The 131189-nt window shown below is 37.9% G+C and overlaps 14 protein-coding genes, 2 long non-coding RNA genes, 1 other non-coding gene and 2 pseudogenes across 27 annotated transcripts; 7 read left to right on the top strand and 12 right to left on the bottom strand.

Annotated features, from left to right (window-relative positions):
* Positions 1-4932: 4932 nt before the first annotated feature.
* On the bottom strand, positions 4933-5004 carry TRNAD-GUC (transfer RNA aspartic acid (anticodon GUC)). The gene has a single exon. It is a non-coding gene; the product is annotated as a tRNA-Asp (tRNA).
* A 5727-nt stretch (positions 5005-10731) lies between these two features.
* Positions 10732-11555, bottom strand: LOC126797076 (GPN-loop GTPase QQT1-like). The gene is made up of 5 exons (XM_050523759.1): positions 11523-11555; positions 11273-11429; positions 11072-11159; positions 10908-10980; positions 10732-10824 (listed from the first exon to the last, which is right to left on the bottom strand). Exons 1-5 carry the CDS (start codon positions 11553-11555, stop codon positions 10732-10734), a joined length of 444 nt encoding a protein of 147 aa, XP_050379716.1.
* An 8376-nt stretch (positions 11556-19931) lies between these two features.
* Positions 19932-23861, top strand: LOC126797078 (B3 domain-containing transcription factor VRN1-like; annotated as a pseudogene).
* Positions 23862-24879: 1018 nt separating this feature from the next.
* LOC126797130 (formamidopyrimidine-DNA glycosylase) lies at positions 24880-28860 on the top strand. 3 transcript variants are annotated; one of them, XM_050523806.1, is made up of 10 exons: positions 24880-25145; positions 25225-25276; positions 25375-25432; positions 25777-25845; positions 25949-26074; positions 26254-26304; positions 27115-27192; positions 27742-27841; positions 28082-28116; positions 28203-28860. In XM_050523806.1, the coding sequence occupies exons 1-10, from the start codon at positions 24917-24919 to the stop codon at positions 28593-28595; spliced, it is 1191 nt and encodes a 396-aa protein (XP_050379763.1). In that variant the 5' UTR covers positions 24880-24916; the 3' UTR covers positions 28596-28860. The 3 variants fall into 3 exon arrangements, with proteins under 3 accessions (XP_050379763.1, XP_050379762.1, XP_050379764.1); XM_050523805.1 differs by lacking the exon at positions 27742-27841 and adding an exon at positions 27882-27984 and having other exon boundaries at positions 28203-28856; XM_050523807.1 differs by having other exon boundaries at positions 27742-27984; positions 28203-28370.
* A 556-nt stretch (positions 28861-29416) lies between these two features.
* LOC126797132 (uncharacterized) lies at positions 29417-33615 on the bottom strand. 2 transcript variants are annotated; one of them, XR_007672433.1, is made up of 12 exons: positions 33325-33615; positions 32854-32929; positions 32689-32774; positions 32386-32479; positions 32233-32309; positions 31976-32103; positions 31721-31792; positions 31176-31246; positions 30549-30624; positions 29873-30016; positions 29681-29777; positions 29417-29583 (listed from the first exon to the last, which is right to left on the bottom strand). XR_007672433.1 is itself a non-coding variant. In XM_050523809.1 (11 exons), the coding sequence occupies exons 1-11, from the start codon at positions 33613-33615 to the stop codon at positions 29738-29740; spliced, it is 1155 nt and encodes a 384-aa protein (XP_050379766.1). In that variant the 3' UTR covers positions 29657-29737. The 2 variants fall into 2 exon arrangements, 1 of the variants encoding a protein (XP_050379766.1); XM_050523809.1 differs by lacking the exon at positions 29417-29583 and having other exon boundaries at positions 29657-29777.
* Positions 33616-35850: 2235 nt separating this feature from the next.
* LOC126799433 (uncharacterized) lies at positions 35851-38216 on the bottom strand. Of its 2 annotated transcripts, none has more exons than XR_007672621.1 (2): positions 37523-38216; positions 35851-36100 (listed from the first exon to the last, which is right to left on the bottom strand). It is a non-coding gene; the product is annotated as an uncharacterized LOC126799433 (long non-coding RNA). The 2 variants fall into 2 exon arrangements; XR_007672622.1 differs by lacking the exon at positions 37523-38216 and adding an exon at positions 37144-37515.
* A 1323-nt stretch (positions 38217-39539) lies between these two features.
* Positions 39540-44585, top strand: LOC126798146 (protein FAR1-RELATED SEQUENCE 8-like). Of its 2 annotated transcripts, none has more exons than XM_050524997.1 (4): positions 39540-39657; positions 40241-42650; positions 43720-43837; positions 44204-44585. In XM_050524997.1, the coding sequence occupies exons 1-2, from the start codon at positions 39586-39588 to the stop codon at positions 42401-42403; spliced, it is 2235 nt and encodes a 744-aa protein (XP_050380954.1). In that variant the 5' UTR covers positions 39540-39585; the 3' UTR covers positions 42404-42650; positions 43720-43837; positions 44204-44585. The 2 variants fall into 2 exon arrangements, with proteins under 2 accessions (XP_050380954.1, XP_050380955.1); XM_050524998.1 differs by having other exon boundaries at positions 44242-44585.
* Positions 44586-45092: 507 nt separating this feature from the next.
* On the top strand, positions 45093-51747 carry LOC126797079 (uncharacterized). Its single transcript, XM_050523762.1, is given in 5 exon segments — positions 45093-45308; positions 45864-46301; positions 46304-47929; positions 47986-48026; positions 49629-51747. Coding segments are annotated over 4 exon segments (4041 nt in total). The 5' UTR covers positions 45093-45308; positions 45864-45934; the 3' UTR covers positions 51636-51747.
* A 476-nt stretch (positions 51748-52223) lies between these two features.
* On the bottom strand, positions 52224-52839 carry LOC126797081 (uncharacterized). Its single transcript, XM_050523763.1, is given in 2 exon segments — positions 52224-52545; positions 52548-52839. Coding segments are annotated over 2 exon segments (531 nt in total). The 3' UTR covers positions 52224-52306.
* Positions 52840-54567: 1728 nt separating this feature from the next.
* On the bottom strand, positions 54568-56729 carry LOC126798243 (putative pentatricopeptide repeat-containing protein At3g15930). The gene is given in 5 exon segments (XM_050525150.1): positions 54568-55102; positions 55104-55541; positions 55543-55772; positions 55775-56456; positions 56459-56729. Coding segments are annotated over 5 exon segments (2064 nt in total). The 5' UTR covers positions 56672-56729; the 3' UTR covers positions 54568-54601.
* Positions 56730-56840: 111 nt separating this feature from the next.
* On the bottom strand, positions 56841-60405 carry LOC126798244 (zinc finger BED domain-containing protein DAYSLEEPER-like). Its single transcript, XM_050525151.1, has 2 exons — positions 60228-60405; positions 56841-59043 (listed from the first exon to the last, which is right to left on the bottom strand). Exon 2 carries the CDS (start codon positions 59019-59021, stop codon positions 57015-57017), a length of 2007 nt encoding a protein of 668 aa, XP_050381108.1. The 5' UTR covers positions 59022-59043; positions 60228-60405; the 3' UTR covers positions 56841-57014.
* A 3367-nt stretch (positions 60406-63772) lies between these two features.
* On the top strand, positions 63773-66256 carry LOC126799106 (meiosis-specific protein ASY1-like). 6 transcript variants are annotated; one of them, XM_050526227.1, is made up of 6 exons: positions 63773-63816; positions 64122-64191; positions 64495-64623; positions 64718-64830; positions 65335-65376; positions 66241-66256. In XM_050526227.1, the coding sequence occupies exons 1-5, from the start codon at positions 63806-63808 to the stop codon at positions 65342-65344; spliced, it is 333 nt and encodes a 110-aa protein (XP_050382184.1). In that variant the 5' UTR covers positions 63773-63805; the 3' UTR covers positions 65345-65376; positions 66241-66256. The 6 variants fall into 6 exon arrangements, 1 of the variants encoding a protein (XP_050382184.1); XR_007672590.1 differs by lacking the exons at positions 63773-63816; positions 66241-66256 and adding exons at positions 64310-64339; positions 64939-65129 and having other exon boundaries at positions 64120-64191; positions 65335-65378; XR_007672591.1 differs by lacking the exons at positions 63773-63816; positions 66241-66256 and adding exons at positions 64310-64339; positions 64939-65129 and having other exon boundaries at positions 64120-64191; positions 64776-64830; positions 65335-65378.
* LOC126797082 (uncharacterized) lies at positions 65389-66240 on the top strand. Its single transcript, XM_050523764.1, has 3 exons — positions 65389-65400; positions 65462-65674; positions 65769-66240. Exons 1-3 carry the CDS (start codon positions 65389-65391, stop codon positions 66153-66155), a joined length of 612 nt encoding a protein of 203 aa, XP_050379721.1. The 3' UTR covers positions 66156-66240.
* Positions 66257-71338: 5082 nt separating the features above from the next.
* Positions 71339-72711, top strand: LOC126799107 (uncharacterized). Its single transcript, XR_007672594.1, has 6 exons — positions 71339-71392; positions 71608-71684; positions 71779-72282; positions 72381-72453; positions 72531-72581; positions 72689-72711. It is a non-coding gene; the product is annotated as an uncharacterized LOC126799107 (long non-coding RNA).
* A 2329-nt stretch (positions 72712-75040) lies between these two features.
* On the bottom strand, positions 75041-78569 carry LOC126797083 (putative disease resistance protein RGA4). The gene is made up of 2 exons (XM_050523766.1): positions 75341-78569; positions 75041-75243 (listed from the first exon to the last, which is right to left on the bottom strand). Exon 1 carries the CDS (start codon positions 78391-78393, stop codon positions 75412-75414), a length of 2982 nt encoding a protein of 993 aa, XP_050379723.1. The 5' UTR covers positions 78394-78569; the 3' UTR covers positions 75041-75243; positions 75341-75411.
* Positions 78570-79510: 941 nt separating this feature from the next.
* On the bottom strand, positions 79511-89053 carry LOC126798715 (uncharacterized). Its single transcript, XM_050525756.1, is given in 13 exon segments — positions 79511-79605; positions 79798-79889; positions 80546-80614; positions 81141-81221; positions 81551-81691; positions 82169-82344; positions 85335-85517; positions 85519-85531; positions 86161-86234; positions 86236-86277; positions 87392-87484; positions 88237-88305; positions 88581-89053. Coding segments are annotated over 13 exon segments (1380 nt in total). The 5' UTR covers positions 88833-89053.
* Positions 89054-92157: 3104 nt separating this feature from the next.
* On the bottom strand, positions 92158-94297 carry LOC126799175 (uncharacterized). Its single transcript, XM_050526309.1, has 5 exons — positions 94022-94297; positions 93702-93834; positions 93200-93420; positions 92896-93069; positions 92158-92506 (listed from the first exon to the last, which is right to left on the bottom strand). Exons 1-5 carry the CDS (start codon positions 94187-94189, stop codon positions 92420-92422), a joined length of 783 nt encoding a protein of 260 aa, XP_050382266.1. The 5' UTR covers positions 94190-94297; the 3' UTR covers positions 92158-92419.
* A 5528-nt stretch (positions 94298-99825) lies between these two features.
* Positions 99826-101793, bottom strand: LOC126797084 (uncharacterized). Its single transcript, XM_050523767.1, has 4 exons — positions 100674-101793; positions 100380-100613; positions 100273-100304; positions 99826-100227 (listed from the first exon to the last, which is right to left on the bottom strand). Exons 1-4 carry the CDS (start codon positions 101791-101793, stop codon positions 99826-99828), a joined length of 1788 nt encoding a protein of 595 aa, XP_050379724.1.
* A 15332-nt stretch (positions 101794-117125) lies between these two features.
* On the bottom strand, positions 117126-120541 carry LOC126798651 (E3 ubiquitin-protein ligase KEG-like; annotated as a pseudogene).
* Between the last annotated feature and the right edge of the window lie 10648 nt (positions 120542-131189).

Raw genomic sequence — 131189 nt, forward strand, 5'->3', positions numbered from 1 at the left:
GGTGCACTGTTTCGATCTTCCTCTGCATTTTCTGGCCATTTCCCAGCCGATTTAGGATTTGACTCACACGTGAAAAATGTTTGTTTTCTAATTATCTACAACTTTCATGTTGGGGTCGAGTTTATTTGGAGAGGTTGTAGAGTGGATTTGATGTCTTAACTCTTATATTTGATTATCGTATGAGGTTGTGGATTTAGATTATCGTTATAAGGAATAATGTGTTATTACTGTAGGCTTTGAGTTCATTTAATGTTGGTTGTGATGTGTTTGTATCGATTGATAGGTATGTGTTAAAAAAGTGATTGTTATGATTAATAATGGATGTTGTGTTGTGTGTTTGATGAGTGATGTTTATGATATTAATTATTTGTGTCGGTTGTAATGTTGTGTTTGTGATATACGAATCAGAATGGTTATGAGGTTTGCGTTGTTATGGTGAGTGTGGTAGGTTTGTGGTAAATGTGAGGGTTTGTGATATCGGCATTTATCCTTGATAGTTGGCGGTTGTGGGTTATGTGGTTATAGCTGGTTGTAGTGTTTGGCTTGGTGAATTATTGAATTACGAATGGCTTGATCTATTTTCAAAAGGGTACGTATGCAGCCCGACTAAGGTTTCGTTGCAGCCACCTTTATTTTAGATTAGATATCAGTTAGCTTATCTGTGTTGATGAATGAGATTTTGTGGGTTATTGTATCGGTTCTGGCATTATGGTTGTATATTTGTTTACGAGTGAGACTCGGGGTATGTTATGGGGCTTACGGCGGATCCTTTGAGGTTAGTGGATAGAATTAAGAAGAGAGTGGATGAGCCAGTAAAATCGTGGAGAGAGTGGATGAACCGATACACCCGAGAGAGAGAGTGTGTGGATGAACCGGTAGAACTGAGAATAGAGGATGAACCGGAAACGGTGTTGATATTACCGAGTCACTAGAAGAGAGGAGATGTATTAGCAGACTCCCGATAGAGATTTAGAAATGAGAGAACTGGTGACTCGTCAAATGTCGTGTGTTCTCGTAATTATTTCCCGAGTGGACGTTGGTTTAGATATAATTTACACGGTTCCTTGTTTATATAATGTGGTTTGATTATCATTGGCCATGTCGTCTTAGTGGGTTGGGCGGTTGCAGTATAAGACAAGCTACGAGCTCTAGAGGTCCAATGTGATTAGGTAACGAAAATTGCATACTCTGTCATACTTTTTGAATTATATTTATAAATTGTGATTGTGGAGTTGGAAATTTGGGGAGCATGGTGGCTCCAGGTGTCAAGGTTGGATTTAAGATATTTGGAGTGTCTTTTGTGAAGATATGGTTGGCTACTTTCAGGGGAGACTGCCGAAATTTTTGACATATCTCCTTTGACAGTGGTATCCACACTATTTACCTCGATATTAGGGTATATTATGTGGCCGGTCTTGTCAGTTGGTATCAGAGCATTAGGTCCTTGATTACTGTCAAGATTGTTAGCTATTCGACTATGCCTTCAGTACTTTGACCTCACCTCCTGCTTCTCGGATAGTGAAGGTATGTTATTGCAAACACTTTTTCTATACGTATCGATGTGATACCATCGATTATTTAGAGTTGGATTTGAGTTGGGAACTCTTACGAGAAAATGTTTTCGCATTGACTCGAGAAGTGTTCTGAGTTTTAGCTGGTTTATTGTGTGGAGTAATAAGAGCTGTACATATTTCCATATGTCTTACAATTCCTGTATTTTGTGACACTTTTTATTGGATCGTAGTATGGTGGGACCACTTGCTCATTTAATTGTGACCTAGGAGGTCATGATCTTTATGGACAGGTGACATTTTCGATCGAGGCTAAATGATCTTGAGAATTAGACTATTGGGTAATATATATTTTTGCTGATTCTTCGTGGGACGAGGTGTTGAGGGTAACTTCCCTGCTATTTTGTCACTTCGGAAAAGGTAATGGTTGAGTGTGGTATTTCCGACGAGTCCTTATTTGAATTAATTTCTTAGCGCTTACAATGTGAGCTTTCACGATTATTCGACAAGTCATCAGGATTTTCGTTATCGGTTGGGTTTAGAAGATCTAATCCCTAAACATCGACCAACATATAATTCTATTTAATTTACCATCGTGTATGTGATGTTAGTGAGCCACAAGGGAAGAGAGGCTACTAGGGAGATGTAGGGTTAGATGAGACAATATTATCCTACTCTCTTTTGTCATGTAGGTAAATTTCGAGGGCGAAATTTTTATAAGGAGAGGAGAATGTTACGACCCGAATTTTTTTGCCTTTTCCCCATGTTGAGAGGCACTCTCGAAGTTGACTTTTCAATGCGTATGTTTTTCGAGAAAACTTTCTTCATGAAGGTTGTAGAGCTCGTCGATACGAATTCGTGGACATGTGACAAGCCTAAATTGGAGTTTGCATGTAAAAGTTATGAATCAAAAAATGTATTTGGGCTTTTTTACAATTTAGTATAAATTGGGGGTTTTATAGAGAGAAAATGAGAATTTCGGAAATTTGAATTTATTCCCGCCACTGTTCACCCCGACCCCAAAACCTTCTCCAGCGTCGATCTCCACCATCCGACCACCAATCGGGATTCCACCGGTCTCATTCACTCGACCTTGCCAGTTACCGTCGATTGGTATTGGTCTCACACTGCGCCGACTTCCGTGCGAGATGCAGCAACGACCGCAAGATCTGGCAGAAGTCAACGTCGTCGTGCAACCTCTTTCCGGCGACTCCAGAGCTCGAGATTGCTACTAATCGACGTGATCCTTCATTGTGGGCCTGATTCGATCTGAGTTGGGCGACGAATCGAGCTAGATAACGATCTTGAATTTGGTGCACTGTTCTGATCTTCCTTTGCATTTTCTAGCCACTTCCCGACCGATCTGGGCTTTGACGCCGTCATGAAAAAGGTTTGTTTTATGATGATTTATAACTTTCATGTTGGGGTCAAGTTGGTTTGGAGAGGTTGTAGAGTGGAAGCGCGTGCGGCGCCGCGTGCTGCCATTTTTGGAGTAGTGAGTCACTCCATCGAGTAATATACGTCAATACGAACTTATCGATGTCTTAACCGTTGAATTTTGTTATTGTATGAGGTTGTAGATTTAGATTATCGTTATAAGGAATAATGTGTTATTGTTGTAGGCTTTGAGTTCATTTAATGTTTTATGTGATGTGTTTGTAACGATTGATAGGTATGTGTTAAGAATGTGATTGTCGTGATTAATAATGGATATGGTGTTGTGTTTGATGGGTGATGGTTATGATATTAATTATTTGTGTCGGTTGTGATGTTGTGTTTGTGATATATGAATCAGAATGGTTATGAAGTTTGCGTTGTTATGGTGAGTCTAGTAGGTTTGTGGTAAATGTGAGGGTTTGTGATACCGGCATTTATCCTTGATAGTCGATGATTGTTGATTATGTGGTTACAGTTGGTTGGAGTGTTTGGCTTGGTGAATTGTTGAACTACGAATGACTTAATCCATTTTCAAAAGGGTACATAGGCAGCCTGACTAAAGTTTGGGTGCAACCACCTTTATTTTAAATTAGATATAAAACTCAAGCGCTGCATGGGAGGCAACTCATTTCAACCGTATCTGTGGAGGAGTCGTCTACGGGAGTTTGAATTTTCTAATCCCTTCACTCTTATGGTTGACTTGTATATCTGTTGATATGTGATCTTATTCTATGCTTGTGAATTACATTCTTACTATTGAGCTAACATTGAGGACAACGTAATTTTCTAAGTGTGGGGTAGTGTTGCAAGTTCATTGATTGTTTTTGTCAAGATAAAAAAAATCCAAAAATAAAAAATAAAAAATAAAAAATAAAAAACAATTATTGCTTTATTGAGTCTTAGGATGCCCGTAAAGTCTAGGATGATTATGTCTCTAAAATACATAGATGATGGTTTTGCATTTCATACGAATTGAATTGTAAGTTTCATTGATGATGTGGATTTGGTATAAACATGTGAGATTTAGATTGATTGGTTATGACATACATGTTTTGGTCAGTTTAAAGTCTATAACAACCTGTGAGTTTTTTTAGCCTATATGTATTTTTTTTTCATAAGATGTAATTTGAAATTTCGTGATTATTCATGAACCTCACTATTCTTTGCATATTCAATAACTATGTGTCATAGCTTTTAATGGACTCTAGAATTTACTAGAACTCACTTTTGTGATTGTTGAAACATTTAAGTCATAAAATGCTCTGATTTTGAAAATAATTTATGGATCATTTCTAGGAATACCACCACTTTAGCCAAACAACCATGTATCCCTATATGTGCCCTGTTTGGGACCCCTTAGTTGAACCACATTTGAGCCTACATTGAGCATTTTATTCATCACTTGTGTTATCTCCATGCTTAGTATAGTTACATCTACCTTGCCCTATAGATTTGGCAGAATTCTTATTGAGATGATGTTGTGATGATACATTAAATAAGTGTGGAGTGGAAGACATTTGAAAAAAAAAATCAATAAGATTTTAAGTAAGCATTGCCGAAAAAAAAAGAAAAAAAAAAGAGAGAATTTGATTGCATGCAAATTTATATTAGGCCATAAGTCAATCTAAATGTTAATTGAAATCTTGCACGATTAGATGATCCCCTAAGACTCTAATTGTATTGGTGTCTAAAAAGTATGTAATTGGTCGAATTAGAATGCATGATAGGTTCAGATTTGTAATTATGTGGTGTAATGGTAAATTTGGTTTAAGTTTGTTAAACAGAAGTCGATCATGTAAATAATAATTTAGGTTTTATTTTAGTAGTTATTAATCAATCTCAAACCCCCAATTATTTGTTAACACTAAAAGTTTAGAGTTCCCTTCAATTCCCCGGACTGAACGATCCATGGTTATTCTATACTAACAATGATGTTTTACAAGGTTTATTATAGACGTTTTAACAAAACGCTCTATCATTTTGGCGTCGTTGCCGGGGATCGAACCCGGGTCACCCGCGTGACAGGCGGGAATACTTACCACTATACTACAACAACTATAATTGTTTTTACTGAATGTTACTGTTCACCGTACTATTCACAGGAATTTATTTTTACAAATATACAATATAGTACAAAATTAACACTTCAAAGAATTGAGATTTTCTCAATTCTTCGGCAACGGCGCTAAAATGATATAGCGTTTTGTTAAAACGTCTATAATAAACCCTGTAAAACATCATTGTTAGTATAGAATAAGCATGGATCGTTCAGTCCGGGGAATTGAAGGGAACTCTAAACTTTTAGTGTTAACAAATAATGGGGGGTTTGAGATAGATTATTAACTACTAAAATAAAACATAAATTATTATTTACATGATCGACTTCTGTTTAACAAACTTAAACCAAATTTACCATTACACCACATAATTACAAGTTTGAACCTATCATGCATTCTAATTCGACTAATTACATACTTTTTAGACACCAATACAATTAGAGCCTTAGGGGATCATCTAATCGTGCAAGATTTCAATTAACATTTAGATTGACTTATGGCCTAATCTAAATTTGCATGCAATCGAATTCAATAACACTTAGAGTAGAAATCAAACAAGATTACATTTAAGCACCTAATCTTTGTTGGAGACATGTTTCATGTATGGCGTCACCCACCATGGTTTCACATGCAAATTTCCAGAATTTTTACCACTTTTAATCAACACAAATCGAACCTACTTAGGGCATGATTTGATTTGTGTCAATATGGTTGATGAATATAGCACTCAAACACAATCTTAGGGAATGCATCCAAGTACTAAATTCATATGCATATATCTGAAAATTATCTAAAAGTATGAGAAAAATGATTAGAACACAACAATAGAAATACAAACTCATTAATTATAGAAAACCATCAATTCGGCAAAGATCCAAAAATCTAACAAAACAATCTGAAAATTTCGATTCTTAATACAAAACAATAATCCCACACAAACATCATACTACAATCTTTATAGACAAAGTATTGTAAAAAAAAATCAAAAACGAACAAACCCGTGGAGATGAGTTGCGAGAATCACATGTTGTAGGAACCTTGGAGGTGTGTATTCAATGGTGATTTCGGTGGAGATGAAATTTGTATATGGGGGAGAATGACTTATTGTTTTGGTGAAGGATGTTTGAGGTAGTATTTTGGTAGAGTTTTGGCTCTTGAATGCAAATGAGAAGTGATGATATTTGAGAGGTGAAACCATGTATATATAGAGGAAAGATGGAGGGTTTGAAATTGCTTCTTTCTTCCTATAATGATGTCATGCTTTATTCCCTTAAATCATAGAAAGTTTTATTCCCTAAAACATGCTATGCTTTAATTCCTAAAACATACCATGTTTTATTCCCTAAAACATGCCATGTTTTATGCCTTTAATGATCATATGCTATTTAATGGTTGCATGACTTGGCTCTATATTTTTTTCTTTAATTATCTCTTCAATCCAATCTGAAAATAAGAAAAAAAAATAATAAGTAAGAAATAATTAATTTCAAAACCTAACAAGGATTCCTAGTCAAACTAGGATTCTAAACCAATTATGTGTTTTAACTCATGCAAGCACAAAAATGCATCCAATACCTCCCAAGACTCTTACTACGACTCAATGACTCAATAATACAATAATAAGGGCTAAGCAAAGTACAAATTGAGGTAAAAACATGTTAATAACGTCGCACAAAATGCTCATATCAAACCGAGAAGAGAGGAGATGAACCGGTAGAACCGAGAAGAGAGGGGATGAACCGGTAGAATTGGAAGAGAAGGGATGAACCGGAAGTGGTGTTGATATTAACGAGTCACTAGAATAGAGGGGATGTACTAGCAAACTCCCGATAATGTCTTATGTGTAGGTAGTGTGGGTAGTGTTGGCTACTTTCAGTGGAGACTATGACAAAATTTTTGGTATATCTAATTTAACAGTGGTCCCCACATGATCTGTCTCGATATTAAGATATATTATGGGGCAGGTCATGTCAAGTTTTCAGCGGGATTAGTTCATTGGGTAATCTGAGTGGGTGGATTAGTTCCTTGTTCTATTTTGATCCTTCCGTTTGCGCAACATGTTTTTGTTAGTTAATTGAATGAGCAGAGTGGTATATTAGTAGAAGATTAAAATTGAATTTAGGGGTGTTAATTGAAAACCGAAAACCGAAAAAAAAAAACTGAACCATAACCGAAGAAAAAAAAACGCACCAAACCGAAAAATTTGGTGTGGTTTTGGTTTGGGATGTTTGAAAACCGAAACCGAACCGAAAAACCGAATATATATATATATATATATATATATATATTATAAAGAAATTATATTATTTATAGATATATTTAATATACATAATTAAATATGTTATCGATCGAGACCCAAACTTTATCAAAATTCGGTGAATTTTTTACCATATTTGTATTTATATATGCTGATCACATCCGACGGTCGAAATTTAATAATTTGAATTTTAGATATTGGAACCACAACATGTCTACTAATGTGGTATAACTTGTTTAGTGGTCTTTTTGCAAATGTATGCAGTTGTGAAGCAACTATATCTTATAAATAGAATTTTGCAAATGTGTCCGCATGATGCGTTACACATAGTGAAATATGGTTATGGTAAAAAAATCACATATTTTCGATAATGTTTGTGTCCCGATCGAGGCGGTCAACCCCTTTTACGCTTATTATCACCTATGGGTAGCCTTATCCCTGGAACGTAAAAATTTTGAAAATTTTACACTAGCTGCTACATCACATATATGTGAGAGTGTGTGCATGAAAAAATCCACCAAAACTAGTCAAGAAGGAGGGGGTAAGAACAAATTCACTTAATTAGAAGAAATTAAGTTAATGTTGACCACATCGATCGAGACCCAAATATTATCAACATTAGATGAATTTTTTACCATATCCTTATTTAAATATGCTGATCACATCTGACGGTCAAAATTTAATATTTTGAATTTTAGACATTGGAACCACAACATGTCTACTAATGTGGTATAACTTGTTTAGTGGTCTTTTTGCAAATGTATGCATTTGTGAAGCAACTATATATTATAAATAGAATTTTGCAAATATGTCCGCATGATGCGTTACGTATTGTGAAATATGGTTATGGTAAAAAAATCACATCTTTTCGATAACGTTTGTGTCCCGATCGAGGCGGTCAACCTTTTTTACACTTATTATCCCCTATGGGTAGCCTTATCCCTGGAATGTAAAATTTTTGAAAATTTTACACGAGCTGCTACATCACATATATGTGAGAGTGTGTGCATGAAAAAATCCACCAAAACTAGTCAAGAAGGAGGGGGTAAGAACAAATTCACTTAATTAGATGAAATTAAGTTAATGTTGACCACATCGATCGAGACCCAAATATTATCAACATTAGATGAATTTTTCACCATATCTTTATTTAAATATGCTGATCAAATCTGACGGTCAAAATTTAATATTTTGAATGTTAGACATTGGAACCACAACATGCATACTAATGTGGTATAACTTGTTTAGTGGCTTTTTGCAAATGTATGCATTTGTGAAGTAACTATATATTATAAATATAATTTTGCAAATATGTCCGCATGATGCGTTACGTATTGTGAAATATGGTTATGGTAAAAAAATCACATATTTTCGATAACATTTGTGTCCCGATCGAGGCGGTCAACCCTTTTTACGCTTATTATCCCCTATGGGCCTATGGGTAGCCCTATCCCTGGAAGGTAAAAATTTTGAAAATTTTACACGAGCTGCTACATCACATATATATGAGAGTGTGTGCGTGAAAGAATCCACCAAAACTAGTCAAGAAGGATGAGGTAAGAACGAATTCACACTTAATTAGATGAAATTAAGTTAATGTTGACCACATCGATCGAGACCCATATTTTATCAAAATTAGATGAATTTTTTACCATATCCGTATTTAAATATGTTGATCACATATGACGGTCAAAATTTAATATTTTGAATTTTAGACATTGGAATCATAACATGCCTACTAATGTGGTATAAGTTGGTTAGTGGCTTTTTGCAATTGTATGCATTTGTGAAGCAACTATATCTTGTAAATAGAATTTTGCAAATCTGTCTCTATGTTCTTTTTATTTCGTTAAGAATCAAGTAGATAGACAAGGAAAGAAACTCCGATTTTCTTTACAAAATAACCAAAAGAAAAACCGATATAAACCAGAAAAAAACCAAACCGAACCAAACCGAATAAATAGAACGGTTTGGTGTTCGGTATCACCTATAAACCGAACCATTCACACCGATTAACACCCCTAATTGAATTGCTTGAATTGAACTCTAGAAGGAATTCTGATTTTGTTCCATGTAGTTAGTTGAATTTTCTTAGTGAGTATGGAATTAAAAAGTAGTATTCTTTTTCTTCTCTCGTGGTTGATTCATTGTGGTTTTGTAATCATTGACTGCAATAATTGTATATAACAATAAGATTACGTTCATCATATATACTCTTGGCCACTCTTTAAAACTGATCTGAAAAATGCTATATATATGATACATGGTTATCAGGCTTTACCTTATTGTTTGCTATATACTCATTTTGTGTATGGTGTATGCTAATGTGGCTGAAGTGGTTGTGAGTTGATAGGAGCTAAGAGGGGGAATCGTTTTGATCTATGAGGATGTACCCAATGGTTTATGGTTCTTTGATTGACTAAAGGTCTTAAAAATTGATATTTCTTAATTAGGTCTGTGTTTACTGAATCATGTTTAATAACCATGTAGGAAGGAAATTGATGAAGAGCAATTAGAGCAGCAAAAGGTTTGTTCCCATTAGACTCATTACTTTGTTGGCCGGTTTAGCATTTTTCAATTTTGGTTCTTGTTGCACTTTTGTCGTAGCTGACTAATTTTCAATTTACCACATCTACTGTTAAGAATGTTGTCTATTCCGTAGAAAAAGGCAAAGGGAGCCTAAGAAATTATCTGACATGGCTGTGTTTGGCGCAGTTGTGACTTATAAGATAAGTTGACTTATACTTATTTCTGAGAATAAGTTAATAATAAGTTAAGTAGCTGACTGTTTGGTAAACTGATTTATTATAAGTGACTTTTGATGACATAAGTTGTGTAGAGTGTTTGGTAAACTTAAACTAACTTATTTTTTAAACATCACAATGACAATTTTGGACATCAAATGATTTCAGTCGTTTTTCACTTTTCCAAGAATATATTTCTATTTTCTCTATAAATTTTTTATTTCCTATTTTTTCTATCACTTCCCTTTTTTATTAGTATTTTAACTTTTACTTTCTGATTGACAACTTGCTTAATACTTTTAATAAAGCGAGAAATTCAGAGTTCTTGAATTACAGAACTTAACACAAGTGAATCATAGAGTAGAAAATACACACATGATAACAAAAGTTCAACTAGAATGAAGTGAAGTAATGAAGAATACAAAGCATGATATTTTAAATGCAAACAATTCAGAACTCATTGGTCTAACCCTAATGGAACTCTGGAAGTAATAGAAAGCAAACATATCATAACTAAGTCTTATAAGAACAAGCAGTCTTAATTGAACAAGCTAGTACTTTACTGGATACGATTCAAATTCTATATATATTTAAGCCAACGGATAGCCTATTACACAATCCACATCATGTGTCTTGTAAAACCCTTGTTATGCCTTTGCCAAATCCTCTTTCGCTTTCTCAAGGTCTAACTCTGCATTCTCTGCAGCTGCAACGCCTCCGCTTCTCTATTTCATTCTCCAAAATATTGACACTCTTCCTGCCAAGTTGAAGCTCCCCCATAAAAGTTGAAGCCTCTCATAGCCATCTTGGTTCAAGTCCTGAAAAGTTATCTGACTGAGAATACATAGTATAAACAATGCATGACATCAGTCAGGAGTAAATTGAAGAGGGAGTGGCATGCCTTATTATCTAAGGTTGTAAAGCTGACAAGACTGTAGTCTTCTATGACTCCACAGAGCTCCTTGGTAAGCTTTCTGCAGTATGAACCACCAAAAGATTACTAATAAAATACACAGCTTCTCATAATTTTGCTCTATGACCCTGAATTCCTAATATTAATCAGACCTGAATTTAGCTGAGCGAGGATCCTGATCAAGACTGTTTTGAAGATAAGATAAATCCTCAACATCAGTATAGAAATCAAGATTGAAAGCTGCACAAATTAAGAAAATGCTAACTGTTAGAAAGGATGAGTCTCAGATAATTAACATCAATGCAAGTCATGTGTAAGAGAAGTAGATAAAGGAAAGGACGTGCAACCATTACCTAGCTCTCCATAGTTCTGTATCAAATCAATCTTAGACAGGACATTTATGTGTGGGAGTTCCATATGTATCATGGTTGATAAAGAGAGAAGCAATGCACTGACATACTTTGCAGGGTCACTGCAAAGATGGGAGTCAACTAAATGCACTGCAACCAACTGCAGAAATCAAGAGAAGGCAAATCTATTATTTGTCATCATGTGGTCAACACAACAAGAAGAAAAAAACAATACCAAAAGAAGAAGACGAACATGATCTGCAGTAACATTGATAGAGAGTATCATTTAATCGCTACAGTAACCGTTTTTTCCTGACTTATGCTTATAAGTCAAATGAGGGTCTCAGTAACTTATCATTTTCCTTTATAAACCACCTTGACTTTTAAGAAAAGTTACATGTTTTTCTCTTTACCAAACGGAAAAACTTTATCAACTTATAAGCTAAGGAGCTTATAAGCCCCGCCAAACGCAATCATAGACGTCACTGATAAAAGTGGAGGTAAACTTATATTTATGAGTTTAAATAATTATCTACATATTTACTCATCAAAAATTCAAAACTGCCCGAAGTGATGTTTCTGGTCTGGCTTTCATTCTTGTACTTCATTGATTCCATGTTTTAACCTGCTAATGGATTAGTAGTAATAAAATGCATGTCCATTAGATTGACCAATTAACATACTAATTAAATATGTGATTTGGGATTCAGTACATATGTAGGAAAATAATAATCGCATGCTGGACTTTAATCTATAACTTGGTGTAAATGATTATATATAGGTACTAGATCCATCGATCATAAGGGTTTCTAGAGCTTCTTAAGATGTTGGAGATGTTGTTGCTAAGCTGGAGATGTTGGAGGCTTGCTCCAGCACAAGGATAGTTACAAACAAATTCTGTACATTTCCGAATATCTATTAGCTTTGTACTACTTTGGAGCTGTTTCATTGTTATCTATTTTCATTAAGACGTGTTTTCTTTTTAGTAAGTTCTGAAGGTGATCTTTTCCAGTATAAGTTTTGATCAATTCCATGTCTCCAAGACTTTAAGTGAATTGTTATGTTCTAGGCCTATGAAGTTGAGTGAAAGCCTATTGGTCAGTACTTTCATTATTGATAATCACATGGGACTTTGTCTATTGTAGGATTGGGTATAGTATGATCACATATGCTGAGGGAGAATTGTCTTAGTGAGGCTAGTGAAGGATTGACATCTTCCTATGCGTTGTTAATGGACAAGTGTTTGATGTCCCTATATATGTTTGAAAACGAGATAGTTGTCTTTTACTAGGTATTTGAATTCATATTGTATGACATATATATATATATATATATTTGATTTCTCATGAGGATTAATCTAAGACACCCTAAGCTATAATCTGTTTCTTTTACATTAGTCTGAGACACCCTCCGTGAATAGATTAATGGACAAATATATCTTGTCTTATTAGGTTCATCATGAAACAATCTTTGTTCGTTGTTAGCTATTTATGAAAACTGTGTTTTAGTATAACTAGCATTTTTTTGGTGTTTTCCTTTGTTTATTGTTATTATATTATATATATATATATATATATATATTTTGGAGTAGTTTGCAATTACTTCTCATTATAGGGACTATGAGCAAAAAGTAAAGTTATGTTAATAGACACATATAAGTGTCTCTAATTGGTGTAGTGTATCTATACACATATATGATATTTGTTCTCTAGTTTGTATTTGAGATACTATGAGACCCACTCTTATATTTGGGGACATATAAATTATATGTCTAAATTAGCAATAGGAACACTAGTAAAAGGCACATATGTGCTAAATGTCTCTATAGCTCAATACATACATTTATATGTCCCCATAAGTATCTAAGCGGACATTTGTTAGGCCATATTTCTAGTAGTGGTGCAATCCTCATTCGTCATTGTTGGCGTGGAGGGCACTGGTTTTGTAATGCTCCCAACATGAGTCATGGACAGGGGCGGATCTAGGGCATTTGGGGGGGGGGGGGGGGGGGGGAGACTCAAGCCCTTCTAAGAATTTGGAAAATACTTACCTAAGTACATGCCTTATATTCATATGGTGTAGTTTTGCATGCTTGGTTTTAAAGTTTTGTTAATATCAAACCCACCCGAGATCAAATCCCAACAAATGCATATTTGTGTGTCTATTTTTCCATTTACTTCTAATTCGGACATCGTTAAGGTACTGAAATTGGATTAAATCAATGAATGAATTAAAACTATTCAACGTGAACCGTTCGTGTAAATCTCAATTTTGAAAGCTCAAACCATTGTCAAATTGGATGAAATTCTGTAGAAATAATCTTGAATAGCATACCTAAATATTGAATTTCTTATGGTGAAAAAATTTGACCGAAAAGTGTGCCAAAATTGGAACTTCACTCTGTAATTTCAGAATGAAGCTTCACTCTGAATAGAGACCGTATATATATATATATATATATATATATATATATATATATATCCAACCCAAAAGTAATGCGTGGAGTCACGAACCGAGCAGTTATGCAAAAGGAACATTGCATACTGTAGATGTTTTCAATGTATACGTACTAGCTAGGGGTTGTTAAGGCTAATTTGATGCCTTGAGGGTTATGCAAGTACGTAACACTGCGGCCTAGCTTAATTACCGTGTGTAATATATAAACCATATTTCTGTACTCCCAAACCGTACTATATATATATATATATATATATAAGGGTTTTCAGGTAAGGGATCTGTTTTTTAGCTAAGATAGGGATGTTGCATGCTGATCTTTGGATTTTATTAAATGATATTTAACATATCAAAATGAATCCTTAATAGATTATACGGGTGAGTTTTTAATTGGGTTCGATCCGGGTTGAAAATAAAACCTTTTACACTCCTGCTTTTTACTGTATCCCGCTCTTATTTTCCCGCACCTTCACTCCCTGGAGGCCTAGACTCTTTTACTTTTTTCTCTATCTTCTTCCATATTCTAAAGCTGCAACATTGCGCCCCAAACCAAAGGTGATCATCTAAATTTGTATTGGTTAAAGTTTAAATTTCTATTGGGGATTTCTTTTTCTTGGGTGATATGGGTTTGTATTGTATAAGTGATTTAAAGTCAAAAATCAATTGATGAAGTCTTGGAATACCAGACCATTTGTTTCAATTATATATGGGTCTTTGTGCTTGAAAGTTTTTGTTAAATTGATATTTGCTTCTCTATCTAAAACTAAATTGATAAGCTTCCATGTCTTTGTGTTTGAGAACATTGCATGACCTGCAATTTATGAGTCCACTGCAATGTTATATTCATCTTTCTCATTTATGAGTATGTAACATTTTTTATTTGAGATCAACTAGATCTCTTCTTTTGATATTATTTCCCCATTCATTCATTCATTCAATTTTTTTCTATATGTATATAATGACTATTGAATTCCATTGATTTCTTCTTGGTAGATTGTTTTATACAATATAATTATCAAATTTAGTTCCAGCACATACCTTATGTAGTTTAACTCATTATGGTTTATTGTTTTATAATGAAAAATTATAAGTTGGAGGCTATGTTTCAAGGGGTAAGATTAGAGACAATGTATTTAGAATCAAATTCATGCTCTATGACATACTCATATGTGGCAAACTCAAAAGTATACACTCCTCAAGTAGAAGCTGTGTTGAAGCCTGCAAAAAACAGTGAATTTAGAACACTAGAGGAACTTTTTAAGTTTTTATAATAGGTATGCCTTTGAAGCTGGGTTTAGTGTCCGGAAAAGTTCTACCGGCTTAAGTAAGATATTTATGAAATCATGTTGTCAGAAAGAAGGGCATCCAAAGAAGAGAGTAACTCAACCAAAAAGACAGAGAGGGATTATAAGAACCGGATGCCAAGCAAAGACTGCAGCTGTGAAGAAATCAGATAAATATGTAGTCACTCAATTTATTGAGGCTCATAACCATCAGTTGATAAGTCCATAGAGTGTTCATTTGTTAAACCATAATGAGTTAAACTTCAATCGTCGGTCTACGATGGTCGGAATATGTAAATTTCCCATGAACTTGAGTTTTCTGAAAATTTGCAGATTTCAGTTGCTGTGGTCTGCAATGGAGCTCCGGCCGGCACATACATGAGCGCCGGGAGGGAGGAGCACAGCCGACACCTTCCGTACCATCATTGCGCATCACCGGTCGCCGAAACGGGTAAATCTGTCCGTATGTACGGTCCGCTCCTAATCAGGCATATATATATATAATTGTAGGTGGTGTTCAGGTTGAAATGTATCACCATCATGTAGTTCATGTTAAATATGTTATCGTACATATGCATATGCGTTGTTTTCTCCTTTTAGAATGAACCACTATACATATATATCACAAATTTGTTATTAGGAAACTAATCCTAATTCTCCATATATATATACACACACGTACATATATATATTGTGTGTACGTGGTTCTTTGTTCAATTCATATCCACGGCATAAAATAATCATGCATATTGATATTTGATATATATTCCAAATACTCATGATGGTCGTATCAGTTACCTTGCGTAGAAAGTTACCAGCTAGCTAGCATTCTGCCAATACAATAAATCAGTGGCAAATGGTAATACGTTGAAACGAAACATCTTTTGCAGTGGTAATTCAATTCAATCAATTGATCCATTTTGAGCTTCGCAATTGCCATTATTAATTTAGCTTTTAGCTGATAAAGTTATCTGGGATACAGAAAGATGCGAATTACTTAATTAATAAAACCGGCCAAACCTAAAAAAACACAACCATATACAGATTTCTATTCTATCTTGTCTGTATTCTGTTCCAACCATTTCTGGAACTTCCATCAGAAGCCGATGGGTTCTCTTCCCCAGCATCAAACATGTTCTTCTAAAACTCCCCATTTTTTCAAGATAATTCTGGAGGACAGTTCCAGAACTATCAAACTTGTAAGTTCCTCATGGCATTTTTTAACTAAAAGAAAATCATGCTATTGTATTGCATCATTCATTACTTTCTGCCCAAAGTACGTAAAACATCTTAGGTCCGAATGTGCATTTTCTTTTATATATCTTGACGTTATTTATGTTATGTAGGGAATTCTGAAGAAATTTTTCATGAAATATGGAGAAGATGTATCAAACACAGCTCGTCTTAGGCTTCCAAGCGGTGCGGAAGTGAAACTGACAAGGTGTGTTAGAATGAGTTGGAACAGCTAGATAAAACATAACCATGTTACTCACGGTGTGTCAACAACTAGGATTAATCATTAGGATTAGTGCTAATATTCTCCAACTCTCCTATAAATAGATAGCAAAGATTTGTAACAATTCATCAAATAATCAATACAAATCCTCATATTCAAGTTGGTATCAGAGCAACTTACGTGGTTGGTTGCAAATTTGCTCCACTTATTTTCTCCCGTCTGGCGTAGGTGTTTTTTGCCAGACATCTAGATAAGCAGTAACACTGCCTCTGCTCTCCGCCGTTGCCTCCTCCGGTGCCACTGCCTCTTTCGGAAGCCAGCCTCGACGCCGCTTCAAATCATCCGGATCGGCGTGCACGTGCCTCCCCTCGGTCCGACCTCAGCTCCGTCGTCCCCCCATCGCCGACGCAGCAGCAGGACGACCTGAGACCGGGTGATCCACCTCAGCAGCAGCGTCGACCCCGTCGTCGCTTCCTTGCCAACGCAGCAGCAGCGCCGACCCGAGCCCCGCCTCCGCACCGTTGTCTCCCCCAATCGCCGACGCAGCAGCAGGACGACCCGAGACCGGGTGATCCACAGGTGATCCAGCGCCGACCCGAGCCCCGCCTCCGCACCGTCGTCGCCTCCTCGACGGCAGCAGCAGCAGCACTACCCGGAAGTCCTCCTCGACAGGTTCTGATTGTGTTGATTTCGGAAGCAAAGAGGGGTTTTTTTTATTAACCCCGAGACCCGACCCAAGATCCGACCCGTGATCCGACCCGTAATTCGACCCGAGATCCGACCCGCAATTCGACACGAGATCTGACCGAGATCCGACCCGAGATCCGACCTGAGATCCGACCCGAGCTCCGACCCGCGATCCAACCCGCGATCCGACCCGAGAACCGGCCCGCCCTTTTTTTCTGCTACCTTTTTTCAGTGTTTTTTTTTCACCGACAGTGCTTGTTCACCGAGGCAGGTTCCTATCAGTTTTTTGTTTCCGCTGCATTATTACTGATTTGTGATTCGATTTGATTTACAATGGGTTATGGAGACGAAGACGAGAGTTCTCACGTCAATGATATTCAGAAATTTGAAGTCTCTGTCAAGAATTCTGACAGTGATTCTTTTGGAGGAGCCAAACTCAATGGGGCCAATTTCCGTAAATGGAAGAAAATTATGACATCCCATCTCCGAGGAATGCACAAGATAGGACATGTAACCGGCGTCACTAAGGCTCCCAATGCAGATGCGGTTGTTGCCTACACTAAATGAGACGATGATGATGGCCTTGTAATGTCTGTCTTGTTCAAAGCCATGAATGAAGAGATACTTTACTTGGTAGCAGAATGTGATACCGCGCATGCAATATGGACGACATTAGAAGTCCTATTTACTAATGACTCTGATTTTATACAAGTTCATGAGTTAATGTGCACAGCCTTTGCAATGCACCAGGATGGGCAACTGGTGGCGCAATATTTCACCAAACTGAAGAATATTTGGGGTGAGATTGATGTGAAACGTCCTTGCATGATCAAGAATCAGGAGGATATTGTTTGGTACCAAAAAGAGAAGGAGCTTGAGCGAGTTCACCATTTCTTGAAAGGTCTTGATGCAAAGCATAACAGTGCGAAATGCGAGCTACTCAGAAAGACCGAACCTCCTAGTTTAATCACAGCTTTCACATTTATCCGTAAAGATGAGTCTCAGCAGGAAAGTCTTCATAAGACACAAGTTGAAGTTTCTAGCCTCACTGTTCAGGCTACATCTCCAGCACCATCCCTTCAGCCAGCCACTTCAGCTCCACTCCATAAGCGCGGACCACCACCAGGCTTCGGGAATCAACCCCGCCCTCCTTGCTCTTATTGCCATGATACAAACCATGCTCGTGCAACCTGTTGGAAGTTGTATCCACACCTTAGACCTCAGAGGCCTAATTATCGTCCTAAGGCGAAAGCAGCTATTCAATTAGTCCCGGAACCAGATATATATGGTGTGGTTGGACATGATCATCATACAGCAGGAGGAGCAACACCCACAACATCAATAGCTGGTCGTGGTAAGATTGGTATGGCTTTACATATTTCTCACTTTGTTGGTTTTGATACATGGATTATTGATTCTGGTGCGTCCGATCATATGACTTATGACAAATCTTATTTTACTATCTTATCTCCTCCACCGGTACCATATTTTACTAATGCTAATGGTGATGCATTCCCCGTATTGGGGAAATGGTCAGTTCGTATTACTCCCACAATAGAACTTCACAATGTGCTATATGTACCTGCTTTATCTCATCATTTGATATCTGTCCCACAATTAAATACTGAAGCTAAGTGCTCTGTGACATTTTTTCCCATGTATGTGATATTTCAGGATCTTCTCACCAGGGAGTTAATTGGTCGGGGGTATCTAAGGGGCAGGTTGTTTCATCTGGATCAGACGTATGCGGGGAAGAAACCAGGGGCACCGTCCCAGATCGCTTTGCTCTCCACTTCTGATAAGCTCAGTAAAGTTTGGTTATGGCATCGTCGCTTGGGGCATCCGTCTTTTAGTGTTATGAAAACATCCATGCCTACTTTGTTTCTTGGTGTGGATGAGTCAGTTTTTCGTTGTGAAACATGTGTTTTGGGCAAGAGTCATCGTTCTACTTATTCCCCTAGTACTTCTCATAAACCTACTCTTCCTTTTGAATTAATTCATTCTGGTGTTTGGGGGCCCTCCAAAGAGTCTACTGTGTCAGGAATGCGGTATTATGTGTCATTTATTGATAATTGCACACGTCTTTCGTGGATTATTCTTCTGAAAACCAAAAATGAGGTTTTTTCGGCTTTTCAAGCCTTATATACCACTGTCCAAACACAATATAATGCCACAATTAAAATTCTTCGTTCTGATAATGGGGGGGGGGGAATATGTGAATCGTGTCTTTCAGGAATTCTTTAACGCACATAGAATTGTTCATCAAACAACGTGTCCTTACACACCTGAGCAGAATGGCGTTTCCGAAAGAAAAAATCGTCATTTACTTGATATGGCCCGGTGTATTCTCTTTAGTGCCTATATGCCTAAATACCTTTGGGGTGATGATGTCCTAACTTCTACTCACCTCATTAATCGTCTTCCATCCCGTGTCCTTGGAGGCAAAGTTCCATATGAGGTGCTTGCTTCCCATGTTTCCTTACCCTCTTTTTCTAATCTTCCCGCCCGTGTTTTCGGTTGTGTTATTTTTTTCCATCTTCCAAAACATCAGAGGTCTAAGTTGGATGCCCGAGCAGTTAAATGTGTGTTTGTTGGATACAGTGGACATCAGAAAGGGTATAGGTGCTATCATCCACCTACCAGACAGTATTATGTCACTATGGATGTTACTTTCTTTGAGGACATGAGCTATTTCACGTCTTCTGATACTGCTCTTCAGGGGGAGAATTCATATTTTGAAGAGTTATATCATGAAGAGGGAGAGACAAGTCAGTCAGGAGATATGGTGCCAGGTTCGATTGAGATTAATGATATATCAGCTACACATGCACCACAAGATGATTCTGGTATAGTCACTCCAGAGATTCAGGTACCAGAAGCTGACAGCACAACTGCCCCTCCGACCTCGCCTACTGTTGTTTATACCCATGACCAACGTTTCCCTGGTACAGAAGATCACTCATTTGAGGTTAGTCATTCTATTGGGGCAAATAGTAGTGAAGCTAATAGTAGACAATATGTCTTACCACATAGGTCTACTCGGGGTCAGCCAACAAAAAAATATGAACCTACCTTCCAGGCTAAAGCTAAGTATTCTGTGGCAAACTTTATGTCTACCAAAAGATTGTCTAAGTCATATGAATCATTTGTGAATCAAATTTCTGCTGTATCAATACCTAACAAAGTGCAGGATGCATTGGGAGATCCAAAATGGAGGAAAGCGATGGAAGAAGAGATGGAAGCATTACAGAAGAACAATACTTGGGAGCTTGTATCTTCACCATATGGCAAGAAGGCAGTGGGATGTCGCTGGGTGTTTACAGTGAAGCATAATCCAGATGGGTCGGTGAGCTGGTATAAAGCACGCCTAGTAGCAAAAGGGTTCACCCAGACATATGGCATAGACTATGATGAGACATTTGCACATGTTGCAAAGATGAACACTATTCGGGTATTGCTCTCTTTTACTGCTACCTTAAACTGGCCACTTAGACAGTTTGATGTTAAAAATGCATTCCTTCATGAAGAACTTACAGAGGAAGTGTATATGGATATTCCTCTTGGATATGTGGTAGCTTCTCTAGATAACTTTGTATGCAGATTGAGAAAGTCTTTGTATGGTCTTAAACAGTCTCCTCGTGCTTAGTTTGGAAGATTTTCACAATTCATGAGGAAAATTGGCTACAGACAGAGTAATTCAGACCATACATTATTTCTCAAACACCAATAAGGGAAGGTAACAGCCTTAATTATATATGTTGACGATATGGTAGTTACTGGTAATGATACTATTGAGATGGATAGATTACAGAAACAGCTAGCCACAAAGTTTGAGATGAAGGACCTAGGTACACTCAAGTACTTCTTGGGTATTGAGGTATCCCGGGGAAGTGATGGAATCTATCTGTGTCAGAGGAAGTACATTCTTGATTTGCTAATAGAGACATGTATGTTAGATTGCACTCCAATTAATACTGCTATTGACAGGAACCATCGGTTGGCAGAGTACCCAGATCAAGTGCCCACTGACAAAACTCGTTATCAGAGGCTAGTTGGACGCCTGATTTATTTGTCACATACTAGGCCAGATGTCGCATATGCAGTAAGTGTAGTGAGTCAGTTCATGCATAATCTGAGCGTGGATCACATGGATGCTGTTGTGAGGATTTTGAGGTACTTAAAGTCAGCTCCAGGGAGAGGAGTAATGTTTTCTAATCACAACAATATCCTTGAGATTTGTGGCTTCACAGATGCAGACTGGGCTGGAAATATTACGGATCGAAGGTCGACATCAGGGTACTTTACATTTGTTGGAGGTAATCTTGTTACGTGGAGGAGTAAGAAACAAAATGTGGTAGCTCGATCTAGTGCTGAAGCAGAATACAGAGGAATGGCTCAAGGAGTGTGCGAGTTATTGTGGCTTAGGAATTTGCTACAAGATTTGGGTGTTAAGCCTAAGTGTGCTATACAGTTGTACTGTGACAACAAGGTAGCTATTGATATTTCACAGAATCCTGTGCAGCATGATCGTACAAAACATGTAGAAGTCGATCGTCACTTTATAAAGGAGAAGCTAGACGCCAAGATCATTTGTTTTCCGTTTGTTCCTACAGAAGAGCAACTTGCGGATATACTCACAAAAGAAGTGTCTAAAAAGGTCTTTTATGACTCACTTAGCAAGTTGGGCATGGTTGATATGTATGCGCCAACTTGAGGGGGAGTGTTAGAATGAGTTGGAACAGCTAGATAAAGCATAACCATGTTACTCATGGTGTGTCAACAACTAGGATTAATCATTAGGATTAGGGCTAATATTCTCCAACTCTCCTATAAATAGATAGCAAAGATTTGTAACAATTCATCAAATAATCAATACAAATCCTCATATTCAAGTAGGTGCAATGGAAAGGTTTGGCTTGAATGGGGTTGGCCAGAGTTCCTAAGTTCTGCTCTTTAGACTATGGTGACTTCCTAGTTTTTCGATATGAAGAGAATTCTAATTTCCAAGTTTGCATATTTGATAGATCTGCCACAGAAATTGATTATCCCATAAAAATGCCGGAGATTGAAGAGACAGATCATGGAGATGAAGAAGAGGATGACGATATATAAATTGAAATCTTGGAGGATTCTCTACCTCGCCAAAAAGCGAGGGAGAAATCTCCATTACCATGTACTCCATCATACAAAAAAATGAGAACAAGTTGGAGTAGTAAAGCAGCTGAGTATATGTTCGAAAATGATGACGGGGGCTCATCTACACGAAAATGCTCGGAGGGAGCACTTACGGATCTTGGAGTGATGCAATCAGTGAATGAAAGTGAAATTGCTCGAGCTCTTTTGAGAGCTGATGCTTTCATATCTGAGAAGCCTCACTTCAAGGTTGTCATGCAGCCTTCATATGTTCGACAAAGTTATTTGGTAAGAAAGCTTCATATAGAATTGTAAATTGATGTACACACCACACACGCATATATGGTTACATTCTCCGAAATGTTTATTGCCGATTTCCATGATTTCATCATATTATTTCAGTCTTTTCCGTTGGAGTTTTTGAAGAAGAAACTAATTAATAAGGGCGCTGCTAATGTCATCCTTCGGGTTTCAAATGGAAAGACATTGTCTGTGAAGTTCAAATATGAAAAATCAAAAGCCATACTCCAGCGTGGTAGGCTTGCATTCGTCAAGGACAATTGTTTAAAAGTTGTTGATGTGTGTATCTTTGTCTTAATAGAAGAACTGAGCTTCTATTTCATGTTGAAGTTTTCAGAGCTGCAAATTTCCCCGTGATGCCAGGTAATTGGAGAACACGTACAATAATTCCTCATCTGCATAACGTACGTGCACTTGTATATGGTTTTGGCGAAAGCAATTGAGCTCGATGTACATCGATCTGCAAAAATGGCTTCGTTTTTGGTGGTGTGGACAGCTATATGTACAATTGAGATAGGTATATATCTGCAAAACTTGCACTTATATATGTTTTGTTTTTATCGAGTGCAGCTGTACAAGTTGATAGAAGCTCAACAATCAAAGTGGAACCGAAATGCAGCATGAATTGTGGTATGGCATTAAGTTGTTAATCCTTCATTCCTTCTCTTGATATGCCTTGTATGAACTAGCACATTTATTAAAATCAGAATTTAAAGATTGGATTGACATTCGATCGTTGGCTTTAACTTTTACTGTAGGCAAGAATCAAAGATCAGAAACTAGTGTGCAGGCTGCTGAGAGGAGTTGCTCATTTTCGAGGCCGAGGGTTAAACTTGAAGCTTACAACAAGTTCATTCCAAACAATCCCTTCTTCAAAGTCTCACTTCGGACTTATAATATACTGGTACGTACAGTCATCAGCAACGAAGATATTCATCTACTCTTTAGTTACTGGACTTGATACTACTCAATTACCAAGTCACTGTATATACATACATTTAGACATCTCTGTTTTATGTAGCATATACCAGCTCGTTTTATCAAGAGTTGCATAAGGGGACGACTGGAGCAACAAACAGTGATGCTTCAGGGTGCTGAAAATAGATTGTGGCCTGTGAATTTGATGCCTCATACTAAACTATCAGGCAGACTTTATGGTGGTTGGGTTGCATTTGCCAGGGAACATGATCTGAAAGATGGTAATGCTTGTGTATTCGAGCTCATGGAGAAGAAATCCGATAAAATTGTACTCAAAGTTCACATTTTTAAATGTGATTAGGACTAGTGTCCTTCTCAATGAGTTCCTTCAATAAACACCTTTTGGCATCTTGTAGTTCTTCTTTTGTGGAAATTAATCTCTCCGTTTGTTCAACGTGTATGAATCAACATTAGATACCCTGTTATATATGTTGGAAATTAAATAATTGTTGTCCTCACCGAGGCTTAGTTTTTATTTTTTTTATTTTTTTATATAAAACAAATTATTTTTTCCAAATGTAATGCGCTAATTTCATATTTCCTTATCGACGTAAGATTATCAAATTGGCTCTCAGTACCAGCTCGAATTTGACATCCGCCACAATTCGAAATTTGATAGCGGTCAGAATTCAAAGAGTTTTCAGTTTTACTTGAATTAGTCATAATTTTTGGCTCTTATGACAACTCAAGTGACTATGGATCGATCAGTCAAAAGATCAAGCTTACACATACTAGTGATGAGTACAAACCAAAGTCAAGAGTTTGACTTAGATTGAACTTGATACTGTAATTGTTTCCAAACCAAACTCAAATGTGACAATGTTCAGTGATACTCCTCACCTGTTATATTTTGACATGTGGATTTATTACACAAAAATTATAATTTTACATATTTTTATTATTTGTGAAATGACTTTCATGGGTATTGATGATTTTGAACTAAAATTTCGGGTTTAGAGTTTAGGGTTTTAGAGCATATGGTTTAGGGTATTAGAGTGTATGATGTAGGGTTTTAGAAAGAAACCAAAAATAGTATTTGATAAAATAATTTAAATATAATTTTTTAAATTAAATCTTAAGTGTCAAATGATGATTGAAATTGAATCACACTAGACATTTCCACGTAGTTCTCCGTGAGAACTGAAAAATTCCTCCTCAAATTCTCCTCCCAAATATCTACAACCAAACTCATCCTACGGCTTCTATTCCACACCCTCCCCTGCACCCACACACATCAGATCCCAGGCACTCACTTGGCCTCTGTATAAATCCTCCCCCACAAAACCCCAAAAAACCCAGAACACAGAGAAACCCACTGTAACACTGAACCCTCTGACCCCAAAAAAAGCGCGCGAAATGCCAGAGCTACCGGAGGTGGAGGCGGCCCGGCGGGCCATACACGACAACTGCGTGGGGAAGAAGATCACCAAAGCAATCGTCGCCGAGGACTCGAAAGTCATCGACGGAGTGTCGCACGCGGATTTCGAGGCCTCGCTGTTGGGGAAGACCATCGTCTCCGCCAACCGCAAGGGCAAGAACATGTGGCTAGAACTCGACTCTCCTCCTTTCCCTTCCTTCCAATTCGGTACCGTTTTCCACTCTCCACCATAATGCAAAATCGATAGAGCTTCGAATTTTGACATTTGTTTGATTTTGTGGGGCAGGAATGGCGGGTGCTGTGTATATCAAAGGAGTTGCAGTTACCAAATACAAGAGGTATATTCCGTTTGCCGAAATAGAAACTAATATGCTAATAATTGATTTTTGTTTTTGTTGATTGTGATAATGCTGAGTGATGTAACTGATGTTTGTAGGTCTGCTGTGAAGGACACTGATGAGTGGCCTTCCAAATATTCTAAGGTCTTTGTCCAAGTAAGTAATAGCAGTTCGCACCATGTGGGTGTTATATAGCAAAATGTGTATTTAGAATGATTGAAGATGAAATGGGAACGATAGACATCTAATTATCTGACATTTGAATCTGGAATATTTGGTCATGGCAAAAAGTTTTTGGTTTATGAATTCAACTTTCAAGGGTATCTTTTGAGACTTACCAGTTACCAGTGCTCAGATATGCTTTTTTTCTTCAAGTATTCTAATTCAGGGTCATTGGTCAAATAACCTTTGAATGGTAGAATAATTATGAATGATTTCCAGCTAAAAATGTTTTTGCTTTGTAACTTGTATGTAATAAGTATTGATTACTCCTTGGGCAGCTGGATGATGGTCTGGAGTTCTCATTCACTGACAAGAGGCGATTTGCAAAAGTCCGCCTGCTCAAAGATGCAAGTGACATTTATCTATAAACTGTCAGATTTTCATGTTTCTCTTTTTGTGGTGGAAAGTAATGAACTTTCGAATCTTAATGTGTTGATACTTGATACCCAGCCAACTTCTGTGCCCCCCATCTCTGAGCTCGGGCCTGATGCTCTCTTGGAGCCAATGACTGAAGATGTACTCTTTGCATCATTAAGCAAGAAGAAAATATCAATTAAGGCTCTATTGCTTGATCAGGTTAGTATATCATAGCTCTATCTCTTGAGCAAGAAGCAAATTGATGTGTTGCATGAATGATCGCATTGCACTTAAAAGCAACTCATGAGTTCATTAGATCTATAATTGATCATGTTTAGTGTAGACTATCGTTCCTTTACAGCATAGAGATAAACTCCTCTTGTTTTATCTGCTTGTAGAGCTTTATATCAGGAATTGGCAATTGGGTTGCTGATGAAGTACTATACCAAGTGAGTCTGGTTTTCATCCTTAATCATCATTTTTTTTTTCTATTTAAATTACATGTATGGTTGAAATGAGGTTGAACTATTGTATGGACGCAAAAAGGATTAATATTGAGATAGTGGATGGAGTTATGACCCAAAAGAAGGGATGAGTTGCAAATTAAGGTTAATGAAGAATTTTGTTGGCTTATTACTTACTTGAGAGGACATGATATTAATAAGTTGATCTGGATATGTTATATGATCTAGAACCACAACGGCTGGAAAATTAAGGATTGATGGTTTTGAACCTTTAATGTTACAAACTAGTCGTCTACACTTACCCTACAAGTGGGAAGATGTGCATTATTGGTGAGCTAATGGGGTTATGTAATTTTGATGAAATCTGTCTTGTTTATTCATAAAATTGATCCTTACTATTTGCGGAGAAATGGTACAATTTAAATTAGCTGTCACATGAGTTGACATGACTATTTTATGTATGATCAATGGCTTTCTAAATGTATATGGAGTGCTGATTTTCATTTTGGTAATGTAAAGGATATGAATATGTACAGCAAAGGATTTTCATTTGTATGAACATATATACTTACGAATATAAAATGAAGGATTATATTTTTCCTGTGAGTAGTAAAACAAAGAACTTTGGTTTGACCTGACCCGATCCAGGCTAGCTTCTTAGGGTTTAAAATTGTAATTCATTTCATATCATACATATCAAACTATTTAGTTTGCAATTGTTGCTGATTCCATATGTTAGTTTGTACAACTAGATTTTGTTTGCTGGTGGACCCTTAGTTATTCTCTCTCTTGCAGGCTAGAATTCATCCGGAACAAAGTTCTGCCACCCTGTCCAAAGAATGTGTCGAAGCTTTACACAAAAGCATCAAGGAGGTAGGGATTCAACTGTGATAATTTTTCTTTTGAACATGCTCTCTTCATTACAAATATGAGTAATGTACAGGCATGGGTGTAGCTACTACAGACCCCAAAAGTTTTCAAAATATTAAGATTGGATGTAATTTTTGAAATTTAGAAGAATAATATGCTATAATATTTCATCTTATCCTTCCGAAAGGAAACAAAAATTTCTGGCTCATTATTGTAGATGAACTTTTGTCACATAGATATTGTCTAAAACCTTAATTTTTATGTGTAGTACATTGGCTCCACAATAATAGTTCATCCTGAAATTCGTCCTATTATTTGTTCTATTTCTCTAATTTATCTTCGCTTAACATTAGCGCTTTATTTTGTCTTTTGCTGAGCCCTTTTGGTTTATGTTATTCTCTTTCTCTTCCTTCTCTTTTCATTATACTGTAAATCTAAAAGAAAATAATAAAAAAAATTAATTTTGCAGACTTGTCCTCAATTCAATATTTTTTTCCTTTGTTTTCTTTTGACCCTCCTAAGTAAAATTCCTAGCTACGCCCCTGCCTGTAGGTTATTGAATTTGCTGTCCAAGTTGATGCTGAATCTATCCACTTCCCCCGTGAATGGTTGTTTCATTTTCGCTGGGGCAAAAGGCCTGGAAAAGTTAATGGTAAGAAAATGGTGATCCATATGTGGTTTTTCTTTTACAGGTCATTGAAAAATCGGTTGAAGTTGGAGCAGATAGTGATCAATTTCCTAGTAATTGGATTTTTCATTCCCGTGAAAAGAAACCGGGAAAGGTGTTGGTTGATGGTTTGGTTCCTGACCCCTTATCCATGCAAGCTTTAATATAAGCACAATTCAGCCTTTTAATAACATCTTGTAGGACTTATATTTTCATGTAATACAGGGAAGAAAATTGAGTTTATCACAGTTGGTGGCAGGGTATGTCATTTTCAAGATTACTTGTTATATTGTTATTGTGGTTATTAAGTTTGAATTTTTAAATGTGATCCCTTTTGTTTTTCTAGACTTCAGCGTTTGTACCAGAGCTTCAGAAGTTAACTGGAAATCAGGTTGCCAAAGCAGGAAGTAAACAAACTAATAAGATTATTGATGATGTCGATGAAGAAGCAAGTTCCGAAGAAGCCAAGGGAACTGCCAAATCTAAGAAGGGGAGGAAGCCTGGAGGTCAGGTCAAGAGGTCTACAGCAAGAAAATCTAAAGGTACTGATGATGAAGGCAATGATGGTGATGATTCTGCTAATGATGTCGATCATGAAGACAATGATGATTCTGCTGATGAAGATGTAAAGAAGAAAACAAGAAAGGCGCCAGCTAATAGGCAGTCCAAGGCAGAGGCAACATCCAAGAAAAAGGCGCAGACCAGTCAGAACAGTAAACCAAGGAAGAGAGCAAAGTAGATTCTGACTTTAATTCCTAGCCCAGTAAGTCGTCAGTAATTTTTGAGTGCACGACCTCATTCAGGTATGGTAACTCAGTTAGTCGCAATCAATTTTTGTTCTGTATCTGGGCTTAATTCCAGCTAATGTGGATAAACTAATGACTGCCATCATGTATTATATGCTAAACTGTGGTCGGGATAGGTACCTGTCTCTTCAATTCCACCTTGAAAGAGGAACTTCTATCAGTTTATGAAATTTACTGCACATGAGGCAGGTCTTAATGGTAGTATAGCCTGAATCCGTAAAGTGTCATGTTTAACCGTACTTAAATTACTGGCCTAATCACATGCTTATGTAACTAGCTTGGCAAATTGGTCAAGTAGGTGGTTAACAAGGTCGATCAAATAAGGATCGACTCCTCTGTCCGTGAACCTCCAAGCCAGAACTATCTGTGCCTTTCAAAATGATTGTCATTCCCTATTTGACTGCCTGAACCTCCTCCTTGAGCTACGGCTTGCTCCTCTCGCCTAATCACTGTCATCGTACGAGCTTATGTAACTAAATAGGCAAAGATGGAAGACGATTGAAGAAAAAGGATGAGGAGATAATGAAGAATTGGATCAAGCTAACATGCACTTATATTAGCAGGTGTTGCACCTCTGTGTTTCTGGTAGTGAGTGCATAGAAACTGAAATGTTGCAAGACAAGTCTATTTCCACAGCAGTGATTTAGTTAATGTGGTTCACCTGTGCGTAAGCTCACCGCATATTCAAATTCCCAAGTTGGCAAAATTTACATAATCACAGAGACCAGTATGAAACTCTTGTCCTGTTGCACAATTTGTGGACCATTTGTAATCTCATTCTGATATACAACTTGTGGAGATTTACAGATAATTTTTTCCTATGATATACACAAAAAAGTTATTTACACATAAATTGCCAAGGAAGTTCCTAGGATTTTCATTGCAGTTTAAGCAATCCTCTCTAGTCATGCAGCTGTGTTACTGAAAGGAAATCAAAGGGGTAATGAAAAGTTAGAAAGTAAATAATGGTTCTGTATAATAAAGTCGGTGATATTTTGGCAAAAACATCTTCACTTACCCTTAAGTGAAGTAGGACAATCATACAGCTGATTGGATGTGGCTTTGTGATTTGAACTTAAAAGAAAACTCTCAAAGCAGTAACAACTCTCTCAGGCCTGTAGTTGATGGACTTGATTAGAAAAAAAAGAAAGAGGCAAAAAGTTGTGATGCACTCATGCACATGAAAAATGTCATGAAAAATGTCATTTACCAGTCCTCCTGTGGCATATGTCCGGCACCTTCTATTAACTTAAGGTTGACAACGGTGGGGTTTGCGTTCTTAAACTCTTCCGCCACAGATTGAGGTAGATACTTGTCTGAAATTCCCCATGCAACAAGAGTAGGTACATCCCATCTGAAGTCCACAAGTAACCGATTATATACAAATCATCAGCAGAAGTACACGGAGAAAGAGTAAAAGATGAAGTTAGGACAGTATACAAATTTTATGTTACTCTGATCATGATATGGACCATCCTCATGTCCATATCTGATCAACACCAGTGACTTCTATTCATTAAAAATTATGTTTTGATGATGTTACTAATGATACATTTAATTGATTGTGTAAATTGATCATAGTTTTTCTTGGTCTAAAGACTCTTCAACTACAAGTGAAACTGAGGTGTGGCTTATGATATATCATTTAGACTGCTTTGTTAAGCAACATTATATGCTCCTATGGAGTTCATTATACATTATTCTACCCTAGTGGAGCTAGTCAATGTAGCACAGAAAATTTCCCGATAAGTGTGACTGCCATAAAGCAAATTTGACAAAGAAGATTAGATTGTCATTTTATATAGCATTAACCATTTATCTGTAAAATTGTAGGTGCATGAAATGAAGATGACCAGACTCAACATATGTATATCATAAGGCTTTACCTTCCAGATGCAAAGCCAGATGCTATTTGGCTCAGGATGCTTTGGAAATTAGCTTTCCTTGTAGCTTCAAGTATAGCTGAAACATCAATAAAATCAGTTTAATGGTCAGGAGAATGATAAAACTGCTCATAATCAAATTTAAGCTGCCAATCAACATGATTTGAAGGACTGAAGGCACCTATTATTCTTAAGAATGGAAATTTAATCTCTAGTTGTAAATATGAATATATGATGCTGTATATTTTTTCGCACCTCTAATGGAGTCTACTGTGTATCAATCAGTCATACATTCCATGTACAGATCGCACAACAAATATATTTTGAGGCTGACTAATAAGGATAGCCCTCATGAACCAGTTCTGTACAGACATCATATATTCATTATCATATTGCGTGGAGCTAGAACAAAGGAAAGTGTAAGATGCCTCCCTGAAGTGATTTTGCAATAGCTTAATCATATAATAATAAAGAATGTGAAAATGACTTCCAAAGCAGTTTCATTTTTCTCACACCATAAAGTATAAGCCAAATATACCTGTGCATGATAGTCATTAATGCATTATCTGTTTGAAGTTATTGACAGTTTTTTGAGTCAAACTTATAGTCAAAGATGAAATGAAGTAATACCAAATCCAGGGCCACTGCTTGATAGATATGGTAATCGATACACATCAGCCTTTTCCAGCTTCAACGCATAACTGCCAAAGAACAGACACTTTTGAGACCTAGGAAATCAATATAGATATTAAGAAGACAGTTATTACATATATCAGGAGCTATCAGTGATGTTGGTTTTTGTTAATCTGTACAATTGCAAGATTGATATCTTCATAAAAGTCCAATGCAATCCTTTGCAAACATTCTTTACATGCCTATTACCGTACTGATGATTTGGATAATTTTGCTACTAGTTGGAAAATGTTCATATTTAGAAGCCTCTATATTTTGACATCTTCTGTCATTTGACAAACAAACCTATAACCTGTACTAGCATCTAACCCCAAGCATCCTCAGGTTAACTTTGTTGACTGTTGCTTAAAGTCCATTTACATACTGATGGTAGCATGTATTAGTGGACAACAAAGAGAAAGATAGCGCCAATTTTACAGGGTTTCTTTAAAGTTAAGTCTAATGTGCACACACAGAACTGGATAAAAGAACTAGATACGTACGCGCTACCTGCTTCAATAAATCGCTCAGCCATAATAGCATTCTGGCATGTGAACTCACCAAGTAGAGGAAATCTGTAAAGAAGCAAAAAAAAAAAAAAAAAACAGCAATCAAAATGTAGGAACGTACTATAAAATGAAATAATTTTTTTTATTTCATCTGACAATAAAAATCTTGTCAAGTTTCAAGACTCGAGAGGCAAACCTACTTATTATAGGTCAATAATCTTTTTCAAGTCTCAAGTATTAAGAACAAACCTTAGTTGCTTAAACAGTCCTGGAAGAGGAGATGACATAGTGAGTGGACTATTCAAAATTGCAAGCTTTTCTAGTCTGCTAGGATTTTTAACAGCCCAGGTCAATCCATACGAACCTACAAGAAATCCCTTGAAACAGAACACGAAAGCATGTAAGATGCATAAAAGAAACCCACTAGACTTTACTGAACTCTATTGGACCAGAATATCTTTGATCACAAACACAAATCCACTAGCTTGTTTTCTAAGTGTTCAAACCTGAACGACTAGATAGAAAGGAGATGTGACCCCCAGAACATCTAGCAGTCTGTCAAATTCATCGTGGAACTCCTTTTCTGCAGTGGAGACATAAATCTTCATCAAACCAAAATATCATAGTCTAGGACAACAAAGTATAAGGTGATAATAAACCTATATAGTCAAATCCATATCCCGGCTGTGGTTTGTCACTGAAACCGAATCCTAGCCAATCAGGTGCAAAGCAGTGGAACCCAAGTTCTGACATCTACTAAAGATCAAGTCAATTAGTACTAATCAATTTGAATTATAAAGCAGTACAACAGACATTGAAGATTCATATTACATGGACCTGAGAGGAAAAAATAACTTCTTTGAGGTAAGCTACTGCATAATTTCCCAAGTCATAAGTCCTCAACACAAAAGAACAGCGACGAAAACCCAACATGAAATGAATAAGGTAAGGGTCTGCTATACCTGAGACATGACATTTCTGTAGCTATAAGACTGCGTGGGAGCCCCATGAAGGAAGACAATTGTTCCACGTTTGCTCTCAGCTGATCCTGCAAGGTCAAACCAAGTTCATAATGCTGAACAGAAAGAGACACTTACGAAATGTCATCGCTTGCAGGAAAGGTTTACCAGTTTCTCTCACGAACCATACATGCTCTCCCGACCTGATGTATTTTCCATAATCCCTCCCCTTGTCCTCTATTCTCTATAATCATTAACACCAAATTAAAAATGAGTAAACATTCACATTTAGTCAATCAAAAATTTAAATTTTTTCAACTTATTTCCAAAACTAAGATTGATTCCAAAGTAAAATCTGATCCAACTAGTTCTCTTGTCAAAGTTGAGAACATCTCTAGTAACTTTAATAATCACATAAGTTGTACTGGAAGTTAGTATATCTTCATACCTTGACAATCTTGACTATACAAGAATATAACAGAAACAATCAATGTTGTCATACAATGAGACTATAAATCAAATCGAGTTGCTAGAGTGACTGTAACAAGAAAATTAATAAGACTCACAAAAGAAAGAACAAGAACTGAACTGCCATCAAAACTGATCATGACTCTTAAGTGGAGTAAACGTGGGTCTTACATTAAGCATTTGGCCGACATTGCCATCGTCTGCAGGGCTATCGGGGAGTTGAATGGCGCTACGGCTTGAAGGGTTATCAGTGACGAACCCAAAGGGGTTGAAAGCTGGTGAGTCTTGTTCTGCTCCTTTGCTCTTGGTTTGGTCTTGGTCTGAAGCACTGGCTGTGACTCTTGCTGATGATGATCTTCTAGTGCTTATCAGCCAGCTGCGTCTGTGGGATTTTGAGATGAGAGGAGAAGAGGGTGGGAGGAGGTTGAGAGGGAGAGAGAGCAGAGAAGGAGCCCAAGTCATTTTCTGATTGTGGCTGTTGGAGCTTGGAAGTTGAGAACCAACGGTTTTTCAATGTATTGCTCAATTGTTTTATGCCCTTATACTTGTTCTTAATTCCAGAAATGACCTACTAGTTGCGCATTTTGGCAAGACACGTAAATCAAATTGGTTAAAGTGGACTTATCACTTCTGTACAAGATATATATCAATTAGAGCAAATGCGGAGGTCCGCACCAAAGCAAATGCGGAGGTCCGCACCAATGATTTTGGTGCGGATTTCCATCTTTTTATCACTTTTTGATCGAATTTTCTCATCTTTATCGTCTAGTATCTAGATAATATTGTGTAGATCATCTCTGCAAAATTTCAGCCAATTTTCTAATCGTTAAGACCCTCGAAATCGAATAACAAATGGACGGACCGAATTCTGTCGAACATGAACCGTTCATATGTTTAACAGAAAAACGCAATTTTGAGGGCCTTAACAATTACCAAATTGGCTGAAATTTTGCAGAGATGATCTACACAATATTATCTAGATACCAGACGGTAGAGATGAGAAAATTTGATCAAAAAGTGGTAAACAAATAGAAATCCGCACCAAAATCTTGGTGCGGACCTCCGCAGCCAAGAAGGGCTGATGCACAAGGCAAAAGGCAAAAGGCAATGGCAAAAGGCAAGATTTTACCTCCCATTTTTGCTTTTTGCCTCTCTCATTTTTTTTAATTGAAAACAAACTTTATTAACAAAACAAATGAGAAAACATCCAGAAGCAGCGGGGAAACTCAACCTAGATCCCAAAACAAACTAATCTTTTTTCAAGTATGTTTTGAAGCCATCTCGGCCCTGCATCCATACAATACCACTCTCGAGACAAGGACATCGCCTTTTCGGGCTAGCCTATGAGTTATATGATTAAAACACTTTTTGACATGCTTCCATGAAATCATATCAAATTCAGCCGTCAACATTCATACTGCATCAAGGACACCTCCAATATCACTGAGATCCCATCTAATTACTCTCAGACCATTCAACACATTAAGAGCATCACCCTTGACTGTCACACATCTAATACCAATCTCTTTGCAGTACCTAATCCCATGTCATAAAGCTAGTGCTTCAGTAGCTGTTGGAGAAAGAAGGAGAGGCACATGGACTAATAACGCACCCATTAGACTTCTATCTGGTCTCAAAATAATAGCTCATAACCCCACAACTCCTTTATTATTATCTAAAGCTCCATCAAAGAACATAGTAGGAGTATCTCCACATACCTGGATGTTCACACTTGCCCGACACCATCAGAGGCATGAGAAGAGGCTGCAAGAGTAGTATCATTGTGGCAATTTAAACTAAAAAGCTCACATTGCCAACTCCAACATCGATCAATTAACACTATAGGATCAATCTCAGGTTTACCATGCACAACATCATTTCTGCATTTCCAAATCCACCAGCTCACTAACCCAAAGAAGACAAGCTCCTTCTCGGTCCCTTCTTCTGCAACTTTGCTCAATAAATCAACAAAAGATGAAGGCTTCCAGACCTTAACCACTCCATTCAACCAAGTGCACTTCCATACATTTTTTTGCTTTTCGACACTCTCACAAGCTATGAATAACAGTTTCAGGGTTCTACCACATCTATCACACATGTTAGAGGGACGCACTTTGCGCTTGAACAAGCGCTCAACACAGGGCAAGAATGCATGACATGTACGCCATAAAAATAGCTTAACTTTGGGAGGAACCAAAATGCCCCAAATGATACTCCAAATTGATATGGAGTTTGAATATGCACTCATGCCACTACCACCAGTGTTAACTCCGACATGCTTCAATTCCATTCCCAACCAATACCCTGACTTCACAGTATAATAGCCCTTTTTAGAATAATGTCAAATCACCGCGTCGTTCCCGCTTTGTTCACAGAGACGGATGGAGAGGGTTTTATCCAGAGAGGATTTTACCCACAGAGAGGATTTTGACTCCCTTTAGTTTTTTTCATGCACCCCAAAAAGGCAAGGTCAATGCTTCACAAATTATCTATTATTTAATCCAATGGTACTTGTGCAATGTTATTAATCCAATGGTTCTTGTGCAACTATATTTTTATTTTTATTTTCATTAATTTGATTGCACCATGTTTATTTTCATTAGTTGGAACCATAAATCTAACTCAATCACTGGTAGCAGTAAGTGTAAACAAGACAATACTTTTGAATTTGCACAAGTATATGAAGAGCACTTGATGTCAAGAACATAATTTGATTATCAACAATTTGAACATTTACAAGTAGTAGTCCAAACTAAAGAAAAAAAGAAAGCTCCTGACAAAACAAATCAGAAAGCATTTCAATCTCAACAGATTTGCAGCTCCTAACTAAATGAGTGAGACCTTCCTTACTCCTCACAATTCTAACAAACAATAAGAGCAGATGTATTCTCGGTCTTCTCACATAAGTATAGAGCCAAACAACCTTGGAGCATATGTATATCTTGACCTGCAAACATCAAAATATTGAAATATTAAGACATTGATAGAAAAAAGATAGAAAGCTCAAGGAACCAGTGCTTCAAACAGAGAAGAAATAGATTAAAAGCATACATTGGTAAGTCTCATCACTTAATCTAAGACATTAACTTGATTGTATCAAAAGCATGTGCACAAAAATGCTATAAAGATGAATTAATATCACAAATGACACGTAAATGTTACATTCATATCGTGTTGCGCATAATCAGTACTTGTCATGATTTGCATAATGCAGTTCAAAATACAGTGTCTGGCACATAATGCAACCACACAGGTACCATGCTACATCAAACAAACATGTCTTAGGAGTTATGAAGTGTCAGATGAACATGGCGTTCCAGGAAGTTATTGTCACACCCCAAAACCCGGGGTGTAACTTATAAGGTTCTCAAACAGGAGAAAATGATGAAACGACAAATGCCAATCTTGGCACTGAAATGATGGTTTGCTATTTTAGCTTGAAAATTGATTGAAAATATTAGGTTTCTGGAGAACATGGCAGCATAATGATCAGCTTAGAAACGAAAAGGGCAAAATGAGCACAGCAGTAGTTTTCAGAAAAATCAATAAATCTGTTTTTCTCTTCAGAACAAGACTTTCAACCTCAATAAGTGGTTCCTTTTGGTTGACAGATCACACTATCAAAAACCTGGAAACAAAGGAGTGATATACTAGAGGTTCAAAGGATTAAATCATATAGAGAATGCACAAAACATACATAAGGGATAGCATAGATCGCACTTCACAGAGTTTCCGAATTAAGATACACAAGAACAAATATTTGAGGGATAGAACACAAAACAAGATCTTAGCAAACTTCACCAGATCATATCATCCTCCAAAATATAACTGAAACCAAATGAGTAATATGCATTGAGATAAACTACCCCTTACGAGAATGTCAAAAAGTAGCACAATTACTTATACTGCATAAAACTTTGAATTATAAGTTCTAATTCCATAGAGACAACAAAAGTAATAATTGAAGCAATAGGGGTCTTGCTAATTTACCAAGTATATGCATAGTCCAAGAGATTTAGGAAGCTACAAACTCAATCCATTGTGCAAGGGGTAGTCTAACAAAGGAGCAGAAGACAATCAACTAGACAGGCTAGTGTTTGATTCTAGGCCTCTTCATGATCATAACATTGCAGTGAGCATGATAAGCACAATAGTTCATTACACTTCCTAGAACGGCCTTGCACCAAAATCAAACAAAGAATTGATATGAATGCACAGTAATTCATACTAATATACATTGTTCTGAAAGGTAGAAAGTAGAATAGAGAATTCCAAAACCACTTGAGCAATAAAATGTCACCACTCCACTTACTTACAATTATCCATATAACAGGAAATATGAACATATAGGTGCTAAATTCCAACAAACCTAAATATGATCAGCAACAGTACTAGCTTGCAGCGTCCCCTCTTCCACCATATACAAGACCATCATGAAAATTACAGAGTCACAAATTGTTGAAAATCAAATCACCACACAAGGCTGAGGATGTAGAAAGACGCATCTACTTGGTTACAAATGTTTTTGTAATCGATCACAATCAACTTGATCAATCAATACTCTCGTGATCGATATCATATCGTATCGAAACGATTATCAACCAATAGAGTACTCAAAGAGTTGAGAATAAAAAGACGAACATAATGGAATAAAGCTGAAGCCTCTGTCTCCGGATTGAAGCCACCACCGTTGTGGACTCTAGGGGCCACCTGCTAGTCTCTTCCCGTCGTCTTCGAGATTGGAGACGGCAACGTCGCTACTAGGGAACGAACTGGATCGGACAACGGCTTCAGCCTCTTCTGCTCTCTGAGCCCTTTACCGAATCTCATCCTCAATTGACGATGAGTGGTAGGTGATGAATTGCAGAAGTGAGCGAGGGGTTTAGGTTTGGAGAAAGAGGGAAAGTGATGAGATTCGAGTTGCTCGATGGACATGTGAGTTGCATGTGGGAGAGACTGGTCGGGTTGGTCAAAGGGCCAGAGTTACCTCTTGCCTTTGGTCGGGGAAAAAAGTGGTCTTTGCGCTGTATTCCACTTTTTCAATTTTCTGCCATTTTTGATGGTCTTGCCCGTCCAAAACGCACCTGGTGCATTTTCTCTTACAACAAGTTAATTACGAACTAGAAATAAGCTCTTATCCGGTGACCAAGAGGCTACCTCAAAAATACACCAGGGAAAAGCCAAACACAACCACAGGGCGGTCGTGAGAGATTTGAGGCTCCGTGCGGGTAAAAAAAAAAGGGCCCTTGTACAATTTTTTTAATTAAAAAAATTTTTTTTATTGGCAAAATTAGAAAAAAAAAAGGCGATTATATAAAGCTCCGAACACCGAAGCCGTCGAATTCAGAATATCAGAATAATTGTGAAGGATCACTATTAAGTCTATCCATTTATAGAGGTAGCATAGAAATAAATTTTGATTTAGGAGAACATCAATCGACAACCGAACTCTTTGATTCTTTCTATTAGTCTTATTCATAATGAAAGGAGAAGATTAACAATTTAAGAGAAAATAAGACGGAAGAAGTATGAAAAAAATCAAGTTTTGTTGAAAACAATGCAATTGTGAAAAAAAAGAGAGGATAATATTAATTAACAAAGGAGCAAACAGAAAAAAAAAAATTGGGTCGTGCACTGCTTGCCCTCTCTCACCAATTGTTATGTTAACCCCAAACACATGATACATGCATTTACTCATTAAGTTGATTAAGACTTAAATGGCCAGTAAGGTTCTCAAACTTTAAGTTTTCACATTAATATAGTAATGATGGTTGAGATTAGTCGGTTTCCATTGCCATTGCGCTGCAATACATAATTACATAGTTATGAATGGACTTGAAAAATCTTAACCAAATGTTTTTTTGGCGCGCTCTAAAATCCTCTTAGCCGATATAGCACAGAGACTAATGAACAAACATCCTTCTTGGATGTAGATTGTGGGGCCTGTCAACACAGAGTTGAGAAGACAACTATCCAATTATATATTTGATGAACACAAGTTAGACTAACCGAGAAATTGTTGTCCGATAGATGAACGGACTCTTGGCTGATGGTTGATCGCTGATGGTACATTAACTTATTAGTTTAGGATTATTTTAGATGTTCAATTAATGAGGTGATTAAATGAAGAGTTTGTGTGTATGTTATGCATTTCTATGCATCTCACATCCCATAGTTCATAGTTGACAACGAATATTGTTTCCTTTACCATAATCACAAAATAATGATGGCAAGAAGATTTGAGATGCATCCATGTATTTTACTATTTTAGAATTTTCCAATGGTAATGGCTAAGATAAAAAAATTTCCTCGATTTGCAAATACATGAAAAAATAGGGTCTAAAAATACAAAAATCTCCGGAGGGTAAAGCTAGGGTCACGCAGCTTTGACACTAGGCCGTGCCATAAGCTCTCTCTCTCTCTGCAAAAGCTATGACCGGCAACGATATCACTAGTTCTCCGACCAACCGGACCTTGTCTCTAAACTCCGACCTCCACATCACCGTAAGTCTCTCTCTCCCCAACTCGTCGTTTTCGTCTCTCAGATTGATTGCTTCACAATTTCAAAGGTTTGGAAGAGGAATTTGTAGTGAAATTTGAGCTCTATTATTGTATACCATGCTGAGATTTATATTTTGAAATTAGTGCAATACAATTTATGAATTCACATTATTGCCAAAGTAGTGTTAAATTAATGTGATTTTAGTGATTCATGAAGCTTCTGATGAAATTTAACTTCCTGAATTACGAAATTAGAATATTATAAAATTGAGCAAGTTAATAGGAGTAGTCGAATCGAAACCCAAGGCTTATTGAGCTAAGGAGTGTGATCAATTGATCACATAGGAAGAGAATGCTAAAAGATTGGAAACACTATATAAGGCTGCACAATGAGCGTTGTAGCTTCACGCAGGGTCGATAGTTAAGGACCTGAGCTACATTTATGTCGTGGAGAAAATTTAGAGCGAGCGGTCACTTTGTAGCAACAAAACAGGATTTCATCATGCCTGACTTTTCGTTCTTATATAAAACTAATGCTGCTTGTTGTAGACTATCTTAACAATTGTAGGATTGCTTACTGTTTCAGATAGAGGAAGGTTCTCAAAACAGCGAGCAACTTTTGAAGGACGAAAATTGTGACATCGGAAATGATTGCGAGCAATTGTTTGAGGTTGAAGGGAGTGGGGACGAAAGTGAAAGGGATGATACAGGTGATCAGTTTTTTGAGATTGAGAGCAATGACAATGAAAATGACAGAGGTGACCTGAATGAACAGGTATTTGAAATTCAAGGCAGTGACAATGAGATGAGCAGGAATGATGATGCTGTTATTGATATTCAAAGTGGCGGATCTCAAGAGAAGGTTTATCCCCAACCAGTTGTGGGTTTGGAGTTTGAGTCATATGATGATGCTTACAATTATTATAATTGCTATGCTAAGGAACTTGGATTTGCCATCAGGGTGAAGTCTTCGTGGACAAAACGTAACAGCAAAGAGAAACGGGGTGCAGTTCTATGTTGCAACTCTGAGGGTTTTAAAACAAGCAAAGAAGTAAATAGTCGCAAGAAAGAAACCAGAACTGGTTGTCTAGCAATGATAAGGTTGAGACTGGTAGAATCTAACAGATGGAGGGTGGATGAAATCAAGCTTGAACACAACCATTTATTTGATCCTGAAAGAGCACAGAACTCCAAGTCTCACAAGAAGATGGATTCTGGGGCTAAAAGAAAGATGGAGCCAACCCTTGATGTTGAAGTACGCACTATCAAGTTATATTGGACACCTGGTGCTCACATAGTTGGTCATGGAAGTTCAAACTCTTATGAAGGAGAAAGTAGCAGCTATTTTGATGTGTCCAAGAGACTAAAACTCAAACAAGGAGATGCAAGAGCAATTTATGAATTTTTTAGTGGGGTACAGCTAACTGATCCCAATTTTTTCTATGTCAATGATCTCAGTGATGAAGGCCAATTAAAGAATGTGTTTTGGATTGATTCTAGGTCCAGAGCTGCATACAGTTACTTTGGTGATGTAGTTGCATTTGACACTACATGCTTGTCAAACAATTTTGAGGTTCCGCTTGTGGCATTTGTTGGAGTAAATCACCATGGGAGGACAATTTTGCTTGGTTGTGGTTTGCTTGCTGATGAGACACTGGAGACATATATATGGTTATTTAGGGCATGGCTTACTTGTATGTCTGGTCGCCCTCCACAGACTATCATCACGAACCGGTGCAAGGCCATTCACAGTGCTATAGTAGAGGTATTTCCTAGGGCTCATCATCGTCTCTGTACTGCAAATGTTGTGCAAAGCATTCTCGAGAATATGGAAGCACTGCAAGACTATGAGGCATTTCGGATGTTTTTAAGTAGAACTGTATACGACTCATCAAAAGTGGATGAGTTTGAATCAGGGTGGGAGATTATGATCCAGAGATTTGGAATTAGAAATCATGAATTTCTTCAAACTTTGTATGAAGATCGTGAACGCTGGGGTCCAGCTTATTCAAAGGACACATGTTTGTCGGGAATGCCCGATCTTCAAAATGGTGAGTCCACAAGGCCATTTTTTGATGGTCATATTCATCAAAACACTTCTTTCGAAGAGTTTTTCAAGGTTTATGATTTAGTTCTGGAAAATAAGCGTCATGAAGAAGCTCATAATGATGTAGAGTCCAGAGACTTGAACCCCATTCTAAGAACACGGTGCTACTATGAGTTGCAGCTCTCGAAATTCCTCACGAAAGATGTATTCAGAAAGTTTCAACATGAGGTTGCAATGATGTCATCCTGTTTTAGCATTACTCAAGTTCATACAAATGGACCAATAGTGACATACATGATCAAAGAACGTGAAGGGGAAGAAATTTTGAGGGGTGTTAGGGATTTTGAAGTTATGTATGACAAAGCTGGAGCAGAAGTTCGTTGCATGTGCAGTTGCTTCAATTTAAATGGGTACCTGTGCCGACATGCCTTATGTATCCTCAACTATAATGGTGTGGAAGAAATACCATTTCAGTATATCCTTCCACGGTGGAGGAAAGACTTCAAGCGCTTGTATGTACCAGATCTTGGCTGCAATAATGTTGATATCACGAACCCAGTTCAGTGGTTTGATCATTTGTATAGAAGAGCAATGCAGGTTGTTCAGGAAGGGATGATTTCTCATGATCATTACATGGTATGTTGGCAAGCATTTAAAGAGTCTTTGAACAGGGTTCGTCTTGTTGCAGACAAGCAGGTATAGCTGATACAGATGTCTATATAAAGCTTCCAATTCTCCTCACTACAGTGCTGCTATATGATTAAAGATCGATAAGCTAAAAAGGAGAGAGAAAAGAGGTGTTTTGTTTTCATGAAATAGTGAAGTAAGGAAGACAAGTGGCTACCAGGAATTCAGTGAGAAGGATCTCCTCCAGTAACTATGTTAGAATCAGGTTCAAGCTATTTATGACAATCCAGTAGTACATTCTCCTTGGAGCATTTACAAACAAGTAAGATTTGCTGTAAACTTAATACATTATACATGTAATTTTGTTCTAGGATTTTACGTATGAATATTTGGACAACATTACCATGCCACCAAATGCACTCTTTCTTGGATGATGAAAGAGGATATCTTGATTGGTTAAAATTTGTGGTTTAGGGTTTTTTGTCTAGCTTCTCTTTCTGTGTAAACCTTGTCCACTTGGTTTTACTATGATTTTTAATTTTTTATACTCAAATCAGTCAAAACTGTTGATTTTATGAACGCTAATATTAACAATAATAAGCTTGCCTGGTTTGCCTAATATCCTGTATCCAAAAATTATGTTGAACATATCTGGCTTTATCTATCTCCACTCATTCATAAATTACTTGGCCCCTCTTTTTCTTGTCAAGAGGAAGAAAAGATTGGAGACCCCCCGACTCCACAAAATATCACGTCAGGTTCTGTTGTTGTTTTGTCTCACCACTTTGTCGATTAAACTCTATTGCCTCTGTGCTCAAAGTATTTTGGCCATGAGTTTCGTGAAATCAATCCGAGTTTCTCATCTTACTTCAGTGTTCTGCAAATTAAATTGTATGTTGTTGTTATGCTGTGAGGTTTTTTTAGTACTCTTTAAATAAATCAATTGTCAGCCCCTAGTTTTTGTTGGTCTGTAAGTTACTTGATGCTGTATTTATGAGACTGGCTTGGTTTATAAGTTTATTGTTGGTTTCATGTTCTCCCAATCATTCAATTCGGTTTGTTTTGTATTGGCTTGGAAGCTTTCCCAGAATATGAAGTTCCCTGATCTAGAAAGACCAAAAGCTGGAACCCGCCACTGGATTAGAGTTTATTCTTGATCACCCTTATCTCCATCTTGATGAAAAAATTCAATATTGATACTGCAGTAATATTATTAGTTTTCAAACTCGATTTCATATCTATTCTGTGGACAATTATCAACCAATTGTTTAGTACTGCAAATTAATGTGTTTTTGGATTTTCAACTCTGCATAGTGATGTCCGAGTATTTGTTTAGTGTTGCAATTATTGCTTTCCATTATGCAGTGCTAAATGTCTTTTGGAAACTTCAGGTCACTTGGGCATGTGCAAGAAGATGATTGTCAGTGAACAGTACTAGAGTGATGTGATCCGCCACCAAGTGTGAGACATAATTGGCAAGTGTTTAGTTGCATTGAAGTATATTCAACGGTAACTCTAATAACCTCCTTAGTAAGAAGTGTTCAGTCAATTGGAGTCCTTCCCTGGAGGTGCATGATTTTGTGCAGCGCTCACTAATTGTAAATACTAAATAATGCTCCTTTCATTCTTTTCATAATAAATAGCAAAGATTTCAATAAAGTTATGTACATACAATTTGTAAAAGTTAGTAGGAAATGAGAAAAGAACGCAAATAATACATCCGGAATGCTGATCTCTATGTAGAGCAGGAACTAGTTGCAGTGGACAACTCTGAATCTTCTTTACCAAAAGGAGTGCTTCATGTGTCATTTATTCTATGAAAATGTTTTATGAATTTCTGGGTATAGGGATTTTTTTTTTTTTGCGTCCATGCAGAAATCTTGATCAAGTTAACAGTCTTGGATATCCCTCAGGTTGCTTGCTCCTACACGAAGTCGAACATATGACGTGGAGAATTTGAAGTTCCAAACTTTTGAAGTGGAGTGAAAGAAGATAATGGGAAAGTTGAGATGGGATGAAGGCCCTATGTCTTCATACTTTGAACAGGTATACCATCTCTTCGGAGTTCAGACTCTACAACCAAGTGTACTTTGGCTACTACATATGAAATCAGACCACATGCTAAGGGTCGCGTTTTCAATTGATCTATGTACCGTATATGCTTTACATTGTATCACCTTTAGTGGCCAAAGAGTTGCCAATACACATTGAGCTTCAGGTCACTATAAATTATCAATGCATGACAACCGATGGTTAAACCAAAATGCTTTATTTTACACTCCTTAGCTAGTTTTTACTATCCCCCCGTGGTTGCTAATAACTAAAGTTGACACTTGAAAGACACTCATTTCCCAAAGTCTGTCAATTTGTCTCCTATGGTGAGTATAAAGTCAAATTTGTTTTGAATTTCAGCTGGATCAATGTCAATGCTGGCGTTTCTCACCCATAGTAAGATGTTTGGACAAGTTTCTTGCTATTTTGTCAGTGATATATGATGAGTTATAGCATCATAGATTCATAGTGCAAATTATAGTATACCATGGTTTATTGAAAGAACAAATCAACTACTCTAATTTTTTTTATCCTATTCTAAAACAACTGATCGTCTACAATATCGTAGAGCTACGGTCTCAAATCTCAATACATTTCAATAAGTTGTACCAAATTACTCGTACACGAGTGTCATCCATAAATGGATTGATTTTCTCCGGTTGAGTTATAATTTCCGTCCGAGTCGACTTCAATATAAAACGAAAGGAAACACAAGAAAAGCGACCAACAAAGCATAATAGAACGATGGCAAACTGATGTGAGACTAGTCTCTACCCAAGTAGAAGAGGAACTTCTGAATAAAGGAAACCCAAGTCAAGTGTTCGATGTGATCCCATAACTGAGATTCTCATGTTCAAAATTGAACCGACCACCTCGGCGGCCGGCCAAACCCTCTCTCTTCCCGGATCTTTAATTTCGTAGCAATCCTGTAAGTACCCTTTTTCATTCTCAGTCAGTTGCTTCAGTTCATTCCGAACCTCGTCCCTACTTTCTTAGGGTCCTGCTTTTGACTCAAAGCTTTCCCATGTTTAATTGTATTTAGGAATTTGTATGTTTCTAATGACCTGTTTGCTCTCCTGGAACTTATTTTAGAATGAAATTTAAGTTCTTATGTTGGAGTGCAGATTATTGCTTTTTCTAGTTTGAACTGATGACAAATTCAGAGCTCATACTTTGTTCATTGTTTTTTTTCTCAATTGTTTGTTGCTTTTTTTTGAGAACCCAACTGGGTTTTCTGGTTTCTTTCTGTATTTGTACACAAGCTCTAGCATTTGCTTGTAAAAGTTCGGATTTTGATGTTATGGTTACCATTTGACGATTCGAGTGGGTATGATTCTTGTGCTGTACTCATGTATTCATCACTTGGAAAAAGGATTGGAACTTTGGATCTTTAGGATGGTTTTTTTTTTAAGGATGGGTTTAGTGTTAGCTGTAAATCGTAGTTTACGGAAATATAGTGATAGCATTGTGTTTTCTTGTGTAGGTCGGTCTATGAAATTGTTCTTCTGTTAAACCATTAAAGTTGGAAATTGAGGAGTTTTGCGTCTCTTTCAAATGGAATTAGGCTCTCTTAATAGTGATCAGGTACAGGATGCTGAAGCTTGTGTTGGAGAAGGAAAAAAAGAGTTTGTTGCACCTGCTATACGAATGGAGTTCGATTCATATGAGGATGCTTATAATTATTACAATTGCTATGCTAAGGAACTGGGGTTTCGTGTTAGAGTGAAGAATTCGTGGTTTAAGAGGAACAGTAAAGAGAAGTATGGTGCTGTTCTTTGTTGCAGCAGTCAAGGTTTCAAAAGGATTAAAGATGTGAACCGTATAAGAAAGGAGACAAGAACTGGTTGTCCTGCAATGCTAAGGATGAGGTTAGTAGACTCCAAAAGGTGGAGGATACTTGAAGTTTCACTTGAACATAACCATTTATAGGTACAAAGATCTACAAATCGATGAAAAAAATGGGAAGTGGAACAAAGAGGAAGTCACAGTCAAGTTCAGATGTAGAAAAGCGAACAATCAAACTGTATCGAGCACTTGTTATAGATTCAGGGGGTGGTGGACTATCCAATTCACATGCAACAGAAGCCAGGAATGATATTCCCAATCAGTTGAACCTGAAAAAAGGTGACACACAAGCAATCTATAATTACCTTTGTCGTATGCAGTTAACAAATCCAAACTTCTTTTACTTGGTGGACATCAATGATGATGGGCGTTTGAGAAATGTGTTTTGGATTGATGCTAGGTCAAGGGCGGCGTGCAGTTATTTTGGTGATGTGATATATTTTGACAACACATACTTGGCAAATAAATTTGAGATCCCACTTGTGGCGTTAGTGGGGATAAATCACCATGGTCAAGCGATGCTTCTTGGCTGTGCTTTGCTTGCAGGGGAGACGACAGAATCCTATATTTGGTTGTTCAAAGCTTGGCTTACATGTGTGTCACGACGTTCTCCGCAAACAGTTATTACTGACAGGTGCACTGTTGTGCAGAGTGCAATATCTGAGGTGTTTCCTAGCTGTCATCATCACTTTGGTTTGTCTCTGATCATTAAAAAGGTTCCAGAGAAGTTGGGAGGATCACGCAATTATGATGCAATTAGGAAGGCACTGTTTAAAGCAGTTTATGAAACTCTGAAGGTTATAGAATTTGAAGCAGCATGGAGGTACATAATTCACCATTTTGGAGTGGGTGATCATGAGTGGCTTCAATCTTTGTATGAAGACCGATTTAGGTGGGCTCCAGTTTACTTGAAAGACACATTTTTTGCCGGAATGTCGGCCGCTCGTCCAGGTGAAACCTTGAGTCCATTTTTTGAAAAATACGTACACAAGCAAACTCCACTGAAAGAATTTCTGGACAAGTACGAATTGGCTCTACAGAAGAAGCACAAGGAAGAAGCGCTTGCGGATATCGAGTCAAGAAGCTCAAGTCCCCTGTTAAAAACAAAATGTTCTTTTGAGCTGCAGCTTTCGAAAGTTTACACTAGTGACATGTTCAAAAAATTCCAGTTGGAAGTGGAGGAGATGTATTCTTGTTTTAGCACTACACAGTTGCACATTGATGGGCCAATCATAATATTCTTGGTCAAGGAGCGTGTCGTGGCAGATGGGAATCAGCGAGAGATAAGAGATTATGAAGTTATGTACAACAGAACAGCAGGTGAGGTTCGTTGTATCTGCAGTTGCTTTAACTTCAATGGGTATCTATGCCGGCATGCTTTGTGCGTCCTCAATTTTAATGGGGTGGAGGAGATCCCTTCTAAGTACATTTTGTCACGATGGAAAAAGGATTACAAGCATGGCTCCAGTAGTGTTGATGTTAATGACCGTATGCAGTGGTTCAGTCAGTTGTATTGAAGTGCCCTGCAAATTGTAGAGGAAGGTGTGATCTCTCTTGACCATTACAATGTAGCACTGCAAACATTTGAAGAGTCTTTGAAAAGGGTTCATGAGATAGAAGAGAAGCATGGACCTGAAAACTTGTATGTTAATGATGTCGAGGCTTTTGTAATTATTAACTGTAGTGTCATCACTCTGCTCTTCTGTTGAAACAAGGGGTTTGTTAAGGACTCAAGGTTACTTCAAGCGTTTATTTATCAGTACGATACATACGAACTGGAAATTTAATGAGAAACACTACTGTAATTAAATTAAGGCCTCGACCAAAAATGTCAAACAAAGTGTTCAAGCTCACCATTGAACAGCAACGTTTGATATAATCATTCACTTTAATCAATTTGATGCAACATTCAAATTGATTTACACTCGATCCTAGAAGAAATAATCACAAGCTTATTAATGTGCACTCAACACTTGTAAGAGTTTTAGAGATTTGAATCGAGGACTCGTACGCTTTGGAAAGATGCTTCCGAACTATCTGAAAGCGTTTTCTCTCGTGACCATGGGGATACTGTACATGAAACCCGATTGCATCTAGGCGCCAACCATTACATACACGAATGTAGTAAGGTGTGCCTTCTTCAACTCCCAATGGTCCATATGACCTTTTGTTGGTCTCAAATTGGAGTGAGCTTAACACCTCTTGGTGACATCTTTCAGTTTCCCATGCACATTGTATTTCTCGAACTGATCATCTTTACCATACGCTACACTTATGGAGCTGATGCATTGGCCATAAACTAGAGTGGTTTATCTGACGCCATTATAGATTAACAAATCTCATCACCCCAAGATTATATGTAAAACTTTCACAAGTACAAAAGATTCATATTCTAATTATGACACACAACCATTAAGATTTCCTTATAATTATATTATAGCATAATTCGGTTTAAGGGTGGTTTATCTGACGCCATTATAGATTAACAAATCTCATCATCCCAAGATTATATGTAAAACTTTCACAAGTACAAAAGATTCATATTCTAATTATGACACACAACCATTAAGATTTCCTTATAATTATATTATAGCATAATTCGGTTTAAGGATGTATTTATTCATATCTCAAATCGAATCACTAACTCCACCAGTCAAATTCAGCCCATCTGACGTCACTAATCAAATTCACTCGATCACCAAAAAAAAAAAAAGAGAAAAAGATGTGTCTGGCACGTGATACAAATTGTCTATGTTGGAATGGTAGGAATGCATGACCATCTGGGGCACCAAAAGAGAAACACCATAATTCACGGTACAAGTTGAGGCTCTGGTCAGAGACTCCGACTTGACAGAGCAGCAGCCCTCCTGATCTCTCAACAGGTAAAACCCTTTAAACCCTAAACCCACTTCCAAAACCCAAAATATATCTCTCGTTTCTTGTTTTTCTATCCTTTTAAATTTGTCATTTCTTGTATAACTGAGTAATTGGTATGTGCCAATTCCACTCTCAAATTTGGTAGAGTGGTATTCAGTTCAACTTTCATGAATTGGTTCCTGAGAAAATGGTGGAGAAGTTACCAAGTGCTGAGTTGATTGATGATAGGCAAAAGTTTTAGAATTCAAAACTAGTAATTGGCTTTCTCCAATATTAGGAAAAAAAAAACCCAATAGTTGCTGTGTTTAACACTTTGATATGATTGAGACATGAACAGAAGATCACTAGCTTGGTGTGATAATCTGGGTAGCCGATGATATTAGGGCATTTGAAAGCGAAGAAATTTAGATTTTGTTGACTGATTTTTTAGGGATGTGTTTATGCTATTGTCTAAATTCAATTGGATTTTACTGTTTTTATGTTTTTTGTTAAGAGATGTGTTGGTTTTTTAAAATATGGTGTTTAGATGGATGAAGATTCTCTCAACACGGATCCAGCGGGTGATGATGATGCTGATGGTTATGAGATTGAAGGAGACTGTGCAATGACAGAGTTTGTAACTCAAACTGGAATTATACAAGGAGAGAATCCTCTCCCTCCATCGGCTGGAATGGAGTTTGATTCTTATGAGGATGTGTACTACTTCTACAATTGCTACGCTAAGCAACAGGGTTTTGGGGTTAGAGTGAGCAATACATGGTATAGAAAGACCAAGGAGAGATATAGAGGGAAGCTTAGCTGCAGTAGTGCAGGTTTCAAAAAGAAGAGTGAAGCTAATCGCCCGAGGCCGGAGACTAGGACAGGTTGTCCAGCAATGGTGAAGTTTAGGTTAATGGAATCCAACAGGTGGAGAATTATTGAAGTTGAGCTTGAGCACAATCATTTGATCAGTCCAGCGAGTGGTAAATTTTATAAATCCCACAAGAGCATAGGTGGTGGAACAAAAAGATCATTGCAGTTGGATAATGCTGAAGAAGTACAAAAGATCAGGCTGTTCCGAACAGTGATTGTTGATTCTGAGGGTAACAGAAGCATAGATGTTGACAAAGGAAGATCTGGTGATAAAGTGGACTACTCCAATCAGCTGAAACTTAAAGAAGGAGATGCCCAAGCTGTTCAGAATTTCTTTTCTCGCTTGCAATTGATGGATCCAGACTTCTTTTATGTAGTGGAACTAAATGAGAAAGGATGCTTGAGAAATTTGTTTTGGGCTGATGCGAGGAGTAGAGTTGCTTACACTTATTTCAGTGATGTAGTTTCCATTGACACTGCATGCTTGGAGAACAAATTTGAAGTTCCATTAGTCTTGTTCAGTGGAGTTAATCACCATGGAAAATCTGTGCTGCTGGGATGTGGTTTACTTGCAAGTGGGACTATTGAATCCTATACATGGTTGTTTAGAGCTTGGCTTACATGCATATTGGGACGTCCTCCACAAGCCATCATAACTGACCAATGCAGAACGTTACAAATTGCTATTGCTGATGTTTTTCCTAGAGCTTCTCACTGTCTTTGCTTGTCTCAAATAATGCACAAAGTTCCAGAAAATTTAGGTGGACTAATTGAGTATGAAGCAATTAAAGCAGCTTTTATAAGAGCAGTTTACTTCTCTTTGAAGGTGGAGGAATTTGAAGCAGCCTGGGAAAATATGATCCAGCGTCATGGAATTAGGGATCATAAATGGCTTCAAGCATTATTTGAGGATCGAAAGCGGTGGGTTCCAGTATATTTGAAGGATATGTTTTTGGCAGGGATGTTTCCTATGCAACCAAATGAGGTTCTCTCTTCATTTTCTGAAGAATTTCTGGTTAAAAGTACTCCTCTGAAAGAATTTTTAGATAAGTATGATCAAGCTCTGCAGACTCATCATCAGCTGGAAGCCTTGGCAGATACGGATTCAAGAAACTCAAGTTATATGTTCAAATCAGGAAGTCATTTTGAGTTGCAACTCTCGGAACTGTACACTAATGACATCTTAAGGAAGTTTGGGAAGGAGGTAGAGGGGATGTACTCTTGTTTTAGCACAAGACAAATAAATGTTGATGGGCCAGTCATTACATATGCAGTGAAGGATGAAAGTGAAGTTGATGGTAATAGGAGGGAACTGAGAGAATATGAAGTTTTGTATAATCCATCTGAGACGGAGGTCCTTTGCGTCTGTGGTATGTTCAACTTGAAAGGATATTTATGCAGGCATGCGCTCTCCATCCTAAACCATAATGGGATACAGGAGATTCCAGCTCAATACATTCTTTCACGATGGAGAAAAGATGTCAAGCGCAGTTATGTTTACGATCACAGCTGCAGTGGCATTGATATTAATAACCCAGTTCACAGGTACGATCATCTGTATAAATGCATCGTGCAGGTTGTGGAGGAAGGAAGGAAGTCACAAGACCGTTACAAGGTTGCATTGCAGGAATTAGATGGGATAATGAACAAGCTTTGTATTACTGAAGATTGTGTCTTGTAGAGTTGTAGTTATAGACATTATGATTAAAATGAATGGTGTATCATAACACTGTAAGTCTGTAATCTGCGTAGCTGATAGTGTTCAATATAATGCTTTTTTTTCTTTACTGTCACTTAATTTTGTATCGATTTTTGTTTGATAAAGGCTTTGAACTTTTAAGCATATACACAAACGAATTGAGACATAAGACCTGATGGTGCAACTGATCCACCTTCAAAAAAAAAATCGAGTAAACAGTTGAGATTTTCATGGCGTAGTTTGTTAAAGAAATTACAAGCACCTGTAAAGTAAAACAACATATTGTAATCAAAATGTTATTGCATACAACTGGCGTGAACCGGGTAGCAATCCGTGTCTCCAACTTCAGTTAATTTGAAGCTTAAACAGATAGTTAAGAGACCTACATCCAATCCAGTCTTCCTGTGGCTGTATTCATGTTAAAAACTAGTCACTTTCTTCTTGCTACTGCTACCTGGTAGACAAGTTATAAGAAGAAAGATAAGAAAAGACGGAAGGAGAGAGAACTCCATTTTTGTGAATCAGTGTACCATCTTAAGAGAACATGGTCTACAACATGTTTGGAATCATAACTAATTTTTCTGGACATAAAATACTGACTACTTCAAAAGTTGTAAACCTTGAGCAGATATGGGTAAACCAACCAAAGTCCTTCAGTTGGACCCTTGGTCAAGTACAGGAAGGCTGCAGTGCATACTGATTGACTTATCTAGTCGATGGGTACCCGGAATGAAAAATTGGAAAACCAGTGTCAAACAAGCACCTTCGGGAGCAATCCCATAAAAAGCGCAGTCTGGCTTGGCCAAATTGCATTGAAGGCTCTTACCAAAGTGCTTGACACTCACTTGCACTGATTGAGCATCTCCCCTTAGAACTGCCCTCGCTGCCCGACTCTATCTTGAGCCATATCAAGAGCAGTTTGAAGTTCAAGAACCTGACTCCTAGACAAAGGTGATGAGATTGGAACGTCCTGTATCACTGCAGATTTATAACCCTTGGTCTCAAAAGTAAGGAAGGGCAACTTTTGCGTAGAATTTTTAGTAAGCTTCTTTGCTAATTTAATCTGTAGGCGATTAACAGTAGGGCCATTTCCAAACCCAGTACATATGCTGACACTGCTACGAAGATCACGATGCAGAAGAGAAATGTCAACAGTAAAGGCAATGCAGTAAATGTAAATCAGCATGACTATAATAACAGGATAACTGCATCAAATGTCACAGCACCAATGACTTCATTGTCTTCCTACCTATTACAGTATTATGAACATCTACAACATCTCTTCCAACCTGCAATAATTCATTTTCCCTGTACGTCAATGGCTATGACCCAATTTCATATGCTAAAACCATACACTACCCAAACCATAAATCTAATGACGCATTTTATCAATTACTGTTTGTAATTTGTTGAGTAATTTACAAACTCATGACCATGACCCTAATCACTTGCAGCAGTTTTTTATTTCGGTTTCTAACTTTTACGATTTTGAGGAAAGTAAAAAGGGCGGTTTTATCAATAACGTTAGAATTTAACCTTAGTGCTCCGTAGAGATTTGAAGCTGAGGAATCACCACCTCCGAGACTCTACTGGACTCCACTGGCGCCAATGCTTTGCTTATTTATAGAGGTTGAGAAATCTTCTAATTGGAGCGCTGCGACCTGTCGTTTTTCTCAATCAGATTGAAAGGGGCAAAGGGCTAATATGGAATTGTGGTGTATCCGTTTGACTATTATGAGATACTACTCTATTTATTTAATCTTTCTATTCATTTATTGGAGTAAATATATTTTAATTAATTATATTAAATATATAATATAGATAAAATTACTTATTGGTAATAGATCTCATTTAAATTAATTAAAAACTCACTTTTCATATTTATTATATAAATTATGACATAATTTCAAGCTCAAAGAATAGTATAACAAAACTAATTAATTAATTAATGAAAAATATCTAAAATACCTTTATTTTCGTTAAAATTTATACATGACACTCCTAGATCTAACAAATTTCTCTCTCCTCATTTTTTAGTTTTTTTTTCCTGTAAATTTGGCAATTTGGAGGTGAGCCAATATATAAAGTTATTCATTATGTCATGGGCTTTCATTTAAGTACCATATTGCATATGTTTTGAGAAAATTTGAAATTTCAAATTTTACTCACCAAAAACCACAATATCAGTTAGTTTCTCAGTCGACAGTAGTAGGTACATTCCAAATAGACAATATCAATTAGATTTATAATTGACAGTAGCATGTAACTTCCAAGTCGACAGTAACAGCTGATTTTTAACTCGACAGTAGCAGTTAATTTTTATAATCGACAATAGCAGATAATCTCGTCATTGATATTAGCAAACACTATGGGTCAAAGAGGGGTAAAAAAGTAAAATATTTTATGACATGTGGCAACTTGCCATCATTTGGTACTTATTTATAAATTTGATCCTTATTTGCTCTATCAAATTAAGTATTGAGTTATTTGTAAATTAAATTGTTGTCTGATACTTTTAAGTAGTTTGTTATATAATATATTATTAGGTGGGTATGAGGATAGAGATCAAAATACCATCTCCGCCCCTTATTCTATTCCGGTATCCGAATAGCGGAATCTCCGTACCCGTTACCCGAAACACTCTCCCTTTAGAGTCGAATATCCGTGGGTATCCTGCCCGCTGGCTGGGTATTTTTGCCATCCCTATTCTAGGAGTTCAAGGCTTCTAGCCATGATAGGTCATTCTCATAATCTCTTCAAATTACCTGCAGACTGCTTAAACTCTTTTTCTTGGATATGGGCCATATGTGATAAGATCTAGGCATCTTGCGTGGCAGATGGCTCAGTGTGGCGATAAATCTAACAACAATTGTTCAGTTGTTACCAATAATCTTGACATGAACAAGAGCCATGTCTGAAATGGTGGAACCGTGTTCCATCCCTAACAATTACTTCTCTATCATACACCTTGGAAACCAGCTTGGCCATGTGACTCTAATAGTCACATCAGGTCCTAAACTAATCAATCCAAATGCAATTGCTAACTTCTCACTGTGCGTATAAACTGAACTCTCTTTATTCTCTTCCCCTACATCAAGAAAAACTTCAGACGTATCAGGTGAATACCCTGCAGATTTCAAGTCTCTGATCATCTCATCCAACTTGGAATATATCTTTTCGGATTGAGGATGTGAGCCATCCCCGGCTACAAACTCATGAACATCACCATCCACCTCTATCAAACTAAAACCAGGAGTCTTCTTGATCCCCTTATCCATAATCGTCTGCCTTACCTTGCGGAAACTTTCCCATTTGTTGCAAGCTGCATATATATTGCATAAGTGAACATAAACAGCACTATTATTTGGATCCAAATCAAGTATCTGTTTTGCCACCACTTCAGCCAGTTCTGCATCTTTATGCATTCTGCAGGCACTGAGAAGAGTACCCACCCCATACAACTGAGTTTGGCTCTATTGGCATACGCTGTATAAAATCATAAGCTTCTTTAAGGCACCCTGCTCGACCCAGAAGATCTACTATACACCCGCAATGCTCAACGGTAGGCTCAATCCCATATTGGGTGCTCATACTAGAGAAATAGTTTCTACCTTCATCAACCATGCCAGAGTGAGTACACGCACAAAGAACACCAAGGTATGTAGCCTTGTCCGGGGCTACTGCAGATTTCAGCATTTGACTGAACATGTTAAGAGCTTCCTTACCATGTCCATTAATAGCAAGGCCAAGAATCATAGCTGTCCAGGAAAATTTGTCCCTTTGAAGCATTGCATTGAATACCTTCACAGCTTTCTCAACATTTCCACACTTGAAATACATGTCTAACAAAGCATTTCGCACAAAAGTATCATTTTTTATCTTGTTTTTTGTTAATGTAAGTTCTTATCCATTCTCCGAGTTCTAGTGCTCCAAGATGTGCACAAGCTGTAAGAATGCTTACCATGGTATATTCATCTGGTTTTATATTTGATGCCTGCATCTCACGGAAGAGTTCCAAAACCTCTTTGAACCGGTTCACCCTTACGTATCCATCAATCATTGTAGTCCATGAAATATAGTCTCTGTCTGGCATCTGATCAAAGTAGTTTCGAGCTAAATCAACTTGTACTGAATTGCAGACCCCTTAACAATGCTCGTCCAAGAGATTACATCACTCCTTTTCATATTCTCAAAAATCTCAACTGCAACATCCATCTTTCCACAATCAGCATACATGTCAACCAAAGCATTCTCCAAAATCAGATTAGGTTCAATCACGCACTCCTTGAGGTAGTCGTGAACCTGCTTCCCAGCATCTAAATCCTTCAACTTGGAGCAAGCTGTAAGTACCGAGACAAATGTGACCGAAGTGGGCAACACTCCCTTCTTCTTCAGGTCACAGAAAAGCTTCCAAGACTCATCAAACTTCTTGATTTTATTGTACCCGGACATCATTGCATTCCAAGTAGCAACATCCTTCTCACTCACCAGGTCGAAAACCCCACGTGCCATATCAACCTGACCACAAATACAGTACATCTGCACCAATGCATTGTGTACGAAAACAATAGAACCGAAACCAAACTTCAACACATGAGCATAGAACCCTCTCCCCCATTCCAATGCAATCTCGCGAGTAAATCCCCTTAACAAGAACGTAAAGCAGTCGGGCTCCGTACCCATCCTCAGCATTGCTGCATACACAGATATCTCATAATGGGGGCAATGTGACCTACTATACCCCTTGATCATGGTGTTCCAGATAAAAACACTTGGTTCAGGAATTCTATCAAACACCTTGCGGGGGCATACTTCATGTCACCAAATTCATGGCTACAGCACAAGACAGTGATTCTGCCTAGCACAGCTGGGTCCGATGCGAAACCTGTGCTAATGGTCTGGGCATGCATTTGCTTCAGCTGGTCGATGGATTTGCAGTTCTCAAAGACATAAATCACTCGGTTTTCTAAGGAATGAAACTGGGTTGCAGCCAAAGCTGCCGGAAAGACAATTTTCATGGAGGTTAAAGAAGAGCAGAGTCATTCCAAGTTGAACTGCAAGTGCTAAAATGGGAACAAAGTCTGCACTACTCGGTCTAAATTTTCATTACATGATGTGATTTTACAAGACTCATCCGAGAAGTCTTTCATAAATAGGCTACTTTCTAAGACTACAACAGAAGAAATAGAGACCCCAATTAATTTCTTATAGAATGATTCGCTAAATCCAAGAATGTAAACAATTCTCTATACTAGTGGAACATGAAACTTGGAACTGTCAGCATCCTGTACCGAATGAAACATAAGGCAGAACTGAACTCAAATCAAGGTTCTACCAAGAAGAAGAAATTAAACCTCATGTCTAAAACTCCACCTTGACAATGTCATTAGACACTTCAAGTGGCTGTGGTTCTGGTTCTAGGAATGGTCCATGTCGTAGCCAATCCTTGGCACATATGAGAGCCTCGATATTCGAGGCACCCAGCGAAGTACGGTAACTGTCCATTCTTTTGATTTCGGTGTTGAAAACAGAATCGGCGGCAACTGTGGAGATTGGTATGGACAGAACATCAGAAGCCATTTTTGACAGTGTTGGGAACTTTGTACTTTTCTCTTTCCACCAACCCAGAATATCGAATTCTTGCCCTTGGGGGGCCAGAATGGACTCGTCAAGATACTGCTCTAACTCTGACTTCATTTGATGGCCACCTGTGATATCAGAGAGATATATATCAAACTCTGAAATCCCATCTGCAGCTTCTTCATGAGATGCTTCTGCTGCTTCAGGTGGGTCAGATTTGATGATCCCTTCGTCCATTAATGTTCCCGGTAGACTAAGCATTTGCATCATATACTCATGGAAGAGTTCATGAAGTCCATCATAGACTAGTTTAATCCAATTCTCAGCATTTTCACCATAAATTTTAGATAAGGTGAAATCTACAAATTGCCTTTTGTACCTTGGATCCATAATCACAGCAATTGCTAAAACCAGGCAACAGTTTTCCCAATACCTATCAAACTTTTCATATAGAGGTCTGATCAAAGAGCTGACAAAGGAGTCCTCACTCATGGCCACCTGCATCAGTTCAACTTGAATTTGCGATAAAATTGGGAAGAACACATTTGCAGTTGGGCATGCTGGATCAGCCACAAGATTAGCTGCATCAAACAAGTACTTCACATATGTACATAGAGTTTCTACCTGACTCCATTCTTCCAATGATATAGTTATCTTGTAATCAGCATCATTTGTATCCAAGCAAGCAAATATTTCCTTCATTTCACAAGCAGACACTAGCATATGGTACGTTGTGTCCCATTTAGTGTGATCATCAATTGAAAGCATTTTCGTGCTCGGAACTTGAAGCTGTTGCTTCAGCTGAACAAAATTGTCTTCATGCGTTTCGGAAGTTTTCACAAACTTAACGCTTTCGCGAACTTTCATGATTACTTCGCTCAATGCCCCCAGGGTATCTTGTGCCAAACGACCGAGAACACGAGCATAGCAATCTCTTATCAATAACTGACTGTTGAGCATGTGTGGGTTCTTGACAGAAAGGAGTCCTTTCAGATTTCCAATTACAGTTTCATTGGAGAGGGATTGGTCAAGTGTAATAGTGAACAATCGACCCTCCACATGCCAATCAGACAGGCAAGTCAAAATAGCTTGACTATAGGTGTCACCTGAATCTGGAGATGATACCATAACCACGTTGAGGATCAGACTGTATGCATTCCAGTCACTATCAACAAAGTGTCCTTTTAGGAAAACGTAGCCCAGGTTCTGATTTGAAGTCCACAAGTCCACCGTGAGACTGATCCGTCCAGGGCATCCAGTGATAAGATTCAAAAGGCTTTGTTTCTCTCTATGGTAAATAGCCACACATTCATCTTGAATAGTATGAAATGATACCATATTATACTGAGGTTGAAGGGATTGCACAAAATTTATAAACCCCGGTTGCTCTACAATGTGAAGTGGATAATCATGCATGATTATCATCTTAGCAATCTCATGGCTGCAGCGGTCCTGATCAAAAGAGAAGCTTGCATGTGCTCTAGTGTAGCGTCGTTTTGGAACATCAGTACCATCAGCTTTGAAGCCAGTCATTTGGTTTTTCTGGCGGCTTACTGGGCAAATTCCCAACGAAATATGTCGTTTTAAGTGGCTTGTGCCTGCCATCCTTGAACCAGTAATATATGCAAAAGACCTTTTGCACTGGTTACAACAAGCCCTGCTACATCCGGCCCCAACAGTTTCGATTGTGAAGTGCTCCCAGACAACAGACTTCTTTCTCCTGCGCTTACTTGGCTGGGTGTCCAAAAGGACGCCATTATTATCTGTTGGTGCGGCAGGAGTTTCCATCTCCAAGCAAGCAAGTGCAACCCTGAAACAGAATTAGTAAATAAGAAGTTGCAAGTGGAGAACATCCCGACAATTTGATCTAGAAATCAGAGAAAAAGTATATTCACAAAAAAAAAAAATGATGAAATTCAGCATCAGATGTGAAATTTAGAAATCAATATACTTTAGGGAAAGTCAGTGGAATCGGGGCCAAGAAACTAATCAGTGCACAGGTATTCTCAACTTAATGCTGTCCTGTAATGTTAATCAGTCATAAACACTACCTAACCATTTGCAATCCCAGGATTGCAGTGCTAAACATATTCATTGAGAAACATCTACACGTCCAGCATATTGACAAAAAGCCAGACATAATCTGGCTATATGAACATACTACCACCTATTTGTCTAGGGAACAGCCATCTCTCTGCTAACACAAAAGCAAAATCAACTTAAAGCCGATGACAATTCAAAAGTAAACCGCAAACAACACATTGATCTGTATATATTTCCACACCACTCACATCCATGTTCCTTTCAGGGCTCCTTTCTATGAAACTAACTATAACACAACAAAGAACAAACTCTTCCAAATATTACATCACCTAGTATAACCACAACATAACAGTACGAATCTGTATAGCTACAACAATGTATGCGTCAACTACATTGCAACATAAATAACTGAAAAATGGAAACCTATAAATGAAAAGAACAATTTGAAAACAAAATGCTCTATTTTAAAAGTGAAGCATTGCTTTCCTTCTAGTACTGCCACTAACGAGAAAATGAACACGAAGAGAAAACCATAGAATCCATGTCTGACATACAAGCACACAACAATTGTTGTCTTTAAACTCTGAAACACGTGAGTTGCACATTATGCAAGTACAAACAGCCTAAAAACTCAAAACCTGAAACCCAATTGTACTTTGAGAATTCTGATGAATTAGTTGTGGTTCTGCAAACTACGAAAAATTGGGCTTCGGCGGCAACCCAAACCAAACTCTAAAACCCTCAAACACAATTTTCCATCAATATAGTTCATAAAGTTCGATACTTAACGATTCCTGATGATAAAAACCCAGAAAAAAATTGAATTGGCCAGAGATAAAACCCTAAAAAGTTCCCAAAATTGAGAGAGCAGGAACACAGATAAAATAGCAAAGCCAAGATCTAAAATTACAGAACACGAAATGAAAACGAAAAGAGATAAAATCCACTTACCCCAAACGAAAAGAGCAATGGCCTCCGCAACGCTCGAAATTCGAATTATATTTTAATTCTCGAAATTGAGGAAAGAGAGAGAGAGAAGGAGAATTTGAAAAATGAGAGGTGGAGGAAGAACAAGTTGATGGGCTTGGAGGTTGAAGCTTTTGATATTTTGGCGGAAAAAAAAAATGAAACCCTAAATGGACCTGAAAGGAAGGCTAAGAAGGGACTTGTTTTGGGTGATGGATTGGTGATTGACCATTGAACCCATCCCTGTGGTCGTACACACAGCCCACCTACACCCCCGTCCCTTCTCCACCGTTCATTGAGGGCTCCCACCTCACGTGGAGGTACCATCGGCCGTTGGTTTGGCTTGGAGGTAAAGAAATGCCGTACTAGAGTTGCTTCCAAAAACTAACTAACACCTCTTCAATTTACGACACATTTCTTGCTTCTTAAGCTGACATTATTGGCAGTGAATTGTGAACCCCCACTGACATTATCGACATATATATTTTTCTATTAAGATAATTTGTATTTATTATACGTGTTAATAACATAATAAGTACTGAGACTCATTATACAACTCAACTGTTGATTAGATCTATAATAATATGACCGAGTATTAAAATACTGACCTTAGAAGTGTTAAATTAGTAGAAGCAATACATGACTATCTTTTGTTCACTCTCACAATGAGCTTTCAAATGATAATCGTTGGCATCAATCTCTATTGAAACTTCAAAAGGTTTTGATTTCATCTTAGAACATAAAACCGACATTTTGTGAAGTGTCATCAGGCAACCAAAATTTAGAAACTCCCAGCCCATTAACCAATTGGGTTGACCCATATATTGGAGTCTCTGAGGAGCTTGCAATGGGTTCCAACCACTAAATGAAATATGACGAGTCTAAATCATTTGAACTTGGGGAGTGTATTTGGTGCTTCAGTGGTGTGCAGACACCAGCGACACATGGCACTCTTTGAAAATGTTTAGTTAGCCTCCGTCTATTCAGAGCCTATCCAAAAACAAGATAAAAACAATGAAATAAAACTTACCATCTCCTCACATACCCTATCTATGCCGATGCTCTCCCTATACGGTGGCTTAGCCACCATCTCCCTCTCCCTTATTAAATTCAATTAGACTCTTCCTTTTTCTGATTCTAAGCGTCATTTTCCAAACCAAATTTTGTGTTCTATTCCTTTCTTCAATTCTTAAATCTTCATGTTCCATTCTAGTTCCAAACCCAAAAAGACTCCACCATTCTCTCATTTTCCCCAATTTTCAAAACCCTAATTTTCTGGGTTCATCAATTTACTATGGAATGTACGATCTTGGTGCATGCTTCCTCCTCTCCGGTATCCTCAACTTCGATTGCATATGTGATTCAAGAGAAATTGAAGAAATCGCGGCGCATAAGGCTGTCAAATTGACGGAGTCCGGCTCAGTCACCTTCCTTCAAAAGGGGGTATGGCTCTCGGCTCCCCTAATCTCATATCTCACGACAAAAACTCTTTTAAGATTTCATGACTAGAACACCCATCCGGTCACACCCAAAACTCACCGGAGATGCCAAAGTTTCACTCGGGTTTTTTCTTTTAGGGTGAAAAACTTAAAATTTTTAACTCATTTTATGTCATACGTTCTTTAGTCAACAAACGTTGACAGTAAGAAAAAACGGATGGCTTCCTTACAAAAGAAAAAGAAATCTGATGGCTAGGAATTCTGTCTACTTGCTTCCATAAATGAAAGGCTAGGATTACCTCGATATCTATAAAATATTGGACGGTGTTGCAATTTGTCTAGTAGCATAGAAACGAAAGCTTCAGTCATTGTTGAACGGTGTTGCAATTAATTGATATGATCAATGGAGAGATTGATGAAAGTAGCTAGCTATGATCGAGAAAGAACTGCGTCCATACTTATACGATGTATGTAACCATTGTTTGGTGATTACTGATTAGGTTGACTGATAATTTGCCACTCCGGCAAGTCTACGAATTTCCATTGAGATTGGCTCAAGTGGGAGACTTTCATGAAATATTTCCATTGATCTCCAACCTTGAAGACAACCTTCAATCTTAGATATTAGAATAGTTGAATTTGAGGACTAAATGAAGTATATACGTGTTTTGTGATTCTTAAGTTTGGTGACCGTTACTATATACAACTACTTGCAACGGAGAAGGTGGATCATTAAGCCGAAAGTGTGGTTTAAATTTTACAAATTCAATACTAGCTGTTCTAAATAATAAATAGGTAGAGTTGACTTTGGGTATGTTGTGTATCTCACCGTAGGTCCTGAAATGTAGGAATGGAGGAAATCTCGTACTGTGATTGTAAAATTTGAAAACCGGTGGTGCCTTCGATATAGTGGACAGGGTAAATAAGAATATCAAGGACACCCCATGCCCAAAAATTGATGATGAAACCAAAGCTTCTAGCTAGCATTGGTAATTGGTTTATAACAATTAAAATTATCTAGTAGTATATTATAACAATTAAAATTGATATTAACTTGTAATTAGGGTGCTATATCTATCTAGAGCTAGATTGTACTAGTTATGTTTTACCAATTTGCAAGCATTGTTGAATAGATAGGTCTTTCTCTTTGTTGGTTTTAAACGTACCCCATCGAATTATCAGAGTCACCAAGAGAAAGCAATAATCCTCCTGTCGCAACATCTTGGACGAGATGCATTGGTATATTTCGTCATTCCCATGGCCATCTCCCCTTGGAAAATGCCAAGCACCATGGCCATCAGGATCAAAAGAGAGAGGAGATCCCTTGCCCATGAATTAATTGCTTAGTGATGTACTAACTACTAAGCTTTAATTGTAGTAATGATGTGGAGTTACAAAGTCCATGTTGCATGCAAACTACAATCGGCTATTCTACTAAAAATAAATGCAATAAGCCCCAATAAACAATTAAGCCAAGTAATTATTTCATGTCCAAAATGATCATTCTGTAAACATAAAGCACAAGCTCGTTTGATTTACTAAACATTTTGCTACTAAAAGCACTTATAAGAAAGCAACTTCGCAAACAGCTATTCTACTAAAAATAAATGCAATAAGCCCCAATAAACAATTAAGCCAAGTAATTATTTCATGTCCAAAATGATCATTCTGTAAACATAAAGCACAAGCTCGTTTGATTTACTAAACATTTTGCTACTAAAAGCACTTATAAGAAAGCAACTTCGCAAACAGCTTTTGAAATTCATAGATAAGTATTAGTCAGCTAATCTCTCTCTCTCTCTCTCTCTCTCTAATTACTTGAAGGTTGTGGCTCAAAAACTGAAGGAGGAGGAGATTACCGAGCAGGACTCGCTTCTTCTGGTAACTAACCGATGTATAGTCGTGGTAATCTTAGCCGTTCTTCCTACATTTACCGATTTCTATTTCAATTGAATTTTTGAGACAAGTAGACAATTTGGTTGAGGAAACCCTAGATTATCATGATTAATTGATAGGCCTTATGTTTTCTATGACTTGCAATGAGGAAATTGGGCAACGGTTATGTGAATTTGGAGTCTGAATACTCTTGTGTTTTGCTGTGAAAGGTGTGAATCAGAGTTTTCTATGACTTACAGGTAATTTGTTGTTGAATATATTGATAGCTTTATACGACGCTTTGCAGGAGAAGTACCTGAAAACGCTTTTGTTTCTGTCCCAACTGTGTAATTGTAACTAGAGGATGGCGCTTATTCGTTTAGGTTATCACCATATCTTACCACAAACTTCAATGTTTACATTATCCACCACATTTTACGCTGGATTATAACAATTTGATCATTGTAGTTGTATGTCAATAGTGGTTGAATGTGAAACCAGATTTCATCCTCATCCTGTTCTTTGTGTTCTTATTTCTGAATTTGTGAGACTGTTTCATGTGCAGGAGTTTGGTGTGTAGAATGCTCCGCACACTGGTTCAGCTGATGAGAACTTTGGATAGAATGCCAGAAGAGGTAAATTGGTTTTAGTTAATGCACAGCTGTCTACATTACTAGCTCTCGTGCGAGCATTTCTATAATCCTTTGTGTTATTGGCATCAGATGTAAACTAGTTAATTTGTTTTTGTTTCAGCACAAATAAATGTGCTTTGTGTACCAAAAGGTGACATTTCAACTGATGAAACTCATATACTATGATGATGTGACAGTATTACCCCCTTATAATTTCTTTCTTCATATTCCATCTGTCTTGTTGATACTCTCTATTCTTCAATGTGCTTTGTGTACCAAAAGGTGACACTTTATCTGAATTTGCAGCCACCAGAATATGAGCCTCCATTTTTCAGAGGCTGCAAAGAAGAAGAAACTCGGAACTTATGGACCAAGAATTCTTTGAAAATGGAGGTTGGGAATATAAACAGCAAGCATCTTGTCTTAGTTGTCAAGGTAAGGAATAGGGATTTTAATTTGGAAGGCTAGAAAATAGCAGGATTCGCCAGTCATGTGCTGGATTAAGTTACTTAGCTTGGTATCTTTACAGGTAATGAGTGTTCTTGATCTCTGTGAGGATGAAAATGATGATATTCAAGATGATGCAGTGAGCTTAGGAGTTGACTCAATGCAATGGATGACGCTTCTGATTCTGACAGTGAGGTAAAACCATTTTATGAACTCAACTCACATCTACTTTGTCTTAGAGCTTTTAGCTCACTTAATGATGCCAACACAGATAGGCCTGATTTGTCTTGTTACAATGTATAGGTTAACCAATCACAATAGAACCAATATATAGTTGCTCCTGCTGGTAGGATATATCCTTCAGACTATAGTTTCGTTTCCTGATACCTTTGGTCTGAGTTGGTGGTCAAAGTAATAAGGTTCTCTGGCACCTAAGCATCAACCACAGGAAGATAATGGCATCGGTTAGGAAGATAATTGCATGAGTGATGAAGGTAATTAATCAACCATGTATAACTTAGCTGACCAATCAGCACATGAGAATGATATTAAAAAGCATTTTATTAACTTGGACTCTGAGCTAACGGAAGATAATGGCATCCGTTAGGTAGATAATTTCATGAGTGATATTACATCTCATTTCTTTGTGTTTTCCCATGTAGTAAGATTAAGATAATGATATATCCTGTAAATGTACAGCTACGGATGATACTCAAGATCCAGAAGAAGATGCACACAAATCTCTTCTTAGTTATGTGTTGTACAGTGATTACCATATAATAATCAGATACATTCGAGTTCTGATTATTTTTATCCCTTCTGGCAGGTGGATGTGCTTAATGTTGAGAAGACAGTCTTGGCTCTACAGCCACCGAATGCTCAATCATTAATGGTTCCACAGGAGAAAAAAATGGCTCTCTGTGAGATCTGTGGTTCATTTCTTGTAGCCAATGATGCTTTAGAGAGGATTCAATCTCATGTTACGGGGAAGCAGCATATTGGTTATGGCATGGTTCGGGATTTTATTGCTGAGTATAAGGTGAGTCACTTGAATAATGGAGTAGGAAACTTAAGAAGTGAAAGAGTTTATTCTTTTTTTTCTATGGCTGAAGGACATTGATTTCATGTTTCAGGCGGCTAAGGAGAAAGCAAGGGAAGAAGAAAAGTCAGCTAGGGAGAAAGAAGCAGAAGAACGGAGGAAACAGCAGGAGAAGGAAAATGAGAGTAGAGGGAGAAGTGGTTCAAGTGACAGGGATAGGTATTGTGATCGTGACAGATATCGAGAACGTGACTTGGATCGTGAAAGGTCAAGAGAGTCGAATGGTAGAGGTGCTCGGGATGGTGGAAGAGGGGTGGATTGGAGGTCCAGGAATGGAAGAGATGGTGCCAGGGATAGGTACCGTAATCGAAGCCGGTCACGTTCCCCTGTTAGACATTCCCACAGAAGGTCACCAAGGAGTCCAGTTCGCCCGTATTTAACGAGTTGTGTAGATAGATGTCTGAGCTTTCAAATTTATTGAGGTAGATTTTCATATCTCTAAGGTTTATGATGAACATGTGCATTTAGAGTTTTAAACTAAATTGTCATCATGGGTGAAACGTTTCTTTCCCGGGTAAAGGGTGTTGGGAAAGATTACAAATAACACCGCCTAATACAAGGCTCACGGATAATGAGTTATCCCAGGATCTGACTTTTCTCACGCTTTGTGTAATCACAATGAGATAACAAAAGAAACGATTTTTTCCACTATGAAAAATGGGATTACAATACTCAATCTCACAATAAATATTGTGGCTAACTAGTCTCTCTTGGATTATTCTCAAGAGGATTTCTCTCTCACGCAAAGTGAGGCTTTCTGTTTCTCAAACTCTACTGGTTTGGTTTTCTACAAAACTTATTATTGAATGAAAGGAGCGTACGGGTTTTATAGCCAACTCTCATAATTAACTTGTGGCCATGCATGATTGCCTTAATTAACTCTATTACTTTCTCCATTCAATTTCCTTAACTGTCTCCCGTACATCTCTTTCCATTCTTTTATTCTTAGTCATTGAAACACTTCGTATGTTTCTCTCCTCCACTAAAGGAGGGATATCCATCAATCTCCCCCTCCCGACTTAAGTGGAGAGATTGAATACTCCTGCTGCTTGTCTGCAGTACTCGTACTTGTCCTTAGGTAAGGACTTTGTCATCATATCTGAATAGTTATCATCAGTATGAATCTTCTCAAGCTGTAACTGCTTGGATTCCAACATATCACGTATCCAGTGATATCGCACATCAATGTGTTTCGACCTCGAGTGAAAACTCGAATTCTTACTCAAGTGGATTGCACTCTGACTATCACAATGCACAATGTACTTATGTTGTTCTTGACCTAACTCATACAAGAACCGCTTCATCCATAGCATTTCCTTACAAGCTTATGTAGCTGCTATGAATTCCGCCTCTGTAGTAGACAGAGTGACACACTTTTGTAGCTTCGATTGCCATGATACTGCTCCCCCTGAAAAAGTAATCAGGTATCCAGAAGTAGACTTTCTGGAATCAATATCTCCAGCCATATCTGCATCTGTGTAGCCGACCAGCTCAGGTTTTCCACTTCCAAAGCATAAACTCATTTTGGAAGTCCCCCTGAGATATTTCAAAATCCACTTTACCGCACTCCAGTGCTCTTTTTCCTGGTTTAGACAGGAATCTACTCACAACACTAACTGCGTGTGTTATGTCGGGTCTTGTACACACCATTGCATACATCAGGCTCCCGACTGCTGAGGCATATGGCACCTTGTGCATTTCCTCCTTTTCTGCTTTACATGTAGGACTTTGCTTTGAGCTAAGCTTAAAATGACTTGCAAGTGGAGTAGCAACTGCTTTTGCTTTATCCATATGGAACCGCTCCAATACTTTCTCAATATATTTTTCTTGTGATAACCACAACTTCCTTTTCTCCCGATCACGAGAGATGCTCATACCGAGAATGTGCTTTGCAGGTCCTAAGTCTTTCATAGCAAAAGACTTCTTCAGTTCTTTCTTTAACTTGCTGATCTTGTCACCATTTTGTCCTACGATCAACATATCGTCAACATACAAAAGTAGTATGATAAACCCATCATCAGGAAATCTCTTGACAAAGACACAATGATCAGAAGTAGTCCTTTGATACCCATGCTCAATCATGAAGGAATCAAACTTCTTATACCATTGTCTTGGTGCCTGCTTTAGACCATATAGACTCTTCTTTAGTCTACATACTAGATCTTCTTTTTTACTGACTTTGAATCCTTCTGGCTGCTCCATGTAAATTTCTTCTTCTAAATCACCATGAAGAAATGCAGTCTTCACATCTAGTTGCTCAACTTCTAGATTTTGACTTGCAGCCAAGCCAAGTACGACCCGGATGGATGACATCTTCACCACGGGTGCGAAGATCTCTTCAAAGTCGATACCTTTCTTCTAACTGAAACCTTTCACGACTAACCTTGCCTTATATCTTGGTCGTGAGCTATTTTCTTCAGTCTTCAGTTTATACACCCATTTATTTCTAAGTGCTCTTCTACCTTTGGGTAACTCTACCAGCTCATAAGTCTGGTTCTCATGCAAGGATTGCATCTCTTCTTGCATGGCTTTCAACCACTCCCCCTTGTGGTCATTTATCAGAGCTTCTTCATAAGACTCTGGTTCTCTCCCTTCAGTGAGTAACACATACTCTGTTGCAGGATACTTTGTTTGGGGCTTAGGTATCCTACGTGACCTTCTTAATTGAGGTTCTTGAGGATCGTGTTCTTCATTCTCATTACCTTCAACCATTTCATCAGCTGCTTCTTCAGCTGGATCATTATTCATTGGAGGTTCATTATTTACATCTCCAATATCTTCAACTAAATCTCCCCTATGAATCTCTTGACGAGAAACTGGATCCAAGTTAATTGGATATTCTCTGGGATTGACAGGCTTCACGTTGGTACCTTTTTGAATATCTTCAATATTCTCATCTTCAAAGAAAACAACATCTCTACTCCTGACAATCTTTTTCTTGACAGGATCCCATAGCCTACACCCGAATTCTTCATTTCCATATCCCAAGAAGATGCACTCCTTCGACTTGGGGTCGAGCTTTGATCTTTCATCTTTGGGAATATGAACAAATGCTCTACAACCGAACACCTTCAGGTGGTTGTAGGATACCTCTTTTCCAGTCCAAAACTTGTTTGGAACTTCACCATTCAATGGTGCTGAAAGAGATAGGTTGATCAAATCAACAGCGCTCAGTAGAGCTTCACCCCAAAAGTTCTTGGGCAACTTAGCATGAGATAACATTGTCCTCACCCTTTCGACAATAGTTTTGTTCATCCTCTCAGCCACTCCGTTATGCTGTGGAGTCTTTGGAACAGATCGTTCATGCCTGATTCCGTTACTGATGCAGTAACGTCTGAAAGCTCCCATATACTCTCCTCCGTTGTCAGTGCGGACGCACTTTAACTTTCTGCCAGTTTCTCGTTCAACACTGGCATGAAATTGTTTGAATACATCAAACACCTGATCTTTTGTCTTGAGCCCAAATGCCCAAACCTTTCTGGAATGATCATCAATAAAGGTAACAAAGTACCATGCACCTCCATGAGTACTCGTGGTCATTGGACCACAAAGATCAGAATGCACCAAATCCAAAACACTTGGTCTTCTATGTGGGGTTTTGTAGGAGAAAGAAGCTCTATGTTGCTTTCCAGCCAAGCAATGTGAACATGGTTTAAGAGACATACATTTGCCTTTCAACCCGGCTAATGTCTCTCTTTTGGCCAGAATTCGAAGTCCCTTCTCACTCATATGTCCGAGCCGTTTATGCCATAGCTCAAATGAGGAGTCTTCTCCGAGAGCATTAACGAACCCATTATTGACTTTGGATTCTATACAATAAAGGGTATTTACCTTCTTGCCTCGGGCTATCACCAGGGAACTTCGCGTTAGCTTCCATTTCTTATCCCCAAACACACTAGTATAACCTTCTTCGTCTAGCAATCCTGTGGATATGAGATTGAGACGCATATCTGGAACATGTCTCACGTCTTTCAATGTTAGACGACAACCAGTGTTTGTTTCTAGGGAAACATCTCCTCTTTCCACAATCTGGGATGTATTATCATTCCCCATCCTCACATGACCAAAATCACCTCTTGTATAAGAGGTAAAGAAGTCCCTTCGTGAGGTTACATGGAATGATGCACCAGAATCCACAACCCAGCAGGTATCCTGTGATGCCAAATTGATATGACCAGCATCACAAACAAAGATGACCTCATCTCCATGAGAAATGGTAGCAGCAACATTGCTTGCATCACCATTTCCCGATTGCTCCCTTCTGAGCTTCCTGCATTCTCTCTTCATGTGGCCTTTCTCGCCACAATGATAACACTCCACGTCTCTTTTGGTCCTCGGCTTACCTCTGAACCTTTCCCTTGACCTACCTCTAGACTTGTCTCTAATGTGGGATCTCTTGTTGATGCTTCTTCCACGATATTCAGTGACAAGTGCCTCAGCCTCTATTGGCATCCCTTGCTCCTTCCTCCTTGATTCTTCATTGAACAAGCTATCTTTAACTGTATCCAATGTTAGAACACCTTGTGGAGCTGAATTACTTAATGAGACCACAAGCGTGTCCCAATTGTCTGGCAATGAGCTAAGGAGTAATAACGCTTGCATTTCATCTTCAAGCACCATCTTCATATTGGTGAGTTGATTCACCAATCCCTGAAAGTCACTCAAGTGTTCAGAGACACTCCTTGTCTCCTTATACTTAAGGTTCACCAACCGTCGGATCGTAGAGGCTTTATTCTGAGCTGTTTTTCTTTCATACATGGACTCGAGTTTTGTCCATAATGTGTACGCAACTGTTTCTTGCGCTACATGATGAAAGACACTCTGGTCAATCCATTGTCGGATTTGCCCCACAGTTTTCCTATTCATTAATGTCCATTCAGCATCAGTTTTTTCAGCCGGTTTTGCCCCTTCATTTTGCAAAGGTTGAAATAAATCTTTGCAGTACAAAATGTCCTCCATTCTGGGCTTCCAAATGAAGTAATTTGAAGAGGTTAATTTAACCATCGTCGGTGATGACGTCGAGGTTGATTCTTCCATTGTGAATGACACAAGCTAAACCGTGCAGAGCCGAAGCTCTGATACCACTTGTTGGGAAAGATTACAAATAACACCGCCTAATACAAGGCCCACGGATAATGAGTTATCCCAGGATCTGACTTTTCTCACGCTTTGTGTAATCACAATGAGATAACAAAAGAAACAATTTTTTCCACTATGAAAAATGGGATTACAATACTCAATCTCACAATAAATATTGTGGCTAACTAGTCTCTCTTGGATTATTCTCAAGAGGATTTCTCTCTCACGCAAAGTGAGGCTTTCTGTTTCTCAAACTCTACTGGTTTGGTTTTCTACAAAACTTATTATTGAATGAAATGAGCGTACGAGTTTTATAGCCAACTCTCATAATTAACTTGTGGCCATGCATGATTGCCTTAATTAACTCTATTACTTTCTCCATTCAATTTCCTTAACTGTCTCCCGTACATCTCTTTCATTCTTTTATTCTTAGTCATTGAAACACTTCGTATGTTTCTCTCCTCCACCAAAGGAGGGATATCCATCAAAGGGCTGGGTCAGTAGTTGCTATCTTGATCGACGGGATTCGACGCTGTTAAGATTACTGATGTACACTCGAATTTCCCAGATATATCAGTGGTAATGATTTTAATTGTTGAATTCTCTGCTGGAGACTGATATATGATTCTTTAATGTATAAGCTATTGATTGCATATATGTATTTTCCTACGCAAGTACTAACTGGAGGTAAACTGAAGAATGAATGTAGGCCTGTTGCTGCACTGTGAATTTGTACTTTAAAATATTTTTACAAACATTAGTTTGTTAACAGTTATTTTTTGGCTATATTACAGAAATTATGGACAAGCTTGTTCTAGATGGCACTCTAGCAAAAACTGGAGGGGACACGTACACCATTAAAAGGCTGAAGGTTTTCGTTTTCCCTTATTTTTCTTCAATCTCAAGTCCATAATATCTCTCTTTGGAGTCAAACTGATTTTCCTCCTGAAAATCTCACAATGCAGAAGTCTGATTATGAATTCATTGTGGTAAAACAAGAAATTAATGGTCAAGCAATCCTGGTTAGTGACAGAACTCCCAAGTCTAATGACCACTTGTACATGGGTGATTGTGATGCCTGCCTTCAGTGCCTTGTCACAATTTTTGTATATCAAGTTATCAATCTCGTTACTCGTGCCTTATAAGTTATAACTAGGACTTAATCTTCTGCTAATTCATCTGTAACTTTTTACAGCCTGAAAAAATTTCTATAGTCTGATGTACAAGATTGAATATTCTCTGTTGTCATGAATATCATATGTACATCCTATACATTTGTGAAAAACAAGCATTTTATACACTTCCATTGAGGGGTTTATTTTTCTACTGCAGGCACTGTGTCATGCTCTTCCCATGCAGTATGTGTCAGTTCCAAAGCTTGAGAGCAAGCTCAGAAGAGAAGTAAATCAGAACATGGTGAAAAAATGGCACAAGAAGGTTTTGTTGAAGCCAAAGTTACGGAAGGCTAGGTGAGTAACTTGTGCAGGTTCAAGTTGAAAAGTTTTGTACTCATCTATCCTGGATCACATTTTGTCCAACTGCTGAAACCATTTACTGTTTAAACCAGGAAAGCGTGTTATCCGTTCTGATGTTAGAAAAGACTTATGGAAGTCCAGAAAGCATTGAATTATGATGCAATGGTAATTCTATTAAACATGTCGAGAGATTTTTCCATTACACTAAAATCTTTCTGATATTTTTCACCTTGGACCTGTAGACGAACTTGTGGTTCAAAGCAAGTCAAATCATCAAGATGTTCATCCAATGGGTGAGAAAGCCGAAATATTTTTTAGCATTTAAACTGAGTATAAGCCTCTTGGTTGTTACTTTACATTAGCAGTTTAGCTTATATGTACAAAATGCTTTTGTTAACAGGAAGTAACCATAGAGACATCCACTCTATTGGAATCGATCTCACTCGCATGAGAACAAATAAGGCCTAATTCACAGGAATATAGTCCAAATAATAGTGAGCAGACTCTTCAAAAACAAAGTGGGAGGGAAACACTCCCAGAAGCAGGGCTCAGGTAAGACTGTATCACTCAAATTTCTACCCTGTCTAACCCTTTGATTTCATGCTTAATTTCTGGTGCAACTGAACTGGTGATAAACACAATTTTCTCTACAACTGTGCAGCCAGTAGTTTTGAGAGAGAGCTTTGCATACGGAAATGATCAAACCAGAGCAAATGGCAATACAAACCACTGTGATGATGGTGATAGAGACAGTCCACCCAAGGCAAGTGTTCCAGGAAAACAAGCTTGTGTGAATATGACCCCGTACTCCCTTTTTTGCCATATTTGTAATTCACCAGCATAATGCCTAATGACAAACTTTCAGTGCTTCATTTCCTCTTCTGCAGGTGAAGGAGCCTATTCTCCAGTACGCAAAGCGCCAAAGATCTCAAGATGTTTGAAGATTCTCGGCATTTTAAGCCAGTAATGTTTCCGCCTATAGCTGTCCCTTTTCAACTTTCAAGTAGGAAAGATCTGTCATAACCGTTGTAAGGCAAACATGTTATGACTTTTGTCTTTGATCAGCTCGTTCCATGGGCCTGGATTATGCTCTTATTGTGGCTAATTGCCTCATTTCAGCTAAAAAAATCCCCGGAGGATGTGGTGCATTGGTCTGCCGCTTTCCTGCTTCGGCAAGGTAGACTCCAAGCTGCATCCTTCTCTTCTATTAACTGGTCTTGGACCAGTAGGGAGACTAATCAAGCTGCTGACCTTGTGGAATGCCCTTCAGACTGGTGCCTGAAGCTGCCTCATGTTTCAGTGGCTGATGCTGTTTCTGCCCCTCCATAAGGGATTTGTTAATTTCATGGCTCTCGTTGTCGGGTTTTTTTTGTTTTGTTTCATAATAGATCCTTACCTTTAAAAAAAAAGAATTGGAAAGAAACAAGTTTGGTCAACTCCAAATTGAAGGGAAAAAAAATCACTACAGAAAGACATTTGGGAAGTGAGATTAAATACCCAAAAGAAGTGGTGCTGGAAGACAAGTTAGGAACATGGTGAACTCGATCTAGTGTTGTTTTTCTTGTTGGATCCACACGTCATGTTTATACAAGATTAATTTTGGCGAGAAGATGTACGGATCTTGGGCCTGTACTTATGGACTCGATTGTTTTTCTTGTTTCCGCACTGCTGAGAAACCCTCACTTCCATGTGATGGAAATTCTTGTGCGACAGTCATGATCGACCTGAAACAAACATGGCTGCAGGACGACATGATTGACCTGCCTCAGTAACTAGCAAGGAACTCAAATGCCAACTATCTATATATCAGATCGGTAAATGTGGACAATGGTCATAAAACAGGAACAAGATATGCACCTGAAGATAATCCATCTATGAATATCCCTGAGAAACGAGAATAACTTTTTTAAAAGAAAACAGGTAAACAACAATCATTTGCCAAAACCTCAATTAAAATGGAGGAGAGTTTAGAACTGCTATTACAATATACAAAGAGCATTAGCTACTTGCGATTCGGCAAGGTCATGAATAGAAGAACAACCTGGCCGGCTGTTGCTACATCAACAAATATAACTCGAAGAGGAAGGACGGAGAATCAATACCTGCAGACACTACCATGGCCACAGACAATCAATTCAGTCCTTCCCTTGGAGCATCTAGCGTACAACCGTACACAGAACCATAGCTGGAGCATGTGCAGCAATGAACCAATATCAACCTCAACACCATGAACACATATAATGACATCTTCAACTGTCAGAACATGAACCAAGTTACACACGTCTTTTGTACTATGCATAATTGTACATGAACCAAAGTCTCTGGAAACAAGGATTTTGGTGTCGCATCTGGAATTCAAGTTATTCCATCTAATGTAAGATCGATAATTAATCTTCAGCGGCTGACAGATTAGCAAGCAATGGTATCAGTCATTTATAATAGATTGGACTGTACTGAAAATATCAAACTAAAGACTTGAAAAACCATCCAAACTCAACCCCTGAAACCAATTTCCATTTGATAACTTGAATATAGTTAAAATTCATACTCCATCAATCATGTACTTCTCGACAAGGCTGCTTCAATGCAAACATAGTGTTCCTTTTTCAAAATAGTTTAAATAAACATTGTGTTTTGAGGCAATTGAAGCTCATTCATACGAGTCCATTTTTTGACACAATAGATGGCCTTAGCAAGCAGTAGGCATATATCAATCTGAAGATGCAAACAATGAATACTGTACTAGTCTAGCTGATTAAGAAGTAATATCATCAAATGTTTAAGTATACATATGAAGTTACAATCAAGCATCGCATGCATGTTGTTGATAGGACAGTACAGAGTCGCAGACTGGCAGAAAGACTAGATCAATTTGCAGATGACATGATGATGACTTGAATTTCAGACTCGAGATTCCTTTGTGCATGGTTCATCCATGAATTAAGATAAGATGACCTAAAGTAAGATAAGAAGATTAGCAATTTCATATTGACGGAAAGAAAATCACAAGACGGGACAGACAGAAAGTAGTGAAGTTCAATAGATTGATTACCAGAGAGAATGAAGCGGCAAACGAGTCGGGTGATGATAAGTTCTAAGATGAACTCAATCTTCTTCTTCCTCCTATTCTTGTTGGATCCGGACTCCGTCTTTTTGTAAAAACTTCCAATCATTTTGGACAATTTGGATGTTTGGGATGTGAGAGATGTTGGCCCACTCCGTGCCTCCTCTGTTTTCGAGACTGTCCGAGAGAATCGGGCTATCAATGATTCTCAAATTCTGGAGCGGCGTCCTCCGAAGGAAGTCTGGCAGTGTCTTCAGCTCGTAACAGTCTTCAATATGTAAAGTAGAAAGGCATGGCATAACCTTGATACCTGCTGCAAGTGAATCTTCACTCAACCCAGCTGCCATTCCTTCCCACTCCTCCCACTCCAGCAGGCCAATGAACTCGAGGTGCTTGAGATTTGGGAATAAAGTGACTTGTTCCCGTGAATACTCAAATCCCACCTTTTTCACTTTCAACATATATCGAAATCGCAGTATTTCAAGGGACGCCAATTTCCCCAAAACCACAAGAGGAACAAATTCACACCCACCGCATTCGTCGAAGGTAAGGCATCTCAAATTGTTTAATGACGACGACGTGTTCATCCACTTGGGGCACAATGAGGCGCCACCGTAGCTATCGATCTTCAAAGATTCCAGATCTGGATTTGGCTGCAAGGCATTCAGTGTTTCTTCCTGCTTGAGACTGTCACTCACCGAATTCCAAAACCACAGCTTTAAAGAAACAAGGTGTTTCTTGTTCACCAATTTTGCTTGCTCCGCATCATCACTCTTGAAAGCGTCGCCATCCGGCCACCAGCTTATGCAAAGCTTGCCTTGAATCTGATCCATGTTCCTCAAATCACTAACCTTGAAGAAGCCATCGGTGGAGTGAATATTAACTTGATCCAGAGTCTGTAGACTCGTCAGCTTCGCAATTGATTTTGGCAACCTCAGATAACTCTTCTTAACATGGAGGTGCCGCAAGTTGGTCAGCTTTCCCATTGCCTCGGGCAACTCTTCAAGATCGAAGCAGCGTTCAAGTCTCAAGGTCTCCAAATTGATCAGATTACACAGACTGTCGGGTAATTTCTCCCAGTTGTTGTAGGACAAATCCAAATACCTCAAGCGCACCAACCCGCCAACCTCGCTTGGAAGTTGTTCCATATCGTTATTACTCAAATTTAAGGTCCTCAAACATTTTAATTGTAAAACAAACTCTGGGTTGAGACTCTCAAATTTACAATTAAAAGTTGCGAGGGTCCTTAGATTCTCGGAATGGTTAAGAGAAACGGGAAATGGATCTCTAGGTGCCGATGTAATGCTCAAGTGGCGAAACTTATTCCCTATTCGTAATTCTATTTTTTTTACACCCTGGGCCTCCAAAATGAAACAATCCCTCTGGCTTAAAATTTGGAGAAAATCGTGCACAATGTCATGCATTTGGCACACACTGATATTTCCTAATGTATCTTTCTTGAAATTCTGGAAAAAAGATCGCATCACCAAATTATCGAAATATGATTCTCCAATATCCATCTTTCCTTTGTTCCCAGTTGAACAAATATAACCTTGGGACATCCACAACTCGATCAAATTATATTTGTCAATTATATGATCTTTTGGGAAAATAACACAATATAAGAGACAACGTTTGATCTCTGCAGTTAAATCATAATAACTTAACAACAGTGGTTGAAAAACTTGCTTCTCAACTACATCCAACTCCCATATCTTATTACTTAAAACATCCCGCCATTCTTTCTTTGTTTTCTTATAGCACATGACACCACCTAATGTCTTGGCAACAAGAGGCAACCCTTTGGACTTCTTTACAATTTCTCTACCAATAGGTTCTAAAGGTTTACGCTCATCTTGGTTTATATTGGTAAAGGTAAATTTAGCGAACAATAACCAACAATTCTCATCACTCAACACCGTCAAATTGATTGTGTGATTGGGTGCTCCCATCATCCTAGCAACTTCCTCTTTTCGTGTAGTGACTATTATTTTACTACCTACAGCACCATTCTGTAACGGTAGCTTTAATTTTTCCCACTTCCCATACTCCTGGTTCCAAACATCATCTAAGACGAGGAGAATCTTTTTCCCCTCAATAGACTTGTGCAAGCTTTGGACGAAAGCTTCCAAGTCATTCGAAATGGAATTGACACTTCCATCAAGCTTCCCAATGATGTCTTTGGCTATGTTAAGCTCATCAAATGGCTCTGACACACAAACCCATATTCTTTTTGTGAACTTGGCTTTAACCCTATCATCCTTAAAGGCTAATTGGGCAAGAGTTGTTTTCCCGATCCCACCCATCCCTACAATAGGGATGACAATGGGGCAGTTCCCTTCAAGATTATCCTCACTTAACAACTTACCCACCAATAATTCCTTTTCATCTACCCGACCAAATGTTTCATCAACAAAAGAAGTAGTCTTTTGCCGCTCAACATGCATTGTAACATTTGTTGTGTACTGAAAGTTATAAGCTTGCCTCCTATTAGCAATTGTTGCTAACCTTTCATTGAGATTTTTAATCTTCGTACCAATGTCATGACGATTAATAACTCGACTAACATGGCTGGAAGAAAAGAAAGCAGCAGGAATGCATAGACATACCTTCTTCTTAGTCATATCAACAACATTTCCAACTTCGTTCTCTTGTTTCTCAATTTGCAGCTTCAGAATTTCAGTGTTCCAATCATCCAACACGTCCTCCATCTCGCTCGACACGTCCTTCAAATCATCCAGCCACACTTTAACAGAAGCCTCCTTGAGTTGCCTCTCCTCTGCATCTTTGAGCACAGCTGCTATAGCTCGGAAATTGTCCCTGAGGTTTGCAACTTCTTTCTCAACATTCACAACCAATTTCACTTGTTGTACTACCTGTTGATGGATGATTGAAGCCAATTGTTCAATGAGAACAGAAACGAGTGCTTCAGCCATCACAGGTTTAAGTATTTGTGGTGGAAACAAATTTGCAAGGAGAGGAGTCAAGAAGAGGTACAAACTGGGGGTTGGGATTGTGGTGTCATAAAATGCCTTGCCCATACAACTTTATAGTGATGAGGATGAATAATGCTTCTAAGGCAATGCTAGCATCACCACTTACTCACGGTAATGGAAAGCTCAAGTTATTCCTTGCTCCACTCTTTTTCCCAACATGAAACCTTGCTCATCTCTGTCATTTCTTCAAGCTTTGGTACTTTCTCATTTGCCTCACTTGTTGCTTTGCATATCATTATCCTCTTGTTCTATTTGTGCCAGTTCTATTTCTGAAGGATGAGATATATTCTTTACTTGTTCCCTTTACACTTTATGCCTTTACATTTCTCCCTGTTTGATTCGTTCCTGTTTGGTTTCAAACCGATCCCCCAAATTCCCATTGCTAGTTCTATAAAACCTTGCAGAAAAGTCGAAAACTCAAAGATACTACATGTTTACATATAAAACCCCGTGGTAAAAGAAACGTATCAATATTATAGGGATTTCCATAGATGTCTCTGGGGGAAATGAAATTTACATTTTATGCCTGAACTCCACTAGTTTTCAAGGTTATACAAATCACTGAATGCATGCGCATGCGGATGTTGGTCATTAATTTGGTAAACTGATACAATAAAAGTTCAATAAATAAAAAGAATTCCTAACTACATGTTGTCCAGTTTGGTAAGGCATCAGAACAAATGACTGCAAGGCTTGTTCAAGATCATTCCTGAAGGGATGCTGGGAGGAACAAAAATATCTAGTGCCGCTCTTTCAGTTGACTGATACCGGACTAGAGGTTGTCTCAACCATTTTAAAGCGCCATTTGCAACAGACCTGAAAATTCCAAAAACTTTACCGCTCAACTGCACTGAATAGCAAAGACCAAAAAAAAAACACATTGTATGCATCCAATGAACATAATATTGTACATGAAAACTAAATAGCATTGTGTACAACTCACAACAGCAAGGCATTACCCTATGCATGTGTATGCATATCCCAAATGCTTTACTGAATCAAAAAGGCTTTACCCTATACATGTGTACGAATATCCCAAATTTTTAACATAACAGCTCCAGGAAATAGGCAAGCAACATAGTTTCTCCCTTAGAAAAGATTTACAATTTACACTGGGATCACTACAGTAAGTAGGAGTATATGACAGATGAGTGAGTGAGCCTTATCCGGCAAAGTCCTTTAACTTCTTCCAAGGGTCACTCTGATTTTCTTCCACTGTTTCATCTGCAACTGTTGCTACCTCAGGTTGGGTCTTCGCTGCAAAATGATAGTACGGATTCGAGTCAGATAAATTATACCAATCTGAAAGGTCATGCATATCATCAATAAATATTCAACCTCAGTTTTGAAATTGAAGTATGTTTACCATGGACTTGAAAATCCATCAAGCTAGTGGTATATATGCACAAACAAAGAGCACGCCCCCAAAAGATAAATGTGAGCACTTACCAACTGGCTGGGACTTGGGTCGAGTACGTGAACGGTTGGCGTTAGTATTACCGAGTAAAGCAAGTTCTTCAAGCAATTCACGTTCCTTACCACTAAATGAAAAGAAAATCTGTGGGGTTAAATTCCAATAAGGGTGTCTTTTGTTTACAGCTTACAGCATTACAATTTTTTAACGTACCCCTACTCCCCTCTCCCTCTCTCAGTACTTATTGATTTTCGGTACAGCACATCCAAGTAGACACCACTGCCTTTCAAAAGTTTTATCCTTTCTTTGATTGCCCTTTTTTTTTCTTGAGCTATCTCTTTGATTGTACCTTTGTCTCCAAGCTTTAAGATATTGATGGGGCCGCACAAGCAAGCAGGTTTTGTTATTTTTTATTAAATGACGAGTCTTATTATTGACACACCTAAAATCTCTATTCACACATCTTTTGAATGTGAAATTCTTTAAATTGGGTGTGTGAATAGAGAAAAATGGTGTGTTAATAGAACCACCCTATTGCGGTGTTTTTGGAAGCTACTGCGAGTCTCAACAAAGGAGTTCTGTATAATTGAAAATAATCTTTCTAGAATGCCAGTGTCCTCTACTTTGATAAGGATGTTCTACACTCGGAGAGCTTATATGGTTCTATAGAACATACCTCAAAGATAAAACAGTGAACTGAGGTGAAAAAAGGACGGGGGAAGGAAAATGAAAAAGTGAAAGTGGCAGCTACCCTATACAAAACAAAATAAAGACAATTGTTACCTGGCATGAGTCGGTATGGCGACTTTAATTGTGAACACATGGTCACCACGTACAGATTGGCTTGTTGAGCTTTGGTCTATGATGCACAAGTACGGGTACGGGATACGGATACGGGTACAGCATGATACACGGATACGTTTTTTTTCTAGTATGTAACGTTTTGGATACGTTTTGTAAAATAATTATTAATATATATATATATAATAATTTCTAAAATTTGATCAAAAACAAGCAATTAAAAATTTATAACACCTAAATCCCATCAATTCTACAATAAACATAACTACATAAGTTCATGAATTAACTCTTAATAAATTCAAGCAAAATAAAAAATAAGAAGTACGAGAGAGAGTATATGAGGCTCAAGGAAGTAGAAGAAAGAATAGGTTTTATCAACTTTTAAATGAAAATTTTAACCTTGAACGTATCCAAATCATATCTTGACCGTATCCGATGAGTTAACTGTGCACTACATAGTTAGGATACGTTTTTTCATCCATAGATACGTGCATATGCCGTATCCAGACCGTGCCCGTATCCGGTACGGGTACGATACGGACATACCTATATTTTGCCGTATCCATGCTTTATAGACTTTGGTACTCCTTTCTTGGACAGGACTAGAATGTCACCTGGTTGGGTACCCGGTGGAATTTGTAGTGCTGTTAATCCTTCAGAACATCCATCAATGGTCATGCCAGATGTACCAGCAAGAAGAAGAGGATTAACAACAACAACAACAACAGCGGACCAAAAAGACATTTCAGCTTCTGAAGCTCAGAAACATACAATAAACTATTTGGTCCTAAAAGTGCAGAAGCACACTGGACACATGCAAACATACGGAAAGGGTAATCACTTTGCATGAGTAGTATCATCATGAACAAAATTACCAAACAATTGTTGAAGATAATCTCAAATTATGTAACGAAAACAAAAAATGATTAAAGATAATTTCAATGATGGATAAAATCTGAACAATAAAGTGGGTGCATCAATGACTATAGAGACTTGGCCGGAACAACAGTTCCCAATATGGCATCCAGATAGCTTATAGATACAGTTGAAGAGTGATTAATGCCATCTCTTCGAATTCCTTCTATCTCTTCAACATCAAGATATACATAAAGATCCCCGGGAGGGCCCCTGATAGAATTACAAAATCAATAAACCATGTACCAAAATATGACACATAAATACTAAACTTATAGGTAAAGAATTACAGGATAAATTTACTGATACTCCCAGAGTTATGAGTCTGTTTTGGGCAACTTTGGTAACATACCAAATTTGAATAAGACAACTTAAGAAGATAATAAACTTGATGCAATCGTCAAAACAAAAAATTAATACGCATACCCATATAACATAGATATTTACAAGATGCAACAAACTAAAGAAAGCAGATGAGATGTCCAAATTCACCAGATTTTCTGCTCCTATGCAGTTTGTAATTTGGAATATTTATTCAACGACCGATAAGTTGATCCATAATCACAGAACCAAGGAATCTTATGTAGAGGGATGTCCAATTGTAAACACTAAAGTTTAAACTAAGGTCATTACCAAACAAAAAAAAGTTTATGAACTATCCAAACATAAGGCAAATTCAAACACACCTACCCTCTCGGCCCACCATCTCCCTCTCCAGCAACTCTGAGAATACTTCCCTTGCTAACACCGGGAGGAACTTTCACTTTAATACTTTTCTTAACATGAACGTGTCCTTCTCCGGAGCACTTCCGACAGTATTCTGAAATAACTTCACCATCACCACCACAAGTCGGACATGCAGAAACCTAAAATGAACATAAACATAACTTAAAACCACCAACCACTTTTCTTCCAGAACATAAGGTACCAGTAATGCAGGTATGCACTACAAACCTCAAATGTAATCCCTTCACCATAAATACTTGGGAAAATGCACAGAAGTAGCATAGCATTTATGAACATATAGGACTCGCTTAGTAAAATCAGCTCCATCTAAAAGTCAAGATAGGCCATTATGTAATTTCTCACTACTTATATTATTTTATGTGTAGCCTTCCAGTGGGAAGACAGCACCCGAAGAGATATTTCACTTTTATGTAATCCTATGTAAATTCTTCTTATCCCAAATTGCGCCACTTAAGGCAACCATTTGGGCTTTCTCATGTCATGCAGTGAGGGATGCAAGATTTAATGGTACTGGAGGCGGAAAAAATAATTAAACGGGGAATGATAATCTCATGCTCACTTAAAGTGTGTCAGCCATACTCACTCTCAAGATGCCATTTATATCTCATTTCTTTACCCCTATTTTTTAGAAGAGTAAGTAACTATTAATTAACAGATTTCAAAGAACATATCAGCCCTATTAGTGAAGTATGATTCCTAGGTAATAAAGAACCTGCATGAGCATTGAACTTGTGGGTTACACTTTCTCAACAACAGAAGATTCTTGGGATTAGTAAAGAATAAGGTTGAAGGACATGTTTGTTGGTGAATGAGTCTGGGCCTCTGGGGCAAAACATCTAACTTTAGGGAAATTGTATCAACATTGAGCTTAAGTTAAGAAAACCAAACATTTGAGTGGGGGACTTGCTCCCACTCGCCCCAACATAGGTCCGCCAGTGATGTCATGTCAGGTTGTAAAACCCTTCTATAAATAAGTTGCATACCTGAGAAAATATAAGAACAAAGTATAGTTTCTCATTTTGTTGCATAAACACTACATTATTTCGGGTCAAAATTAAGATTGTCTTACACGACATTTGTTGAATTAGCGTTAGCATTTTATAGACCCTGACCCACCCACCCAACAAAAGACTAGAACCATCTTTGGAAAAAATGCTAGAGCTTTAAAAATACAGTTCCATATTCGAGTTGGTGGCACTACATGGCAACCATAACCTATGCCATTTACATCAGGAAGAATATAACTTGCGAAAAATGCTTCATACCCATTTTACTGTTTCTCCTAATTCCATAGACGTAGATATCAACTTCATCCCAACAAGATACGGACGAAAAAAAAGGACACAAAAGGCTATGATGCACTAGTACGGGTATGGGACACGGATATGAGTACGGCATGACACGGGAATTCGTTTTTTCCAATATGTAGCGTTTTAGATACGTTTTTTAAAATATTATTATTATTATTATTAATTCTAGAATTTGATCAAAAACAAGCAATTAGAACACCTAAATCCCATCAATTTTGCAATAAACATAAGTCCATGAATTAAATACCTAATAAGTTCAAGCAAAATAATAGATACTAGGTACTAAACATAACAAATAAAAGGTGATGTCTTCCATATTGCCACAAGGGAGAACCCTTGATATTATCCCCCCCCCCCCCAGCAACACCTTCACCCACGGCTTCACCCTCACCCAGTGAGTTAGTAGACGGATCACTCATTTTGTATTCAATTCAAAATAAAAATCAATCAATCAATGAGCTACAATTTGAGTAAGACCCAATATGAAGACTGGTCATATTATCCTAATCATTACAAATGTAAAAATTATACTGTAATGGAGTTTAACTTCTGATCCTAATTATACTTTTATACTAAACTCAATTTCTGTTTTGTGTTTCATATTGGGAAAGATGAGTATTGAACTATTAATTATATAACTTCACTTTGGTTACTGGTTACATCGATTAAAGATTGAAAGAACCTAGATTTTATACTTTGTCTATAGAGACATAACAATGGAGTTGAATGAATCAAGAAAACTTACCGGGAAAGAGGTCACCTGCGTCAGTTCGTCGTTGTGGCCTTCTGGCGATGGCTTTTTCAGTTTTTCTGAGTTCGCGGTTCACCTCCCTCAGTCTCTCTTTGAAGAGAACGAAACAGAATGCGGCTAACTCTAGATTTTAGGTTTTATCTAATTTTTAACGTGAAAAATGACAATTTTACCCTTAAAAACGTATCTAGAATCATATCCTGACTGTATTTTTTGGGTTGACTTTGTACTACATAGTTAGGATATGTTTTTTCATCCATGGATACGTATATGCAGCGTATCCGGACCGTACCCATATCCGACACGGGAACAATATGGACATACCCATTTTTTGTTGTATCCATGCTATATAGACAAAAGGTCAAAGCCTTCTGCACATACTAACAGCTGATATTGTACTTTCATATCCTCCCAAGAAATTTGCAATTTGCTTTACAAGGATTAATATACTAGTGCTGTTGAAGAATGCATCAGTCTATATCAACCAAAATAAGATCAATTCCCTCACCACAGAATATGTGGAGATTATATACCAACATGATTGAATAACAGACCATAATGGATGCACTTCAAGAGTATCAATAATTGAGATACTCTTAAGGTGTGTTCACTATGAGACGGAACAAATTTTTTAATCACAGAAGCACAGCCAATAAACTGGCCAAAAGACCAGAATATAGAATGTGAAAGCTTTACCATATGCACCAGTCCCACTACAAGTTCAGATCTGTTTGGCCTTGCTTATGAAAGGCCTAAAAGCACTTTTTGGGAAAAAAAAAAACTTTTTTACAAGCTCAAGACACGTTTTGATTAGTTCTTAAACTCACTCAAGACACATTCTTTTTCTTGGAATTATATCATGTATAAATATATAATTTTAAAGCAATTTTGGGTCTTCAAAATCAATCCCATACAGACCCAAAATTTTCTTCAGAATTTGATCGTTAGCCAACATTTTTTTTTTCAAGCAAAAAAGAAACAGAGATAATATGCTTCCCCAGCGAAAGAAAAAAACAACAACACAGAAAACCCAGAAAACCATAGTTACCTGAGAAAATAAGCCAAAAGGTGTCTGCTCTGTTCTCATAACTTGACCCCTCCCACCACAAGTAGAACGTATCCTCCTTTTAGAGCCTACTTTTGCTCCACTTCCAGTGCAAACTTCACATGTTTCCAGATGGGATAGTTCAAATTCTTTTTCCACTCCAAATATAGCCTCAGAAAATTCTAAAAGTGATGTCATAACTGAACATATGTGGATCAGAAGTCAACTAAGAAGTCGTCCATGGTTTATTTATTTTGTAACACAACAATTACTGAACAGTAGGAGAAGGAAAGCATTTCTAAAATACAGAAATGTAGAGAAAAATACAAGTAGCAGATGCAGTACAGACAAAACAGAAATGACAGTAATATTCTTTATCAATATGTTGAAAAAAATCAGAGTATCCTGGAGCTGGAAATTATCAAACATAAATGAATCAAGTGCTTTGACTATTGCAAGCAACTCCAACCCCGCCTAAGCCACCCAAAATAAAGAATCTTAAACATATCTAATTTAAAGTATTACTGGCTTAAAAAATCACTTTTAAACTACTTTGTAAATATTTACACCGCATGTTTTCCCGAAGAACAAACAACTAAAGAGATATCCACAGAGCCTGGCCAATTAGACTTACTTTTAACATGGGATTTGACTTGTAGAAAAATGAAAGAAAAAGTATCAAATAGAAGCAATTGTAAGAATTGCCATCATGAAAAAGAAAGGCCACCTAAATTTAAAATATACAATTTCTCTATCAATCCTGGTTGCTTTGGCAGAAAGTGATATTATTCAAGAACCAATGGGTGTTGTATGCAACAAAATGACTCACCGTATATCTTCACCCTTTGTAACAGTACTACGACGACGTGTTCCATAACCAGTATCCATATCTGCGAAAGGATTTGCTTGACCCGAAAAATGTCTCAAATAAATCGAAAGGATTAGTCTACACAAAAATAAAACAAAAATTGGTAAGTTTTAAACATATAGCATGCATCATCAAGCAACTAGTTATGGAATCTTTCACAACTTTAGTTGCTAATATAGGTCTTTTCAAGAAGCACATAGGGATACCGTTACCCTGACAAAAATAAGAACAACATTGCATTTAACTAAATTACATTATTTAACTTTATAAACAAACGGAAAAACAAGTAGACATAGTTTTTTGAGATTTCAATACTCCAAAGAATGGATATATTGTAAAAAAACTAAGAAATCAGTAAAGAAACCAGTAGTACCAAGAACAATAACCAAGAAACCATCCCAATCATAAAAATTGCGCACACACTCAAGAAACAAAGCAATAGTACAAAGTTAGCATACATACTCTACTCAGTTTTTTTTTATAGAGAATGTTTACTTTTCCAAATATTTGTGCTTACAGAGAAAGCTACAAAGACACTAGCATGTAGTCTATAGTTTTTAAAATTATACTCCTACAGTTATCTCTACTATTATAAAACGGGCACCCTTCAAAAATCACCAAATTATATTTTGCCCAAAATACCCTTTTTATTAAACACAATTACAGTGTGTTAAAAAAATCAAAACGGATAAGCCTTTAAAAACAAAAATAGAACATGTAATGACAAATAAAGTCTGATTTTGTCATCGTTACACAATAACCTGTGCGATCAACTAACACGTGCATCGCACGGGTACGAGTCTTGTATATAATTATGTTGTTCATGAAGTAGCATATACTGAAATATAAATTATATAATAGATCAGTCTAATTATGAAAAAAAGAAATGTGAATCAGTAATCATGAGAGAACTTGGAGCAGTGTAGGCTATTATGTGCAAAGACTAAAAGTTATATATATGTGTTGTGCGAGTCTTAGTATTTACTGTGCTGGCTTAAGTCAATGAGATAAAGACAGAATGACCAAAGTGAGGCCAGATTGTCCTACATCCAACAGATAAATAAAGCACAGCAATATCATTGACATACAAGTTTGCACATGCATCAAGAAACTGCCACCCTTTCAAAGCTATGATGTACAAGATGAATTAAAACTAAATGAATTAAAAAAAAATCTGAACCAAGTGCGCTACTGTATAGGTTGAAGATCCACCACTCATGGTGCTCTTAACTCCAGCTTCACCATATTCATCATATAAAGCACGCTTCTTATCATCTGATAACACCTGACAGTGTTGTACTTTAAATTCAAAAGACAGGATTATAAATTTGAAATGATGTAATGAATCATGGAATATATTACAATTATATTAAATTGATTGCAGGGTACTAATACCAGATTTAAGTGAGTATGAGACTATCTTAGAAAGAAAAAAAAACAGTTTATCAAGTTTAAGCTGACATATGTCAGGGACAGGATAGAAGTTGTGCTTGAAAAACTGATGGGCAAAAATGACATATATGATACAAACAACAGAGGTGAGATAGACAGTTTTACACACTGTCGGCCAAGTTCAACAGAACTTTACTTAATGTTTTATAATCTACTTAAGGATGTGCACCATATGCTTCCACTTACTTTGTAGAAAGTATAAACAGTGAATAATATCTAGAAAGGCAAAAATGTGGGGCTAAAAACTCCAATACAATTTGAAACAGTAAATCGTCAAAACAAATAACCAAACATGTGAAATACACCCACAAGTGTTTACGTTTAAGAAAAACAAAATATACGAAAATTTTCTTTTTAAAATTAATTATTTTTTTCTCCGCACTTTACGAAGCTTATGTAGTAAAACAAATCTAAAGAGAACTTGCACCAGAAGTACACCCAACACAATGCAGTAACGCACGCTCCATAAAACCCATCTTAAGGTATTTAGTTCATCGCGTCACACCTTAATCTAGAGATGCAAACAATTATATGTCTTGGATACAGATTACCTAAAATAAACAGTGCAAAAGAAATTAGGCATACCTCATATGCAGCACTGATCTCTTTATACTTTTCCGTCGCTCCAGGTTGCTTGTTGACATCAGGATGAAACTTAACAACATAATAACACACATAAGCGCCCCGGCATTACATTACAAAATCTCAGATAAAATATACTGAATAATTGCAAATCACAACAATCAAACAACCCACTCAATTTCCTTAAAATCAAAATCTCAGCCACAAAATCGTTGATTAAAGCTACTTAACAACTTGATTCAGTTATAACAAGCTAAGTAAATTCACAGAGCGGTAAAAAGAAACTCACACACTAAAGCAAGAAGAGCGAAACCAAACACGGCGGAACAGAAGGGGATCAGGTGTACCTGGCGAACTAATCGACGGTAAGCGGATTTGATTTCCTTGCTGGTGGCGGCTTTACTGACGCCGAGAGTGGCGTAGTAGTCACCGGAAGCGGCGGCGACGACGGCGCGGCGTTTCGAAGTCGGCTTGTTGTTGTTCCAGAGACGAGTGGAAGAAGTGAGGGAGGCGAAGCTGCGGCGGGTCCCGGCGAGGGGAAAGGAAGAAGAGGAAGAGGAGGCGGAGGAGGTGGAGGGAGGGAGGAGAGAGAGGGCCATCGGAGGTTGGGGAAGTCAGGTGTAGTGAGTTAAGGACACTCCCATTGGTGAATAGTGATTAGAGAGAGACCCGTGGTTTTTGTACGGAAGGGAAAAGGGGTGAAATGCCCAAAAGGATGTGTGGTGTGGTCAATGCTGCGAATTCGTTTCAGGCCTTTTTCTTTTGCTGCTCCACGCTCTTTGCTTTTGGCTTCCTGCGGCTCGTCCGGGTCCAGGTCTGGGTTTTGTGGCGAAAGCCGTTGGTGGCGAATCGCCCGTTTATTTGTGGTTTTTTTTTTCTCCGAAAATTCTTGTATGCATGTCATGCGTGCAACACTAAACCATGCATTCTTAACGAAATTTCTTTCGTTCATAGGGTGAATCTTCACTTTGCGTTACGTTACGTGGCACAATTAAAGCCGCATCTCATGAAAACACTAAAACGTCAGTTAGTTTGTTAACGTTTTTTTGAATACAAGTGGAAGGTAAAAACAAAAAAATTATTGGTAAAAGGACTTGGTGAAAGATTTCGTTGATTCCAGAACGCAAATGAATTCTTTTTGTTTGTTGAAGGCCATTCTCCTCTCTAATAGACCAAGATCTGGCCGGACCTATATACGAAGTAACGGCTTGGATCGGGAAGACAAAGTCGAAGACCACCGCCTTCTCGATCTCGGTGTTCATCTAGAATTCGGTGTTGCAGATTCAATTGGATTATACTATGGAGATTCAATTCAGTGAAAACACTGAATCCGCCTTCTCGATCTCCTGATTATACTATGGAGCTTTGAATCCGGAATTCGGCCAAAGGGAGAAGAAAATTATTCAATTGGATTATTGAAGAGATTGGCAAAGAAGAAAATAGATCTTTATGTTTGGTATGCAAGCTACTCGTGGAAGGTATGAGAACTGGGATTTGCCTCACTTAATCATTAACTACAAAATATCTTCATTTTCGTCTGATAATTCTTTCTCTTTATCATCGGTATGGTATTTGCCTCTGAGTGTTTGAACCAAGGCGAGGTGGTGATCAAGTTTCAAGTGTTCTACAATCTTGGAGAATTCTGTTTTTCTTGCTCAAACAAGCAGCTACCATATAATCCATCATGTTGAAGAGGCAAGAACGCTTGATTTCTTTTCAGGACATCATAACATATTATTTTCTGTGTTTGGGGTAGTGGGAACCAGTTTCAGAATAGATCGTTATCTATTTATTACTCAACCATGTCATTTTTTTTCCATTATGAGACTGGGTCTCATCTTTCATGAGCTTCATCACTTAGGTGAATTGTAGGTGTGGATAATTGAGAGCTTGCCACTTGCTGCATCATTGCCTTTTAATGATATCTCTTAGGTTTGTCAAATGGCAGAAGTTGGTATATGCGGTTATTTTTAAGCAAATGGAATGTGGAACATGTGATAATTTGTAATTGTAGTTGGAATATACCTGATGCTTCCTCGTGTTCAGTATTCAAGTTGCAAATCAAAATTTCCTTTTGTAATATACTCGAATTACTTCTTTTTGTCAGAAATGAAATGATCATATGTTCTGATATAGAATGAAGTGGAGGTCTTTGGTGAAGTTACAAGTTTGGTAATGGGAGATGTCTAAGCTACATTGTATCCCTCACAAACTAATAAAAGTTAACCATAGAATTGAAATAAGTTTCATTAGAAAGGCAATAATGTTCCTTGAATTACAAGGTCCATGAACATCAGCTAGAATTCAGTAGTGTTCAAGAATAACATTAGCTTTATATTACCAAAACGGGAAAAATAAGATATTATTCCCCAGACAAAGGCCTACCTACCATCATTGTTAATGATGTCTACCATAAGTTTTTTAGATGTTCATAGACATTACTCTCAACAAACTAATTAATTGCAGTATGAAGAAAGCAAGTGCACCACAGGTTCAATGACTGTCTGTTTTAGGTTCCCACCAAGGCGTAGACATTGCTAGATCATGCTCTCAACAGATCAGCTTGAACAACCTCCAAAACAATTTCTTCAATGGCTACCTTATTCACAAATCAAGACAATGATTGTTCCATATGGCACAACTTTTCACCTATTCTCTCCAACTTGGACTCCATACAACCAATTGTATAAGTCATCTTCCCAATTAATGATTTAAGCTCACCACTGCCTTTAACTACTCTATGTTTACGCTTCAGCTGCATCTTCACTGTTTTCCTGGAAAATATTTCAGTTATAGCAATTCTCATGCTCCATACATTCAAGATCAATTAATCCAATTTTTTATAAACGTGAAACAAAGGGACTCAAAGGCAATCCAACTACTACATATCCTTTCATGATTTAATTATTAGTTGTATCATGATCCAATACAAATTGAAATCAAGCATGCAACAATATGCAATGCACCCATCAAAAATATTAATCACACCTAACTATAATCAAAGATACTCAAATACAAATCTCCACAAAATTTGATTCAACCCTACATATAACTTACACGCAGTTCACATGGACAACATCTCTGCTGAATTTTGTCAACCTCGATTTGGATTCTTGTCTAAAACCATGTTTAAGGTTTCGTTTGTCAGCACCTAATAGCTTTACAAAAGCGAATGTGAGGGAGAGGAAGAGAGAACTGAGGTTGGAGGGTGAAAAGAGGTCGGGGATGGGGCCGAAGTGGAGGCTGAGGACGGAGCTAGGGTGGTGGCGGCGAAAGGAATGCGTCGACGTCACATGAGGGAAACATGGAGTTGGGAATTGGAATAATGAATTGAGAGAGGAGAAAGGGAAGGGATCTGAATTAGGGATGGGAAGAGCTATTAGTTTTTTTAGAATTGACGAAACTGATTTTGGTCAAGATTGAATCAAGTCTGTTATTATTACTGGAAAAAAATAACTATAAATTCTATTGCCTTTTTTTTTTACCTGATCAAGTCCGTCAGTTAACATGACGTTAAGTGATCTTTCATTAGGTGGAGGGAAGAACCTCCTCATCGATTTTAATCATTTACATTGTATTTACACGCTGTGGAGTTAAAACTCTTTGCATTTTCTCATTCGAGCTTAATACGATAGCTTACGACTGAGTAGGAAAGAACTGACATTCTCTATGTAAGCTAGCCTATAGAATGGCGGGACAAATCATTTTGAATGAAACTAAAAAACCAAAAGAAAACACCACATGAATATTTGATCTTGCATTGCACCCTGTTAAATGGATTTAGCCTTTTTACTCTACATTTTTTCTTCATGTCTCATTTTGTGTAGTCCCACACTACATTTTGTAGAGTCCCACATTACTCATTTTGTTCACTGTAAGCCTACAAGGATCAAATGAACGCAAACAGCATTCTAAGGTCACAACTGAGAGAAAAGTATATCCATCTTCATAAGCACCTTGTTCTCGTTTTACAAGCTAGACAAATGTAAATACAAATTCACCAATATTAAACCCAACAATAAAGTTAACCACTTCTTAATTGAATGACACATCCTGACTGACCTGAAGTGGAAACATCAAGACAGTAAGGCTGGCATACTTCAACAAAGACAATTGAACAGGGCTCACAACAGAACACACGTTGCTGACTCTATCAACGAAGCATGTTGAACTTAAATTTCTTAAATTAGAAAACATCAGGATGGAAACGCCCAGGGATGGAGTTGCCTTGTTGTGCCTGCTTCAGATGCATTGTCAAGGCATAGTTGTTGAGCTGTCACCAAACAAAAACAGACCAATTAGCATGCGGAAAAAGAAAAAAGATGGCTTAAACAATGAAAATTACATATTCAAGGGCACTAAAAAGTAAACATAAAAGTGTTGCAACAGGACTAAACAACATAAAGGACTAAACATAAAAGTTCACAGTCAATCTGAAAGGTGACCTCCATTGTTCATATGATATGATTATAATCCAGTAGCCTCATCTACCAAGTCCATCCCTCTAGCTGAAGTAAGATAATACATTTCTATTGGCTCATACTATCACAATTTCTCCTAAATCTACATAAACTATTCAAGAAAAATTGATGTTTTCAGATATTTACCATATGATTTAAACCAATGATAAATAAAATGTGAGCAGTAAGTACAGATTCTCACCTCAAGTGTCCTCAACTGCTCTTGATATTGAGTTACTAACTGCTTCAGATGCTGGAATTCTTGATTTCTGCCCTCATTCTCTTTGTGACGTTCATGCTGGATGGATACAGCACGCTTGAGAACAGCATTGTCTCTAATCAGTCCTTCAATTTGTTCTTTCAGTAGCATATTCTCCTGAAAATATAGTTTATACTTTTACCATGAGAAGCCATCCACTAACAATACGATGAATCATAGATAACCCAAAGTGGCATGTACATGAATGAGCTCACTTCCAAAAAGGAAAAAAAAAACTAAGACGCACCTTCTGAAAATTTTGGGCTGCCACAGCACCAGCACGTGAACTGATGGACTTCTCTAAAACCTCTAACACTTTTGCCGCACGTCCCCTAGCATCATCCACACTAGTGGCACTCATCATTTCCCTAACAAACAATTCAACCCATTCCGCACCATCTGCGGGAAGGTTAATTGGTGCTGATGTGTTCTCAGAAGAAGCTGCAGCCTCCTCATCAGATAATACCCCTGAAAAAATCAGCAAGAATTGAAGTACTTAAAAAGACACTAATCCTGATATTAAGTACCCTTTAAGCATATTCTCCACAATCAGAATATAAGATTATCATAATTGACATAACAACATTCCTATTGTTACAAGCATACATACTTCAATCAGATAATACAACATTCTTAGGTAATGACATACATCACCAATGAAGTCTTATCCAATCTAACAGATGAGAAGTAGTCCTGGATCTTACTAAGCAAATAAACCAACCATATCCACAAAAAAAGACGCATCATACTTTTCTGAACGGTCTCATTAGATTCTGCAACAGGGGCCGCATTCTCGTCCCCATATCCTATACGAAGCTCATTCAGCCTCTTGATAGCAGCATCAATATCATCACCACACTCTTCCAACACCCGCTCCAGAATCTGAAAAAAAAATCAAATTTTCCACACCAAGAATCATCAATTTGCTACAAAAAAGAATCTCAACTTTCATTAAAACAAGAACTGCTACAAAAACCAATCATTTCCCAAGAAATCAACCACAAATCAAAACATTCCGATCTCAACAAACACTAGGAATCGCGATCCACCTGATTGAGATTGGGGATACCTGAGGGTCCATGTGGGGGAAGACGGAGCGGAGCTGATCGAGGAGATAAGGAGAAGAGATACGAACGGGTGAGGTGGAAGAAGAGCAGCGGAGTCTCTTGGTTAACGGAGGCGACGGAGGAAGCTCTTCGAAGAAGGACCTCTTGCTTCCGCACACTGCCGCAGACATCCTGATTCCGAAGGCCACCAGATTCCAAATCCGATTGGTATAAATTAGGGTTAGGGATTTTTCAAGATTTGGGGGTTTCTGTTTCGAAGGGGGTTAGGTTTTGATTTGGTTTATGAGTTATGGGGAAAGAGAGAGAGAGGTCTGCTTTGGTTTTTATATGTATTTGAGTGGTGGTGGGGGACAGAGACGGTGGACTAGATTGGCACTGCACGCGCTCCGTGTGCGCGTCATATGAGGACTGCGACGATTTTTTTGAAAACAAATTTTTCGGGTTTGTTGCCGTTTTTATTAAGAAATTAGGGAAAAATCACCAAGACGTTAGGAATTTTTGAACGGATTATTATCCTTCCACATCATGAGACCTGTATGGCCCTAATTTTTTCCTCTGATATTTAAAGACAGCAGAAAAAGAAATTAATTTTGATTTTTCACGATAATACCTTATACATCTTTAGATTCATGCCTTCACAGTATGATTTTATTGACGTTGAGATGACTAGGTTTTAGCTTTTGTTGAAGTCCTAAAAAATGTTTCATGTTAACTTTCAACATTAGGGAAAATTATTGTTTAGAAGCAAATTCAATCTTAAATTATAAAAAGGTCAATGGAAAAAAAATCAAATTATAAGATTTTTTTTTGAAGGGGGAAGAAATTTATTGAAGATCAAAGATGGTTACAATCAAAATCAAGCACATCAAGAATGGCTCTTGGTGCATGATCTAGCCACGTAGTGGCATAAATGGAATCAAAACCTATTGCTGCAAGCCTATGTGCAACAGAGTTGCAACTCCTAGAGCAATGCTGAAGTGGAACTGAAGTTAAACGAGTCCATGTGTCCTGGATATCACTAATAATACCCCCATTGGCAAGCAAGTCATGGTTACTTGCTTTGGCCTCTGCTATTGCTTCAAGAGAATCATTTTCTATAAGAGCATGTTGAAGGTTTAAAGACCGGAGCATATCCATACCAGCCCGTATAGCTAGCAATTCACATTGCTTTGCCGAGGCAGTAAAGCCTATTGGCTTGGCAAAAGCAGCCACACATTTCCCTCTCACATCTCTTATTACTCCACCAATTCCTCCCCTTGTCTGACCAGGGAGAAAAGCTGCATCTACATTTAATTTGAAGATATGATCTCCTGTAGGTGCTTGCCATCTCTTAGGACCAGATGTAGGTACAACGCGATGAGCCTTGTTTGCTTTCTGATATTCCTCTAGCCAAGTAACAGCCCCCAACATAGTGTCATGAGCACTTTGAGACTTGTTTTGCCATAACAAATTATTTCGATGCTTCCATACACTCCACAATAAAACAAGCAGCTTAACGAAAGAATCATTCCTCAGTTGTTGAGCAGCCATAAGCAACCAATCTTTGAATAACATACCATCATGGTACGGAAGATGAAAACCAGCTAGGTCAAGCACTTGTTGAGCATACGGACAAGTGCAAAGAAGATGCAAGGTACTCTCAGTATGGTCATGACAAATAAGGCAATGCATCTGCCCTTGGTAGCCTTTAGAAACGAGCTTTTCCCGAGAAGCTAATAGAGTCTGAATGGCTCTCCAATTACAAATCTTCACCTTGCCATTGCATGCCACACCTTTTTCCAGAGAAGCTTATACGGATCCCCCTGAGATGTAGATGTGAGCACATGTGCGAGGACATGTTGTCTAGCAATCCAATCGGCAGACTTCACTGAGTAAAAACCCCTCTTTTCAGGAGCCCATATTAGTCTGTCTCTTGTAGCTTTACGGCTTAGAGAAATGCATAAAATTGTTGAAGCAACATGGGCGTCAAATGTGTCATGCACCAACTCTATATTCCATTGTTTAGAGACAGGATCAATGAGGTCTACTACCTTTTGCACTCGACTGTGCACTGGCCTTTGCAATTGATATCCCACATTAGTTGGAATCAATTTGTCAGACCAAACATCAATCTGCATACCATCTCCAACTTTCCATTGAACTCCTGCACGTAGAACATCTCTAGCAGAAAGAATACTACGCCAAGAGTAAGAGGGACTATCTCCCAGCTGAGCATCCCAGAAAGAAGAATACGGAAAATATCTTGCCTTGTAAACTTGAGCAACAAGGGAGTCAGGACGAGTGACAATACGCCACCCCTGCTTAGCTAACATGGCTAAATTATAAGCATATAGGTTCTTAAAACCCATACCTCCTTCATCTTTGGATAAGCATAGCCGCTCCCAACTACGCCAGTGGATATTTTTCTTTTCTTCAGTGTCTCCCCAAAAGAAAGATGCACATAATTGGTGAATGTCATCACAAATGGTCTTTGGCAAGAGATAACAGTTCATGGCATAAAGAGGCATTGTTTGTGCCAATGCCTTGATAAGAATTTCTTTCCCTGCACAACTTAAAATCTTTGCTTTCCATCCTAACAGTCTCTTAGACAGCTTTTCTTTAATATACTCAAAGATAGCTGTCTTGGATTTTCCTACATGAAGCGGGAGACCCAGATAGCGATCATGTTCTTCCTTGCACTCTACGGAAAGAACAGATGCAAGGGATTCCTGAAGATCCAAGTCCACATTCTTACTAAACACCACACTACTCTTATCAAAATTAATCTTTTGACCCGAAGCTTGTGCATATACATCCAAGATCTGCTTGTATTGCTCACATTCAAACCTGTTAGCCGTTCCAAAAATAAAACTGTCATCTACAAAGAACAGGTGGTGAAGAGTAGGTGCTTGCGGACTCATTTTTAAACTGAAAATACAAGATAGAACAATAACGAGTAATAGCAGCGGAATATGTAGAAGCATTTTACTTTTCTATTGAATAAACGATATTACAATGATTACACCTTAATCAATAATAATGTTATTCTCAAAAGTAAAAATACTTCTTACTTGATAATCACAATCAAGTATTGAAACAACCTCACTAAGACTGTTGCTTCAAGTGTTGATACAACCTCACTAAGATCGTTGTAGACATACGGATGATCAACCTCACTAAGAACGTTGATGTTGCCACTAAGGTCTTCAATGGAGTCACACAGATCTCCTAGCACTAAGCTCTCCTTTTTGTGAATTTTCTTCTCTTTGGTTTCACCTTCTTTCTCCTCTCTTTTTTTTTGTTCGTGTATCTCCTAGAGGCCACCCAACCTACTGCCAATATACATCATATATATAGCAGCCACATGTATTCCCTAACCCTAGGAATTAAACCTAACTTCCCTTTCTAATACATCTCACATAGAAAAGGAAAAAATCCATATGAATATGGAATACACCTTTTATTTTGAATCCTTTTCTATAACAATTCCCAAACACCATTTAACTAAATATGTATTCCCAAATATATATCAATCTACCCATAATCAAATCGGTGGAGACTTATTTGGTAAGAAAAACAAACCATAATCTTTTCCTAATCCAATTAGGAAACAACTTCAATTCTCCTTTTGCATATCAAATCTTCATGACTTGTCCTCCACACCTTTGGATCTTCATCAACTATATGGAGGCCAATATATGTACCTTCAATCTCCCCATTTGGCCTTCCATGCAACTTTCACCATCAAGTACCTACAAAACTACCATGAACAATGTAAGTACAATTTTTTTTTCGATAAACAAACTTTAAACATAAACACTAATGTCGTAGGGATTTGATTCTCCCCCTAAATTGATGAAGCCAAAGGAGGAGAAACTAATCTGAACATCATCCTCTTCTATCTCATGACGAGTGCTCCTTGCTCCACTCATGATAAAGGACTGCACACTTAACACACTATAAGGAGAACAAAAGAGATAGCAATATAAGCTTCAGGTTTTATTTCCTTGACTAAAAGATATACATACAAGAGAGTCCAAAAAGGGGTAGGAAATGTAACACATAAGGGAAGAAAACATGAAGATCTCAAGCTGTAAGGAACTGTGCAATGAATGAAAAAAAATAAAAAAAAAATATATATATATATATATATATATATATATTACCGAAAAGGAAATAAGGTGCACCATATGGTTCTCTCGAAATAAACATGACATATTGGATGATATCCTTCCATATAGATAAGCATGCATATGATGAATATGATGAGAATATTTCCCGGAGAATCCTTCTAACAAATAGCACTGCATGGTTACAAATAATCTAGAGAAAATATATAATGATAATCATAATTACCACAAACTCATGCATGCAGCCAATTAAAACTCACGCAAAAAGTATGACACACAATACATGATTTTTCAAATAGACCTGTGTATGCAAAACAAGGATAAGCTAGAACCCAACACCTATTACTACACTCGAATAGATCAAGAATTTTTGCACATGAAGAATTTGAAACTACACAATACTAATAAGCAGACAACTTTAAGGATAGAAACCACTTTAGGACCTTACATGCACTTAGCTCTCAACACTACTTGTAGGGGCAGGACAGAGACCACAATGACACAGTAACACAAACATGTCCAAGCATATCATACAACCATAGTAAGCGTTAATACAATGACCTGAACATTCTTGTTGAGCAAGACAATACACTTTATCAACCACACAAACAAGCATCCTCGAGTAATATCCATGATCATTAGCCAATAGTAAATGTGATGTGCATTTGAATATACTTCATAATGGGAATGAAATAGAGGAGTGATTAAATGCGCAAGCCAACTTAAACGACGCTCCCCCCTATCTCTCCATATAATCACCTTATAACAACATAATTCATATTTTTCTTATTTTGATAATATAAGCTCAGTACATTGCTGAGACATTTTTTTTGCCACTGTGGAGACCACGCCAGCCCATTCCAACAGGTATCGAGTAGTTAGTCAATCCCTGGAGAGGAGAGCTAGCCTGGCCTAAGAGTATCATATCCTCTGGGGAGACCAAACCAGTCCATTCCTCTAGGAGTCGAGTAGTTAGTCAACTCCTTGAGATGTAGAACTAGCCTGGCCTAAGACTGCATGCACAAATTCCTTACACATTTTTTTTTCATGCAGTCATAATCTATAACATGTATTCAACTACACCGGCTCCTGATTAGGTGACTCAACTCAGATATGTCCACCACTATGAAGTATGTGTACGTGAGAATCAAACATAAAGGCTAATGATCATAAATAATATCCGAGAACACTGGATGAGAGATCCAAAGTATCAATGTCAAGAGCCCTAAAGAACTAACAGGTAAAATGTAGTAACTCATCTATAGTAAGATAAGATCAAGGACAAGGAACAATTACCTTGACATAGGTACTCACAGAGGCTGTTATTTGTCAATATTGAGAGCAAATGCCAATGGCATTACGTAAGGTCAGAAAGTGTTCTATATCCAGTGGTTTGGTGAACAAATCTGCCCATTGATAATTGGTAGAAACAAATTCTAATGATAGAATATTCTTATCAACAAGTTCGCGAATGAAATGATAACGTATATCAATGTGTTTAGTCCTAGTATGTTGAACATGATTTTTGAAAATATTAATAGCACTTGTATTATCACATAATACAACAAACTTTCCTTACGGAATACCATAATCCTTAAGCATATTTTTCAACCAAAGCATTTGTGTACAACAACTACATGGATCAACATATTCAACTTCTGTTATAGACAATGAGTGCAGATTTGTTTCTAACTATGTCATGCAACTAAATTCTTACCAACGAATACACAACCACCACTAGTACTTTTCCGATCTTGTAGATTACCTCTCCAATCAGCATCAGAATAACCTATAATTTCAACATTAGTTCCTTTAACTTTCTCTTTAATAAAACTTACTAGAGCTTTGTTAATTTCCACATTTTCAGTGTCGAAACTTTCTGTGTTTTCTCCTTTGTGTGACGCAATTTCCATTGTCATTCCTCTGGTCCGAACGCCTTCTCCAATGACATCTCTAGTTGAATGATCTTTTTGAACCTGTTTAAAAACTGTACAAAATTTTGTTGCAGGTTGTAAACTTTTATCAACTTCTCTTGATCCTCCCTGTGACTGCACATTTGTATTATTAGTTCTTGGTAACCCATCATCAGATAATTCAGACTAATCCACATAATGATCAGCAGTTACATTTATAGAGTCAATTACAGTTCTAGTTTCTTTATCATCAGATTCATAATCTATATCAATACAACATAGATTACAATAAGCTTCTATGTGACTTTGGTCTTCTTTTTTCCTCCAGACTTTCTTACCTGGATATCTCTGAGTCTTTTTCACATCATGCTTAGTTTCTTTATAAGATTTAGATAAACCAACAAAGTGAGAAATATCACGTAAAAACTGACCATGTTGTTCCAACTTACTTCGAATATCTTTAATATCTTTCTCATATATGTCATTCGACTTGATCACTTTTGAATTGAAAGAAGTCTGAATATTCTCAGTTTTTTCATGTTCTCCAATATATGTGTCACTTGCCTTTGAACCTGTTTGTTCCCGAACAAAGTTAGTAGAGAAATTAAAATTTCTATTTGAGCTAGACTTACCAGTATATCCAAGTCCGGTTCTATCATTGTAGCTCTTCCCTGAACTCAAAATGTCAGATAACGATTTCGAACTATTTTGAAATTTTCCAACCTTGTTATCTGTTCCATCAAGCAAATTCTGCAACTTGCTAAGTTTAGAGTTTAATAAATCAATTAGATTGTCTTTTTCGATTACCTCATCCTGGAGCATTTGAATCTTTGCTAGAAGCCATTTTCTTTCAAGCACATGATCACCATTGTCACTTTTCTTTCTTAGGTTCAGTTTCTCCACTTCCCATTCCATTTTTTCACCTTCCAGCTTCTCCACTTGTTGCTTTAATAGAATATTCTTTTCTGAAATTTTCTCAGCAGCCTTGATAACTTTTGCTTGATATTCAAACATCTCATTATCCTCATAGCTGTTTTCTCCATCTTCTTCTTGATCCTCTTCATGCTCAGTTTTTGAACCTGCATAATCTAAAGAGAAAGAAGACACAAGAGCAAAAATTTTGTCCCTTTTTAGGTAACTATCATCATCATCACTCCAAGAGGACTTGTAAGCCTTATTACCTGAATCAAATTTCTTATTTCCACAGTTAGTAGCAACGTGGCCAATGCCACCACAAGTATAACACTTCTTATTATTATTACTACTATTTCCATACTCATACTTCTTTTGTGAGTAATTATCTTTACGTTTCTCAAAACGCCTATTATTTCTATTAAAATTCCTCCTAGAATTCTGATTATTTTGTTCATTTGAATTTGACTTTCTCTGACTCAAAAATTTCTCAAATTCCAAAATCAACTGTTCATTATTTTCAGCTTCCTCATAGCTTGATTTAGGATTTTTTGTAACACTTAAAGCAATATTTTTAGAATTCATACCTTTCGGTCTTTCATCCTCTTCAAGCTCCATCTCCCAAGCCTTCAGGTTTCCAATCAACAAGTCCACAGAATATGTGTTGAGATTATATTGTTCTTGAATTGTTGTCTTTTTCATCCTGTAAGACTTTGGAAGAGACCGTAATATTTTTCTTACAATATCAGATTCTTGTAACGGTCTTCCAAGGCTTTCACATAAACTAGAGAGATCAGTAAAACGACTATAAAAATCATCAATAGTTTCATCATCTCTCATTTTTAAAGCATCGATTTCAGAATAATATTGTTGTAATCTTTGTTCTTTTACAATATCATTACCTTCATTTAAAACACAAAGTTTATCACAAACCTGTTTGGCTGTAACGCAATTCTGAACTATTTTCCTTTCATTGACGCATATAGAGCATTAAGAGCCTTGTGATTTCCTTCACTAGCCTTAATCTCTTTTTCAGTCCACTCATCTTCATCTTTTAATTCACCAGTGGATGTCCCCTCAGTACCTTTTGAATTAACATCTTTCATTTGAGGTTTCCATCCACGTTCAACGCTTCTCCATGCATGAAAATCAATACCATATATAAAGGATCTCATTTGAAGCTTCCATTGAGCGAAATCCATACTGTAGAGCATGAGTGGTTGATTCAATCCTTGACGTTCCATCTTTAATCCCACAGATCTCACTAAGTACGTCTAGTGACATGCTTTGGTACCAATTGAAAATACAAGATAGAACAATAACAAGTAATAGCAGCGGAATATGTAGAAGAATTTTACTTTTCTATTGAATAAACGATATTACAATGATTACACCTTAATCAATAATAATGTTATTCTCAAAAGTAAAAATACTTCTTACTTGATAATCACAATCAAGTATTGAAACAACCTCACTAAGACTGTTGCTTCAAGTGTTGATACAACCTCACTAAAATCGTTGTAGACATACGGATGATCAACCTAGCACGTTGATGTTGATGTTGCCACTAAGGTCTTCAATGGAGTCACACAGATCTCCTAGCACTAAGCTCTCATTTTTGTGAATTTTCTTCTCTTTGGTTTCACCTTCTTTCTCCTCTCTTTTTTCTTGTTCGTGTATCTCCTAGAGGCCACCCAACCTACTGCCTATATACATCATATATATAGCAGCCACATGTATTCCCTAACCCTAAGAATTAAACCTAACTTCCCTTCCTAATACATCTCACATAGAAAAGGAAAAAAATCCATATGAATATGGAATACACCTTTTATTTTGAATCATTTTCTATAACAATTCCCAAACATCATTTAACTAAATATATATTCCCAAATATATATCAATCTACCCATAATCAAATCGGTGGAGACTTATTTGGTAGGAAAAACAAACCATAATCTTTTCCTAGTCCAATTAGGAAACAACTTCAATTCTCCTTTTGCATATCAAATCTTCATGACTTGTCCTCCACATTTTTGGATCTTCATCAACTATATGGAGACCAATATATGTACCTTCATAAACCTTATACTGTTCCATTCTGAACTGCCTGACTGTAAGCGTAGAATGACCCTCGGCACATAAAATAAAGATGTATGGAGAGAGAGGATCTCCATGTCGGATACCTCTGGAAGGCACTATAGGATCAGTTGGGTTACCTTGAATCAGAATGGAATAAGAAACCGTGGAGATACATCGCATAACCATTTGAATCCAGGCCTCCGTGAAACCCAACTTCTGAAAGATAGCATAGATATATGGCCATTCAAGTCCATCATAAGCTTCACTAATGTCAAGCTTGAGAGAGAAGAAACCTGTTGTTGTTGACTTAAGCTTATACATAAAGTGAGCAACTTCTGTAGCCACCAGTGTATTATCAGAGGTCAATCGTCCAGGGACATACGCACTTTGCAGAGGAGAGATAACATAAGATAAACAACCTTCAATTTGCTTTCACTTTAGAGCTAATGCGACAAATAACATTACACAAGGCAAGTGGACGAAAGTGGGAAGTATGCTTAGGATCTTTTATTTTGGGAATGAGACCATAAGAAAGTATGATTTTCCGCCTCCCATGTCTTGCCATATTGAAGAAAATCCCTCACTGCGCGACACACATCAAGCTTAATAATATCCCAATATTTTGGAAGAAGAAAGGTGACATGCCATCCGGTCCTGGATTCTTAGAAGGATGCATTTGAAATAGGGCCGTTCTAATCTCTTCGTCAGTGTAGAGCTTCATCAGATCCTCATTCATGTCTTGAGAAACTTTACTCGGGGTAGCAGCAATAACTTGCTCAATGGCATCACAATTTCTACTTTCAGAGGAAAACACTGAAGTGAAATACTTCATAGCTAATTCCTTAATATCTGCTGGCTCCGTGCACCACTCATCTTGCTCATTCATGAGCCCCTTGATAGTATTTCGACTTCTACGATTACTAGCTTTTCGATGAAAGGCAGAGTTACGATCACCCTCCTTCAACCATAACACTCGAGAGCGTTGTCTCCAGTATTTCTCCTCCTGAGTTAACCACTGACTAAGCTTAACATGCAAATCACGCTGAATTCCGTACTCCTCCGTAGAGTAAGGAAGTTTCATAATGTCACTGAGTTTCCTCTGAATCTCCTTTATCTCAATACTTGGCCGTTTGAAAACACTTTCATTCCACGCAGTGAGTTTGGCACTTGTACCCTGGATTTTTCGAGCAAGCTGAACCATACCATTGCCATCATGCAGCTTATCCCATTCTTGCTTGATGATTTCACCACACTCAGGGTTCTCATGCCATATCTCCTCAAAACGAAAAAGTTTTTCCTTACGATGTCCTACTCTTGTCTCTGGACTGACCTCAATACACAAAGGGCAATGGTCTGATTCAGAGGGGTCAAGCATAATCACTCTACTAAAAGGGAAACACATATGCCACAGTGCAGATTGAAAACTGCGATCAAGTCGTTCCTTCGTAAACTTATTACTCCACGTAAATATGCTGCCCACAAAACCCATATCAATGAGTCCTGCGTCAGTCATGGTTGTAAGAAAGTCATGCACAGGCCCTGGAGCACGCCGAGATCCCCCAGACTTATCTGCATTTGACAAAATCTCATTAAAGTCACCTGCCATAAGCCATGGGAGCGTACAATCCTCCTCAGCAAGGGCACGAATTAAATTCCATGTTCTAACTCTGTCCCCTCTATTAGCATAACCATAGATCCCTGTAAATCTCCAAATATCATGTTCTCCTGGGATACAAATTTCTACGTCAATGTGATGTGCTGAAATTGAACGTGGGTGAACATGAGTCTCACTATTCCAAAGCAACCAGTCCCTGAGAATTTTCCAAAGCAGAAATATGAAAATAATAATAATAAAAAGGACGTATTGGTTCACGTAAGAATGCGCGTAGAATACCAAAGAATCAGACAAGGAAAGAGGGGGTAGATCTCGTTGACTTATATTTATGAGATGATAAAATATGGCAAAACCTGAAAGCTACGACCTTAGAAACTTAGAAATGGAGAACTTCTGAATTTTGAATAGTCTTCAAGATCCTCTGTTTCCATTTCTTTGACTAGTACTGATTCGATTGATGGGCGATAGAGTGGGAACCCCTCTCTTTATCTTTATTTGGGCAGTACCTTGCTCCTTATACAGGAGCAGCCGTCGTCTTGACAAGGAAATCCTTAAAACCAATGTAATATCGAATAACCTCCTTAGAGGCTAGGGTTTCAGCCAGGAAAATCAAACATGGCCGCTTAGCTTGAATAAGGGTAAGGAGAGCCCTCTGAGTTTCAGTGTTGGAGGCTCCTCTGCAGTTCCACACGATGATGTTACCTTGTAGCATGATGCTACGATACACTGCGGCACACAGTTGCCTCCACGCGACCAACGACGGTGCCTGCTAGGTTTTTTTTTCAATTAGTGTTGGAGTTCTTGACGGAAAATGCATAAATCAAATCAAATTATAAGATGATCATCACATTTAATTAGAAATTACAAAAAGGTGAACAAACTTCAAACAAAATTAGAGAAAAAAAATCATTTTTTAATATTTTCCAGATTATTTTATATTTTCTCACTTTGTTTCTTCTTCTATTTCAGCTATAACTTTATTGTCTGACGATGAATTTGAGCGTGGTTGGTACCATTAGAAAGATTTATCTTTCCTCTTTCATTTGATGTCATACCCACTCCGAACCGATCATCGTACAAGACATAGAAACCCTCGCAAGGGACTGCTACCATCCATGGCGGTGCTCCAAGCTTTTCCGGTGAAACTGGAGCCAAAGGCTCCATAAATCTAACTATTCTCTTGATTCTTAACACATTCATACCAATCTTATTTGAATTTTAACATAATTCATAGATTTACAAATTTCTCTTGGCATGTCACACCACCATCACACTAGGTGTCACACTGGTAGCTACAATATCAACATTGTGACTGTAATTGTATCTGGTAGTGTGACGACTTGTGTTTCTGGTAGTGTGACTATATTGTGACAAGAAAATGTGAAAAAAAAATGAAGAAGAAAAGAATGAGTAGAATTAACGAACATTTGTCTCACTTGCAATTACACCACCAGTCACGGTTGTCACACTGGTAGAATTAATGAACCCTTGTCACACTTGTAGTCACACCATCAGTCATAATTGTAGTCACACTGGTTGTTAAAATAACGACACAGTGACTATCACTATATTTGGTAGTGTGATTACTTGTGTATTTAGTAATGTGACTACCCGTGTATTTAGTAGTGTGATTATGTTGTAATAAGAAAATATATATATAAAAAAGAATGAGTAGAATTAACAAACTTTTGTATGTTGTTATGTGATCTTGAATTTCTCAAATCAACTATATGATCCACATATCGATTCTGACATTGTCACACTAGTAGCCACACTTGTAGTTACACTAGGAATCATCGGTAGTCACACTAGGCGTCACACCAATAGTTACACAACTTTTGTAACCGTTGTTAAGATTGAATTGCACATGTGATCGGTTCGATTACTCGAGATCAATATTAACCCTGTAAGCATCGTTAGTAGTATAAAGCAAGAGGGTATCGTTCACAAACCGGGGATCCAACCAGGGTAAAGAATCACAAACATTTAACAACGAATTCATAAGAGTTTAAAAGATTTGAGATATATTTCGGATCAAACATAAAATAAACCTAAACTAATATATACATGTGATCAACCAACCAACACATAAGAAATTACCAAACAAATAACATAAGAACAAAGGTAACAAAATCTACTCTCAATCTTGTTCATGCCGTAAGTATCATAGTTCATCTTAAATTCGATCATGCATCAAGTTCCTACTTGGTTCCTAATACATAGATATTATTGAGCTCAACTACTTGTCTTGCTACGAAATCTAACATACCAATTCATCATGCAATTACGTATCACAAAGAGAAATCAATATGTTTAAAGCACTTATCCAATGTCGAACTTAAGATCATAATCGGTGGAGGAACACAAAGGGGACAAACAATTAATCAACTACTTGTATCAAAATTGTTTTTAACTTTGAATGATTAACATATGCGACATCAACTACTTGTCTTAATCACACATGCAATATAAGAACACACCGAAAATGTATTAAGAACATAAATAAACAGAAACTCATGGCATAAAACCTAAAATCATTGAATAAAAATCGAAAACCTTAATTCATCATGTCATTCGAAAATTACAAATATCTCATAGACAAGAATAAAAATAACTTTAACAAAACCTAAACATAAATCATCCAAGAACAAGAACATAAAAACCCAAAAACTTAACATGAAGATCAAAGAGTTACACTTTATAATTCTCCTCCCAAGGTTCCTTACAGAGGTAGCACGAGATCTTCAAGAGTATGGTATCCTAGGCTCCCAAGCTTTGGACAGAAAATATGGTGAAGGGTGGTGAATTCGGATTCAATGATGCTTGGTGAATGAAAGTGTTTGGGCAGAGCTTTGGCAAGTCTTGTGAGCAAGGTTGATGATGTGTTTCTGTGGAATTGAGGTGCTATATATAGAGGAAGAAACCCAAGGGAGGATGGCCACAAAGTCCACAAAGTTGAAACCAAATTGGTTGAGGTTTCCTAGATTCGGCAGATTTGACCTTTGTCCCTTGTTGTGGCCATAACTTTCTCTAGAAAATAGATATTGAGATGATTCCAACTGGCAATTTCAACTAGACTTCCGTGGCTTTTCATCCATATAAGGTACATTTTCTCCATCATTTTGAGCTGTCCAGGGGAACCCGTCAAAGATGGATGATCTGCACTGCAGAATTCTGATTTCTATAAGGATTGCATATCTTTTGCATTAATTACATATCTTCTTCCTCCTTTATTGCTGATTTCTTTTGCACAAATTTCTTCCTTTGAATTAGGGAGGCAGCAAAAGTCTTAATTGTTGCAGCCATGTTTGATTTTTCTTACCTCTCCTCATTAAATTTGCTGCATGCCTTCTTTGACTTTCTTGCCTCTTCTCATTTAATTTGCTGCATGCCTTCTTTGACATTCTTTGGTGCTGGGATTTATGGACATTCTGATATATATTTGTGCTCTATTTGCAGGAGGAACAAAGTCCCAAGTTTCCCTCATAGCCCTTGGATCAAAAGCAAATCAATGGCTGAGATAATTCCGCCGAGTTCACTGGACCTCCGATCAATGATTCAGTCATATCTCTCTGTAGGAATACGATATTGATTTGATTCCAAATCCTACAGAAACTAGACTCAAATACCTTTATTTCCATATAAAGTAGGTCTTCTAACTCGATCGGAGCTATCCAGGGGAGCCCGTCGAAGATGGACTACGAATATTGACAGCATTTTGATTCTTGAATGGATTGGGCTTTTAAGTGTATTTTCTTCTCTTTCCTTGTGGAACTAGGATTGCTTTCCTTCTCCAACATGGATTTGTATTTCCTAATAAGAATAAGTATGTTAGAAACAAAGAAATACGAAAGGATGAATCCTACTCGAACAAGGAATCATATCTCAACAAGGATTATTAACACTTAGCACGATTTCATCATCAATTCACTCATAATTGATATAATCTCTACCTAGACACTTATTCTTACAAAAGAAACTAAAACATACTAAATAAGAGGTAACAAAGAGTAAGAATAGGGCATAATCACATTAAGAACGTCACACTTTGTGCTCCTATCAACAACCCCACACTTAAGCTTTGCTAGTCCCTTAGCAAAAACTAGAAAAGGGAAACAAAAACATAAAACAAAAATCAAAACAACTAAACTAATGACTCAACTATAATGCCTTCAACATTTTGTCTCAAAGATCTTCAAACTCATAGCATCAAGAATAACACTTAATCGAAATAGATAGAATGAATTCAATGGTTAATAAACATGAGATCTCGCAAAACAAGTAAGACAATGCAGAAAACATAGGTGATATTAAGCTCGACATGTTCAAAATAAGTTCAAATTCAACTCACAAGGGATATGCACTCCGAATCTTTTCTCTCAAGAACATGGCATATGCTTAAAAGCTTTTCACACATAAGAGTTAAGAACACATAGTGAATTCGAAAACCTCATGAAAGATACCAATCATATGCACAAATGAACCAAAACCATATGCTTACTCATGAAACAAACTCCACAGATCAAGAGCTACTCATTTTAAGAATCATGCGGATCTTTATAAAAGGTAGGCTTAGGCTCGGTAAGGATATCATTTTTCAGGGAAAAGGAATCACAAAGGTCATCCTTAAGACTTAGCAGAGCAATAATCATCCACCTTATGTCGCCATACTTCATAAAACAAGGGCCAATTTTCATCATGTTGAACCCAATCTTCACTCTAAACATTGTGAAAATGGACAAAGGCTAAAGTACAACATTATTGAGCCTTCAACAAATACATCACAACTCCAAATTCACAACAGAACATAGCTATGCCGTAACTTCTTACTTCTCTTTCTTTTTCTATCTTTTTTTTTTCTAACCGTGTATATATCTTTTTCTTTTCTTTTTCTCACACGGCATCTTTCATTTTTTTCTTTTCACCATTTTCATACGGCACAAATAAATACATAGCATAACCCCACACTTGAATCGAATCATCACTCCATATTAACATCAAATATTAGCTCTGCCAAGCCTCGAGAACAAGGTAGAGATATAACTATACTAAGCAAGGATATTAACATGTTGGTGATGAATAAAAGGTTTAACGTAGGCTCAAATGGGTTAATACTAAGGTGTCCCAAGCAGGGTACAAATAAGGCATACGACTTTTTGGTTTAAGTGGTGGAATCCTAAAAAGATCCAACAATCCTTTTCAAAATCAGAGTATATTATGATAAAAGTTTTGAAAGTTTCACAAAGTAAGTTCTAGCATTCTCTAGTTCATTGCAATTCTATGGCATATGAATTGATCAAAATAGATGTAATGAGGTTATATAGCCAAGAAACGATAGATTAAACTCTCCAAACAAAGGCACATATATGGCTCGAAACTCACATAGGTTACATGAATTCAAACAAGTAAGGAACATGTTCATTTTGTACCTAAGTTTCAAAATCCTCATCTACTACATGTTCGTACAAAATCTACACATTGATTAACCATCAAATTGCTATTAAGTTCAATTTCCAATCTTGTGATCATCTTTCAACCAATCATTCAAAGATCAACTCATCCTAGACAGTTAAAGGCATACCTAAGACTCAAATAAAAAACAAAAACAAAACAAAAAAAACAAATTCAAAAAAACTTTTTTTTTTAATTTTATGATTTTAACATGTAAACCTTCCCCCACACTCGAATCATGCATTGTCCTCAATGAATGTCAAAATAAATAATGCAATGAAAGACTCATAGTGGAAGGAAACAAAGACACAAAAATAAAAACAGGAGAAAAAGATGAGAAATGCTCCCCCATGACACGGTTCAACAGCTTGCATTCCATGCTTCATAACGTTTGAAAATAATCTTCGATCAGTAGGACAACAGTGGGAATTGAAAGCTGATATTTCTAGCTTTCCAAGTATATAAAGTACGTTCGCTAACTCCAAATGAGGAGAAAGTTATGCCCCTGCAAATTTGTCACGTAAAACAAGTTCATAGAATCAAAAACTGGAATGACCTTTACCTCTTTGTACCTGAATTCCATTAATTTAAACAGCTGGAATGGAAACGTGGCCTGAATAAAAGTTGAAGATAACACAACAAGCTTTCAATCTATATATGGCACAACTGCCCAGTTAGGCCGAAAGTGCTCGCTGTTTTGCTGTTTCCGGACTGCAACTGCACGAGTTCTGAATTTCTAACACAACCTTGCTGCCTTCAAATTGCAACTGGGAATGATGTAGACCTCTAAATCCAGTTTTGTAAAAAGCTACAGAAACTAGACTCAAAGACCTTTGTTTCCATATAAAGCACATCTTCCAACGCCCTATGAGCTGGGAGATACAGTATGCCGAAGTCGACGGACTGTTTCTGCCAGATTCTGTTGAACGAAAATGTTTTGCTCCTCTTCACGTTTTCTCGAAAACTAACCTACACACGCACAAAACAAATCAAAAAGAAAAAAAAACAATAAAACAATAACCAAAGAAAATAATAAATATAAAAGAAAACATATTGGGTTGCCTCCCAACAAGCGCTTAAGTTTAAAGTCTAATAGCTTAGACTGAGTTTTCCTTTCAATCATTTTGTAGGTGACATATTATGGGGTTTCTCTTCCGCCATTTTGTTGTCCAACCTTGTAGTATATTCTCGAGCTCATTGTTGGTCACTTCACTATAAACCTGTAGAATCTTAATTAAAATCATTAGTTAAAGTGGGAACCTACCGAACATAACATAGGACACGTGGTCCTTAAGAGACTTTGTTCCTCCTGCATATGATATTCTGTGGAATTTAAAATGCAACATGAACGAGATGCAAAATGAATGCAATTAGAATAAATAATGAAGATGCAATGCAAAAGTTAGAGAATAACAATTAGGAAGTCATTGATATATACAAGTCACACACATGTCAAAAGTCATTAAATTATAATAAGCACATGTTAAGGGAAAAAAACTAGCTTAACAACTAATCCAACAAATTGTCAAATCTTATGTCTAAGTTCGTTTTAATTTCTCAACTTAAAAACCTAAGAAAGTACACACAATTATAATTATTATATGTTACAACAAAATAAGATAAGGATTCACAAGTTAGTTCTTTAAGTTTACAAAGTTCACACAATTCACAAGTTCTTTTTGCTATTTCAATGATTGAATGAACGACTGATTCTAAGTTGTAAACCGAGGTGGACGTGCGGCCTAAGTATGAATGTCTAGACACAAGATCAAGTCTTTGTTTCAGAAGACCGTATAGCTCAATTAGAGATAGTCAACATGGTAGGACTCATTTGTTGAACTACGGAGAGCGAACTCCCTATCGACTCCATCACCGAGATGTATGTCAGTCAATAGTTCTCTGAGATCCAATTTTGGTCCCATGCACCAGGGTAATAAAAGAGCATGCCTCTTACTCAGCTGGACTTAAACTTGGGTGTTAGACAATTCTCCAAGTGTTAATAAAAGCCGCCCTCAACCTCATGCAAAAACTTTGGAAGAAAACATGAGGGGTTGAGGCTAATATTAACAAAAGGGACTTTACCTATTCCGTTCGATTTACAACCTACAACAATCATTCATTAATCAAAAAAAATAACAACCTAAGATAAAATTAGTATATATTAGAACAAAGTAAGAAAAACATATACAAATTTACAATATGAACAGTGAATTCGAAATTAAAATATTGGGATCCATAACGATGGATCCCCGGCAACGGCGCCATTTGGTCGGTTCGATTACTCGAGATCAATATTAACCCTGTAAGCATCGTTAGTAGTATAAAGCAAGAGGGTATCGTTCACAAACCGGGGATCCAACCAGGGTAAAGAATCACAAACATTTAACAACGAATTCATAAGAGTTTAAAAGATTTGAGATATATTTCGGATCAAACATAAAATAAACCTAAACTAATATATACATGTGATCAACCAACCAACACATAAGAAATTACCAAACAAATAACATAAGAACAAAGGTAACAAAATCTACTCTCAATCTTGTTCATGCCGTAAGTATCATAGTTCATCTTAAATTCGATCATGCATCAAGTTCCTACTTGGTTCCTAATACATAGATATTATTGAGCTCAACTACTTGTCTTGCTACGAAATCTAACATACCAATTCATCATGCAATTACGTATCACAAAGAGAAATCAATATGTTTAAAGCACTTATCCAATGTCGAACTTAAGATCATAATCGGTGGAGGAACACAAAGGGGACAAACAATTAATCAACTACTTGTATCAAAATTGTTTTTAACTTTGAATGATTAACATATGCGACATCAACTACTTGTCTTAATCACACATGCAATATAAGAACACACCGAAAATGTATTAAGAACATAAATAAACAGAAACTCATGGCATAAAACCTAAAATCATTGAATAAAAATCGAAAACCTTAATTCATCATGTCATTCGAAAATTACAAATATCTCATAGACAAGAATAAAAATAACTTTAACAAAACCTAAACATAAATCATCCAAGAACAAGAACATAAAAACCCAAAAACTTAACATGAAGATCAAAGAGTTACACTTTATAATTCTCCTCCCAAGGTTCCTTACAGAGGTAGCACGAGATCTTCAAGAGTATGGTATCCTAGGCTCCCAAGCTTTGGACAGAAAATATGGTGAAGGGTGGTGAATTCGGATTCAATGATGCTTGGTGAATGAAAGTGTTTGGGCAGAGCTTTGGCAAGTCTTGTGAGCAAGGTTGATGATGTGTTTCTGTGGAATTGAGGTGCTATATATAGAGGAAGAAACCCAAGGGAGGATGGCCACAAAGTCCACAAAGTTGAAACCAAATTGGTTGAGGTTTCCTAGATTCGGCAGATTTGACCTTTGTCCCTTGTTGTGGCCATAACTTTCTCTAGAAAATAGATATTGAGATGATTTCCAACTGGCAATTTCAACTAGACTTCCGTGGCTTTTCATCCATATAAGGTACATTTTCTCCATCATTTTGAGCTGTCCAGGGGAGCCCGTCAAAGATGGATGATCTGCACTGCAGAATTCTGATTTCTATAAGGATTGCATATCTTTTGCATTAATTACATATCTTCTTCCTCCTTTATTGCTGATTTCTTTTGCACAAATTTCTTCCTTTGAATTAGGGAGGCAGCAAAAGTCTTAATTGTTGCAGCCATGTTTGATTTTTCTTACCTCTCCTCATTAAATTTGCTGCATGCCTTCTTTGACTTTCTTGCCTCTTCTCATTTAATTTGCTGCATGCCTTCTTTGACATTCTTTGGTGCTGGGATTTATGGACATTCTGATATATATTTGTGCTCTATTTGCAGGAGGAACAAAGTCCCAAGTTTCCCTCATAGCCCTTGGATCAAAAGCAAATCAATGGCTGAGATAATTCCGCCGAGTTCACTGGACCTCCGATCAATGATTCAGTCATATCTCTCTGTAGGAATACGATATTGATTTGATTCCAAATCCTACAGAAACTAGACTCAAATACCTTTATTTCCATATAAAGTAGGTCTTCTAACTCGATCGGAGCTATCCAGGGGAGCCCGTCGAAGATGGACTACGAATATTGACAGCATTTTGATTCTTGAATGGATTGGGCTTTTAAGTGTATTTTCTTCTCTTTCCTTGTGGAACTAGGATTGCTTTCCTTCTCCAACATGGATTTGTATTTCCTAATAAGAATAAGTATGTTAGAAACAAAGAAATACGAAAGGATGAATCCTACTCGAACAAGGAATCATATCTCAACAAGGATTATTAACACTTAGCACGATTTCATCATCAATTCACTCATAATTGATATAATCTCTACCTAGACACTTATTCTTACAAAAGAAACTAAAACATACTAAATAAGAGGTAACAAAGAGTAAGAATAGGGCATAATCACATTAAGAACGTCACACTTTGTGCTCCTATCAACATGTGACTACTATTGTGACTGACACTGACTACTATATTCTAACTGGTAGTGTGACAAGTAAATGATAGTCACACTACCAGCCAAACTACATGTCATACTAACTTTGTTCTATGACGGGTAATGTAACTTGTAGTGTGACGAGTAATGTGACGGGTAATGTAACATGTAAACTAATAGTCACACTACTAGTCCCACGACTCACACAGAAAACTAGTTGGTTACACTATCAATCACACTACAAGTTACACTATTAGTCACACAGTCATATTGATAGTTATGGTGTGACTACTTATGTGACAGTAACTGTCACTGCATGTGTGACTAATGTGGTGACTACTAATGTAACTTCATGCAACCAATTTAATCAAATAACCTAGAAAGGCTTGTGCCAAGGAGAGGGGGAGCTGTGGCGTGACAGAGAAAGGCTTTGGGTGCCCAAAGCAACTTTGGGTTTGAGCAGTGGCGGCGCGTGAGATGCTTTCCAATATCGCAAATCATCGTGGAGGATCGGTCTGACTCGTCGAGAACCAGTGAGTCTCATGGTGGTGAAGGTGAGACCACAGGGGCGGCTGTGAATCAGTGGTGGAGGAGAAAGAGAACTCTAGATCTACTTTCTCTCTCATCAAAATATCTGCAAATCGAAGAACTTAGGAGCTCCGACATCGACTCTACTCTCTACGTGCCTGTTCGCTGTCGACTGGTCAAGATAAACCGCCGGTTGAAGCTACATAATTTGTTGGTAGAGGCCCAATGTCCTATTGGGGGAGATCAAAGACGCTTCGAACCAGCACACGGCATGCGACCAGAAGAGGGTGGAGAGAGAGAACATCAATGTGGCGGGGCCGGAATCAGGTGGGGAGGAGCCGGAGTCCCATGGAGAAGCTTGGTATGAGGCGATGAGCCGGAGTCATTGGATTTTATGGTGTGGCAGAGGTCGGGGTCAACGAGAGAGAGATTTATTTCACCAGTGCCATCGTGTAAATTTTGTGAAATTCATAAAATTCGTGGGTAATGGTATAAGGGTTTTAGAAAAATAGCAACATTACATTTTTGTGAAGGATATCTGGTAGTTTGCAACATTACATTTCCCAACAACAAAGACCAAGCAAAAATAGCACCCCCATTCAAATGTATAAAATGCATCAATGCATCATTTAGTCGAGAAGACTGATTCGCATTGTGATTCTTTACCAAAGAACCTCTACACCCGCCCATTAATACTATCGAAACCAACGCTGCTAGAACTCACATCAATTATATGATTCACCCTACAATCCCCCAAAGGACTCATGATAAAGCTATAAACCATGTAACCTTGTGGCTTTCATATTTGGACCATTAAAGATTAACAACAACCCATTCAAAGCAAGTAAAAGGCTTCCAGAGCTAGCATTTAAAATCACGAGCATGAATTTCTTCCTAGTTTCTGAAAACTAAACACAAGTAATGAGAAAATCTACCTCGTTTTGTGACGTCTCGCTTGTAAAGACTGATGCACTGAGACTGAAACCTTTCAGCAACGTCCTCAATTGGAAAACCACCTTCAACTGCCACTCCCCCATTTCCTTCTTTCACTTCACATTCATTATCTTCATCTGGGTATTTCCTGCACCAACTAGAATCATCATAAAGATTCAAACTTGGGCCCCTTCTTTTCTTGAACACAAAAGTGCACTCATACCCATTTTTCCTTTTATAAAAAAGATAAAGAGCACATTAGGGTTCTTGGAAACCCACATTTCCTTTTGGTTTAAAAATTCTCACAAACTCAGAAGCTCCCTGGTTAATTTTCAAGAAGCAAATGAGAGAGAGAGAGAGAGAGAGAGAGAGAGAGAGAGAGAGAGGTGGCGGAATTACTTACACGGCGGACTGAGACGGCATTGTCCCCTTCATCGCTGCTGCTGCTTCTTCTTCTTTTTTTTCGGAAGCTTTTTTCTGTGTGCCAATGGCGTTCGCACTTCTCTCGACTCTTGAAATGTGGAGACTCGCTGTAACTGATTTTCTAGAGAGAGTAAAAATTGAGGGGGATGGACACGAAGAAATAGGAATATAAGGAAACCGTAATTTACATATTAACCCCTACCTCTCAATTCGTTTGCTAAACACAACTTAGTGGCGGAAGACATTATCAAGTGAGCTTGGCTTGTTGAGGCTATCTACATCAGTTTTGTTTTGGTTAGTGACAAAGAATTATGAATTGAAGCACCAGTTCCATTTCGAGTCTTTTAAAACCTGCATGTAGTGGTGTTTCGCTGTTTGAAATACCGTCCTCCACCAAAACCGAGATTCAAATTTTACTTGAACGCAAACAAAGTGCGACTTTCGCAATGAGACACAGTAAAATCCAGAAGGTATCACCAAGAGAAATAGTATTCACCAAGTGTCTTGATGAAGCATTGGAATCTAGAAGGTATGAATATCAGGAGAGAAAGTAGTACTCACTTCGCAGATGCACCGAAATTCTACCCCGGTGAATGATTCAAAGCACATAGAGAAGGCATTTATGTCCATATAACATAAAATTAGATATTTACAATTACAAAGCACGTAGATACCGGTGTACAAAAGAAAAAAAGAACAGTATGTACAAATTGCATCTTTTAAAAATATTTACAGGTCTGCAGCCTTATGGACACATATTTTGTTTAACCTGAGAGTTTTCACCATGATCTTCCAGTATGTACCTGGCCTGATGGCATTAATATACTACCTAGCAGAAGCACCTTCTTTGAAAAGATTTGCAACGGTTGGAGGAAGCCAAGCTGAATTTCCACCACTCTGGTCCTGTACTGTGCTTTTTCGACCTTTCACCCTCGCACTTACTTTTTGTCCAACAAAGAAGCTGAATTTCACGGCTGTAAAGAGACCAAATGCAATGACAAGTGGCCTGACTGCCCAGTGAAAATCCTCAACATGTTGATATTTTTCGACCAGTCCAAGACAAGTATCAAAGGACACTAGTTCTACCTCATATGGATCTGCCAAGAAGGTACGAGCTTCATCTCCGATATCCAACCTTCCAGGGAACCTGACAACCAGACAACCATTCGAAAGGACTTCTGAGATCCTTCCAGTTGCCCATGCCCCACCTCCACCCTTACGAGGCCACTCAAATCTGGGAGAAAGAACATTTGCCTTCAACCTCACAAACTCTCCTACATAAAATGCACCAGTCATTTCAATGTCAGATGACTTCACTCTCCATAGTCTCTAGCCCAATAAATCCAACAGCAACAGTTCCATCACGTTGTATAGAATGAAGAATTCCAACAGGAGAGTGCTTGTGCTGTTCTCCCTTCAACCGCACCCAATCACCTAAAGCGAAGCCAGATGTGACTCTCTCAAGTGTTGACATTGATACTCTTACAGGGTTGTGCACTCGAGGGATTTTCACCAGGGCATTACCAGAATTACTTTCCAAGCCAGTTACAATTCCTTCGGGGACATCAAAAGCTTGACGCTTGCATGCATTTACTGGCTTTCTTGAGCGAACCATGTCTCCAACCTGGAGACTGTCTTTTACGATATGCCACGCACTAAAACTGACACTGCTAAGTCTTCCGGCCGGCATGCTGCTCTCCGAACCAAGCCAGTCTCCATCGCTTTGAACATCTTTCTGTGAGCTGCATGTTTGATTGCAGACAATTAGACAGAAAGAAAAGCTGAAGTTTAATATCTCATTCAGATAAGAGAAACTATAACATATTTATGCTATGAGCACCATTTAAAAGCTGCAACAGTAACAAAAGAATGAAAAGCAGCTTGAGGCTTAATGGAGGAATTTAATAATTAGTCATTATAAATCCTTTTTCTGAATAAGTTTGCTATGATGCAGAGAGCAAAAGCCAAAAGGAGACTCTCTTTAGTCCCTATTTGGTTAAGGATATGACCCAAAATATATAGGATTTTGGATCGTAACAAATGTACCAAGAAAAAATGGAATTATAATGTAATGGGTGCTGACTTGGTGATGTAGCGATGAAGCAATGTTTCTTAATAGAAATAAAAGAATCTAACTGGTAAGGGTGGTTTAGCAGATAACTAAAATTAGGAAGGTAAACAGAGCAGTGATGAAATTTTAAAGAGTTTGGTATGGCAAGAGGCACAGTACAGTCACATATGGGTACACATAGTCAAGTAAATGGGTAAAATTACATTTCTGCTCATCATGTAGAAACATGATGAGGTTTTGGCTACTGAAAGTGGTATTAATGTACCCAGGAGTGCGTACCTTTCCAATGCACGCATGATAGCTTCCATTGAAGGCCGATTGCGGAGATCATACTCGAAGCATCCAATAATAACATTCTCCACTGCAGGAGGCAAACCACTTGGTACAGGCGGTTTTGCTCGCTTGATCACGACTGAATGATATATCTCCTTAATTGAACTCCCAAACCAGGGTTGACTACCAGTCAACATCTCTACAAAGCAACATCCAAAGCCCCATGAATCTGTTTCCAAGGATATAGGACCCCTCACTTCCGGTTCCCACTGTTCTGGAGCCATATAGTTTGGAGTGCCAAGTCTGAAAGCCATATTTGGATTAGACAATGAAGCCCCAAGAAGTAGAAATGGGATCCCAAAATCTCCAAGGATCACCCGGCCATGTTCATCTACAAGGATGTTGGACGGCTTCAAATTTAGCATCAGAAGCCCTAGTGAATGCAAGTCTGAAATTCCTTTAGCCAACTCAATCCCATACCTGTCAACGTTCACATTATCTAGTTATATATGTTTTCTTCTAGAACAATAACACCAACAATATGCTACATAAAGAAGAATCGGAAGATATATGCTATAAGTATATAGCTAACCTTAAAACATCAGAAAGTTGAAGTTTTCCACCTTTCATCCTAGCAACTCGATCACCAACTGACCCCTCATAAAATTTCATAGCGATGCAGATCTGCCAGAACATTAGAAACTTAGAAGACCAGTAATCAAGGTACTACCAATATCAATGCTAGGAAAGAGAAAGACGCAGAAAAATAACAGAACCTGTCCAGTTAAAAGTGACTAAAAATAATGCAAAACTATCTGCCTAGGACTCACCCTTCCATCAATAACTGAGATACCATGAAACCAACAAACACCACACAATCTGCGGAATCTAAAAAATAACTTCTCAAACTTGCACAGAAACTTTTCTCTGTCCTCCTCCTTCAAAGGATACAACATCTTAACAGCTACCTCATGAAATTCATCATAATCATCTGCAGACTGATGATGAGTGGCTAACCACACATCAGGCCTCGTCCAATTCGATACTTAAAGTTCAATGCAGCAGGATTGATCCACGGACTAGTTGGAGTGAGTGTAGCTACAACAGTTGTTAGATTATCAGAGTCTCCCTCACAGAGGTCATACTTAAAAGACATCGCTGGCTTTGCTTTCACAATTTGCTCCTCCATTTTTTCTGCTTTGAAAACATTGTCAAACCAATAAGCTGCAAATGGAACGATATATTGGATAACAAACACATCACGCGAGAAAAACATTCATAAAAAAAAAAAAAGACGAGACTGGCTTTTAATGGGAAGGTTCAACTGTGAAGACACTATGTCCAATTTCATCTCTACCTGAGCTAACAGTTCATTCTTTACAGATACTACTTACTATTATCAGACGTAATTTAGCTCTGGAGCTCAAAAGCTGCAACTATTTGCTTCTGTCACCAAACAGAAAGAACATAATCACGTTTGGTTCAAAAATCACAACAATTACTTGACCAAAATAAACATGATCTAACAATCAAAGAAGTTCACGTCCCCCAAGACTCAAACAAGTAAGCTCTAATACACAAATCAAGCTACTATCTCATAATTAACCCAAAACCACATCAAGCATCAACAGAAAAAACCCAATATAAACCAACCAAACGGGATCAGAATCAATCAAAGAAAAGAAAAAGGAAATGAAGATCTACATTAAAGCACGGAAACAGAGAGAGACTTACGAGAGAAGGAGAGAAAGGGAAGCTGGAACTAGACCAGAAAAAGTATCGGCATTATTTTCAAAACAAAAGCTGTTTTGTTTTGTTTTGTTTTGTTTCGACTCTGTTCATGAGTCAAGAAGAGACAAATGGAGAGTCGTGACGGGAGGGGATACGGAACTTTGGTGCATCCCTGCCACCTAAACTAATGCCGGAATGCGGAGGCGATAAAGCTGGCTTGTGGAGACACGTCACCGGGAAATGCTTACAAGCGGTCACTTTATCAGAAATCAAACCCGCAACCTAAATTTTGGATTTTGTTGAAAAATTAGAATTTTGTTACGGTACTATTTTACCATTTTGTATGTTTTAGTCTTATTAGATATCATGTTAGAGATAGATTAACATCTCTTTATAATAGATTAAGACTCTGAATACTACGCGATTATAGTTTTGTAATGCATATATATAGGTCCACATATTATTTAATAAAGATATAGTTATTTTCATCATGTATCACGTTATCACGCACTTTGTTTTAAAACTCTGAACTTTTAGAGCCATATAAATCCTATTTTTTCCCCGCTGACCGCCCTTGTCTCTGGCCTCCGGCAACCTTCCCGTCGGTGCTCCTCATCAACGACAGCCCCTGCCGCTCCCCCAAGCCCCTGCTTGCCGACCCCTGCAGCCCCTGCCCGCAACCCCTACCGACCCCCTGTAGATCCTCCGCATTCGCCCTGCAAAATCATCTTTTTGTCCCGCATCAAATCATTGAAGATTGCTCCTCCAGCATATTCACGCAAGCAACGCGAACTTAACACGCAAAATCTTCGCTCCAGAAAAGCTACTCATGTCTTCTCCACACCTTGAAAAGTAATTTTTCATTAACGTTCCCGCTTTTAAACGTATAGATATATTATATCGGGCGCTATTAGCCTTATGCATGTCTCCTTTCCGGCCTTTCTTATAACGCCGATGAGACCAAATAGGGATATGATTCCCCTCTTGGTCGATGTTTTTCGTGTGACGGTCCTGGGGGAGTCATGATTGTTTTGAAAAGGAAGTTAATCGATTTTCGTGTGGTCGCCTGAGTGCACCGTTGTTTTGGGTGCGATCATGAGTATCGTCGTTTGCATCGATTTTTCTTGTGACCATATACGTCACCCCTTCTAATTTCTATTATACTTGAATCTAATCGATTTCGTATTCGTTTTTGTAGATGTCATCGCCATCTCGACCAAAATTTTGCATTCTTGATCTAAAAGGCAAGGAATACCATCGCTGGGTTTTCGACATGGTGTTCGCTTTCAAGAGCCGAGGGATCCAAGGCATGTTTGCGGACCCTCCTGCTAATTTCCCACCTATGACCAAGACTCAAGCTCTCATCTTCATGAGACGTCACATCCATGCAACTCTCAAGAGGCAATACTTGAACGTAAAAGATTCGAAAGAATTATGGGACAAACTACCCTTGCGGTACAACAACGTTCATGATAAGCTTCTCCCTGAATTGACCGTTAGATGAGATAACATCCGTCTATTTGACTATAAGAGAATGGATGACTTCAATCAGGATGTGTTATGCCTGCAATCTGATCTTGGCATCGTTGGTGTCATCAAGACTGACCTACATCTTCTCACTAAGACATTGGACACGTTTCCAATCAACTATGAGGTTCAAGCTCATACGTACCACACTCATGTATGGGAAGGGAACATCCGGACTTTCGCCGACCTAATGACGCTCTTAGCAAAGAAGGAGAGGCATTCTGAGATCCACCTCAACAATAACAATAGACTGGTTGACACTAAAAAGATTTCTACGCCACAGTCTAACTATGGGAAATCTCATAAGCAAAAGATTCAATCAAGGAACGCTCCATACCAGCACCAAAGTAACAACTCTAATGGTGGGAGGCAACTGATAGATCGTTTTGTTAAGAACGTCTATAAAATACCCTGTAAAACATCATCGTTAGTATAGAATAAGCAGGGATCGTTCAGTCCGGGGAATCAAAAGGGCCTCAACACTTATCATGTTATGGGGGATTTGATTTAGATTCTAAGACTACTACTTAAAATAAATCCTAAATTACTTATATACAATTGATCAACCATTCATCGCATAACCAAAACACGAATTTCACTCAAGAAACATGTATGACACGCATAGAACATCATATAGGCAGCAACTTATTTCGATTATATCTAAGTCCATTTCAATTCCAATTCTAATTAGAGTCCGAAGCGGTTCATCTAATCGTTAAGACTTCTTATTTATCTAGAATCAACGAAGCGTTCAATCCTAAACATATGCTAAAGAGAGTTCAACATAACGAAGCGTTCTAGTTAAACAACAAAGTAGCACATAAGCACATTAAGTCGAATTGAAACATGTTACACAAGCATGGCGTCACTCATCTTGATTAAACATGCAAATCCCTAGAACTATCACAACCCTAAACAAGTATCAATTATTGAAACACGAAGCGCATATTCAATCAAAGAATACTTTGGTGAATGAAATCGCAACCTTAGGAGAACCATGGCCTTGGCTTCCTCAAGCATTGATTTAGATGCACAAGTTCAAGGAATTAATTGAAATAAAACCTAAATTGAAATCGAAAACCTACTGCCCCTATTCATCTAGCACGGCATACATACATATTTCAATGAATTCATACAATCAAAACATAAAACCAAAGAAGTCTGAATTTATGCTCTTCATATATAAAACCGAAAATCACATCCAAGAATTCATACAATGAAATCGAAAATTGCAGAAAACCAAAAGAAAAATTACAAGCCATGGATGAATCACACTTTAGAAACCTTCTAGGATGAAGCAAGGATGATTCGGATTTGGATGAGGAGGAAGATGAGCACGGTTTTGTGGTGATGGATGAAGGTTTTGTGGCTTGAATTTTCTGGTTGTGTTTGGGCAGCAATTCGGCTGTGTTTATGAGAGAATGGAGATGAAAAATATGAAGGGAGGCCGAGCTATATATAGAAGAAGGAGGAGAGGAGACTGCTAGGGTTTAGGATGGGCTGATCCATGTATGCACGGCTGGGATTTCTTCTCCTTAATTGGATCGAATAGCTCTCCTTGTTTTCCTTGTAGAACAAGCTCTTATCTCCTTGATTCTCTCATGGGCTGCAGGGCATGGGCTCCTTTTTATTTGCTGAATTGATAAGGCACGGCTGAACACCTCTTCCCCTTGTGTAACTCGGATTTGAACTCCTTCTTTATCTCTTTGAATTATCTCTTCAATTCTGAAATTAAGAAAAGAAAATCAATAGTAAGAGATAATGTATTTCGAAAATCATGTCCTAATCTAGACATTAGTTGTCTTAAAAAGACACATGTAATAAATGAGCTCAACTAGATTAGGAAAGTTTCTAATTTGCAAAAAGGAAACTTACTAGAATAAGTAAGTTACTAAAACAAGGAAGTTCATTTAGGAAAGTTTCGTAATAAGAGTTTGAGTTCAAGTAGGACTTTCCAAAATGGTACGTTTCCTAGTCTAACAAGGATTCCTAATGCAAACATAACTCTCAAGAAATCGCCAATGCGACCAAAACGTAGAAAGATGAAGACTCCTAATTCAACTAGGTTTCCTAGTCCTATAAGGATTCATACTCAAACTAGGACTCTAGACCAATTCTTCGTTTTTTACTCGTTTAAGCACAAAAACACATCCATAACCATCCAAGACTCCTATTGTGACTCAATGACTCGATATTACAACAATAAGGGTTAAGAAAAGTACAAATGGAGGTAAAAACATATTAAGAACATAGCACAAAGTGCTCCTATCAACTACCCCACACTTGGCTTTTGCTAGTCCCTTAGCAAAACAAAACAAAACTACACAAAACACTATTGCCCCTAAATAATTGTCTCAGAATCTCAAAACACATAGCTTTCAAGTTTAAGCATTTGCATGTAAGCACATAAATTCCAAGTTTCATAAACATGTTTCATAGTATGAATAAGTAAGAAATGAGACAATAGGCACATAACATGTTTAGTCAATCCAATCCTCCTCACAAGGCATACTCTCTTATTTTCACTCAGATTCATGGTTATGATTCACACACAAGTATATGCAAGAGAAAGGATAATAAAGCATCAAATAGTTTGCATATTTCATCAAATGAAAGCACTTTGTGAATAACAAAAGGAAAACCTCATTTAACAACTAAGTGCACAAATGGACCAAAACCATATGCTCAACTCTTGTGATCATCTCCACAAACCAAGTTTTGCTCATTTTAAGAATCATTAGGATCATTTGATAAGGTGAATGTTTAGGCTTAGCTAAAGGCATAGAATATCAAAGAATTACAAAGGTAATCCTATAGACTTAGCAGAGTAAACACCATCCTTATGACACCACACACCATCAATGGCCAAATATAACAAGTTGGGCCAAAACATCATTTTAACCACAAAGTGAACATGGACAAAGGTCAAATAAACATTTTTAGACCTTCAATTCAACTCAACTCCAAATCACAAATGGAAGACATCTTTTCTTTCCTTTTCATGTATTGCCGAATCATCATTTTTCATTCATCATCATTTTTTTCCTTTTCTCTTTTTTTTTTGGCATTTGCTTAAAAGCTTGTTCATATTGTCTTTTCTCATGTCTTCCACCCCACACTTATTTCATGCATCATCACAACATCATCTCAAAAATAGTTCTGCCAAGTCTATAGGACAAGGTAGAGGTAACTATACTAAGCATGGAGATAACATAGGTGATGAAGAAAAGGCTCAATATAGGCTCAAATGGGTTCAACTACGGGGTCCCAAACAGGGCACATATAGGGATACATGGCTGTTTGGCTAAAGTGGTGGTAATCCTAGCAATGATCCATAAATCCCTTTCAAAATCAGAGCATTTTATGACCTAAAAGTTTCAACAATCACAAAAGATGAGTTCTAGTAAATTCTAGAGTCCATTAAAAGCTATAGCACATAGTCATTGAATATGCAAAGAATAATGAGGTTCACAAAACAACCACGAAATTTCATGTTATCTCTCAAGAAGAAAGCATATATAGGCTCAAAAACTCACAGATTGTTATGGACTTAAACTAACCAAACATGTATGTCATATTACATTCAATCAACTCTCACATGTTCATACCAAATCCACATTATCAATGAAACTTACAATTCAATTCTTATAAAATGCAAAACCATCATTTATGCATTTAGAGACATAATCATCCTAGACTTTAGGGGAATCCTAAGACTCAAAACAACACATTTTTTTTTCGAATTTTCTAACATTTTTTCGAATTTTTTCTTTCTTTTTCGTTTATATCATGAAATCAAAACAAAAATCAGCAAACAATGATCATGCAACCCTACCCCACACTTAGAAAATTACATTGTCCTCAATGTAAGCTCAATAATCAGAATGTAATTCATAAGTGTAAACTAAGATCACACATCAACACATATACAATTCAACCATAAGAGTGAAGGGATAAGAAAATGCAAACTCCCGTAGACGACTCCTCCACAGGTACGGTTGAAATGGGTTGCCTCCCATGCAGCGCTTGAGTTTTAAAGTCTCTCAGCCTAGACTCTCTCATGCTCATACATCTTTTGGCGCATCACTCACACTCGTCTCCTCATACGTGTGCTCCTCAAAAGGTTCATAGTAGGGCTTAAGTCGATGCCCATTCACCTTGAACGTCTGACCTGTTTTGTCACTTTTAATTTCAATAGCACCATGAGCAAACACATTAGTAACAACAAATGGACCAACCCAACGAGAACGTAATTTGCCAGGAAAAAGTTTAAGTCTAGAATGGAATAAAAGAACTTTTTGACCAACTACAAACTCTTTCCCACGAATCATCTTGTCATGATAAGCTCTCGTTTTCTCCTTGTAAATCCATGCAGCATCATAGGCGTCATTTCTTATCTCCTCAAGCTCATTGAGCTGCAATTTCCTATGAAGACTGGCTGCATCCTTGTCCATGTTGAATGTCTTCACCGCCCACCATGCTCTGTGCTCTAACTCCACTGGAAGGTGACATGCCTTCCCATACACCAATCTGAATGGTGACATCCCAATAGGCGTCTTGTACGTAGTCCTGTAGGCCCATAATGCATCATCTAATCGATCACTCCAATCCTTCCTTGTTGGACCTACAGTTTTCTCCAGAATTCCCTTGATCTCTCTGTTGGACACTTCTGCCATGCCACTTGTTTGAGGATAATATGGTGTCGAAACCTTGTGGGTTACTCCATACTTCTTAAGCAATGCCTCAATAGTCCGGTTGCAGAAATGAGAACCTCCATCACTTATCAAAACTCTTGGTACTCCAAACCTACAAAATATGTTAGTTCTCAAGAAACCTGCAACCACTTTCGAATCATTAGTTCGGGTGGCCTCTGCTTCCACCCATTTCGACACATAATCAACAGCTAACAAGATATACAAGAAACCTTTAGATGAAGGAAATAGACCCATGAAATCAATGCCCCACACATCAAAAATTTCGACAATTATAATGGGGGATAAGGGAATTTGATCTCTCTTACCAATATTACCAGTCCGTTGACACCTATCACAAGAAACACAAAACAAATATGCATCCTTGAAAATAGAAGGCCAATAGAAACCACATTCCAACACCTTTAAAGCTGTTCTACGAGGCCCAAAATGACCTCCACATGCCTCACTATGACAGAAGTTAAGAATCGACCTATGCTCATTCTCTGGGACACATCTCCTAATGACTTGATCACTAAATTGTTTCCATAAATACGGTTCATCCCAAATATAGTATCTAGCCATTTTCTTCAATTTAGCCTTATTAGCATGCGAAAGTGTACTAGGAAAATCCTTAGTAACTAAATAATTGACAATATCGGCATACCAAGGCACACTTACCTCTATCCCAAAGAGTTGCTTATCTGGGAAAGTCTCACGTAGTGGCTCTCTTTCCTCATCTCGCACGATCCTACTCAAATGATCAGCCACCACATTCTCACTTCCCTTCTTGTCTCGAATCTCAAGGTCAAACTCTTGAATCAACAGAATCCACCGGATCAATCTGGGCTTAGCGTCCTTCTTTGTCATCAAATACCTTAAGGCTGCATGGTCAGAATACACAACAACTTTAGAATGCAAAAGATATGATCGAAATTTGTCTAAAGCAAATATTACAGCCAAAAGTTCTTTTTCCGTAGTCGAATAATTCATCTGGGCCTCATTAAGAGTCCTAGACGCATAGTAGATCACTACGGGCTTCTTTTCTCTTCGTTGGCCCAACACCGCCCCAACTGCATAATCCGAAGCATCGCACATCAACTCAAAGGGCAAGTTCCAATCCGGAGGACAAATGATGGGTGCACTAGTCAACAACTCCTTCAACTTCACAAACGCTTTTTCACATGCATCATCCCATATGAACGGCATATCCTTCTGCAATAGGGTACACATAGGTCTCGCCACCATGGAAAAATCCTTGATGAATCTCCTATAAAATCCTGCATGACCAAGGAAAGAACGAACCTCTCTCACAGTTGTGGGAGAGGGTAAGTGATGCACAATATCAACCTTAGCCTTGTCTACCTGAATACCCTTAGCAGATACAATATGTCCCAAAACTATCCCTTGATTAACCATGAAGTGGCATTTTTCCCAATTAAGCACAAGGTTAGTTTCTACACACCTTTTCAATATTAACTCTAAATTCTCTAAACATACATCAAAGTTTTTACCATAAACACTAAAGTCATCCATAAAAACTTCAATGATATTTTCGATAAAATCAGAGAAAATAGCAAGCATACATCGCTGAAACGTACCTGGTGCGTTGCACAACCCAAAGAGCATGCGTCGATATGCAAAAGTGCCAAATGGACATGTAAATGTCGTCTTCTCTTGATCTTCCGGATGAATGCATATCTGGTTGTAGCCACTATACCCATCTAGAAAACAAAAGAACTCTTGCCCGGCCAATCTTTCCAACATCTGGTCCATGAACGGCAAAGGCATGTGATCCTTGCGTGTTGTAGCATTCAGCTTCCTATAATCAATGCACATCCTATGACCGGTCACCAACCTCTGGGGTACTAACTCATTCGCCTCATTTTTCACAACAGTCACCCCACTCTTCTTAGGCACAACTTGCACTGGCGAAATCCACCGACTGTCCGAGATGGGATAGATCACTCCACAATCAAGTAGCTTGATCACCTCATCTTTCACGATTTTCATCATTGGTGGGTGCAATCTCCTTTGAGCATCACGTGTAGGCTTGGCGCCATCCTCTAATAGTATCCTATGAACACAAGTTGTAGGGCTGATTCCCTTGATATCCACCAAAGTCCATCCAATAGCGGTCTTGTTCCTCTTAAGCACATCAATCAATCTAGCTTCTTGCTGCTCACTCAACGTTGATGACACAATAACTTGTAGATTATCATCCTCTCCAAGGTACACATACTTCAAATGATCTGGAAGCTGCTTCAAATCTAACTTTGGGGCCTGAACCACAGATGGTAACAATTTGTTAGTGGAAATGGGAATTGACAAGAAAGAGGGATACCTTTTGAACGGTTGAGCTTCAAGCTCACAAAGAATTTCGAAAATCTTGGGCTCAAGATCAGCCCACTCCTCTCTTGGGACACGGTCCACATGCTTGTCAAATCCGGCCCATTGCTCCATAGCTAATTGCTATGCTTCCAACGTTTCTGACATAACCTGTGCAATAGATTCAACAACATCAATAGCAAAGCACGAGTTAAGGTCAGAAACTGGGTATTTCATAGCCTCAAAAACATTGAAACTGATAACATCTCCATCAAATTCCATTGATAAACTCCCATTGGCCACATCGATGCATGTCCTTGCAGTTCTCATGAACGGTCTCCCCAAAAGCAGTGGAGTTGTCTCCAAGGGTGATACCTCCATGTCTAGCACATAAAAATCTGCAGGGAAAATAAGGTGACTAACCTGCACAAGGACATCCTCAACATACCCCTTAGGGTACTTATTAGATCGATTAGCTAATTGAATAATCACGTTATCATTCTTTAAAGGTCCTAATCCTAGTGATTGATAAACATTATAAGGCATAACATTTATTGAAGCACCTAGATCAAGCATAACATTTTCAAATAACGTGTTACCAATTTTGCATGGGACGGAGAAACTTCCGGGGTCCTTCATCTTAGGGGGTAGCTTCCTTTGGATGACAGCTGAAACTGTCTCATTCATTTTCACTACCTTGTCCTCCCTAGTCTTCCTTCTTGAAGTGCAAAGCTCCTTAAGAAATTTCGCATACTTGGGAATTTGCTTGATGCACTCCAACAAAGGAAGGTTAACTTCCACCTTCCTAAAGACTTCCAATACCTCCTCATCTGATTTATCCTTCTTGCTCTTTGCAAACCTACAAGGGAAAGGTACACACGACACATGATTAGTCTTAACTAAATCACTTGAGTTAGGAATTGTACCTTTGGGTGCATCATGGGGCGGCACCATCTCCTTCTTAGAGGTAGCTGGATCCTTCTCCAAGTTTATCATCATAGGAATTTCGTCACTTTTATGGTCATGGGCTGTATGGGCATTCTTTGCAACATTTGGGCTCTCCTTTAGCTCAAGCCCACTCCTTGTTATGATAGCTTGGGCTTGCTCATTCCTTGGGTTGGGTATGACACCACTTGGCAGCTTTCCTTGCTCAGAAAATCGGCCCATGAAGTCCACTACCTGGCCCATATGCGTTTTCAGCTCCGCAATATCCTTGCTATTCGCTTGTTGACCCACCACCAAAGTTTGAGTAACGGTGTTCAACTGACTTTGCCCAGCAGCTAAGGATTTCAACAACTCATCATAATTAGGAGTAGCAGCCACGTTTGGAGGTGGTACATTGAGTAGTGGAGCTTGTGGTTTAAACAAACCACCCGGACGAGGCCCAAATTGCATTTGATTCTGATGTGGCCTTAGTACATTTTCATTGTTGGACCACCGAAAGTTAGGATGATCACGTAGGCCAGGATTGTAGGTATTTGAATATGGGTTGTACCTCTGACCTCCTTGATAACCAAGGGAATTGACTTCTTCATACCCTCCACTAGATGCAACTTGAGGACATTGATCAGTAGGGTGCCCCTCCGTACATATTCCACACACTTGAGCTCCACTAGACTTCATGAAATGGCTCATCATCTTGGACAACTTGTCTACCTTGTCCTCTAGAGCAGAGTTTGAACTAGAGTGAGTCTCATGCACCTGCCGTGTAGCACTTGCAGATGTCCCAAACTGTTGGTTGTTCATTGCTCTCTTCTCCAAAAGATCTTTTGCCATGACATTGCTCTTGTCCAAGAATGATCCACCAGCAGCTGAATCAAGGAACTCCTTTTCCATTTGTAGAAGGCCTTCATAAAAGTATTGAAGAAGTAGGCCTTCCCTAATGCCATGAGCTGGACATGATGCTATAAGAGACCTGAATCTCTCATAGTAGTTGTAAAACGACTCATCTGGGCCTTGCTTGATACCAGTGATCTGCTTCCTTATAGATCGTTTTGTTAAGAACGTCTATAAAATACCCTGTAAAACATCATCGTTAGTATAGAATAAGCAGGGATCGTTCAGTCCGGGGAATCAAAAGGGCCTCAACACTTATCATGTTATGGGGGATTTGATTTGGATTCTA

This window comes from Argentina anserina, chromosome 6 (assembly GCF_933775445.1).
Source record: "Argentina anserina chromosome 6, drPotAnse1.1, whole genome shotgun sequence".
Classification (NCBI taxonomy): Eukaryota; Viridiplantae; Streptophyta; class Magnoliopsida; order Rosales; family Rosaceae; genus Argentina; species Argentina anserina.

What these genes read in the sequence shown, in the direction of transcription:
- LOC126797076 (XM_050523759.1), bottom strand. Translation starts at nt 11,555, where the DNA reads ATGATACTCTCTATCAATGTTACTGCAGATCAT. An exon ending in TCAATGTTACTGCAGATCAT is followed by an intron (nt 11,430 to 11,522) that starts GTTCGTCTTCTT and finishes TGATTTCTGCAG; the next exon opens with TTGGTTGCAGTGCATTTAGT. An exon ending in CCTCGCTCAGCTAAATTCAG is followed by an intron (nt 10,981 to 11,071) that starts GTCTGATTAATA and finishes TTCATACTGCAG; the next exon opens with AAAGCTTACCAAGGAGCTCT.
- LOC126797130 (XM_050523805.1), top strand. Translation starts at nt 24,917, where the DNA reads ATGCCAGAGCTACCGGAGGTGGAGGCGGCCCGGCGGGCCATACACGAC. An exon ending in ATTCTAAGGTCTTTGTCCAA is followed by an intron (nt 25,433 to 25,776) that starts GTAAGTAATAGC and finishes CTCCTTGGGCAG; the next exon opens with CTGGATGATGGTCTGGAGTT. An exon ending in TACACAAAAGCATCAAGGAG is followed by an intron (nt 27,193 to 27,881) that starts GTAGGGATTCAA and finishes TTTCTTTTACAG; the next exon opens with GTCATTGAAAAATCGGTTGA.
- LOC126797132 (XM_050523809.1), bottom strand. Translation starts at nt 33,615, where the DNA reads ATGACTTGGGCTCCTTCTCTGCTCTCTCTCCCTCTCAACCTCCTCCCA. An exon ending in AAGCAGTGGCCCTGGATTTG is followed by an intron (nt 30,625 to 31,175) that starts GTATTACTTCAT and finishes TTGATGTTTCAG; the next exon opens with CTATACTTGAAGCTACAAGG. An exon ending in CATATGCCACAGGAGGACTG is followed by an intron (nt 29,778 to 29,872) that starts GTAAATGACATT and finishes CATCAACTACAG; the next exon opens with GCCTGAGAGAGTTGTTACTG.
- LOC126798146 (XM_050524997.1), top strand. Translation starts at nt 39,586, where the DNA reads ATGACCGGCAACGATATCACTAGTTCTCCGACCAACCGGACCTTGTCT. An exon ending in ACTCCGACCTCCACATCACC is followed by an intron (nt 39,658 to 40,240) that starts GTAAGTCTCTCT and finishes TTACTGTTTCAG; the next exon opens with ATAGAGGAAGGTTCTCAAAA.
- LOC126798244 (XM_050525151.1), bottom strand. Translation starts at nt 59,021, where the DNA reads ATGGAAACTCCTGCCGCACCAACAGATAATAATGGCGTCCTTTTGGAC.
- LOC126799106 (XM_050526227.1), top strand. An exon ending in TGGATAGAATGCCAGAAGAG is followed by an intron (nt 64,192 to 64,494) that starts GTAAATTGGTTT and finishes CTGAATTTGCAG; the next exon opens with CCACCAGAATATGAGCCTCC. An exon ending in ATCTTGTCTTAGTTGTCAAG is followed by an intron (nt 64,624 to 64,717) that starts GTAAGGAATAGG and finishes GTATCTTTACAG; the next exon opens with GTAATGAGTGTTCTTGATCT.
- LOC126797082 (XM_050523764.1), top strand. An exon ending in ATTTTATTGCTGAGTATAAG is followed by an intron (nt 65,675 to 65,768) that starts GTGAGTCACTTG and finishes TTCATGTTTCAG; the next exon opens with GCGGCTAAGGAGAAAGCAAG.
- LOC126797083 (XM_050523766.1), bottom strand. Translation starts at nt 78,393, where the DNA reads ATGGGCAAGGCATTTTATGACACCACAATCCCAACCCCCAGTTTGTAC.
- LOC126799175 (XM_050526309.1), bottom strand. Translation starts at nt 94,189, where the DNA reads ATGTCTGCGGCAGTGTGCGGAAGCAAGAGGTCCTTCTTCGAAGAGCTT. An exon ending in TCCCCCACATGGACCCTCAG is followed by an intron (nt 93,835 to 94,021) that starts GTATCCCCAATC and finishes TTTTTTTTTCAG; the next exon opens with ATTCTGGAGCGGGTGTTGGA. An exon ending in CAGCCCAAAATTTTCAGAAG is followed by an intron (nt 93,070 to 93,199) that starts GTGCGTCTTAGT and finishes CTATATTTTCAG; the next exon opens with GAGAATATGCTACTGAAAGA.
- LOC126797084 (XM_050523767.1), bottom strand. Translation starts at nt 101,793, where the DNA reads ATGAGAGATGATGAAACTATTGATGATTTTTATAGTCGTTTTACTGAT. An exon ending in AAAGACTCAGAGATATCCAG is followed by an intron (nt 100,305 to 100,379) that starts GTAAGAAAGTCT and finishes GTATTGATATAG; the next exon opens with ATTATGAATCTGATGATAAA. An exon ending in ATGATAAAGAAACTAGAACT is followed by an intron (nt 100,228 to 100,272) that starts GTAATTGACTCT and finishes TATGTGGATTAG; the next exon opens with TCTGAATTATCTGATGATGG.